Raw genomic sequence first — 129,528 nt, forward strand, 5'->3', positions numbered from 1 at the left:
ACCTGATCTAGCTGTGGGTGCACTTGTTCACTGCAGGGGAGTTGGACTGGATGACTTTTTAAAGGTCCCTTCTAACTCTAAGGGTTCCATGGTTGTATGATTCATTAAGAGTGCCACAGCATCTCTCTTCTGCCACATTAGGATGTCAGTAAGATCTCACATTTTGGATAATTTTTTAGGCTGTAAGACATCTTAAAGTCAACAGTTAAGATGTGCCCAGTGCATCCTGCCCTGGAAAGGTCTCTTCCTCTCCAGTAGACACATGGAGTTTGTGTGTATTCTGTGTTCATGGAATCATAGAATCATTAAGGTTGGAAAAGACCTCTAAGATCATGTAGTCTAACCACTGATCTAACACCAATATTACCCAATAAATTATGTCCCTAAGTACTACACCTACCCTTTCTTTAAATACCTCCAGGGACAGTGAGTCAATCACTTTCTTGGGTAGCCTGTTCCAGTACCTCACTAGGTACCTCACTAGTTTTACCTGATATCCAACCTGAACCTTCCCTGACACAACTTGAGGCCATTCTTTTTCATTCTATCACTGTTACTTGAGGAAAGAGGCTGACCTCAACCTCATCACAACTTCTTTTCAGGTAGTTGTAAAGAGTAATAAGGTCTCTCCTGCACCTCCTCTTCTCCAGATTGAACAGTTCCAGTTCATTCATCTGTTCCCCATAAGATTTGTGTTCCAGACCCTACACAGCTTCATTGCCCTTCTCTGGACATGCTTCAGGGCCTCGATGCTTTTCCTGTAGCGAGGGGTCCAAAACTGAACACAGAACTGCAGCACCCTGTTTGGATTGCACCACTTTTCAGTCTTAAGAATAATTATTTACATGTTAAAAAGAATTATGGAAAGGTGTATTTGACAAGCAGAACCATGGTAACCAGCTGCATTCCTCTTGCTCTTAGGCAGGCTGGAGTTGGAGAAGGCGGCAGAAAAAAGCCAGGTGATTCTGTAGTGGTGGCAGTGGGGGAATAAAGTTGTTTGACACTTAGCGAGATAAAGTATTCACAGTTTTCATCTGTTTCCAAGAAGCATGAATATTTCCTTAGTAAAAGAGAGAAAAGCACCGACTACTTTAATTCAGGCATACTTCTCCAAACAGCCACTGTTACACCACAATTTCTAAGGGCTGGTAACAAAAGCCTTCACTTTCCCTTTTTGCATCCAACTTGTGACAGAACCATATGCTTTTGTGTCAGCTCTGAGGCTCTACAATCTAAATGCACACTTATCTTTGAGATCAGCACAGTCCAGCAGGATTCTAAGGTCCCTACAAGCTCTTTTGCAGTCACCTTCCTTGGAAAGTACATATGTATTGGTCTTACGAGAGTAATGTTCTTGTCCAGTTATGTTCTTTATCACTTTCCAAAATTTGCTTCCTTTTCTTGTATGTGTTTCCTGAGTGAGTTTGTGGCTATGAAGGGAAAGATCCCTGTTAACAGTTGGTTTTCCTCCAACAAATTCTGTAGCCTTCACAGCCTGGAGTCTGAAGATGAACAGGTGGAGGTTGTGTTTTGATTAACAAACTTTTGAATGCAGCGTTTTAAATAATGGTTTATTAATCTGTGAGAGAAGAAAGGAATATATGAAGAACTGATAGGAAATTGATGGTAGAGAGAAATGAAGTTTGTATTAGATTGGGCCAAGTGAGAAAAAAAAATCATGTGGATATTTAGACAGGATGGAACTACTCTGTCTCACTCAGAAAAGGGCTCTGGCTTTTTGCTTTTGCAAGCAAGAGTGACTCAAAACATCTTCGGTTTGGTGAAGTATAGTGAGGAGAACATTTTGTCCTTCTGTGCTCTGCCCACCAGTGATGGAGGGGAGACAGAGGCATGGCCAGGGTGTTCCTTTACTATGATGTTTCACCCATCAATCCCATACAGCATCTGTCATTAAAAGAGAAGGAAAGCATTCTGTAACTTCAGGAAGAGGACTATTTACCTCTTGTTCATGATCAAGCCTCTCATGTTTTTGGGAAGCAATTATTAATTGAACTGAATTTTTAAAATTACCAAGAAACACAAAGGAAGTGGCTTTACAATGTGCTCTGGCTTCTCCTTTACCCACAGTATTTACCTGACTCATCTCAATATCTTCAGCCATCTCTTGGACTGAAAAACAACTGAACTTGACTCTGCCTGTATAACTTTGTTATATTTATTTGGCAAGTTTACTTTTACTTCCAGTTGCACTTTTGGGGATTAAACAGCAGCCAATGAATAGAACGAGCTATTAGACTTCATTCTCATTTGAATAAAATGCTCAGAAATTCATAGACCAAAAAAGGGGGTGGGTGGGGGAAGCTCCAAATGTTAATTGATTTTTAGAGGAGAAATATGATGCTTTTAACAAGTCACTTATCTTGCTAAGCATTGTTAGGGTGGTATCGTGCGTTCGCTGAAATGACTGTTCCACAGTGTGAGTCCCTAATTGCTTATAAAGCACACTGTTTATTGAGTATTAGCTCTGGCATAGTTGTTTATTACAGGAGTGCATTGCTTAATGCTTGTAAAAAGCCATCTAACTTAAATATGATCTGCCTTGTCTCTTATCCTCCGACGCTCGCTGGAACACATGCTCCCCATCACTAAGTTTGCAGTGGGAAGAGAGAAGTATTAGTAGTGCTGGAGGAGGTTGCCTGGTAACTGCAAAGAAGGAAGTCTGACTCAAAGTCTATTAGCTATATATTATCTCCCGCACTCTGCCTACAATTAATAGGTCAGTGACCCAAGAAAACATTTCAGATGAAGTCAAACTATTAGCTGGACAAATATGTCTCAAGTACCGCCGTATGCTGGTCCCATCTGATTATGATACATTTTGTGCTGGGAAAGCATGAATCATTAATACACGCAGCTGAGCCCACTGCATCCTGCAGCAGAATAGTCTCTTGGTCCTGAGTAGTGCCCAGTGTTATGTTCATAAGACATTGAGGCTTCAGTTAGTGTGCTCTACAGGATGGCTGTTTAGCATCAGGGATGCATTCTCTTTTTTGTGAGCATCTGTTATACTTCTTACCAAGACGGATGGTATTTTGTGGGGAGAGAGGGAAATGCCAGGGAAGGAAGACAAGGGGAGATACACAGGGATCAGATATGTTGATAACTCTTTGGTTGTAACTCCTTTTTTAAGACTAGGAATGTTTTATCTAATTTGCTACTCATGTAAGAAGTGGGTCAGTCGATTTACTATACTGTAGATTCCACCAAACAAGTGAATGCTAACAGGAGGTTTTCCGGCAGGAGGATGAACAAGTGTGACATTCAGCTGCTCATTTCTTCATCTCTATGAAGTCAGAAAGACTCTTTCCTTGCCAAAAGGCACCATGTGAACTGTAGGAATAGCTGAGTTGTTTTTGGGTTTGTCTGAAATTGGTGACCAGGGATGTGGAATTTGTAGAGTAAACTACTTTTGCAGCCATATCTTACCGCACTGTTTTGCTGTTCTTGAGCTTCAGCATCAGCTTGAATTGCATTTGTGCACATCCCAAAACTCTTCACTGAGGAATGTGATCAATCCCTAATATTATCAGATAACAATAACATTCAGGAACACCTGAAAAACAGCAAAATAAATTGTTTGCTGTGGTGGTCTTGGTGCAACAGAAGTCTTCTCTACAGTTAAATGGATCAATTTGACAGTGAGCAATTGTGGTGAGTCATTTTCCAACAGAACATAAAAAGCAATAGAGAAGGAATATTCTCATTTTAAAAGTTGGCTTCCCTAAAATCAAACAGAAATACTTCTAAACTCCCTGTGATTTGAAGTCAGAACTTTGACTTTTGCATCCCAATATCTAAGATCAAGCTTCTGGGAGATACAGTTTCTCAATTCCACTGTCCAGTGAAGCAGTCCTAATATTTCACTGGGAAAAAACAATAATGATAAAAACAAAATATGTGAATTTCTTGCATCAGATTCAGATTTTAGAGGCATGAGAAATGTGGTCTGTGACAGTGATTTCTACTGTTATATATCTACTCATATCTTTGTTGATAAGCTGGATAAATTCTTAATGTATCATCTATCTTGTTGACCTATTCTAATGCAAGATTTCACTTTATGTTTAAGATCTCAGGCACTTCAGTTAGCAGCAGAAAAATATATTGAAGTCCTTCACAGTGATCTCAAGTGCTTTGCGTATCTTCCAAAGGTCTTTTAAAATTAGAACTACCAACAAACTTTGTACACCAAAAATATGAAGCAGTTCATTTCTTAACAACCTGAACTGCCCTACTTAATGCTGTGGTTTGGTGAGTTGGTTTCTAAAGGAGCTCGGGAAGATGCAGCAACTTTCCTCTAGGTGAAGTAAGCCTCCTTTGATGGAGGTCATTTGGGATTTCACATGGCGCTAAATGGAAAAATCCAAATCCACACTAAAACTAAACAGAAACGTCTCAGAGGATAACATGTTTCAATGAGCCTTATTCATAAGCTTATTAATTAAAACATTAGAAAATATGACACTGGAAGATCTGGAGTTTGTTTCTGTTAGGATCAAAAAATTCTACAGTCCAAGACTACACTGTTCTATATTTATATCTACTGGTTAATTAAATTACACAGTATTAGTTTAACTCAGCAGGAAGAGGTTTTCCTTTGTTACCAATGTTTGAATTAAAAGCTGTAGCTGCACCATAAAAGAGGCAAGATTGCATCATTTATAAGTACATACATGAATATACCTTTAGGCAGACACGATTTTTATGCTGCTCTCACAGTGCTAGCTCAATAAGCTGTGCTAAAATACATCTCGTCTTGCAGATAGATGCCAGTTCAGTTCTTGGTGCTGAAATAGTGGCCGCTGCAGTTCAAGCATATATAGACTAAAAAAACTCACAAGCATATGATCAGTGCATGCTCTCAAAACACTGTATTTGAGAACCTTATAATCTTTATATATTTGTAACATTTCTCGAATTATCGTGTTGATCTGGAACAAAAAGCTGTTCAGGTTACTAATTCAGGTTAGTACACTGAATATACAGTCAGCCTGGAGTGTGCACACAGTACACATAAAGATTTTTCTGCTATCTACATCCAAAATAGTTGTCTAGGCTGCTTTTGTAATTAGTGGAAGAATAAAACAACCACCCACTTGAAGAGTATGATTCATCTCTTTGTAAAACAATTGTCTGAAGTCAGTCATATGAATTGTGTTCTAAAAATATCTATTTGTCTTCATTGACCTTAATGGGAGCTAAAAGTGAATAGCTCAAATGCTGCAAGATACCCTGTGTAAGTAAGTGGAATTCATCTAAGACATACGGCTTGCGTATTTGATCATATAAATTGATCCATGACATCCGTAACTGTAGAAAACAATTTTTTTATATTATCATTATTATTGTTACAAAGAAGTCACTGTCTTCTGATGCAAATGTAGGTTGCAGCTTTGGAGGCTTAGGTCTGGGAGAGGAAAAGTAACACAAGTTGAGTTATCCTACTGTCAATCTCACTGTCATACTCTGGCCCTTATGCAATTACTGCCAGCATCCATTCTGACAGAACCACCAAAGGCTTTTCAGACGTGATGCAGATAAACTTATGTAACTGGATGGTTGAAAGCAGGTAACCAAAAGCCTATTTATTTAAGATTTTCTGTGATTACATCAATTCCCTAGCAGTGGATATAAATAGCTAATAAAACACAGCTCTATAGGTTATTAGCTGCGTTTTCTGGAAGTGTTACAGATTTACAGGTGCAGCCAGTGCAGTAGCCCTTAATGTGAAGACTTTTAATGTTTGCTTTGAGTTTAATGCCTACTTTCCAGACTGATACCTTGATGAATAATCCATTTTCCTACCTCTAAGTCCTTTCATTAAAGGAGAGATGTCATTAAAGAGTCATGATCCTGAACCTTGGTAGTGGCTGGCAAGATATAAGGATCTGAGGTGTGCTGCATGAAAACTAGCAGAACTGTGTATCTCTCTCAAAGTGTTGATATCTCAGGTGGAATACTTTTGATACAGCACTGTATTGAATCCAGATATGTATTATATCTGTCAAGATATCTGTCAAGAAGATCGTCAGCTGCACTGTGTCTACAGACAGTGACATTAAATTTTCCAGATGCAAAAGGTCTGACTCAGTTACCTAAATGTAATTACTCAAGTCTTTAGTTAGTTAGACTCCTAAACCAGGCTGCCAGTGCTATATCTATCCTTCTGTAACAGATGTTGGAGCACTGGGCAAGGTATTCTTGGCATCTCATGGCGCAACAGACCTACATGTAGGCAGCTGATTTGAGACCTTTGAGGAAAACATGCTGGTCTTCCCAGAAGGACATGTATAACTCCCTAGTGTCATGTATGTAAGAGTGGACTAAGTAAAAGTGATCAGGCTTGCATAACTTTGATGACATTAATGCTAGTACCCTGGTATACACAGTCAGAATCAAATTAGCAGATAAGTACTGGCAGTAAGTTGAATTATATGGATTTGTTTGAGCTGTGGTCACAGTGGTTGTAAGTGTGTGATATGTGTCAAAGTAGCATAGCCTGGACAAGATAAACTGAGATGGGCTACTCTGTGTCTGCAGGCAACATTGATGGGAATGAAATTCTGGTTGGAATGAGCTTTTGCCCAGATCTTGCACTTTTGATAACCTGTGTCTTCTTTGTGGAGCCCTCGGAATCATTATGAGCCCATCAAGTTTCTCATTTCAATGCCTGTTCAGAAACAGAACTATGCCTTTGAGTGAAATAAAAATACATGATGGGTTAGTCTGTATTTATCTATATCTGACTCAGACCCCAACACTCAAGTGTAAGTCTCTGCAGTAACCTGTTTAGCAAGACTGTTCCTCAAAATATTTTGATCTGCTCTCATTTTCCTGTGTACTGTTTATATGGAAGTAATCAGAGGTTACAAATGTGCAAGTAGATAAATCATGTTGCTTTCATTATTTTCCTAAGTCTACAGTAGATCAATACATTAATGTTTTGTGACTGTAATTGTGGAACGCTTTCTAATCCGCTATTTCTTCTCCCACCGGCCACTCAGTGGCATTACTCATAACTTACAAATTAATGTTACTTTCAGAACTGGTTGCTTAAATCTGGATGAGTACATCATTGAATGAAAAGAAACAGTTTTCCTGTAGGCTACATTTTTGTTTATTAGCCAGATATCACAATAAAATCATGTAAGTAGAAATGATGCAAGTAAGATACCAAAGTAAGAAAAAACAATCAGCTCAGAGAAGAGGGAAATACATTTCAGATTCCAAAACATCAGCAGAAACTCTTGTATTTCCATTACAAAAATAGATTACATTCTTAATGTAAAGGCCTCTCTGATATGCTCTGTAATATTATATTGGCCTGCATCCAGTCATTCTGTGAGATAACTCTATTATAAATATTTCCTTGCTAAATCTTTCCTACAACCCTATAAATGTCTGAAATCTATTTGCAATCCAGTATATCTTAGGTTAGCACTGATGCATGTTGAGGAAAAGTGCCATTAGAGTTGTTCTGTCTCCACCATATTCAGTGTGGTGAATGCCTAAAGGTCACCTCTATTTGGAAAAAAAAAGGAGAAAAGAAAAAAGAGGAAGGTGAAAGAAGTGAAGGTAGGTCAGATACTGAAATTCGTAAGAATAGATTAGATACTTAGATTTTGAAGTATTCTATGGCAACATTAATGTTATAACTATTGAAAAGTGGGGAAAAGTGGATATGTAAATAATAAGTGATTTGCCCCAAACTGGATGGTAGTGGAAGTAAACAGCAGGTCAGCTGAAGTTCAGCATTCATATACCTTGATCTGCAGGGATTTTAAATGACATTCATCCTCTCCTAATGGGAAGAGCTGACAAATAAAACAGGGAAAGGTTGCTGCTCTCTCCTCTTGGTTCCATACCATGCGTGTGAGCTTTAAATTTGTTCACAAGTAGCATATATAAAAACATAGCATATATAAAAACATAGCACATATAAAACACGTTAGCCCAGAGAGGTGGTCAATGTTGGGTCCCTGGAGACATTCAAGGTCAGGCTGGACAGGGCTATAGGCAACCTGGTTGAGCTGTAGGTATCCCTGATCATTGCAACAGAGAAGGACTCAATGACATTTAAGAGTCCCTTCCAACTCAAATGATTCTATTATATCATTCTATTATTTGATTCTACTAAGCTGTAAGAAGTCACCACGGAAAGCAAGCCTGATAATTCAGCAACATTGGACAACCATACTAAGCAAAGCAAGGTGGTAGCAGAGTCTGTGTAAGGGGGTTCCTGGAGAACATGCCATCCCATGGGACCCAGGAGTCACTGATCTTAAGGCAGTGTATCCACCTCTTCTCTGAGTAGTGTTTGAATATTTCATACAAAACAGAGGTGCAAGGACAAGAAATTGATGAAACAGATGCAGAACACTACTGGACACTTAGGTCTCTTGTGTCTAACTTGGAAGATTTATGTTTTTGTTGCCCTCTTTTTTATGTTTTAATGAGATATATTAAAAATGTAGAAGTTTTGTTACTTTTATACATTAAATATGTTACATATGTTATAGGCAGCCCAAGGTGATTCCTCTTCACTCTATACCGCTCAGACAAAGGCTTGACATCCATGGTTTAGGTTCTATCAGGCAGAGAGGAGCTACATCTCCAACACTTGAGTGTATTCACACTGAGCTGTTCCCTTCCCAGATTGTAAAGGATGCCCCAGTCAAGCTTTATTCAGTTATAAGTGACCAAATCGTAAACAAAACACTTTGAATTAAGCATTTCAGGAAATTCATAGGAGTGTTGGGTTGGGTTTCCCCACGTCCTCCTCCCTCTCTTCTTTTTATGAAAGAAATAGCAAATTATTTCCAAATTGTGTTCAGTTGAACTGGATGCTTTCATTTTATTTATTTTTAAGGGTGGACAGCTGGTCAGTCACCAAAAACTTCCTCATCCATTCTGTGCATAACAGGCATCTCTCATGAGTTCATAAACCAAAACAATGCAAGTGGGTTATAGCAAGCTCTGCATAAAAACCTGCTCTAAAAGAAAAGGCTCATGTTCCACTCAATAAAAGAATAATAAAGTGTCAGGTAGAAAATAAATATTGAAACTAATTTTCCACCAGGGAAGTCTCTTTGCAGTAACTAATTTAGATGGAGAATAAAACAAAAAGGCTCTATATCTCAAGCTGGGCAATAACCTGTCACTCAGAAGCATGCACCTCTTCTCTCTGCTCAGAAGTGATGTCTGCATGGGAAGAAGAGGTGACAATTACTTTACAGTTTCCTTTTCTAAATCAAATGAAATAAAAGTGCGCAAAAAAAAGAGCTTCTTGCAAAATAATAGCAGTACATTATGGTTCCTTGGAGTTTTGTTGAGAAACAGGGAAAAGCAGTCAACACAAGTGTTTTACTCTACATACCATCAATAATTACATGAGATATTGAAGAGACTACTTCGGTCTTTGGTCAAGAAATTTAAATACTGTCATGGGGAAGGCAGAGCATTTCAGTTGCTGGTGGTGGTGCACTTGTTTAAATTGTGTAGGATGATAGAATTGTTTTGAGTTGGAAGGAGCATCTAAAGGCCATCTAGTCCAACTCCTGTGTAGTGAACAGGGACATCTACAACTAGATCAAGGTGCACAGAGCCTGCTCCAGCTTCTGGACATTAAAATGGGGAGTGGATGAAAAATGTAGGAGGGGCAGCAAAATGTTTTCATGCTCAGTGACTGCTACAACATGGGCTGGAGATCACAGGATAAGCAAGGTCTGGCCCTAGAGCATGGATGTCCAACCTTTTGTCTTGCCTGGGGCCACCCTGAGTGAAGAGAAATTGTTTTGGGCCACATATAGGTCTCTTTAAAAGTCAAGTGTCCTATTTATTTCCATGGAAACAACAACAGATAAAATGAGCACAGTCCACTCTATGATAGAACAAATTCACAGTTAGGAAACATTATTTCTCAACATGGTTAAGAAATAGTGGTCAATAGGTGCCATTTTCTTTGCATGAAGTAATTCAGTGTCACACCTTTGCTTCAGATGCACTTCCATGTCAGACACTATTCTGTCAGTCTGCCCTTCTGCTGCCATCAATCACAAAGCAACAAAAGGTAATGGGATATTGGTGAAAAGGTTCAACCTCTACTGTAGTACCACCTACATCCGCCTCTGATGTTGCGGGCCAACATCGTAAAACAGGAATCGTAACTTTGGGAGCAACCCTCATAAAATATATAGGATAGTTAAAGTATATAGGTAATAAAACATTCTATTTTTTAATATTTTTATTAAAACATAAGAAAGAGAGCAGAAAAAAAATATTAAGAACAGATAGAGAAGCGACGTTGTTTTTGTAAAACTAATGATCTATCCCTGCAATTCTTAGTGAATTCTCAGGGTATTTGTCAGAGATTTTTGATGAAATGTTACTCTTCCTGTACTCCACCTTTGAAAACAGTTGTTATTCAACTGTTTCCTTCAAGAAAAGGAACATGGTTTTGCGGACAGTATTGGTGGTAGAATGATGGCTGGACTAGATGATCTCTCTTAGAGGTCTTCTCCAACCTTGATGATTCTATGATCCTTTTGGTCTCCATCCTCATGGAATCAGGAACGGGAATATTGTCACTGTACCTTTACAGGAAATAACAAGAAAGGGCTAAATGAAAAGTCACCTAGGGTCACTGTCCCTGCCTACTGAAAGGCCATGTCTGAGTTGACCCCACTACGGAACCCATTTGTCTTTGTCTTCATCCCTGTCTACATGAAGAAAAGAATCAAGACCTTGACACATTCCTTCCGAGGCACGTGTCAGTGTGCAGTATCCAGAAGCTCACAGCAACTAGTCTAAACTAGAGAAAGATAAACCACTCCATTGAAAAGACCACACCTGTGCAGTGTTGTTAAAGGAGTTCACATACCCCTCTTGAGAAACAAACACCCTTCCACCCACATCTTCTTGAAGTCTTAAAGGGCATGTGAACAAAAGCAGCTGTCACCATCCTGCCCATTTTAGTCTGATGTTTGTCTTGCTCCAGCATCTCATCAGCATTTCATCTCACCATTCCCCAGGATAAGGAAACATGTCTTCCTGCTGTACCTGTAAAGCATCGTGTAATTTTATGTGAATGATGCATTTAAATAAATAACTGTACTTTACTGTGTCTAAGGGCCTCAAGCCCAGAAAATAAATTGCCCATCTCACTTTACAGCTTTACACTGGCACCATGAAAAAGTAGCTCATTAACAAGTGAAGGAGGATGCAGGAGGGGGGGAAATCCAATTTCTAGCTTGCAGTATTTTGCCAAATACATTGATAACAATTTCTGCTATTAGTCACTGTCAGGAATGCCAGAGTCATTACTGAAATGGTGTGGCCAGAGGGCACCCTGCATCACAGTCTGCTGCAGTCTGAAACACTTAAATAAATGTTATAAGGTACAGCAAAACTGTTTGCATTTGAATGTTAGAGTAATTAAAGTAGTACTTGTCTCTCTTGGCAACAGACAGTGAAGCTGAAAAGCTTACCTTTTCCTTACCAGCTCTCAGCTTAGTGTGCTGTGGTTGTTGTCCAGACTGCATCTACACAGGCTTGGGTAGAATGGCTCTGCAAGCATCTGAGTGCCCTTCCTTATGCCAGCTGCACATCTTTAGGAAAGCTGGGCTCAGCTGTACACCACCCTGCCCATGGTCAGGAGATCTGGATTCAGATGTGAAGAGTGTTCGGATGATGAGAAGAGAGGCATACACACATCAGCCAAGATCAAAAATCATGCTGGCCCACAACACAAGAGCTGTATGTAAGTGGTCAGTTACTGCCTATGCTTTTGCCTTCATAGAATCATAGAGTCCTTAGAGTTGGAAGGGAATTGTAAAGGTCACCCAGTCCAGCTCTCCTGCAGTGAACAGGTACATCCACAGCTAGATCAGGTTGATCCAGCCTGGCCTTGAAAGTTTCCAAAGATGGAGCATTCACTACCACTCTAGGCAGCCTGTTCCTCTGTCTCACCACCCTCAGTGTAAAAGACTTTTCCCTTGTATCTAACCTAAATCTACCTTCCCTGAGCTTGAAGCTATTTTCCCTTATTCTATCACCACAGGCACTGCCGAAGTGTCTGTCCCCTTCTTTCCTGTAATGCCGCTTTAGATACTGACAGGCTGCTATCAGGTCACCTCAGAGCCTTCTCTTCTCCAGGCCAAACAGCCCCAGCTCTCTCAGCCTGACCTTGAAGGAGAGGAGTCGATCTCTTGCATCATTGTGGCCCTCCTCTGCACAGACTTTAACAGCTCCATGGGTTTCCTGTACTGAGGACTTCACATCTCGATGCAGGGATTCCCCAGGGATTTCCTTAGGAGCTGAGTGTTGCTGGGCCATTCTGAACCTGTCTTTTCCATTGGTCTTCCTGTGCATAAAGGTAACTACCACCTACAAGACCCAGGGAACCTGGGACCTTTTGTATGCGTTACTAACTCTCATCAGTATAACGGAAATAACAGTTCACCTTTCTGGTGCACTGCAAAAATTAGTTAATGCTTGTGGAGTGTTTTAATGATGTAAAATGTGGCAAAAATGCCAAGTGTTATTATTGTTCTACTTTGTCTTCCACTCAAGTATAAAGGGGGAGTATGCTGCTACTTCCCAAGTGTCTCCCAGGGGTGTTTCTAAAGCAATTATGTTGGCTGACACTGTCAAGCTTCAGAAAATAGAAGCGATTCAGAGGCTGACCAATCAGCCCTTTTACCAGCAGACAAATCTAACGACTTCAAAGCTATTCATTAGGCAGCACTATGAATTGATTACATAAATTAGCATGTCGTTGACAAGGCAGAGAAGGGAGGAGAAAAAGGGAGAGGAGGCAGAGGTAACACATCCCTCATTTGGCATAGAGGGTGGTTATTAAGAGCCCAGAGCTAACGAAAGAGACATGTCCATTAGGCACGTGCCACCATAAAGGATTGATCAGTGTCTCTGAAAGGATTGCTCTCTTGTCACTGGGGGTTGTGTTTGTTCTAGCTTGTTGATCTGGTGTTAACTGTGTCACATTTAACAAGGAAGTATAGCTTGTAGAGAAGAGAAAGAAAGATGATAAACTTCCTTCAGAGCCATTATTGAAAGCTTCTAAGCCCAAGCAATGCTTACTGTTAAAAAGGAGCACATGCAAAGAGGATTTTCCATCTGAAACATCTGTATTTGGGAGAGCTGTAGGCAGAGCTACCGAAGATAAAATGTATTTTTCAATGAAACTTTGAAGGACAAAATCTAACAGGTACTCTTGAACCCTGTATTTGTTGAAAACATCTTGAGTATACCTAAGTCTCCTTAAAAGTTCCCTTGAGACTAGCAAACCTATATTGGAACTAAATGAATCACATCCTCTCACAGAGCCCATCTGCCTGTGGTGCTGTCTGGAGCTTGCCTTCCTTTTGCAATATGTGGAGCCCAGCCCAGTCCCTGATCCCAGCCCACCATAAAACCCCTACACACACTTAATTTTCAGGTGGGTCAGTCCTGAGCTGCCAACATCATCTCTTTCTGCAACACAAGTGTTATTTCACAGTGCAACTTCATCCCATGTTACCGTTTTATTCAGTTTCTCTTCCAGATGTGATTTCAGCATCGTCTGCATGCAGTATTACTTCCTCATTCAGTCCTGCCAATGCCTAATTTAGCCCAGAATATACCTGTGTAGCTCTAAGCATAGGCAAAGCCCTGGTCTCTGTGAGTTATAGGTAGTTTTTCATAGAATTATTTGAGTTGGAAGGGATCTCTAGTCCAACTCCCCTACACTGAACTGAGACAACTACAGAACAACATCTCAGTCAGGTTGCTCAGAGCCTTGTCCAGCTTGACCTTGAATGTCTTTGAGGATGAAGCATCTATTCGTATCCAGTCAACCTGTTCTCATGCCCCACCTCCCATACTGTAAAAAGCTTCTTCCTTACATCCAATCCAAATCTCCACTCTTTTAGGCTGAAACCATTTCCCGTTGCCTTGTCACAACAAACCTTCCTAAAGATGCTTCTTTCATTTGGTTCCCCTTTTGGATACTGAAAGGCAACTCTCAGATCACCTCAGAGCCTTCTCTTCTACACCCATAGGAGCTGCCTTTGGCACTGAATCAAAGGAGGATCACAAAACAGTGCCAGGCTGTTTTGAAGCATGGTTTGAGTAGTCTCTAATTAGAGGAACAGAAGTGTGTTCTTCAGTCCTTTAGACTCTTACATTAAGTAAATGCTGAAGTGCTCTTCTCAATCGGAAGCCCCAGCAAGTTCAGGGTGAGTTTTCTGCTGTATTTGGAAGCTGCCACAATCCATTATTCTGAGTGCAGCTTGGGCACTGAAACCAAACACAACCTCTTGGAAAAAGCAGCTGTTAAACAAAAGGCACACTTCATTCGGCCACGTTTTAGAGACAGCTGTCTGCTCAGCGAGTTTGCTGCTGCTGTTTGCCTAGCAAAGCCTTGCTCACTGCAGAGAGGATGACACCATTGTCATTTTACGACAGACATCAATTAACAAGATATTTTGTGCTCTCTAAAAAAGGAATTCTCTTTTATCCCCGTTACCAAAGGGGGTAAGAACACTGGATTTTATATCCAGATTTCTTCCACATTTGCAAGGGAATGTGTTTTGATTTAAAAAGGAGACAAGTCACAAGCTGGTGAACATGGCTCTGGGAGCAGATTTTCCCTGCTTCAGATGGCTTGCTAGTTTCTGCTGGAGAAAAAAAACTGGGTTTGATGGATCACCAAGAAAATCCATTATGGCAAACGAATGCTGATGGCAGCTGTACAAATTCAGGGCAACTGACTTTTTGTGTTTCAATAAGAATTCAGCTTGATCAGAAACTACAAGTGCATTATTCAATTTCGGGCGTTTGATAGAGCAGCTTTGTGTAACAATTGAACTTCAGAGAGGGTTTTTTCATCCTTCACCATTAAAGCCATTCAGTGGATTTTTTATTAACCGAGCAATAAGTAACAGGGATGGAGTATCTTACTAACTCAGGCTTCCTGGGGATTACACAGAGTCGACAGCATTATACTGTTGTTCCTTTGCATATTTCATTGACTCAGGGGGAAATATTACTTCTGTGATTTCCGCAGTGCCAGATTATTGTACACTCCTCAACGATTGTTCTGTCTATTATTTATGATCTGTCAATTTCCACACTATTTAAAAGGCAATATGACTCACTCAATGCCATGAAAATCTCAGAGGGTATCTTCTATTTTTTTAGCTCAACATAAGAAAGGCTATTTTTATGACTACAACCTGTCATTGCCATTCATTGAGCACCTTTCCATCTTATTGCAGATAAACACTGAGCTTAATAGTTTTGAGCCTTTACAAAATAAATACAATTTCACATCTGATCCCTAGAAGTCTTTGGTAAATATCACGTCACCATGAAGGGCCACGTTAATACAGTGTGTGAAATACAAATGTGAAGGCTATGGTAAATCCATATCCTGTGTTTTCATATGTCATAATATTTAGTTATCCACTACTGTGTAACTCACGGGATTTTTGGAGTGCAGTAAGCAGCACTTTATACGTTTCATAGACAGGGAGGTGGAAAATGGCTGAAAAACATACAGTGGCAGCTCCTGAAATACAGCTCAGGCCTACTGTCTTCCCATCTGTATGCAGTTCATTGCCTTCAGACTTGATTAAAAGAGGGATGAACTAACACAGCCTCACTGAGGTAAAAAGCTTAGCAATTCTATGATTCTATAACATGAAAAGTATACTTTTCTCATTGACTGGAAGCAGGGTTCTGTTAACAGGCCTTGAGCCACTTGAGTGTTTCCTAGCACTGCCAGCCAAAGACTTTTCTTTGAAGAAAACCATGAATTATGCACTTCTGGAGGACAACTGTCTATCACACAGAGGAAGCAGTACAAATAAGAGACAAAACAATAGCAAAACACTTACTGTGATTTGGAAACCATTAAAATGATCACAGTAATTCCTCTGGCTAGAGACTCCAAGCATCTTTTTGAACAAAAATCAATGGAGAACTTCCTCCTTTTCTGATATAGAGAAAGGGAAGAAGAGAATTTACAGAGCCAGACAGCAATACACCCATTCAAGTTCTCCTAAGCTTCCATTAGGCTCCTAATGAAAGCTTTGCAAAGAGCGTAGCCAGCAATTAACAATTAGCAACAATTAACAATTATTCCTTCTGCTTGCTTCCTGCTGGAAAAGGAAGACAATTAAAATCTCTTACCCTGTCCCTGCCCTCCTCCCCTTTCTATCTTGGGAATTGCATTATCAGGGTATTATTTCACTTAGCAAAGTACCTGCCTTTACTTGCTGTAAATTCCTACTGCCTTAGGGACAGCTATTTGGAGATGCCTGAAGACACAGCTGGGCACTTCCTTCTGAAAACTCACAAGGTATTTTTCTGCATAATATAAATATGCATATAATTGGTCTTGATGCATGAGATAGGGAAGAGCAAGGAAACTGGGATGCAGTAAGTCGTGCCATAGGGAAAGCAGAAAATGAGGGTAGACAAAGGGGTAAGGGAAGGAGTAGATTCATTTAGTGAGCAACATGGAGCTAGGGTTGCCTGTCAAGCTTAAATCTAAGTCTCTGAATTAGATCTGGGATCTAAACAAGTCTGAATTAAGCAGAAGGGTACATCAAAACTGGCCTGCCACGGCGATTCTTGATTTCAAAGGGCCTGAGGTTTGATAGTTGTGTTAAAAGTACTTGGAATGGGAACGCAGTGGAAATAAATAAATAACTCAGGCAACTAAATCAATTTTTATCCCCAGAGTACCCTTGTGGTGAGACTTCTGACTTCAGCTTTCTGAAATTTAGATACATTGATTATGTTAGTTGTCCTCTGGAGACGCCTGTCTCTCCCTGTTAAAGAAGACAATTGATCCTGTCCTGTGTAAATGTCTTAAATAGGTGGGATAAACTGCCCTCTGGAGGTGCTTGCCTCCCTACTAGGGACATAATTTAGACATGGTAAGTACTCCTGAAAAGCTAAAATTAGGAGATGTTGATAGAACCTTTGGGGAGGAAATGGGGACCCTACAAAGGTGTGTGGGGGTGATCAGTTGGTTACAGGGCTGAGCTGAGGAACTTCCTAAGATTTTTGGGAAGGATGAGGTAAAGATCACTTTGCCAATGTTCATACATCCAGGCAGGGAGTTAGCCTGGGAAGTGAGCCAGCTGAGAGATAAGATGGATTTTTAATATGGGACAGTATCCAGCCAGATGAATTTTCCAACTGCCAAAATATGATGGCAGCACAGGTGGGAAAGCAGACGTGACACAGATTGAATATTAGGAAAAATTTCTTCTCTGAAAGACTGGTGAGGCACTGGCACAGGCTGCCCAGGGAAGTGGTGGAGTCACCATCCCTGAAGCTGTTCAATAACCATGTAGATGAGGCAGTGAGTGACATGGGTTAGTGGGCATGGCAGGGATGGGTTGTTTGTTGGACTACATGAGCTTAGTGGGCTTTCCCAATCTTAAAGATTCTATGATTCTATGACACAAAGGAGGATTGGGATCACTTGTTTGAGCAGTGTGCTAGCAATGAGGTAACAATGTGAACTTTATTCAAGTAAATTTAATTGCCCCATGTTTAGTATGGATCATGAACCTACAAACAGGAAGCTATAAGAAGTAAGCAGTGGACCAAAGTTCATGCTAACTATGATCTAGTTGAACTTCTTTGTATTTCTGTGCTCAGAAACTACCACCTGTCTTTATGCAGTACAGACTGAGTGACTCAGGAAGAGGCACTGTTGCATAATATTATGTCTCACTTATCCTGATCTATCAGTGTAATAGGTATTCTCTAATTAATCTTCTAGAAACAGGCAATTAATACTCTAAAGACTCTATTTTATATAGCTTATGTCAATTTTATCATGCAGATCAGAGGATAAAAGATAGGAATTACAAAGATCTAAGAAGGAAACAGCCCACAAATATTCATTGAAAGCTCAGCAGTGAGAAAACCAACATTAAACTGCTCATCAATCTTAGGGGAGCTGTCTGGAGCTGTGTGATAATCACCCCACGCATTCTTCCAGAGATGCAATGAAAGAGATGTGGAACTTGGATGTCCCATTAAGGTTAATGGAAGCCACCGTCTATTTACAAGTACGTCTATGTCTATGATTTCATCCAGTTAGCGGAGTGGTGTAAGCAGATATCCATGTGAACTTGAACCTGTTGCCTCAATGTAGGTGTCTACCACTCTATGAGAGACCCTAAAATGACACCTCTAGCTCCAAGAGGACATGGTTTTTCACTGGATCAGTCATCCTGTTCATGTCTTGGACACCCAGGGTGATTATCTCCAGCCTTGTCTGGAGTTGGGTGAGATACCCTTTGCCCAATCACCTTAAAATTAAATACAGTTAACCAGGCTTCTGTTTGACTGCTCCTTTCTGATCCCAGTCACATCTTAAATCCAGGGTGGTCATCACTTTGTGAGATTACTGAGGGAATACTGTGAAAATGCAGGCTGAGGTGACCTATTCACAACCCAAGATTTCCATTAGCTTTGGGTTTGCAGTGTAAGATAGTGTCTAGGAAATGGTTTATAACCTTTTCTTTCCAGCTCTGTAACTTCTGAGATGCCATTAAATTTCATAATTATTATAAACTTAAAGCTCCCTATCTCACAGCTTCTAAGGATTCAACAAGTATCTATTGGATTATCTGAACCAAGTAGCCTTCACATGCCTGTCAATAATGCTAACATATGAAAAAATGCAGAAGAAGCTTCTTTGTCTTCACATCTATAATGCTCTATCAGTAAAAATTAAAGATATGTTTGTCTGAAATAAGTTACAATTTAGAATGTCTTTTCCTATTGTATGTTAAGGGACTCATCTTCTAAGCAATCTGCACAAATCCCATTAACACCAATGACAGAATTTGTGCGAGTAACTCCCCAAACACCACTTTGAACATTAAGCCCTTTGCTTAATTCAATATCAGATAAAAACGATCTAAGTAAATGCAAAGACTTGATATTCTGCTTTGTGTTTCACAATGGACTGGAGAATCTCACACAGAGACACGCACACACACGTAGATGGAGAAGCTTAACAACTGTAAATTGAAACAGAAAGCTGTTTCTTATTAAAGGACTTGAAGAAAAGAAGAAGAAAAAAGGAAAGAAAAAGAATAGCTCCCCCAGAACAATTCCAAGATGCCTGTGCAATAGCAGCTCCATTCCCAGAAGAGACATAAAGCTTTGAAACATGCTGTATTGGGTTTCAGAGGAATCACAACAGAAAATGTTATCCGCTAACACTGGATGCAGCATTCAGAGGAATGTGGTTGAATTTCCAGATTCTTTTTCCACTTTCCATGCCTCTCCTTCCCCTCCAATTGCTTATCCCATGGGACATCAGAGAGCCTGACTGGCTCCAAGCTCCTAAATTCATGGAGTCGTAGAATCACAGAATGACTTAGGTCGGAAGGGACTTTAAAGATCATCTAGTTCCAACCTCTTCTTGTGTTTAGGTTTGCCACCCACCAGCTCAGGCTGCTCAGGGCCCCATCTGACCTGGTCCTGAGCACCTTTAAGATTAACACAGAATCAAGATTGGAAAAGACCTTCAAGATCATCCAGTCAAACTATCAACTCATCACCACCGTGCCCACTAACCATGCCCCTCAGTGCCACAGTTCAGATATTTGATGGTCATTCCAACTACAAGCTAAAAGGTATCTTTTGCATGCAGCCTGAGATGAGCATTGCATTTTGAGGTGATTTCACCCAACACACCCTTCCCTAGCAATAGGTATGATTTCACCCTGTAGCAGTGGAAACACAGTTCCTGACCTCTGCAGGCTCTCCACATCTCAATGATGAGACTGTCAGGGTGATAGTAACACTTTTCCCTCCTGAAAAAGTCCTCTTCTGTTGCTGGAGATAATGCAAATTGCCTTGGAGAGAATATCTCCCTAGCACTCTCTCTGTTTGATCACTTGATGGATAAGGGTTATACATTCTATGCAACCTGCTGATACACGTGAAAAGATCCTATGGACTCCCTGGTGTGTTGTCAGCAGGACCTCAAGAAAACCCCAGTAAGATAAGGCTGTCAGGTGTATTGTTTTGGAGTATGAGAGCAAGAGCCACCTATATACTTAGTGTGAAAAAAAAAGGCATTTGGGAAAATTGATTTAAATAGTGTGTACACACTAATACACAATGAGAAAGCTTCACTACCTCATAGGAGTAAATTTAGGAGAAATATATGTATTATGCTTTGTGGCGAGCGGAGTCAAGGTTCCTGCTGTTGAATTCAGACCTGAGTGCTTTTTTCTTTACTTCTCCATTGTTATTTACAGATCCCACTTCTACAAGAAAAACTTACAGTGATTCCTATGAAATCCGTTAGGTTTACCGATGTTCACAAAATGGGACTTTTAAGTTACAAGCTGTGTTTGGGGCATTATAAATGAGAACAAAAGACTGTTGTTCATCCTAGGCTGAGCCAGGGGAGTAGCTGACATCTTTTTCTCCTCAGAACAAATGGCCGTTACTTTGGCATTTCCACCCAGAGCAAAGTGGAAAGAGTTTTGGCTTACAAAGTGCTAGCAGCTCCTGAAGGAACTAAGGGCCCTTCCCAGCTCTCTCTTTAGCTACTGGGAGTTGCCCACAGGGTGATTTATCATTTCTGGAATGAATACGTGCTCAAGCGTTCCCAATCCCATGTCCATCACAGATATTGCCCTGAAGTGGCATGGCAGAGTGTCCACTTGATTCAGAAACATTTGAGATGAACAGCTGATCAGGACCCTTCATGATTTTTTATAGCTAGAAGCTCTTGCTTGTCTTACCATCAAGCATGGCTGGACAAACACTATTATTTGCAGCTGCCCTTGCAACTTCAGATCTGCCTTTCTGCTTCATGCAGCATGAATTTGAGAAGAGAGCCATTGAGGTACCTAGGTCCAAACTGGGAGCTTTGCATTACAAAGCTTTATTCCAAAAGATATTTATCCAGAGGTGAGCACAATGATGCTATCCCTAAATGCTATGGGGAAGCCGCTTGCAGTAGCATCATCTGTTATAGCCACCAGATCATATGCTCTATGTCCCCAACTAAGGACTCGTGAAGAAAATTATTATCATAGCCGTTTGCTTGAAATTTAATCACTCTTCACTGTGAATTTTCCACTTTTACATTTATTAATTGCTACATTAATCTCCAGTCTTATTAAACTCTTCAAAACGAGATGGCCGTTCAACGCCAACGTCAACGTGGTAGCTGTGCCTGGGAATATTACACTTCATCATCCAAATGCCATCACTTCTTTTTTTATGCTGCAGAAGTGCTGGGGAACCGCTTGTTGCTGGAGGTCTTATTTTGACACTCATCCAGAGGTCAAGTTAAACAAATGCCAGATACAAGTTAGATTTCTTTAATTGCTCCTGCCTTGCGAAGGGGAAACAGTCAAGCTGACACCTCAAGGTGTCTTGAATACTATTTTCTCTACTTCTAAGATTTTATGACTTATTAGAGAAGACAGTGTAATTACATCTTCAGCTGAGATGCAGTTATAAAATCAACTTATGATAATTGAGTACAGACTGTAGCAAGAGGTGTATTGTGCCTAGGTAAATATTGTAGCAGCAGAGGGAGGGAGAACCATCATTAAATTTCACTGAAAGGCATGAATCTTGAAATTAAAAAAGCAATAACAATGCTAACAACATTAGCAGTAGCAGCAACAATATGGTTATTATTAATTATTATTATTAGTCTTGAAAGCCTGTCTAAAAATCCTGGGAATTAAACAGAATTACCTACATTTTTTGTGTTCATTCTGTATTCAGTATATACATGAAAAGAAATGTGGTATTTCCACAGAGACCTGAAAATCTAACTTAACTTCAATTTTCTGAGTGTTTTTTGTCAGGTAGGTAACCATGCGTTGGTGTTCACATTCCTGCTTACTTGAATGCTTGATCTTGTCCACAAATCAAGGGAAGTATCTTGCCCAAAGTAACTGTGCATGAAAAACTGCAGCACTAAAAATGGAGGCCAGCCTTCAGCATCTTGGCCTATGAGGTCAGAAGCAAGGCTGGTAGATATTTTTCCTGAGGGAACCACATACGACAACTGTGTTTCATGTGCCAGAAATTAATTTTAGGAACTCGGTTGGAATATATTGCCAGTGTTTTACTAAAATCACTTTGCCTTGTATTTTTCAGAAAAAAATAGCTCTTTGCAGAGCATGTCTTCCCTAAGATGGGGCAGAAATCTAAAAACCAATGTCTGACCTTTGCATTACTTTTAAATGACTGTATAACAAGCTGCAGGGAGATATATGGATTTATTTTCAACCTCAGATTCTGAAGAATATCATAAAACACCCATCCTTCTGCTCTTTTAGTTCTTATGTCACTGTCTGGTTTGGCTCAGAATTATTTCCTTGTATAAATCCTTCTCATTCTCTACATCACCTTTCAGTGAGGACATCTGTGATCTAGCAGGTCGTGAGTCAAAACACATCACTATCCACTGGCCCAGTACTTCATTTTTAAGACTCTTTGGACAGGTCACTTCTCTCTCTGTGGTGCTGTACACCTCTATGAACCGACTGCGAGTGCAGCATCATAATGAGTTGCACGGGAGGATTTTCATTCAAAGATTTGGTGACATGGTAAAAAAATTCCTGTGGTTTCACTGCTTTCTAAATCACCCCAAACCTTATCCACATTTGTTACTTTTTTTTTGCCTGAAAAAGAATGGTCAGTTTTGATGAGCTAAGAGAAACAGTGGCCGATGCACAGAGACATTTTGTTTCTCTCCTTCTGCTGTATCCATGAATGGGATTAACTGATCCGTCTCAAAATGAGGGTCATCTGAATCCTTGTTAGCTAATTTTGTACATCCTATGCTTACTCCCTTCTAGGCATACAGCAGTGTAAGATGCAAACATATAAGAAATGCAATGTTTTATATTGCAAAGCATGCCCACTTCATGGATATTGGGAAAATGTTCTTCTCAGAAAGTGGTGAGACATTGGCACAGGCTGCCCATGGAAGTGGTCGAGTCACCCTCCATGGAAGCATTCGAGTTAACCTAAATGAAGAGTCCATCCAAAGGTGATAACAAAAGGCACCTCCTTTGAGCAACTAAATTTGGCCAGAAGAAGTCGTGCTGATGGTTCTTCTCTCTAGAAACTACAAAGGGAATTCCCAGATGTGTCTTTAAGTGTCAAAGTCTGCAAAGGATGAGTCCTGACCATCCCTTCCTAGAAAGTGCATGGGGTCACTCAAAACAAAGCTACTGACAGCAAACGCAAGAGATGGTTTTCTCACTTTACCTCCTCAGGTAGAACAAATACATCAAACACATCAAAACACAACCCTCACTGTCCAGTGAAATCAAATACCAACCTTGAGAGAAATGTGATTTATTGTTACTTTATTAACAACGTAGCTTACAATTGCTCAAGTAAAAAGGGGATTTATTTCATTTTGAATAAAAATTAAAATATAACTCTGAATATAGATTTTCACTTATTTACATGAAAACATATATACAGAATAGAATCTTACAGCAAACTAACAACATGCCCTTTGCCCCATGAACTTTAAAAAGTAAAAACACCAGCATTGATTGGTTTATATGTATATATATACACATACATATATACACACGCACACATATATATACATATATATAAACACACGTGTATATTTGTAACACACCAAAGGGATTATATATACACCGTTTGAATCAAATCTTCCATACAAAGTGGAATGCAAAACAGTTCAAAGCTTTCCAATGTGCATCACTACGAATGGACCACAACTGCTGGTTACTGAGCTCTTTTCTGCTGTTCCGTAAGCGTCAGGTGGGCCTGAGTGTTTGCCTTGCCTCACCCTGGAAGAAGGGAAGACCCAACTCCTTTCAAAGCCCACAGTTGAGATCTTTCACCACTTTTGGACCGTATCACAGTGAATGCCTGCCTGTACGTTATATCCCTGTATATATTTATAAGCAGATATAATGGTCATAAACTTCAGTGAGACTAGAGCCGCAACAAGCAGATTGGTGACTTGCAAATGCTGATTTTTGTCTTTTCACATCATAACTCACAACAGCATTTTGTAGATCCACAACCTGAGCTTAAGGCAGTATCACCTATTCCTATGGGACAGAGCTCAAGCTTCGGTCCATGACATTTCCCTTGGAAGTCTGAAAGTTGCTTCCAGAAACTAGGAGATATACAGGAGCTGAGTACAAGGAAGAAAGACTGATCTTCCCTACTGCCCTCCTACCCACCCATCAGGGCCAAATCCCTACATCTCCATCAGCAAAATTAGAAAACCTCCAGCTTTCTAGCTGTGAATATACTGCCTGCTTCTTTCCTCCCTCTCACCTGGCCCCTGCAAGGGCTCAGAGCATCTTTATTTACTATGAGCAAGACAGAAATGTCTTGAGAAATTTATGCTGATAGACCACAGCGGCTCTCCCTTCACATGACAAGACCTTCAAATCCAGAGCCCACTCTTCTTCACTGAAAACCCTCCCTGCCCACTTCTACATCTACCTTGGGTAAATACCAAGGTCAGGAATATCTGTGGGTAGGATGCAATTGTCTTGCTGCACTAGGTTACATGGGCAACATGGCCATGCAACAGCATAGCTGGAAACATGTCCCTTCACAATGTATATTCTGCTAGTATGCTGTGCCATGAGCCATTACAGAAGCAGGAGTTTTAAACCAACAACATGAAAACCTTTTTCCTATGAAAGACTAAAGCAATTAAAAGGGTGTGTGTACTTAAAACGATGAACCAATATGTTTTTATGCAGTTCATCTGTCTTCTGCAAGAGAATTCCAGTGCATGGCACCAAATCATTGTAAAAGCATTCTTCTCCTCCAGGACGGATGACATTTAAAGGACTACTGGGCTGTAAAACTCTCATTCTTTGACGACTGACTCATATTTTAAACGCAGACATTAAGATCATTTGCACTTGTTGCTGGAGTATCGTACTAAGTAATAAAGGAGAACATTAAACGCTTCTGCTCCTTTCTTTTGGAGTTCATGAGTACCTAAGGACAGGAGTCCTCTTCTCATTAAGCCTGGCAGATTTCAGCAGGATATCTGTCTGCTGGAGGAGGATGTATTTTAAATTTTTTATTAATTAACTGCATGCTTTTTGACTTCTAAGTGAAATAATTTGATGAAGACCCTGTCCCAAAGCCCACACGTGTGAGGACACTTCCACTAACCTTGGTCATTTCTGGATCAAATCCTGAGTAACAGATTCCCTTAGTCATAGGTCAGCTGATATGACAAAATATTACCAAGAAAAAAAAACAGGCATGCACTGAAATCTGTAAAGAGTTTTTAAATATACAAATATACTGTACAAAAGTTCTTAGAAACTCACATGACCGAGGGGTGGGGAATTCAATTATTGAGTATATCTGAATTAAAGAAAAAAAAAACAAACAACCACACAACCCTAATGTTTAAGATGTTTTTGATTACAGAAAGTATTTCCTGAAGAGAGGAATCAGCTTCATAATTCCAAGCAATGGAAAATACACCATGGCATATTCTAGCACCAAAATGGAGCCCTTGAGACTATAATTACCCACAAGTAATAAAGCTGGTTTTAATGGTGTTCAGTTGCAGTACGTTCTTTTCTTTTGGCACTTGAATTCAGAAATAGAAGGAACACCATGAGCTGCATTATTCCCCCAGACACTGTGTACCAGAAAAACAAAAATCATTTGAAATACCTTGACGGTACTGAGCTTCTAAAAAACACTTCTTCATTTCTTCTTCAAATGACTGGTTGGGCTCTGGGACAGGTTGTCCAGGCAGGTGTTGGAGTCACCATCCATGCAGGTGTTCAAGAAATGTATAGATGCAGTACTTAGGGACGTGGTTTAGTGGGCAATATTGGTGGTAGCTGGATGGTCGGATTAGATGACCTTGAAGATCTTTTCCAACCTTAATAATCCTTTGATTCTACTCTCTTCTTGCTGGGCAGAATCCTTTTGTCTTCAGAGATAAAAAGTGGCACGATGTTTTTAGGAGAATCCAAAGTAGCCATCAAACTAGCTGCATGGGCAGAGTTCACTACTCCTATGAGAAGGAAATCCAGTCTGAAGCCAAGTTTATGAGGAACCCTATTCCTACATTTCTTAAAAACAAAAGGAAACATTTTGGCACAGCGATGATTACGTGTTACCTTCATTTGATTATAACTTGAGCAACATCTTCAAAATAAGAAAATTTTAAGTCTCAGGAGCTGCAGCACAAACAATCCCATTCACTTTTTGAGGGAAAATTCCCCTGCACCTTAAGTCAGAGCAAAATTCAGACTTGGTCTGCAGAACCAATTTGGTTCTTGCTTTCAGGAGAATTTACAGCAATGTGATGACACAAACCACTGTTGAAGTCAACATGTGGCACTCACAGGGCCACGTATCCCTGTAAAGTAAATGGGAAATACTCATCCTATATGCACAATTGAGGCAAATCCAGGATGTCTGTCTCACTTCACTCCCTCTGATGCTCACCCTACTTGGTACGAAGCAAGCCCCCAGTTTCACTGGTCAGGCTGCCAGGACAACGTGGGGGCTTTATATAGATTGTGACAGAAGATGCACTGGGTTGGACGAGTCAGTTGGACTAAAGCACCATGGTGAATGCAGCCTGAAAACATTGATGATTTTTATTCCCACCCAGTAACCAGACTGATGAAGGTGCAAGTTAAACCAGTGTGTGCTGAACAGTCTTGCGATTAAATCTGGACCACCCTCCCCCTATTTTTTTTTAACTCCTTGGGTTGCAAAGTCCTGCCTATGTTTGGTAACCTGAATATAACTAGATGGGCTTGACTTTGGAGGATTTCGTGTATGGTCCTTCACATGGATGCAGTACTGCACAGATCCCATCAGTGAAACATTCATCTCACTGTACACATCCACCATGGCTCAGAAAGCTTTACTATGCTTAAGGTCTTGGTGCAGCCCTGTCAATTCACTGCAGCTTTGTGTGATACCATTCAGGAGATGAAGGGTTGAGTCCCGCTTTATAACTCACTCAGTAATAACAGATAGCATATGGTATAGACTGGTATAACACTTCTTCCTTTTGTAGGACTGGAGAGTAGGTGAAAAAAAGCCCAAAGATCACTAAGATCAAACTTGCAGTAAAGCCCAAGTAATGGTACAAATTCTCACTTCCATTTCAATATGAAAGAAGTGTGTCAGAGTTGGCTAAAAGGACTGTTCATGTCCAGAAATTGATGAAGACAAATAATCATTACTGCAAATATCCAACTGTTCACGGTGGAAACATGTCTGCCATAGGTAGCTTTGTTTAAAAGGATGACAATCCATCTGATCCACGCTGGTCTTGCACTGCAGCAAAGCATGTTGGCGAGGCTCATGAGGAGAGATACCAGCAATCGTTCACTGTGCTTTACAACTGCTGAACAGTTAGTTCAATTTGTTGCTAGGTTTTCTGTCCTGTTATTTTTCCCCCTTCAGATTAATTCCCAGTGCTTCCAATTCCATGATTTTATATATATTTTTTTTTTTTTTGCAAAAGAAAAAGAGGGAGAGAAAAAAACTCGAACAAGTTGCAATGTTAAAAATAGAGGGAACAAGAAGGTAAACAGAAAGAAACAGAGAAGTGCAGTCAGTTGGCATATTGTGCATAGAACGCAACTTTTACTCGCTCAATCTGATGGCACAGTTTGATGGCTGGACCGAGCTTCAGCTCCATGCATTCTTGCACCGTGGGCAGTGTCAGTAACAGAAGGGCTTGGCCATCAATGTCCTGTGGAAGAAAGACACAGTGATAAGGGGTTTTGTTTGTGGACTCTCAAGAGCAGAGAGGTTTTGAGAAACAAGAAAGGAAGTTTGCTCTCCAAACTGAAGCCAATTTTGTTCCCTGCCTTATTCTTACACTTCAATGCAGCTCAACTCCTTTTTCTGGAATACCTGATGCTTCTTTGGAAGTTACCTACTGTGACCTCACAGGCTCTCATCCATCATATAAGGAAAGTCTAGCAGATCACCTTCTAAAGAAACTCTGCAGAGGACTACAGAGGTCAGACAAACTCCATCCTGTGGCTGAGGAAATGAAGCAAGGACAAAGCTGCAGAGCTGAACAGAAAAACCTAAGTAAGTCAGCATCACAGCACCAAACAAGACCCTTTCTTCCTCTCTTTTGTTCAGCACAGGTTTATGCCTGCCTTATTCTTTGCCAAGTCCCCCGAGCCACCCAGGATCTGCCCTGTTCAACATGAACTGCTGAACAACCAAGGAAAATGGACCTGGATCTCCAGGAGCTTTTTCCAACTCTAACATCACAGAATCTTAGAGTTGTGAAGGGTCCTCTGGAGGTCACATCCCTCCTTCAGGCATACTCATGCACCAAACTCTCTGAACTAGCACTCCAGACTGAAGACATTTTATTAGGGACTTCTGTTAGCTTTATGATCCTTCTTTAATTAAGTGCTCAAGTTCTCTTTATTCCTTAATGGACTAAGAAGCAGATGACTGGGCTACAAAACTGCTTTTTAACCCTTAGGGAAGATCAGATTGGAAATGCAGAAAAAGTACAGTAACTCACAGGCAGCATAAACTCCCCAGGAAAACCCTGATTAGGTAGTGCTAAACACAGGGAGGATTTGGACACCTTATACACTGCTTTGATCAGGACTGACCATTGCTCAGGTTCTCCCTGCACCAAAGCCTGATGGTGTAATTTAATAGTACAGCAAATAGCAAGGAAAATCTGCAGTCATCTGTGTTTGATTACGGTTACCATAAAACTCTATGGCACAGGAGGGACAGGGTTGGCTTTCAAACCTTGGAGTTATTCCAGGCTGATTAACAAATGGCTGTAGCACGCTGCACTGCAGCAACTACAGGATCTTGTTACGAGAGTGTTCCAGCCTTGTTCTACACACATTTCAATTTCTTCTCATCAAACCTATTGTAATCTGGAACAGAGCTATTCATGATGAAGAATCAGATATAATAAAATATACAGTTTGCCATACAACTAAGGGCTATGGACTAATTAACCACACTTGCTTCTTTATAACTATGATTTCCTAGTGCTGCCCTTTACTTTTAGCAGAGGCTGTTACTTATTAGCCAAATAATGTCTGATTCTATATAAATTTTATATGTTCACTAACTTTAGATAAAGGACATTGGCTTCTATTCCTGCAAACTTATCTATTTAATTGGAGATGTCTGGCACCTCCTAAAATTTGGTCACCAGAGGGCCTGCCTGCCAGATCTCTCAAGGGATGTAGATGGGGAGTGTCTACACACTTGGAACATCCAGGTATTGACACCAAACCCCCCAAATTTGGGGTTCAGTTGGCAACTTTCTAATCCACAGCCCAATATTTTAAAACAAGGTGGAATCTAAGCAGCTAGGAGAGATGGCTAGCTAGGTAACAAATAAGGACTATCTGTTGGTGCACCAGGGAGCTTATGCATCACTGGAATTGTGATGTGGGTCTTGCCATAGATCCACAGCCATGAAAGGCATAAACCTTGTGCTTTTGCCAAGGATGCTGACTAGGTGGTGAAGAGTGGGATTCCGCTCTCTCTGAGTACTTGACAAGGCTCTGACTTGAATTTCTGAGGGTACTCATGCCTCGTCCAGCTGTTTGCCATTGCCTGACCTCAAGATCTGAAATTTGCTTACAAGCTCTTAATGGAAGCCCTAAGTCCAAGGCTAGCAACATGTGCTGCTTTATTTATTATTTATTTCTTTTTAATGTGAATAAGCACCACGGACACAAAAAAAAGAAGAGTTACATGAAGATCTCTACCTGCTCCTGAAATATTTTGGCAAGGGGTGCACAGTCAGTTAGTTTAATAAACCTCACAACATCGGTCACAGTCCACTCCAATGGATTACTGTCCAGGATGAGCTTCTCTTCTTCTTCGTGCTTAACTTCCTACAGAAAATAAAAAGAAGTTATCTTAAGGAAAGCCACCTGGTGTGGAAAACCACGCAGCTGCACAGTAGGGATGCCCTCCCCAGATGAGGAAGGCTAGGCACTGAAGGGCAGCGTAGGGAAAACACGGGTATCCTGGGGTCATACTCACATCCTTGACCTGTGGTGACTTCTCCACCTCACTGCAGGAGATGGGTTGTGGCCGACGGCTCCGCCGGGCCCTCTCCATAGGAGGAGGTCTGTCCGACTCGGTGCTGCTGCGTAAGGTAACTGCTCTCCGGGGTCTAGCAGAGGGAACCTCAGCAGAGGAGGTATCTGTCTGATCATCACGAAGTTCTGAGCTCGTCTCCTCACTTCCCGTCTCATCCTCAACTGCATCTGGCTCATCTTCTTCACTTTCCTGTACAAAGACCAGCAGGAAAAGGGCACCTGGGCTCAGAGATTGATACAGCAGAAGAACGGGAGACACCAGGCCAAACTGCAGGCCCATGGCATAGAATCACAGAATCATTAAGACTGGAAAGAACTCTAAGGTCATCTCATCCAGCTATCAATCCATCACAATCATGACACTAAAACAGTGCCACGACTATTCTTTTCTTGAACACTTCCAAGGATGGTGACTCCAGATCTCCCCAGGCAGCCCGTTCCAATGCATCACAACCCTTTCTGAGTACAAAGTCGTCCAAATATCCAACCAAACCTCCCCTGTTGCAATTTAAGGCAATTTCCCCTCATCCTATCAGATCCTGTGAGAAGAAGCCAACCTCCTCCTTGCTACAACCTCTTTCTTCCTACAACCTCCCCTTGGGCAGCTGTAGAGAGCAATAAGGTCTCCCATGAGACTCCTCCAGACTGAACAATCCCGGTTCCCTCAGCCATTCCCATAGGACCTGTGTTCCATGGTAGCCCACAGTAACATTTATTTTAACCAAACACCTCATTTTCATTACAATGCCAAGTCGATTAACCCTCAATTTAGATTCGTAACAAAATGCAGAATTGAAAAATAGCTGGCGAACATGTCCTTTTTTTATTTTTATTTCTAACAAATGGTCAGTGATAATAACTCATTTGGTACGAAACATTCCTCTACTGTGTTGGCACCTCAAACCTTACAGCACGGCAGATGCACATGAAAAGGGGAAATGGAAAGTACTGAAAGGATAAAGCAAAACACGGGTTGCTTCAAACGAAGCAAAATCTTAAATAGGCTTTCAAAGAATCATGGAATCACTGAATCATTTGAGTTGGAAGGGACCCTTAAAGTACTTCTACTCCAAATCCCCTGTAATAAACAGGGGAGTTGAAAATTTTACCTTACTTCAACATTTCACCTTGCCTCAAATGGCCATGGGTGTCACTGGTACTAAATAAAAGGAAACGCTGGTGTCCTTTTAAAATATCTAGAGGTTCCAATGCATAGGATGTACTGCTCAGCTGGCATTTCTGTTAAATTCAGCACAAAGGACTTCACTTAGATTTCCTACTTTCAGCCCAACACTTCAGTGTTGACAGAGCAGTGTTAATTTTCAGGTAAAGGAAACCACACTGAATTCTTGGGATTTCTTTAACACAGAAACTGCAAATATAAATCAACTGATGGGAACTGTGTATTTTGAACTTCATACATAAGTAGCCAAAATGGTTTTGACTGAGGCTTAAGCATGGATCCAAGGTCTTAGCTGAAAGAGCCACTTTCACTCAAATCAGTTATATTGGTTGAAACACTGACAAACTTGGTTAATGGTTGATTTCAGCTCAAAATGCATTTTTTTTTCAGTTTAAATTCCTTTCAGGAGGTGTAATTTAAGGAAATAAGCCTGAACCACACCTAAACAAGGACTGAGTCATGAAGATGAAAGCCATCAAGTGACAGTGGCTTAAGAAGCTGCTCCCCTCCAGATGAATTAGAGGGAATTTAATCAAATCTGTTTGCTTTCTCATTGCATGAAGCAACAAGAAATGCTGCTCAGCTGAGGAAAGGAATTACGTATTTCATCATTACTATCACAAGAAAATCACCTGGAGAAGGGTTAACACAGAAGGTATTTAACCACAATGGCTACAGCTTTCACTTGGACAGAAATCACTGCAAAATTCAGGATCCTGTATCACACCACATCCTGAAAAGACTGAAGCCTAAAATACCACCTATTTGGGACACAAACCATTTGCTTGATTTCTAAGGTTGCTGACGTTTCTGCTGTCAGCAGTGGTGAACCAAAAATACTACAGAGGGTTAATAAAAAATTGAAAGCCCTTGAAACCATAATGCCCAAGAGTTATTATTATTTACTAGAATATTTTGAGATTTTAGATGAAGCACAAAGCACCAAACAGGCTCATCTGTCTGCCCACAGGGCTATAAGGAAATAAAAGAAAACAAAGATACATTATGAGACAGTACAGTAGCCAGCAAACCTTACAAAGGCAGAAAGAAAAACAGTATCTTCTAATTCTAGAATGGTCAAGGCTGAAAGTCCCTAAAGTGTCCCAATATAACCAATTAAAAATCAGGAGCAGAAGGCGGTAAGGAGGGTTTCAAAATGAGAGACAGAAGTGGTGGGCTTTGCTGAGAAGTCCCTCAAAAAGGAGATGAAGACAGAGGGGAAAAGCACTGAGGGCATTTGCTGATTTTTCCCAGTGTAATACATACCTCTGCGGAGCCTGCAGCATTCAAATCAACAGCTGACGACCTTCTTTTCTTCTGCACAAAGATGGATTTCCGCCTTTTTCTGCGTCTGGCTGGTTTGACATGTCCGCTTTTCATGTTATTATTTTCCCCAATTGGTGGCTTAATGATTTTTTTCCTCTTTCCATAATAATAAGCTGGATGTAGGAAAACAAAACACTCATTAAAAACTTTAACCACCAAGAGAAGGGAACTTCAGCTTGCTTTTTGCTACTGATTCAGTGTTACACTCTAGCTGCACTTTTACAAGGAACTTGATTTGGAAATAAAATGTCCAGTATAAATAAAAGATACCATTGTGGACTAGCACAAAGTGTTACAACTTTTATGTATACACTTTTATTGGTGATGAGTGATGAGTTCAGAATTTAACCCCACGCTCTGTACTTAGACCAAGTTGAAATGAGAGGACAGCAAGCTTCAGATTTGATCCAATGCCCTTTGCATGACTTAAGACACACTTTCAGTTGCTAATGGTTTCAGTGGAGGCTGAAAAGGGCCAGGTAACCTGAATTATGCATGTTTCTTTGATTCACAAAGGAGTATGTTTTGCTTTTGTTTTCTAATTTTGAGTATTTTGGCCCAAGTTGAAGCTATAAGAATATGAATGTCCCCTGGCCTTTCATTAGTGGCTTGGTTCATGTTCTTTTTGACATACTCTACAGCATCCTATGGTGCTGACAATACTAGATTTTTTTGCAACTTATGTGATAGAAAGACAGTGCCCACTTCCATTTTCCTGACATAAAATCCAATTATATATATAGTAATGCTGACCAGTAATAAAAGTAACACATTAAAAAGCACCCAACACGTGCTTAACTTCAGCCTTCCTGAATAGGTAGGAACAATTTTGCAAACCCTTAACACAGAGAGTTGATGCTATATCAGAACCATGTTACTGTGCTGGCACATAGGCTGGAAACTCTTCAATGAGTGTGACAGGATTCATCTAACCTAAAGAAAGTGTATCAGATGTAGCAGTTTAAATCTCAGCTGGCTACTGCAGGTTCCTTTTATGTTCCTCATATTAACTTTACATACAAAGAAAAGTCAACGCTTCCAAAGAGCAGTGAGTTTCAAATAGATGTATTAGGATGGAGTAAAATGGACTGTTTTCTGGGATGCCTATTTATATGTACAGAATACCAAAGAAGCCCACAATGGTTTGGTCAGAACCAAATAACTACAAGTTAACTACTCTACTCCACCTACAAGAGGCGAGTCCCACTCCATAGTAATGTATTACACAACTCTTCTTCATAACTAACTCACACACAGCATCCCACTGCCCTAAACCCTGGCTAGCAACAAGCCCTGCAGTCAATACTCACTGTACTTGGTTTTAGTATGAATGGAGCAGTTTTCTGGGCAGACTTCCGCCACCAGCACAGGACTGAACAAATTGGGACAGCACTCCAACTTCGCACAGACTCTTCTGCAGAAATCCGCTACCTGATCCGACGTTCGCACAATCTTAACAGTCGCCCTGTATGTCTTCCCTCTGTACCTAGAAATGAGTACAAGGAGATCCAATGTTACCAATCATGTGCTGTCCTTTGATGCCACACAGCAGACTCTGCCCTCTTTTAGGGAGATACCATCCTTAACAGCTTTTGGGAGAGTGGATCTCTTGGGCAGGCAGGCACAACAGATCTACTTGCCTGCATGACTCTACTTCAGATTGACTTGAAAAATGAGAAGTAGGGTAGCACGGTCATGGAAGACTTATACAGGATGTCACACTTTGAGCTGATGCAATGTACTAAAGAGACAGGTGTAGTCTCTTCTCACATATGGACCTGAGAGAAGCTTATATGCCTTGCAGAACTTCCTGGTCATCACCTTGTCTTTAGCCTGTTAGTCTCCACTCTACCTTTTGTCTTCTCCATTGCTATCTTTCTCAAAGCATTTCTCGCCTCATGTTCCATTTCCACAACATGCTCACATTTCAGTTGTGCCAACTTCAGTCACTGAATACATACACAATGTAGAAGTATCGGGGTGAAACTGGATTGCCTGCCATATGGAGACCAGATGATTTCACTGCTATGAGATCTGGGTAGCACACAACCTGTGGAGTCTACTGAGTGGTTTAACAAGGCTATGAGAACAGGCCCTAAAACCAGTGGTTCCTACAGGGAATGCTCAGAGCAGAAATCTGCAATGAAACATTTGCCTGAAATTTGTTATCCATGTGCTACTAAAACATTTATTCCCGTGTTTTATATAAAGTGTTTCTGAGCGATAAATGGCTAAGAAAGACACAGTTACATCCCTGCTGTAATACACTGTAGATGTGAACTCCGAAAAACCAATTATCCCCATAATTTATTGAACAGCAGCACCGAGCTATTGTAAACTGTGAGATAAGGTTTTTAAAACATCTCTTACGCATCCTGAGGAGAGCAACACAAGAGACAATCATGTAAACGCCTGGTGCTCAGGCATTATAAATGTGCTTTAGAAGAGAAAAAAGTAACACACAAAACAGAAAGAGGGAGAGAGAGTGAAAGACAGAGATTACTGGTTTGGAAGTCATTAAGAAAAACAAGACAAAGGATTTGTGAATGTACTAAGATCTACAGTTCACTAGCAGGGAAGCAGCTCCCAATAGTCCAATATGAAAGAGGAGCAGAAGGAGAAACAAAGGAGATGTGGCTGGAGAACCAACAGCATATACCCAGACCCAACTCTCTCTCTCTGAAGGTTTCACTGAGCTGTGCAAAGCAAGTAAGAAACCAACTCTTCCAGCTCTACCTCCCAACAACCCCTTCTGGAAGCACCTGGATATGGGAAGAAGGTTCAATGCCACAGTATACAAAGCAATACAGAGGGAACTTCATCACTGAATCATCACAGTGGGAAAAGACTACTGAAATCATCTAGTCCAACCATCAGCCCATCACCTCCATGCTAAGTAAACCATGTCATATCAAGCTTGGGTCTGAAAACAGCCCAACTCCACAGGCATTTAGATATATATACTTACAATTATGTTTTCTATTTCTCTTCAACATGATTGTGAAAAGACTCCTGCCCTTACTACTTCTCCAGGAGCTGTTAAGTTTAATGACAGCCTAGACTGTTTGGTCACTAAATCTGAGTCCTGTGACAGGCTTCAGTTACATTCGCCTGAACCCTCAACAACTTTGGGTGAACTAAAGCACCACTTCCAGCAAAGCACCAGCTTCCTTTCCATGCTGGAAGCATGAGCACCTGTACCTATAAGCCTGTGTTTCATTTTGTACATGGAAGCACGTGGATTTAACTTACATTTAATTTGTCCTTGTTCTGACTTTCACCACTAGGATGAGAAGACTGCATCTGGTTTTGTTTCCCTGCAAAAGCACTGTAATCAAATTGCTTCTTGATCTTCTTTTCTTGCAAGCTAAGAGAGCTGCCTGATGGGTATTATTCAAGGATGGCTGACTTCTTCTAACCATGTACTTCCTATTGTGTTTGGCTACCCAGAAAGGACTCATTGTGCTAGAGAGCCTGTTGAAAGGAAAAGATGAAACTAGGCAAATGAACAGCTGTCTGATTTCACAGTCTGGGCTGAATGCAATGCACGCAGCAATTAACAGAACGGACGGCAAACTGCAGATCAACATAACTGCACCCATCAGTCTCAATAATCCAATGTGTTAGTGCTGGCAATAGTAACTGGTTTTTTTTAACAAGACTTTAGCCTTGGCATCACCTCTTTCAATCATAAACCAGGTTCTACTAATATTTTTCATATTCCTTATGCTAAAGATTTCTAACAGAAACACCATGAAATGTGGTTGAGGACAGCTGTGTGGAAAGAGTGCCTCTGGATATCAGAAAACTCTTTTCCTTTAGTATCCTTCAAAAAATTACCTACTGCTGATATTCCTACTGATGCTCTCATACAAGGACTTCCATCTTCATTAACACTTTCAAGCACTAAGTAATCAGCATGCATAGCAAGGCTGCACTGGAGACATGGAAAACAGCTGTGTCAAGCATAACATTATTAGTTTTCTTGGAAGTCACTGTTCTTTATAAAAGATTTTCCAGCTACAGGTAAATAAATCTCCCTTTCCTGTCCCACCTCCCCACCCTCAGATCCCAAAACTTGCAGAAAGTATTTTGTGTGAAGTTATTTCTGAGGAAAAAATATTCTCAGGATCTTTGTTTATCCACGAGCGACAATACTGAGCTACTAGCAATTTGCTAGCTGTGTCTTACTTATTCTTCTTTTGGAATATGAGATTCATGAGAATAAAATATCTTCTAAGAGCCCCAGCTGGGGTCCATTGTGTGATGATGTGAAAAGCCTTATGCTGAAGGCACATCAAACAGTGAGAGCGTTGAGACTACCCTCATTTTCAAAGGCTTCATCGCAAGGATACAGCTCACAGTTCTGACAATCTTTGAGACTATTTTGAATAACTCAGTGGCTAAAAACTTCCATTTCTTTCAGGGGATCAAAAAATCCTATCTTTTCTTCTGCAAGAACTTTCCAATTTGCTTTAAAAAGCCAAAGTCCACCAAAAATGAGAAATCCCTGAAGAACACTGGCTGCTTACAGCAGACAACCAAAGTCTCTCTCCATCTCATCTACTTGAAGCAGCTGACCATGACGGCAGCAGAAATTGTCTAGCATCCATTTCATGATGTCTAAACGAGACCCTGCCTGTAGGGATCACTGCAACTGCCAAAGTTTTCATCAAAACTGGCACCCCGAAGCTACTCAGCTTATTCTAAACATGGGGATTTTACATAAACTCCTAATCTGGGTAAAATCAACAGAAATGTGGTGGTTCTTCTTTCAAAGCTATCTGATCACTCAGTGATATGTTGTTATATTGAAAATACGATTTGGAGAGGGTATTGAAGTTATTCTTGTTGAAAATACATGTCTTGGTGAGTTTCCTCATTATGAAAAGGCTTAAGTCATTCCATTGCTGGTAGCATCCTCTATCTCCAGTATCTAGCACAAAAGGCCAAACGGTTACACTAATTCACCCTTGCAACGCCTCAAGATGTATGTGGCAGAGCTGATGCAGAAGACAAATCACATTGTGTGAGTTGTAGCTTTGTACTAACATTTGAGGACGACCATTAATAACTGCCTGCCACCTGCACTTCACATCACTGACCACAAGCCTTTGGGCTCAGTTGTCCAGCCAGTTTTCCACCCACCAGACACACATCCAATTCACATCTCCACAGCTTGGCTATAAGGATACTACGGGAGACTGTCAAAAGCTTTGCTAAAATCAACATAAATAATTTCCATTGCTTTTCCCACAACCACCAAAGCAGTCATTTCATCACACGAGGTGCAAGTTGTCCTTTAACTCCACGCTGGCTCTTCCCAGTCACTTTCTGGTCCTGCATGTTGCTTAATAACCTTTTCAAAGACTGAGGTTATGCTGACCAGCTGGTAGTTACTTGGATTCTCCTTCTTGCTCTTTCTGAGGAAGGATCTAAAGTTTACTTTTTTTTCCAGAAATGAGGAAAATTACCCAATCACATGAAATTTCAAACATGACAGAGTGCCCCTGCTATGACATCAGCCAGTTCCCTCAAGTGGAACTGGATACATCCCATCCAGCTGCATGCAGTTTGTTACATTCAGTTTGCTTACACCATCTCTAGGTTATTTCTGTTTATCGTGGTTAATAAATGATTCACTCCCTCAAAGAGTGATAGGGACCTGGGAGGCTTGAGCACAACCCCTAACAGCTGTTAAGGCAAAAGCAAGGCAAAGAAAACATCAAATACCTCAGCACAAGTGAAAGGCAGTTTTGTATAGTGTTCATGGTGAGAAGACTTTATTGGAAATACAGCCTCATAAATAAGTCACCGTGTCTGTGATCTGGGGTCAATATTTCTAGACCACAGCTATTGGATTTGAGCAGGTCTCAGAATTTCATTTAATAAGGAGTCCAGGAATACCCGACTTTCTTATTCTGATCAACTGGACTTCAAACAAGACCCCAGATAATTTACATACACTGGTATTTTTTATGTACTGAGTCCTAAACAAATGGGTAATCCCAATCAACTGCACTTACAGCTCTTATAAGTGAAGGCTCTTACAAACCATAAAGGCCCTCAAGCCCTTCTATGATTGGGAAGCCAAATCTAGATGAGGGCACTGAAATTAAAGCATCAAAACCATAAGGGCTCAATGTCCACAGCTTTGTCTGTTCCTTATGGGAATTCAGGGGATTAGGCTTGACATTTCTAACTCATCATCACCAATAAATCAAGTCTGACTATTTTCACAGAAAGCCAGTAGTGCTGATGGGAACTGAATGCCATCACACATTGCAGACCCATCTCTTTGGACAATCTAAATTGTTTATCTTCTTTGCAAGCCTAGCATAAATGATTCTGTGCTGGTCACTTGTGACAGCAGAGTAAACTAAATGCACCTTGCACCAGGACTGAGATAATGCCTTCCCAGTACTGAATAATTTAGCATTTGGGCCAGTGAGAGAAAAATGCTGCCTTCTCACCATCCTCCTCCCTCACCATCTCTCTACCCTACTGCAGCCACCGCTGCAAACAGACAACAACATTATCAAGATCTAAGGAGTTGTCAGTGTGTATCAGAAGGAAGGAGGTGACATGACATGTCACATTACAGCACAGATGCTGCAGCTGGCTGTAGAGCTGTCATCATTAGCAGCAAGACACCATTGGGAGCCAGCATAGCTGGAAGTCTGTGTAGACAAGTGTTTGCTTGTTATAGGGCTCTGTTTAAGATTCTGGAGCACAACTGACTGTCATACCTGATGTAGCATGTCATGTGCTGTTTGCACATCCCGGGGTACCTGATTTCATGAGCATGTTTTCTTTCCCACTTCTGCACGTGATACATTTAAAGCCCCAGCAGGCTTCTTGATGAAGCAGCTTAAGTAAACAGAAGGAAAAGTCTGAGGATATTCAGGTAGGGTAAGTCTATCCTCTCTGACAACCAGTAAAAAGTATCCCAACTATCTGCAGACAATCTGGCTTCATCAACCAGCACCACTTCAGAAACAAGATATATGCACCCATATGGTGTTCTCCAGTCCCATTAGAGCTCAGGAACCAGAGTACAAGACAATGTTAATTTAGAAGATCATCCAGTGCTTAGAAGTGACACCAAAACTTGATGTCCTAGCTCTGAGTCTGTGAAGAACCATTCTGTGGTTTGATGAGTTGAAAGATGCCATTTGAATGCTGAGAGCTGGGACTGCTGCCCGAAAAAATGAGTGGAAATGCCATGGGGGAAAGCAGAAGACATGGAGGTTTCTGAATGCTCCTTATAGGAAAACTACCCATAAACTTCAGTCTTTACAGGATAGAACATAAAGCTGGGACACTAAAACTTGACTCCACAGCTGCTTAGAACCTGCTGCAGTGCATTATCTGTTGTTTGACAGGATCCTACAATCAGCGAAATCACTGCCCATGACTTCCATTTGTTTTTAATGAAAATCTGCAGGCACAAGTATGACTTTTGGATTCCAATCCACAAAGCTTTGTTTGATGAACACAAAAGCATGATCTTCCACACAAGTGAGAGAAGCAAATGAAAGCAGTTTTCCAGTAGCTTTTCATTTCTAACTGCAACTCTCCTTTAGAAAAAGTTTCTGATTAGAGAGAATAAAAGGTCCTCAATTCTCTCCCTCAGTTAGAGAACACATGAAATTTCTTCAGTGTCTGCATGGCCAAGGAACAAATAAAACAGCAATCAGTAACTCCATATTTGACACCAATCATTGCAAATAAGCAAAATAAAATTGCTTCTATTTGAAAAGGAGAAAAAGTTCAGTACAAAGTGTGAAATTCACTGCATCAGTACTCAAAAAGTCAAGGTAATCAAGCTTGGTCAGAAACAGATTGCTACGCAGAAGTAATTATTTGATAAGTTTGTCTTAAAATGAGAAGAACTGCTTTTTGGAGGTGTCTGAAAAGGCCTTATGCACTTCTTCCCACTTTTAAACAGATAATTGTCCTTGAGATACATACTAAATACAGTGCCCAATACATAAAGAATACATAGATGGTTACATTTTAAAGCACGAAGGGAAAACAGATTATTTTCTAGACAGAAAGTTTTCTTAAATAGTTTTGACAAGAATTGAAGCATATATTCTAGAAAGACATTAAGCCACAATCCGATCCTCAGATCTGCTAATACTTTGTTCCACACACTCTCATGCTTAAAAATAAGTCCCTCCTATTTTGTTTGCACTTTTTGGTGCCATCAATTCTTGCCAGGTTTTTCTACATTCTTGTGGGATGCTCTATATTAAAAGCAGTAATGCTGCTATATTTAAAAAGCTAGAGATTGAGTGTGATTAGTAATAGCTGATCTTATAGGAGCCCCTTATCATAAAAGTCAAGATTTGGCAGAATAAACATGCCATATTTCTGCAAAATTTGGATGGTTGCTTGCTTGGAGAAAGACAATAGAAATGAACCGTTCAGGTGAAAATTTCACTTCTTAAGTTGCTATGATGAAACAAGTCAAGCAACTCAATGAAGCAAAATGATCATTAAAAAAACTCTTAAAATACACCTATTTCTTTTCCCAGCCAGCTCCATTTCTGAAGCCTTCCATATAAAAGGGCACTTACTTTGCTTTGAGCGTTTCTTCTTGGAAATTCCACTGAGGATCTTCCACTAGCTGCAGTTCTCGTAAAACACTCCCTGGCTTGTAAGCTGCATTGATCACCATGCTCAGAACCTAGTGAGATAAAATCAACAACACTGATGGATTTAAAAGTACTCCTCAACAACAGCAAACATGATCCCTGCTGCTGTATAAAGCAGAAAAAGCTTACAGATACCTATTAGGTTCAAGGATGCACAAGGCAAGTGCTAGATGGAACACGAAGAGGTTCCAGGTTCAATCAATGTGCCAAGCATATTGTGGATAATGCCTCAGTATGACACCACAATGGCTTTAAATGCTGCTGGATAACCCCAGAGATGCCCCATTAAATGAACCCAGGTGCTGTGCCCTGGGACAGACTTTCTCACACTAAAAATATTCCATTCCCTGCACCCACAGTGGCTCAGTGTAATAAAAAATGGAAATACATCCAATGGCTCAGTCAAGGATAAAGTCACGTGTCGTTATATAATGAACACCAAAGGGGAAATTCAAGCACTTAAGGTTGACAATATGCTTAAGAATGTGAGTGCTGCATGCCCTGACAGTATTAAAAGAATATTAATAAAGTCTACACAAAAAGAGTTGGCAGGTGGTGTGCCTAAAAGCCAGTGTGTGTCCACTCTGCACAATAAAACACATGTGCTAATCCATTTAATCCAAAGTTTTTGAGAATAAAAATAATTCCTACGGAGAATCTAAGCTTTAATGGCCTACACTTGGCCTAAGGAGATAAATACAAGAAAAACAAATCTCTTAATAGCACCAGACCATGTGTTTGAACACCCCGCATTGTATGTCAATGAATGATCCCACAGTGAGTCTGGATTGGTTTTGGTGTAGTTTAGCTCTTCACCTAATGTCTGCTGTTAATTCCTTGAGGGCCTGCAGACGTCTTCAAATGATTTCAGTACGATGAGCATTAAGTTTCCCCAACATACCCAAGAACATGCTGCATTAGAAATGAAAATCTAACTACGTCACATTGCAAAGAGCAACTAGTTTATTTTTTACTGAACAATGCAGCAACCATGATGATTTGATGGCTTTCTGAACACCTTGTAGGGTGGACCATTTTCCAATGAGGGTTTCACTTGATATCACATAGTACCAGATAAAATGGAAGTGGTTTGAGTGGCCTGGCTAGATTATTTACTAGCAGCAAAATCTGAGTTATCTTTGAGAGATATGGGAGAGATACTTGGAAAAGCTAGTAGAATCTGCTGTAAAAAAAGGGTAATTGGAGATATTAAAAACAATGCCTATAATCCGAGCATCCAATGCCTTATGCAGTTCTTGTCACCTGTATGTCTCAAAGCACTCTAGGAAGAATGGCAAAAGCACACTCTTTACCTTATACAAGGGGAACCTAAAATACAGATTTGAACACAGCTCTCGAGCTGGTTCTTATCTTGTCATGACCCCCAAGATTCCTAAGAGAACAAATGGAAGCTTCTGAGTGGCTCCATGCAGTTGCTCATCCACATCTTTTCTTGTCTGCTACTCACCATACAGATACAACACTGACATCCAACACATGCACCCAATGCACAAAAGCCAAAGGGAGGTTTTCAAAAGCCACCAAGTCCTTGGATGGCTCCCATGCTCACATATATAACTCAACAGATACGTTCCTCTCCTCAGCTGCAAATCAGGAAGACCCAACCTTGCAAATAACTGTTTGGCGCTGCTTGAGCATTATCAACTGCAGTCCCACAATGCCAGTACTGGCTTTTCATTGACTTCTAAAACAAGTTTTTAAAGGAGTGTTTATAAGAGCAGCCATTTCCCTTTAAGGTAAGAAAAAAGGTTGTTGTGTGTTGTTGTTTTTTTTTAAATAAAAAGCTTAAGCTTTTTCTCTCCTTGTATCTCAAATAAGTCACTGAATCTGCCATTTCACAGTGTGGCAAGAGTCTACCACTTTCTAATAACATTATTTCTTAATATTACGCACTATTAAACACTAGAAACACACACACACACACAGGCCAAAAAACACCCATCCAAGAACAGTTTATTGCAGAGAATTAAGGAATTAAAGCAAAAACAGTCAGCATGATCACACAGCAACATCACAAGTCTCTGCCAAACCTTATACGTACCTGACTCTTAGTTATCAGCTTTCTTACACCACAGATTTCCAAGAGCACAAGTGCCTTTTCTAAGGATATCTAGAAGTGCCTGCTGCCACTGGGGGTACTCAGCACCTTTCTTTGCATCACAGACTGGTTGTGATTTGCAAATCACCCATCACTCAACCCCTCCTCATTGATGATCCCAATCCTGGATGAAGCTTTTTGGGCAACAGCACCATGAGGTGATATCACAAAGCAGCACTAAGCCTCTTCTCCTGTTTCTCCCCCTTGCAGAAATGCAGTTCATACCTTTCCAAACTATGAAAGATTTCTGCCATCCTAACACAATATCTGATCGCTAATGATAACACCATCAACATGGCTCAATCATACAGCAAAGGCTCAGAACAAGCTACATGGTTTTATGAGCATTTTGATTTAATTATGCAAATCTCTCCTAAGAAGTCCTGCTGTGCTGCAAAAAAAATATCAAGTTGCAGAATGCAATAGCCTTCACAAACTGTGGCTCATTATTCCTGCTCGCATCAGTTGCAAACAGGAACAGTCATGATATCTTTAAGTCCATTTTCATCTAAAGAGAAAAACAGCAAAGTGTCTTAAAATAGTAATAGCAGTAAACAAAGAATCTAATTAATCTCTACAGCATATTTCCTTAAGATACGGTGGGTTATAGATCATCTTAAATCTTAAAAAGACATCTCGTTTTATAATGTTGTAGTGGTTCAATTGCTGGCATAGATGAAAGAACTGCTAAGTATTTTTGATATGCTGAGCCAAGAACGAAGCCTTTAGCTGACAATGTGTTTCTTTTATCTAACTTTAAGCAGTATTTCTTAGATATCTTAGCTACTATGCAGCCACTAATTTCCAGCCCAGCTGCAGCTGGTTGATCCATGTTGATAGCTGATATCTCCACTGTCTCTTGGCTGCAAATCTCAACTTCTTTTCCAAACAAGCATCTCAGGAATGAGATAAACTCTGAAGCTGATGTTAAACAACAGTTCTTATCATCCACACTTGCCCCTTGAGGTCAAAGAAGCCACAATAAACCTGCTGGCACCAGGAATAATGAACCTCCAGGCTTTAAGGATAAGTTTGGCACCGGGTACCGGAATAGTTCCTTGTTTCTCACCTAAGGCTCTGCATGAATGGAAAGATGCATACACACAAGCAAACACAGAACTGCAGCCAGTATTTCTGATCACACTACCAAATAAGCTGCAGTTACTCTCACAATTTTACACAGACATCTTGCTTGAGGGGGGACATTCGGGGAGGTGCCTCAGTTCCCTCCCTGTAGAGCTCACAATCTCTTCATCCAACATGCTGGAGGCAAAGCAATTGGGCAGAAATCAGGGGATGCTTTTTCTGCTGGAGGTGCTGCCAAAAAACACGCATATTCATGCTACTTCTCTCCCAAAATCCATTTGAGAATGGCCCAGAGTACTCATCTGGAAGGGGATGGCACTACTCCACACTACAAAATTACCTCTCAACCTTATTTAGTCCAGAGACAAGCGGTACTGACTGTCAGGTATCTCACTGCAGTATGCAGGCTGGTACCACCAGTTTGTTCGGAACTGGATCCAGAATGATCTGTCACTGCATAAGAGATAGATGCAGGGAAGTGACAAGACTCTGAGGTAAAAGATGGCTGAGAAGAAGCATGAACCCATCAGTGCCAAACAAGGTAACATCTCCATCGTAGAGACTGCTGCCTACTGGAGTTGCTCACAACTGACTCAGGTTTAACTAGAGCAACTCTAAAGACAGAGAACTACAGCTAGACACCAGGCTGATTTAAAAGGCTATCAGCAGACCACAGCTGAATCTGTTCTTCCTTCATAACTGTTGTTTCAGGTTGTCTTTTCCACACTCCCCTGTGTGTTGCCAAAGTAAAGCCCATGTATAATTTATTTATTCCAGACAAGTTATGCTGATGCATAATTTACAACAGCTTGTAATTTGCATTCTCTGTGCTACATCATCAGTGGGTATAATGTGAGACAGAGCCATCAAGCCTGGTACTGAGTATGGGCTAGAGGAATGGGGACCCATCTTTACCATTGCCCATCGTTCTCTGAGCTGCTTAGACATCTTTCATCTTGGCAGCAGCTGATAGGAAACACGTGTTTCCTCCACAGCTAAACCCCAAATGTGTTCTCTTCAACCCTTCCAGAATTTGGGACTGGATCCCATGGTCCCCATGGATCTTCAAAATACAACTACAAAACACTGGGCCATTGCCATAGCTCTGCTCCTTGGGAAGTCACTTAGGGCTCCAAAAGCAAGATGTACATCTCTTGCTGACATTGCTATTTGTTCCTTCAGCACAGAATCCTGCAAGGAATCTGAGCAAGGGAAAACTGGTTTCCTATAAGAAATTACAACTGGTTTGCTCGATCAATAACACGGTCCATTCTTGAGGCATCTGGAGAAGCTGGTGTTAGCCAATGCAACAACACATAAAGCATAAAACACGAGGGGAGGACCTCACAGAAACTTTGTACTACATATGTTTTAAAAACCCAAATTCCAGGAAGGAAGAAGAAATGTTAGCTTAACTATTGACTGTGGATGCCTCATGTTTTCCCCCATGTTGCTTTTTCACTGCCTGTTTTTCAAGCAGCAGCAGATTGCTAATGTTCCCCATCAGCAAGCCACTGCAGACTGACTTTCAAATTTGGCAGCTGTCAACTTTTGCACCACAACCATTTTATCCTGCTTTCTGCTGACGGCTATTTTTTAGTCACTTCTTCCAAATCCAAGTGTCCACCTGCAGAGGCAGCTGAATTATGGGGTTCTCTTCATGGCCCAGCTTTTAACCATGTGAGACAACTGGCAATGCTGCTGTATGTAAAACAGCGTACAAAGGCTATTAAGGAACACAGGGGTCACCCTACAGTAGAACAGAAGCACGTGTTCAGAAGCAGTGGGTGATCTGGGAAGAATCCCACATTTCATTTGTTTCTGTCAGGGATGGAATCCATCTCACTTCAGGCATCTTCAAACACCCTCACAGAGCTGGGCTCTGAGGAGCTTGCAAATGCATCAAGCAAATGGAGCCCTAAAAGTTCTCTTGCTGTTTCACTCTGAGCTCAGATGAAACTCAGATATGGCCCTGCCTTCACAATGGGTAGGGTTCATATAGGTACAGACCAGAAAGCTGGAATAGCTGGATTTCTAGAAGACCCAACTCAAGTTGAAACAGTGGTGGTCCTGTGTGGAGCCAGGAGCTGGACTCAATGATCCTTGTGGGTCTCCTCCAACTTGGGCCACTGCATCAATGGCACCCTACTTGTCCACCAAAACCACCTTGTCCTCTCCCACCTGAAGTCACCCTGCCTCTCAGCTGTACATGGACTGTATACAGAACTGTGCAAAAAATCTTTACGTATTTTTTTCAAACAAAATAGTTTGTGTCTGAGGTCAACAGCAAGCACTCAAATCTCAAGAACTGGCTCATTGCAAGCACTGATTTGTTTGGGATGAAGTACATTGATGCTGGTGCTCTGCCACACATGGTGCATGGGATTAACTCCACTCAGATTCCACTTAGCACATCACACACACACCTGTGCTTGGCTTTCTGTCCTGGTCAGTTTGGAACCCAAAAATTAGGGCCCCATCAGCCCATGGTCACCCACTTAATGGTGTCACCTGTGTCAAATCTCCTGGCTTGTGCCAGGATAAACAGTCTGATGGGTGTAATCACAGAGATCCTCTTCTAGCATAGCTTTGGCCACAGCAATCACTTGCACAGCAGATACAGATAGACGAAGCTTGCACCAGAAATCAACACAACTCTCCATGCTTCAAAAATGACTCTTCTTCCATTACAACTCCCAATGCATATACATATTTTCCCTTCCAAGCTTGCAGTCTTGACCTATGGAAGGTGCCACAGAGCTCTAAGACAATTTTAGGTATCTCTTATCAAATTCTAGGCCCAGCAACCCATGATCCATGTTTCCCCCTCTAATTTAAAACCAAAATAGTTGGTTCATACCTCTTTAAGAACCAGCACACACTTGCCAGGCCCAACAGACTGAGGTAGCTCTGCTATTCTGCCTTTGTTTAAATATGGACCTGAGAAGCAGCGGTGGTTGATGTAGAGCTGGGGGCAGCAGTATCTCCCATTGATGGTGCCTGCAAGGAGAAAGTAGCAATGATGTGTGTGTTGCACTTTTGTGCAATAAGACAAGGGCCTTTCTTTCTCCTAGAATGGGAAGGATGGAAGAAGGTTGAATAATGATCTTTGAGCTCACTTCCAACCCAAGCCAATCTACAAAAAGTCTTTCCTAAGATAGAAGATTTTTTAATAGCAGCCCATATGGTTGCATGCTCTACTGAATGGAGAACTGAGAAAGGACTTCATTCATGACATGATCTGAGGCTGTCTCACAACTCATGTCACAGATGGACACGAGTGATGCCATTATGGCTTCTCAGATAGGAAACATGTTAGTTGCTTTTCACTAGGGAGCTCAGGGACAAAATCCATGAGAAGGGTTGTTCAGCCACCCCCCAACATAATGGGAACCAGGATATTTTTCCCTGAAATAACATGGGTCTACAGAACAGTTTTCTGTATCTGGGTAAATCATTCTGTGGAGAGAAGCAGACACCTTCCCAATGCCACCCAACCAGCTGTCCACAATAGCTTAGATATTCTTCCCAGAAAGAGACCATTTCTCCCAGTGTGATTGCAATGGCACCCTGGGTTTCTGCCTCAGATGATGATGTGTGGGACACAAGGATGGATGCACTAAGCCATGGTGTAAGTAATTTAACTGATGCCAGCTAAGAGGTCACATCCATCTCCACCACAAATTCATTCATCTTGGCCTGACATCAGCAGCAGAAATGAACAAGCTTCAGGGGAAGCCCAGCAAAATACTATATCAGAGCCCCCACTGTGTTTGTGAGTCTGACATCCCCTGAGGATGTGCCTCTGTCTCCCATCCATTTGACATGCTCTCTCCATTTGTAGGGCTGTCCCCTTAAATACAGGCAATGACTCCTTAAGATTAGGACCTGCTGGTACCAAGCAGCCTTACCTGTTGTGTCTGGCTGAGGAACTGGGCAGAGGTCATGAGGTATTTTCTCAACAGGCACTGAGGATGGTAACCTGTTACAGAGAAATCTGGAGTATTTAACAATGTCAGATGGGGGCAGAGGACAGAACCAGAAGCTGGCGAAGTCGCTCAGCTGCTGTGTATTACCTGATGTATCACTGTAAAAATATCTCCTTAAATAATAGCAACTTACTTCTTTTCTGGTTGCACAACAGCAATTCTTCTCTTCCTTCGTACTGCAAAAACGAAGGAAGAAACAGTTTTGTACTCCTTTGTCCTATAAAATACATCCATAATGCATAAAAAGCTATAAAAATGCACTGAGTATAAAATGACTCCTAACACAATGAAATGGTACTTAATTACCACTGCCATCTTTTCTTGGTATTTTTAAGTAAGTCACTACATCATTAAAAACTGCTTTAAAGATGTAATAATACATTTAATCTTTCCTCTGGAATGCTAATATTGTGTTTTATGGGATCAACATAAAAAAAAATTAATAAGAACACAAATATTTTTCCATACAGAAACACATATGGATAAGATTACATTTTACAAGCATGATTACCTCCAGCATAATTTATCCCTAGCCATAAATTGCGACAAGGCTGCATAATGTTGCCATAGCAGTGTTCTCCCAAATTAGGCCCTGGCTGCTTGATTCTTAACTTAAGCATATTTAACTCCTCGAAAGAATGACACGTTTTAGAATTTGCCTTTCAGATGTTAATTAATACAAATACTGAGGCAAATTCTTCATCTGGTGGCTTGAGATTGGGGTTGAACAGCTACTGCAAGGAACAGAACAACACCAAGCCACTGAGCGCTCATGAACTATGATGGGAATGGAAAAGAAGGTAAACTTAATATGCATTGAACATAGGGCAAGACTTAATTGTGCCAACAGGGATTTAAGTTAGATGCTAGGAAAAGCCCTGAACTGATAACAGAAGTGAAATAACAGAACTGATACCCTGGGAAGGTGTAGAACTCGGTTGTAAGAGGCCAGCAAACATTCCTCACATTGGGTAAAGTAAATCCTGTCTAAGGGAGACACGGCCTCTTTATGTTCCTTCAGGTTCTGTATTTTACAGGTGTAATTCTCAACTTTTTTCTCCTGATCCAAGCTCCCACGTCCTTAATTCATCCCATTGCCGCACTGAACTCAGCTGTTTCACTCTGACAGCCCCACTGCAAACCCACAAGCCACCCTGTTCAACCCCAAACCACTAACTGCCTTTCCCAGTGTAAACCATCCTGTTTTTAGAGAGATTGATCACACAGGCGAATACAAACCATGTAACAGCAGTGCTGTGGCATGTGGTCACTAATTAGATTTATTACTATTTATTACAGTATGCTCACAGCCTGGTTACTGGTCTGCTGGTTAGGTGGGTAGTTTTAAGAAATGGATTACAGACATCAGAAAAACTCCCTGATAAATCTGTTGATATAATAGGATATAGCATATGTTCTGCTTGAGGTTTCCGTGCACTTACAAACAGCTTTGTGTGGCGGAGTAAGGTTATAAGCATTCGCTTCACACCAACCAACTGGGAAAATGTCCATAGACTCCACATCAACTATGTACTCCGGAGAGGGCATCTGTAAACCTATAAACACAAATTTATGACACCATTTAGACACGCACTTGGAGCCATTCGAGCATTCATCACGAACCGAGGGAAGCAAATGATGGAACATGTAAAAATAAATCTGCTTACTTGCATCAAAATCAGGAATCATTTTGTCTTCAGTTTTGCAAAGGCAGGAATGATACGGCTGCTGCATTTACAGTGCAATGTGATTCCAGCAAAAATAAAAAATAAGGGCACACTAAGTGTGTGCAGCAAAGCAGCCACAAGCCTGGAATGTTAAACATGCTTGACTTTCCCCTACACGACTGTCTGATTGACCCACAGGTTATCATGTAGAGTTGCACAAGCAAAGTAGAAGCAGTACAGTTTGATATTTGTTCTTATTGCTAAGAGAATGCACAGTGACTATAACTGTAGGTAAAATGATCAGCTTTTATTTCCTACTGCTCCTATGAAGCTTTTCTGCGTAGCTCTGCCTTTGAACCACTGTTTTTAAAGGTTTAAGACACCACAAATTCTCCCAATGCTCCCCACAGCACATGAAATTTGAGCAGATCACCCCATAGGGGACAGGTAATATACAAATCCTTGTTGTATAGATGCACTATGATCTCTGTTATAACACTGATTCCAAGTTCCTAAAGAAAGCTTCTACCTAAAATCAATTTCATCCAGTTCGGTTATGATGTTTCCTTCAGGAGACACTAGCCCATCTTGGTTTGTATAGATCTCACTCAAAGCCAACACGAAACATTCTGAATGACTCTGAGGTGTTTTGGAAACAACTTTGGGTCCTGAATCAAGATACTATTTAATTATTCCAATTCAAGTGCATCTGCACTAACACAGCTTCATCAGTAAATTCCTCCTGCTCTGCCACTTCCACATTAGGACCTACAGTTCCAGTGACAGCATGAGGCAATCTCTTAATAAAAGAGATCAGCAGCTTCTCCTGCAAGCATCCTCATCTTTACATCTGTTAAAGCATCTCTGCCTTCTGCTTGAAGCAGCAGTGTTTGACTGAGCTCAGCTAGATGACTACAGGGAACTTCCCACTCATGAAAGTTCATCAATGACCTGTAGTGTAATTGAAACAAAAGCCCAAGAAAGAAAGGAAACAGTGCTTATAGTGACAGAGAAGAAATTAAAGTTTAAACAAAGAAACAAATAAATAAAAAGTCCATGCTGCCTGCACAGATACATGGGTATCTTCTAGGGGGAAGTTTAGGTTGGATGTTAGGAAAGATTTCGTAACAAGGAAACCTAAGAAGAAATCTTCTTAGAAAGAGTGGTGAGGTGTTGAAACAGGCTTTCTAGAGAGGGGGTAGAACCACCATCTCAGGAGATCTTTAAGAGAAGAGCAGAGCTGGCACTGAGAGACATGGTTAGTGGGCATGGTGGGGTTGAGTTGATGGATGGACTGGATGGTCTTAGCCGTCTTATCCAACTGTAATAATTCTATGACCTTCACAGTATTCCTCTGAGTCCTGCATTCTATTTGTACATCGCACCTTGAAGATGAGATCTCTGTTTCGCCAGGAATAGGAGGAAGAGGAGATGAAAAGATGAAGCCGTGTCATACAGCATGAACTTGCTCCCATGAGCAACTAAGCACCAATGTGATGTCTCAGCAGCTGGTACTCCCTGGACAGCCACTTAACTCCATCAAGAAATAACAAAGAATCACAGCTCAATTTGGACGCGACAAAGTGAGTAAGCAACAGATTCAGCCCTAAATACAACAAGAGATCATTGGTCCCCACTAAAATCTCACCAGATCTGTGAAAATTCAGTATTTTCATCACTGCAATTGTTCTATCATGTTGTTCTGACCCAATAAACAGACCCGATGTACCTTCCTGCTCACAAACAACAATAGATGTGACATGAACATTTTGTTTTTAACAGCTGCAATGCCCCAGTGAGCAAGAAAGCACCATAATGTCTGTTGTCCTGCAGCACCACTATTCTTCTAAGACAAGATCAGAGCTATTCTGGCCTCACTCACACTGCCTCGTCCCTTTGGCAATCAGCAATCCTGTCTTTCACTTCCAACATCTTACTGCTTCATTTGGACTCATTCACATAAACAGAAACCAGCTTGCTTGAAACTCATTAGTTTCATTTGCTGTGTTTTATGCTGCCATCTTCCCACACCAAGAGACGTCCATGAGACTGGAGAGGTTAAATGGAAAAGCAGAGAACAGGAAGGTGGGAAACAGAGTGAGAATTTCCACCTTCTGCTACAAATCTTAAAGGATGGAACAGCAACTCTGGAAAATTCAGAGGGAAAGTTAAGGAAAACCTCTCTGGAGAAGTGGTTAACAAAAGAATTTTCCTTAAATTCCTACTCTGTGCAAAGAGTGTACATCATTACTTGTATATATTCACACCAGAAAGTTTCAGCTTTAAAATCTAAAATGAACCCGTAAAAATTAACAATGCAGATGATGAGTAATAAAGTAGCAGAAAGTGATGGGATGTGCACAGCCTCCAATCAGCCCTGCACTTCTTGTCTGCAGGGGAACCGTACTGCTGCTCATTAAATGCTTGCCCTGAAGTTTACAGTTTTGCTACTGTACAAAGCATGATTTATTAAGCAATGTTCCCTTACGTCTAACTCGATACTGCTTAACTACTACGTCCTGTTTTATGGCTGCAGTTCGGGCTGTCAAACAGTGAAACTCTGAGGGCAACAATGAAAGCTTCAGATGTACCTATGATAAACGGTGGGACTCGAGGTCTCCAGTGATGGGCTCCCATGGCAGCTGGGAGTCTTGCTGCTACCAGAATATAAATAACCAGTTAAAAACAATAATGCATTAATGGAGCTGAAAAAAAAAGGATGCCATTGTCCAAGCCACATTTATTTTACGACTCTGCAAGCAGAGTTCTGTGGGGTTTTTAATGCCTGGTTTTAGGCTAACACTGTGCATACTGTATTGAGGTATTTCAACAGCAGCAAAGCCTTTTTATTCCTGCAGCCCTCCGCATCTTTTCCTTTTACTACAGATCATTCTACTCCTGGCATTGAGACACAAAAGAAGCGTAAAACATTTATCTGTAAGAACATCCATAAAGCAAGGAGATTCACACAGGTTTTTTTTATTACAAGTTGGGAAAGAAATATCCTTTAAGAAATTAAAGGAGTAAAAGACAGAGAGAAAGAGACAAGGGAAGGGAGCAGTGTGACACTTGTGGCTTTCTCTTTGGTCTTGGGGGACAGCTTGATTTGAAGACCAAGGAACAGCGCTTCTCATTTACCACACTGGGCAAGTTTAGTGAATGCTGAGTCCTTCTAAAATCATAAGAGCTTGACAAAAAAAAATACAATGGATTCTCAAACCCCCCAAATGAAGGCATCTCTCCTTGGAGGCACTCAAGGCCAGGCTGGTTGGAGCTCTGGACAGCCTGATCTGGTGGGTGGCAACTGTGTGCATGGCAAGGGGTGGGAACTGGATGATCTTTTAGGTCCTTTCCAGTCTGAGGCATTCTATGATTTTATGATTTAACAATGGGTGTTGTGAAATGGGTCCAAGTTCCTGGATTGGATGGGTGTAAAGCCCACAACAGTATTAGTGAGACATGAATTCCAAACATGCATCAATTCCAGCTTTTTAATTAAATTCTTTGCCAAGAGTCCAAACCAGGCTACAGTTAAGCTTTAACCACCTTGTGTATGGAAGCAACTGGTTATCACTGAAACACAGAATCATGGAATGGCTTGGGTTGAAAGGGACCTTAAAATCATCCATTTCCCACTCCCTGCCACACGCTGGGTTGAGGGCTGACACCCAGATCAGGCTGCTCAGGGTCCCATCTAATTTGGCCTTGAGCATCTCCAGGGTTGGGAGATCCACAACTTTGGGCACCTAGTTCTAGTTTGAACTGATTAAACAAAACGAAACACAACTGCCACTGCACAAAGCTCTATCAAAAGTGAAGATGCAAAGTTATACCTGCACTGTAAACTGGAGATAAATGCAGAAGAGACAAAACTACATGCTTGAAATACAAAAGGAAGAAGATCTCCACAGATTTTAGACCTAGACTATGGGGCTTAGGAAAGACACAAGAAGCACAAATGATTTTTCCTGCCAAGCTTTAGATTAGGATGAGTCTCTCTTTGGGTAGTCATTGATTTATAAATCTCTGAGAAAGGGATTTATCACAGAGGCACCGAGAGAGCCTTGTCTACCATATAATGCTACTTCTGCTTAGCTAAAGGCCACAGAACATCCACCTATGTTATATTTTAGAGCAAGCTCCTTGCACAGATGAGGCACTCTGAGTTACACGTCAATGTTATTACCAACTTTACAGGCTTTGATCAGACACCTTTCCTCTCATACAAACTGCACTGCATGTTGCCAGGTACTAGAACACTTCTGGGTAATTACAATGAACAAACTGAAGGAATAAGCAACTCTCTGTATCAAGCAAAGATAAAGCTGTTCTGGTCAGTCTGGTTTCCAGTATCTTCCCAGCCCCAAAACACTGAGAGTTCAGCATCTTGCAAAGGAAAGGAGGTGATCTTTATGTGCAGAACAGCTAAGAGACTTCATCTCCAGTGAGATCTCTGCAAGAATCTCTTGTCTCAGCCCCTGTAGAACTCTCCTTTCTTGCTAGACTATAATCTGTAACTCCATTAACACTTTCTTGGCCATTCTGCCTTGGTGGAGACAAAGCTTACCTGCATTAAGAGTTACAGTAATGTTCCCTTTTGGCTGGCAGCTAAAGAATGGCACACCTTCCTTATGCATTCATTCAGAATCACAGACCTTAGAGTCTGGTGATGAGCTACAGGCCATCTGAATTGCCTTCGGTATTTTCATGGTTCTCCAGAAGAAATAAAAGAAACATGGCATTTGTAGTCAATGGTGACCCAATAACCATTGATTTCATAGAGAAAATGAAGCTCTTATATTGACTGCAGATGAAGCCAGGAGCTTCTACCAATAGTGTGTTAGCTTGATGGGTAAAAGTTAAAATATATTGTGACAAAGATATAGCAGCTTTATGGCTTATCACAGCACTCATCTGAACACTTAAATTAGAATGGCTTTCTACTCTTTAGAAATAACACTGCTCTTGAAACAATAATAAGAAAGATCCCCGTGTGCTTTCTATACTCTGTAATACAGAGTTACTCTCTGCAGAAGAGAGAATGTGGAAGGATGTGAGCAGGAAATGGCTGTGGTAAGGAACAGCAAATGCTGATGAAGTTTTTGGGGAACCAGGTGAAAAAAATGAGTGAAAGGAGCAGGAAGGAAGGAGGCTGCAAGAGAACAGATCTCTTTATGGTCAGATATTTGGGTGATCTGTGTGGAGCTGGGAGTTGGACTCAATGAACCTTATGGGTCAATTCCAACTTGGGATCTTCTGATTCTATGATCCCACAAGAGTGTACTGGAAATGTGAATGGAAGTCTCGGTCACATTAACTAAGCAGGACAGAGATTCATCATTACATAAATGAGATTTATACAATCAACAGAAATCACTGATAACATCCACATTGGATGGGAGGGTGGAAGGTCTTTGGTCCTCTCCTGGAGGGATTCAAGCATGTCAATTCTCAAAAACAGTCATTAGTCCATATGTGTAAATGGGTAAGGCCAGAGGAAGCAACACTGGACAGAGGATGAAGGACAGAGTTGAGAGGGTTTGAGCAAACTACATGAAACACAAGAAGTATTTGTAGCACATACCTTCGAGGTGAAGCCACATTAACCGTCCTTTAACTGAGGTGATAGAAGCAACACATATCTCTGCGGGGTTCCTAGGGTTCACTGCCTCCAGTTTCATGTTCTTTGTAAAACCACGACTGAAGGATGTCTGAAAGAGCCAAGGGCCAACAATGAAACATGGATTTAAACAGACTGCTGAGAAGAATCACTTTAGCAAGCTTTGCTTTTCACTCTAAGTGAAGAACCCAAAGGCATCCAGGTTCAAAATGGAGATGCCCTGATCAAACACATGGTAAGTCAGGGATGATGACAAATCAGGAAGCAATGCAGGAGGTTGGTGGGTGCAGATGGTGCCAGCCATGCTTACTGCCATAGCACTAAGTCTGTATGCTTAAATATACAGCTCCAAAGAAAGCCTTCCATGGGTTATCTGAGGTCCCCACTGTCTTCCCCCTCTTCTTCAACTAAGGCAAAATAAGGTTAGACATTGCTATGCTTCCCAAGTGAGTGGTCATCTCTCCAAATATGAAACAAAATGATTAACATGTGAAGTCATGATCTTGCAAGAATGCAACAGCCCTCTATGGCTAAAGGTTTCAGCAGCCAGAGAAGCTGCAGTTCCAACCATTTAGGTATCACTGCTGTAAGACAAAATGCCCTGGAAAACTGCTTCAATCTGGGGTCTCACAAGCTACTCTTCATTAACTTCCATTCCTTCCAGTGCCCCCCTCTCCTCCCTTAAGCTCAAGCATTGCTTGGGCTGTCCCAGTCTTCATCTTGCAGTAAAAAATGCAACTGGCCAGCACTACAGAAAAGCAGGGTGAGTTTGTTTAAATGCTTGCTATACTGCCTAACAAAGAAACATCATTTATCATCGCACGGGCTCTTTTCAGTGCAGTTCATTGCTGGAGGCTAATTTATACAGAATCAATGACAAAACAGTTAGCTGGGAGTTTATTTTACTAAGCATTTGTTCGTGTCAATCCATTTCATAACTGACTCTCCTTGTTAAACATCCCCCCTAGGGAAATAGCTACAGCATATCCACTTTCAGTACAACGTCTGGCTGCAGTAGGTGGAAGAAGTGCCTGAAAAGAGGTTTCTACCAAAGAGCTGCTTATAGGCATGAAACAAATGGACCAACCTGCCAGGGACAACAGGAAGATTACAGCTCTCTGCAGAGAACTGTGCTATCAAGGTTGAAAGAAAAACAGACACATGTTCACCTGATTAATGTTTCCTTAAAATAAACAGCACTTAGACCTGACTTAATCTTTGGAGTGTATTACGCAGAGTCTGTTTTCAAGGCTGCTAGCACTGAGATCCATTATTCGACAAAAAGAAGGAAATATAGCATGCTCGCACAAGGAAGAAATGCAGCAGTTGTCCCATTGCATAAATACAATGCAGCACTGCTTAACTTCCTTCTGGATTTTCAGCAATCTCAGCCTGAAGTCCAGAGAGTTTTGCATAGAAAGGCACAATAAATGCGGTAAAGAAATCTGAGCTTTGATTTGGGTGAAACTCTGTTAACGGTACCACTCTTCTGAACTCATCTACTAGAAGTGTTCAAATCTACCAATTCAGCATCAATGGTTTACTCCAGACCAGGCTGCCTTTGGGCTGCCATGAATGAGAAAAGTCACTTGACACCTCCAAGAAACCAGGCAGAAACATGGTGTTTGGTACTTAGGGACATAGTTTAGTGGGCAATATTGGTAGTGGGTGTGCGGTTGGACTGATCTTAGAGGCTTTTTCCAACCTTTATGGTTGAAAATGATGAACCTATCTTGATTTGACTCAGCTGATAGGAGCATGAAGATGAGCACCAGGATACTGGCAAGGCAGAATATTTATTATTGTTTTTAACCCACTTTATGGGTTTTTTTAACAACAATTGTTCTAATGGTCAGTGCTCCTGTGTTAATTGCTGTACAAAACCAGAAAGAGAGAGAGAGAGAAAGAAATTTTGGTAAGGAAAAGAGTAAGATAATATTTTTTCTATTTCAGAGAGAGAAATCTGAAACACTTTTCTGGCTTCCTTCCTAAAACAAACTCTTGCTGGTCTGAGGGAAGCTCCCGAAGGCTTTTCAGAGCAAGCAATCAGATCTGACAGGAGCAATGCAAAGGCAAAAAAAAGAGCTTACATTTCTAAAGCACAGGTGAGGTGCTGCCTCTGCTCCACACTGCTTCTGGTAATCTGCCCAGTCAAAGTCCTGGCCAGAGTAACCTGCAGGACAACAAAACAAAGTGTCATCAGCTGTTGTCACAGGGAGAGTGCAAATGGGCCCCAAGCAGACAACCATTGATGTCTCAGCATCCCACCCCATCTGAGTGCTATGTGCAGTGCCAGCATGCAAGGTCACCATTGCTGGCACTTCTCCAGCATTCACTCACACAACTTCTGCATTTCCCTTTGAAATCTCCAGATCTTCACTATAAAGTAATAAAACAAAGAAATGTTCCTCATTTTCCTTTTCCAGCGAGCATCTCTCAGGCTTTCATAAACCTTTAATTACCAAGAAGTGCCACTGTCCAAGTTTTCCTGGTAGATTCATGGCCCTCCCTCTCCTTTCTTTACGCACTGAAAAGTTGGGACTGCAGGTCAACAGGAAGAGAATTGGCACAATCAGAAGCTAATCCATCCCTTCTCTTATACCATGAGATAAACTTCTCTCTCTTTGCATTGATACAGCTGTACTCTGCATAAATGACTTCCCAATAGCTCAGAGAACATGAGCTAAATCCCACTGTAGTAAGCATGTTACATAAGGTCATATAGAAACCTGGAGCAGAGCAGGAAAATGAACACAGAATTCCCAGTTCCTAAAGGCTTCAGAATAGACGTGGTACTTAGGAACATGGTTTAGTAGGCAATATTGGTGATAGTTGATCAAGAGGCCTTTTTCCAACCTTAATGATTCAATGATTCAATCAGGTTTTCAGCCCCTCGTTCTAAGGAAAAATGGAAGAAGCAGTGATTGATTGGGTGGGGAAGGCTCTCAAACAGTCCTATCACAGAGCTCCAAACCTCTACTCCTCTTTATTTCTTACCTAGCAATAAACTCTTGGGGCAGAGGGTTTTGGTTGGTTGGTTGGTTGGTTTCATTGCTTGACTGATTTTAATCTGGCTTTTAGGATTTCACAGTGCTTCATAGCAATGAGCACTATTCCCTGTCCAGAGCCCTGGGATGATGCTGTAATAACATTATTGCAGAACTACTCTCACTGGAAAGTTTCAGGAGTCATCTAAAGGACAAATTCTCCCCTTAATCTCCCTGCTTGGTATCTCAGACTGGACTCAATCTTACAGAACATCCCTTAATGTCTTTTTCATTGGCAGTCAAAAAGGGACAGTCAAGACGAGATGGGAATTAATCATTTGTGACAGTGAAAACTGTGATTTTTTTTTTTTTTGTAGGCAAGAAAGGAATGGAGCACTGAGTGGAATCACCTGTCCCATCACCCAGACCCAAAAAAGGGAGCAAACGTTTTGAACATGAAGCATCCTGCTAAGATGCAAGTATAAAACGAGCTTCTGCTCTTAAGAACTGCACATCTAACACACAAATGAGAGAGACAGAGTCCTAAAATGTCTCTGCGGGGCACGAACATGCAGTAATAAAACATAGTACTGTCTGCAAAGCTAGAAATAAATGTGCGCAGAGAAGTGACAAAGGGCCATAACTGAATCTTAGTTTTTCACATGAAAAATACCTTGAATTTTTCTATACAAATTAACAACTGATTTTTTGCAAAAGTACTCTCTTTTTGTTTCTTCTCCATCTCCTTTTTTTATCCTCTCTAGTTATTTCCTTGCCAGATACTTCCAGGCTTCAGAAAATGAAATGGAAAACAGGAGGTGAAGTGCACATCGCATCAGAAGGGGATCCATCTGATTGCACGCAGGTGTTTGCAGCGTAGATGCCTTGAGCTGAATTCCCTGAAGAGTTGATGGAGAAGGAGAAAGATCTAAAGGTGATTTGTACATCCTCCTTCAGAAGGAGCGGAATTTATCTGCAAGTCCCACTTGCTCTCCACTGACTCTGGAGGCAGCCATGGTAATGGGCTCAGATGGAGGCAGCCACAGTACAGTCGTCTGCATTAAACAAACCAGGGCACATCCAAGCTGCCAGAGTACAGTGTTCACAAGGACCCTAAACCCTGCCCATACACTGTACATACTCAGGTCTCTGATGTAAACCCCTCATGGACAGCTTAATCTTAATTGAGAGCTATGCAAAATCTTGGCAAAGTGGGTGGAAAAGGCACGTTTCAATGAGGTATGAAAATCTGACTCACGTGTCACCACAAAACCAGCTGCTGGCTTGGCCCTGCACTATTCCAAGTGTGAGGCCAGCAGGAACAGAGCCTGGGAAGGCAGAAATGCAGTTTACCAGCACTTCAGAAGCCCGATAAAGTTTGCTCAAAGAAGGCCATACTCAAGAATAACCCTTAAACAAGCCTGGCCCTGTATGTACCTTATCATGGAGCCTCATGATGAGAACTAAATAGATGCTCTCATTAGCACATGATATTCACATGTTGTTATTCTCTAAAGCTCAACCCTTGTAATAATGGTCAAAGCCTGCACAAATCTGCATGACTGCTTATGAGAGTGGTTAGTGACAGGACAAAGGGAGATGGTTTTAAACTAAAACAGAGTAGATTTAAATATTAGGAATTTTTTCACCCAGAGGGTGGTGATGCACTGGAACAGGTTACCTAAGGAGGTTGTGGATGCTCCATCTTTGGAGGCATCCAAGGCCAGGCTGGATGTGGCTCTGGGCAGCCTGGTCTGGTGGTTGTCGACCCTGCACACAGCAGAGGGGTTGAAACTAGACGATCATTGTGGTCCTTTTCAACCTAGGCCATTCTATGATGGTTCTGTGAATTACCTACTGCTCCCCAAATACACACAAACCTCATTGTGTCAGCCGTCCTAACCCTCAGCACTGAAGAGCTGTTTAAACCAACAGTTTAATCAGAAGCAAATATAACAACAGAAATGCACTGAAGGTCTTAGAAATGGCATTTCTTTAGTAAGTCTTGTATTTAAGAGTGCTACTGTGGTATTTTTCCCCTCTCTTAACAGTTCATGAAAAGGAACAACGGCTACTACTCTAAAGGGAAGTGGTCTATAAACCCAACCCCAATAAATATAAACAGTGCTTGTTCAATGTTTATACAGCAGCAGTAAATGGGTATTCATTTTTGGCACCATGCAGGAAAATACTGCTCTCTGTTTCTAGCAGCAAATGTTTGCACCTCCTGTTCATGACTCATCTACTGCATGTTTGGTTTCAACAAAGGCTTGACGGGCAAAAAGGCAAAGGAACAGATATTAAGGAAATAAAGGACTCTGAACCCAAATACCCCAATTTGCAATGCTGTTCTGATGAAATAACATCAATTAATTGTAAAATCAGTCAATCTCCCTGTCAATCATTATTTAACTCCCTCCAAAAAAAAAACCTAAATAGAACACAGCAAAGACTCTATCCACAAAGACAAAAAGGACTTATGTGTTTTTCCCATGTCATCTGACTCTCCATGGGAACTTCTTGCCTTTCAAAAAAGAAAGCTGTGTTTGCAGCACTAAATATTGTCAATACAGTCATGGAGAATGGCCAAATCTGCACATTAAAAAAAAAGAAAAATGAGCATATCTGGACACCTCAGAGCAGTTTTGACTGGAAATGGAGGAATTCCCTCCTCCTTCCTGGACCCAGTGTGATTCTGGATGCATTTCCTTTTCCATCTTCATTTTTGGTGTGCTTTTTTTTGCTTGCTGGTTGTTTTTTAAGACAGCATTCCAATGTCTAACCAAACTTGAATGACTCAAAGTGCATGTTTGCTGCTGAAGGAGAATTTTTGACCCAAAAGATCTGAAGATGCAGTTTAGGCATGCAACCCTCACATACTCTAGAAGAAGCACAATATATTTTGTGCACCCATCTGCTACTTGATTTATACCCTTTTTAATAGCTCCTCTCCACCATTTCTGATCTGAGAGCAGAAAGCAAAGAGTTCCTGCACCTTCTGAGGAGACAAGGTGGACCCCAGGCACCGCGTATCACACCAGATACCTACTCACTGCTTAGCCTTTCCAGGCCAAGTTGGAAATGTAATGACAGGTGGAAGGATACTACAGACACTCCTAAATACGCAGGCGTTTAAAGAGAGCTTTGCATGTTCTTGGCCCATAAAACAGGTTTTGTATCAGCATGGAGTGGAAACTATTAAGCCACGACCCTTTATAGAGTGATGTCTGGTCTATGGTCTATTTGAGTTAATAAGGTGACCTGGGAGAAGCTGCATGGGAACTCATGTTGCAAAAAAAAAAATGCTGGCCACTGAGCACTTATATAGTCACAATCTTTACACCTGGATTTAAGGGAGAGGAAGATAAACATCCACAGATTACATTTCTTTCAGTTAAAGCAGCAGATTAATCACAGAGGCACCATATGCAGCTGCATGCACAGGGCCCCCAGTCTTCAGTGGGAATTTCAAACTACAAGTGCTGGATATATATACATGTATATGCATATATTTATATATATTCATATACATTTGTATATATAAGAGGCCTTTAAATCTGGCAGGGAATAGCCCTTCACTTCCTTGGGTCTGGCAGCAGCATATTTCTTTTACAAAATGAAGACAAATATGAATGTCCACTGCATTGTAGGATAATTTTGTGAAGCATTTCTTCTCTCAAGCAATGTTATTTCTTGGCAAAAGTTCGACACCCTGACCAGAATAAAAAAAACATTTAACATTCCAGAGAGCCGACACAGTTTGCAAGTAAAGAAATATTGCTAACACACCACAGGTGGTTGTCTGAAATTGCAGTTAATTAACCACACTGCTACAGAGATGGGAAATAGCACGGTTGGAGGCTGTTCCTCCTGGCTCTGACCTGAGCACTGCACTCAATTTGCCCTCATCTGGGATTTTTTTTGAGACAGGTTAAGTAAAAATGCCTGTGCTTGAGCTGGCAGCTGTGAGCAAACTGGTGAGGCACAACCTGAATCCAGGAGACATTTAGATTTCTGTGTTCTCTGCAGCTCGGCGCTGTACCAATGGGGATGCTATAAGCGAAGCTGCCTGGTTTGTCTCAAACATAATACGGCTCTTAATGCTCCTTTAGCAGTCTGCACACACAAAGCATCACCAAGATGTGTTTTACAGGAATTTCCTATGCTTCAGTGCAGTTTGCTTCAGACAGACATTAATCCATCAGCAATATATTTGCAGAGATGTTCACAAGCTGTTATGAGCCTCGGTGGCTCAACAAAGATGCTCTGGCTGGAGATGCTTAGCGTGATGCTCTGCAGCAAAGAGCAGAATTGTTTCAAAGGCAGTAAAAAAGCTGCAAACCATTGAGAAGTAATACAAACCCTTGGGCGGTGTGAGACTGACTCCATTTTTAAGGCACCACTGTATTGGCAAGATCCCTAAGGAATCCGCATGGCAAAGCATTGAGATTTTGCTGGGTTCAGGTCTCAAGTCATCAATGGTCACTTGCAAATAATGATTGTTAAAAACCTAGAAGATGGAAAAGAAGAAAAAAAAATCTGATGTTAAATTTGCTGTAACATCTGCAACCATACAAAGCTTAAACTGGAACCAATGTGCACCTGAAACAACCCACTCTCATCTAACACTTCATACCTGTGTTTCTACCAAAGCCATCAAGACATAGATGGGTAAACTGAGGCAAGGGAAAGCACCACAGCTTAAAGTCACACAGTGTGCTTACAGCTGGGCAAGGACTGGAGGCAATGCTGGAGACCCTATGGCCTTCCCTTCTTTTGCTTTTGAGGGTGTGGGTAAGATACACAAGTACCCCCTCCAACCAGTTATTTTATTTCAGATAGAATCACAGATGTGCAGGAAAAATATGGAGGTATGGAAAGAAGACAGGGATAAAAGATTCCCTTAATCTGCATGAAACTGGCAGATTGACACGTTCATCCTCATAGGATGAGTGCATGTTAGTTACGCAGTGTTAAGTGCACATACAGTGATGCTCATACAACAGAAACAATTGATGAAGAAGCGAACATTCATTGTTATTTTCCTGAACATGCAGGAAATCTTTCAGGAGGTTCTTAAGCATCTTTTCAGCCCTCATTCTTTTTTGGGACCCTACCTTAGTCACTGATGCAGGACAGATATGAAACGGCTCCCTCATATTCACCGCCTCCAGCTTCATCCCCACAGTGAAAAAGTGGTTTCTCAAATCAGCATGGTCCTGGGGGAAAGAACAGGGAAGAGGGATAGGTGGTGTGTCAGCACCAGCCACCAAGGAAGGCTCCACACATTGGAAGATCTATTAGAGAGGTGGATTTGTCACTCAGCTGATTAGCAGACTGTCCAGTCTCTCCAACTGCATTCTCCTGTACCTCCTGTGGGTGGAAGCAGACCTAATTGCCCCCAATTCATCCTTATGGATGTTGGGTTTATGTACAGCATCAAATAAAAACCTGGGCTGGCTCTCATGTACCATAAGATGGAAAGGTCTTCTTTCCAACGGGGAGAACAAAGGTGGAATAAGGCCCAGGACAATGAACTTGAACCCATAAGGTGAGCAATGCAAGAATCTGTTGGAGCAAAAATACATGGCTGTGTTCAGGTACACACCTTCCACAACATCTTCATCCAGGATCAAACCTGTCTACACACAATAACCTTGGGGCATCAGCAGGATGCAGCACCTAACCTCAGAAACAACACAGGTTCAACTCCCTCACCACAAACACGTTACATCTATCAAATGACTCCATCCTCATCTCCCTGTCTCGTAAGCATACAGGCTAGCAACCTCATTCCAAAGTAACAACTATATTTTACACTGAACCAATGTGCATTGGCTAAATGATCTGTGCATTACCCAACACAACCAGAAAATGAAGAGCTGTTATATTTAGAACACACACACACTGAACTCCAAAATATACGCAGAAAGCTTAGTATCTAATAAGTGGCTAGCAATGTCATTCCTATCTACATTCATTGCTACATGTTGCATTCTTGTTCTAAAATGATTTTCTATTGATCTGAAGTTGTATGTCATTGCACTTTCCTTCCTAAGGACTGTTCTCACTGGCAGACTTAATGACTTCTATTTTGGGATCTTACATTCCTGGTGCCATTAGAGATAAGGATTTTTACAAGCTCCAATCAAAGCTAAAGGAATAGTTGTTTTCACCTTACCCGTCTTCACAACATTACCGTGTCTTTTATGTGAGAACCAAAAAGCAGTCAAAAAACATTTCATAATGACTTCAGTTTCACAGCAAGGGAAGTATATTCCAATGGGGAAACTGAGGAAGGCTTAGCAATAATGGGCCAAAATACCACGATGAACTGATGGCTGATGAAGGAGCAGACATTCAGGAGTTCAGGTGTCCTGCAGTGTAACATCAGCTGTACTTCCAATTGCTGGCAATTACTTCCACATCACCAAAATCCCAAAAGCCAGGAGGCCAATTTCTGGCAGTTTCACAATGTTTTATTGAATAAGAGGCTGATTCAGAGAAGAGAATTCAGCTCCTTGTACACTGAAGCTGCTCAGTGTAAGTCCTGCATTAGAGAAAGGTTATCAAAATTGCCATCTTTTCTACTAGGAAAAAATGATGGCTGCAAAAATCAGACCCCACCAAAGCTGAACTTCCATCCTCCAAAGAGAGACAGCACCTGGACTGTAGGGATATCTCCTTCCCTACACAAGGATCCACACCCATCATCTCTCAATCCTTGGGGTGAGGTAAAGAAAAGGCAGCTTTGCAAACCATACATATGGAAGCAGGCTTACACTGCAGCATCTTCCCATCAAAAGATCCAGGATTCAATTCACGCTCGCATCCAGCTTCAATACATAATAAGCCCAGATCTACCAAAGTACTTAATCATGTTTATCCTTAAACATGCAAGTAGTTTCATCAACTCTGTACGTGATTTGTTGATTGAGTTCAAAGTACTAAAAACGGCATTACTCCTCATTTTTATTTGTGACAGCTTCTTTGGCTGGGCTCCTTTTTTACTATGGCTTTTTTCAAAGGGAAAAAATAACAAAGCAGGAAAAACAGTAACACTGATAATGCTTAACGTTATTTATTTTACTTGAAAAGCCTATCACTTTTTGTCCATGTGCTACGTATCTCAGGATCAAATCTCCCTTCCCACTCAGCATACCATGTAAACATCTTTCTCGTTAAATTAATAGCAAGAGTAAACTCCCGCAGAGAACCTATGGGATCTTAGGTACGTCTCCGTTTTGAGGGAGAAAAGTCTCTTTGAGTCAGGAACATACTTTTGTTTGGAGAAGGGCTGGGGGAGTAAAAAAGCTCGTCTGTGTTAAATGTCATTTTTGAGATGGAAAAGCTTTCAAGGAGAAAAAGCCTTGATATTGTACCGCCATGGCAAATGGTCAGGGTCTGGATATTTGATCTCTTTCACATATTTGTAAAAGAGAAGCATTAAAATTTACCTTAAGAGCCTCAGATTTTTGCAGCTGCAAGAAGAGGGGGAAAAAAAAGGATCCCAATGCCGTTCTCCTCAGCCAGCAGGGAATTGCTGAGGATTTGGCATATGCTCCTCTTCAAAATTCTAATTAATTTACATAATTCCTAAGAATAGGGCCTACAGAAGCGAAGGCAAAGCTTTTAATTAGTATTAGACTCAAAGTGATACACCGGATAATGAACTGCACTCGTCTCCAGTTATTCACACTGACAGGAAAAAGGCCTGTTAAATAAAAGCAGCTGCAAGATGAGGTCTGAAGGGGTGAAGCTTTCCCCTCGCTCCCTCCAGTATCTGCAGCAGGGCAAAAACATCACCTGAAATGCTGCTGGGTAGCAGAAACCAACCCTTCCACGCTGCACAAGCGTTCAAAGCCACTTATGAGGATGTCACCAGCCATGTATTTCCAGCAAGTTTTAATCTGCTTTCAAATGGAGTTGTACAGACATTTGGGGGTATTTTATAATTGTGTGGTGGATCTCTGCTCCTGCTGACTGGCTTCTGGAGAGGCTGCACCCCAAGTACTGCATTCAGTTTTGGGCCACTCACTACAAGAAAGATATTGAGGCCCTGGGATGTGTCCAGAGAAGGGCAATGAAGTTGTGAAGGGCATGGAGTACAAGTTTTACGGGAAGTGACTGAGGGAACTGGGATTGCTCAGTCTGGAGAAGAGAAGGCTTAGGAGAGATCTTATTGTTCTCTACAACAAAATGAAAGGAGGTTGTGGAGATGTGCTCCCAGGTAACAGTGACAAAACGAGGGAATGGCCTCAGGTTGCAGCAGGAAAGGTTCAGGTTGGATATGAGGAAGAATTTCTTGTAAGAAGGAGTGGTGAGGCATTGGCACAGGCTGCCTGGGGAGGTCATGGAGTCACTGTCCCTGGAGGAATTCAAGAGAAAGGTAGATGTGGCACTGAGAGACATGGTTAGTTGGCATGTGGGGATGGGCTGACAGTTGTACTAGATCATCCTAGTGGTCTTTTCCAACCTAAATGGTTCTGCAACTCATTCCAAGGAGCAGCTCCACAGTCACACACCTTTACACCAGCAGTGATCCTGCCTCACAGGGTTCACAAGCTCCATGTGGGCAATGGAAATAACCTCCCAGCCCTTGCTGCTGGAGAGCAGCCAAGGAAACCAGTCTGATGCTGAGAAATCCCTTACAGCAAAGTGAAAATCATACTGAGGAACGTACAGCAAATTAACGTGGTACAAGAACCATGCTGACTCATTCAAAGGGTCGAAACCTCTAACATGATGGATTACAGCCCACAAGGGTGCTTACAAGTAATGAGTGGAAAACTGCAGAACCCTCTACTGAATGAACAACTGCCACTTACATCCCAAACCTGAAGGCAAAGGCAGGGCTGTCACAACTCTCACTACAAATCCCAAGAAGCAATTACAGTCAGCCTCACTCTTGCTATCTTAGAAGTTTTTAGACTTAAGGATGTAGCCAGGCTTTGAGAATGCACAGGTGTGGGTGACACAGTTAAATCTTTAAAAAAACACCAACTTCCACTAAGCACTGGTCTTGAACTCAGAAAGATATACTGCAAAATCATCGTAGACATCTGCCCTTTTGCTCAGGTCTTTTCACACTCTACTGGGCAATGCAGATAGCTCTGGGACCTAACTATGTTAACTTAAATGGCTTTTGCCCGTGGCATTGAGGGCAGCCATGCAATGGACTGGTTGCTCCAGCTGTGTCTACAAATCCAAATGAGAGCATCTCTTCCCACTCTCCTCAATATACAAAACTGGAGTAATCTCATTTTAAGCCCAAAAGCACACATAGTGTATAGATACAAAGAAAAAGCTCTAATTTAAGCCCTGATTTTCAAATACCCCAGAACTCAAGAGTTCTTTTGGTCCAGGATAGTTCACGCGCACCTCTTATATGACTCTGACTTTGTACGAAACTCAGAATTAAGTCTGAGAAGTTGCAAAGTTAAGAGGCTGACCATTAACAGCAATTAATAAACCTGAGGCCTGAGCCTCCTTTAATCCTCTCCAGATGCAACTGCATGAAATGCTGCTGCCTTCAATCACATCTCTCCTGGCCTGTCCTACTAAAGACAGAGAAGAAGTAGGTTCCATCTGGTATGACTGGAAACAAATTGTCTAATTCCATTTTTGTTTTGAAAGAAATTGCTTCCTCCAGTGTTTTCCCTAATTCTCCAAGACACTGGCTGCTTCTGATAGCCTAATTTTAATCACAAAGCTCTTATGTGGTAACCAGTCACAAGCACAATAATAGTGCTGGTTAAACTGCCTCTACAGGAATCTGGCACTTAGTTTTTAATTGAGGGGGGAAAAAGGAATAAAAAAAAACCCTCCCAACTGCAATCCTCTGCATTATTTACAGACGAATCTGACTTGTTGCAATTCATCAGCTCTCCTTGCTAAACACTGTGCCATTTTCCCTGAAGACACACTCTGTAGGGACAGAGAAATCCCCCTGTAAGACACAAAGAGAGTAAATCTGTGAGCAAAACCTGACTGCAGTCACACAAGGAGACCAAAATGTAGAGACGTGGGGTGGGATGAAATGCGTAAAGGTGCTGGGAAGAAGGCTTTGAAAGTCCTTGAGACCCTGAAGCAATGAGCATGGCAGCCAGCTATTAACTGCACACACTGAAGAGCCCCTTAAACACTGCACATGCTTCTGCCTAAGATCAAATTTAGCCCTACAGATTTTAAGCTTCTCTTGTTGAATAAAAATAGTTGCCATAGAAACAGCAACATTGCAGAGTAGCCAGTCTAAATCTGAATACACCTTCTTCGTATGGCTCAGTTTGCTGCAGATGGCACCGGGGCAAAGATCCCCTCCTACACAGCGCAGGCTTTGATTTGCCTGGTTGGTGGAAGCATGGGTTGCAGAGGCAAAACAGATTATTTTGTTTTTAATATCTCACAGCAGAATTACAGTACCTGGGATTGCCACACCATTCCACAAGTGTCTGCTAGTGAATCCTTGCTGTATCATATGCATTGATCTCATTTCACAAGTGGGAACACTAATCCAAGTGTTCAAAATGAAGCCAGTGCCTCTCCTCACATTTCTAAACAACTACTACCTTAGTTGTGATGAGGGACTGAGTCTTCACAGAGACATGCCTGGACAGATTCTGCCCTCAGTAACATTTCATTACCAAAAAATCGATGGAAATGTGTTAGAAGAGAGAAGAGCTGAACAAATTCTAAGCACTGAAAGCAGCTGACTATTGTTTTCTCTTGGAAAAAAAATATGCATTATTGGACAGATGGCTTTTGGGTATCACCGATCCTCTAAATGAGAGTACCTGTTGTCCAAGAATCACAGAATTGTTTGAGTTGGAACTGAGTTTGACTACTGGGTCCCCTCTATGATTCTGCAATGCTTCAGGTATGAACCATCTCATACAGAGCTTGAATGCCACATACGAATTGGATCAGGCCCTTTTCCTAACCTCTCACCACTCTAGAGTGACCTCTAGCATGTAACAGAGAAAGAAAACCACACATGCTAAACATGCAGCCAGAGGGATATGGAATACAGCAGAGTGAGGGAGCTGGTTCCTACTCAGCCCATCTGCTTTGCTTGAACTCCCTCTGGCATTCCTCTTCCCAACCTAACAATCATAGTGAGATCCTCAGGCATCACAGAAGACTGGTTCTCTGGATTAACTTCATTTACCCACTTGGATTACTTTGCTTCACCCACTCTGCAATGCCCAGAATCAGGAACGAGCTGTAAAGAAGTGAAGACTTTTCCCATATAGTCTTTCCACCAGATTCCATCTTTAGTATTGGAAATATCCCTGCTTTCAAGAGCCATAAAGGCAGTTATGTAAGTAAAGAACTTTGCAGGATACTCTTAATGATGGTGATTAAGATTTACAGAGATAAATGGCTTTAATGAGCTGAGACAGGAGTGGGTCAAAAGGCAGATGAAGAGTGGAGGGGACAGGAGACCATGCATGTAGTCCAGCCAGGTAAAAAGCAGCCAAGGAGAAGAGTTGGCGAGTGCTATGGATGAGGAAGAACAGATGGAGTATAAATAATCTGGCAGCCAGCTAACTGCGTGGCAACTCATGGGTTATTAAAGCACAGCATGCACAACAAGGGCCAGCCAAGCCACCAGTGCATGAAGAGGCCAGGGATTGCTAACGTTTGAGTTTGGCTTCCATGCAAAATTAAAAGCACAGATGCTTTAACCAGCTGTATCAGCATATCCTTATCCACTGTAAAGGCTGAAGACAGAAAAACCCTGTTAGATTTCAAGGCTGTGCATCTATTCAGGTCAGAGTTGTTTGGGTAGAGGCTTAAGGGCAGAAAAGTAGCCCTTATGATTCTCTTCCTTACACTGAAACTCCTTGAGATGACCAAATAATGGAGGAAAACACACTAAAACACCTAAAGAATGCATTAGCTTCTGAGAGATGTTATCTTTTTCTTTAAAAAAGAAACAAAATGTTATAAACTTGAATAAATACTTCAATTTAATCTCATACTTTAAAAGCACCTTTCAGCTGATGGAAAATAAAACAAACATATCTGGGAGAGGAAGGAGTTCTTCTTAACATTTATCCCTGTATTTTTGACTGTGGAACAAAAAAGCACCCAATACTGAATTTTAGGAGGCAGCTCTCAACTCATTGATGGACATTCCCTCCATCATTCTCCATAGGAGATTCCTTCCATCCCTTTTATCTTAGCATCAATTAATGGTATTATTACAGATCACAGAAAACATCCATATGCACCAAGTTAGCACAGTCACGAGTTGTACCAGAGGAGTTTTACATCAGATATCAGTTAAGAATCTCCTAGCAGAAAGGGTGGTTAGGCACTGTCTGCCAGGAGGGGTAATGGTAACCTAACCCTAGAGGTATTTAAGAGATGTGTGATGCAGCAGTAAGGTCCACAGTCTAGTGATGAGACTTGGTCAGGTTAATGGTTGGACCTGATGATCTTGAAGGTCTTTTTTAAGTGATTCTATGATCAAGAAATACGATCACACTGGGCTGGTTCCAGTGTAGAGAAACAGTTGTCACTTAGCTAGAGAGAATAATAACAAATCTGTATTCAGGGGGGAATAAATACTTGGGCTAAAAGGTTCTGTGTTTCGAGTTTGGTTTCCTGATGACAGGCTTCCTCTCAGAAGCACCAGCACAGCACTGCTGAACCACTGATGTTACACAGCTTTAAAGCTGGCCTTGGTAACAGTTCAGCCACCTTTATTTATACCCAAAGGTTTGGTCCTTATCTCAGGTGTGCTCTGGCCCATCGCTTATCCTGAGTATTCACACAGATGTTAGCTACCCTAACGCATTCCAAAATCAGAGCAGAAACAGTAAAGTGCAGGTTTCCTTGGGTTGTGTCATTCTGGAAGGATTTAAGCTCCTAAACCACTTAAACACACTTGAAAAAAACAATTTGCAATTAGTTTGTTTTCTTTTTTTTTTCTGTACCAATTTGTTTTCTAAGAAGAACAGAATGACAATATAGTGGATGTGTTGCAAAGAAGCTTTTTAAAGAAAAAAAAACTTTCTCCAGGAGGTGCAGTTTGCAAAACACTATGTTTAGTATCTATATAACAGTGACATTTTCTAGCAGTTGAATATCACGTTCCTTTTCAAAGGATCCTAAAGTGTTTTACAAATGCTTTCAACATATGGCCAAGTGTAAAATAGCACCAGAAAAAAAAGGAAGATCTTGCTTGCATCCTTCCCTGTAATTTCTGTAACCAGCTCATCAGGTCTTAGTGATGGTGCTATGATTTAGTGGGCAAGGTGGTGATGGGCTGAGAGCTGGACGAGATGATCTTAGTCATATTTCCCAACCTTAATGATTCTGATTCCTTGGATGCAAAGAGAGGGATAATTCAGCCAGGTTGGATGGGGTGCTGGACAACCTGATATAGTGCCTGATTCAGCCGTCAGCAATCCTGCCTGCAGCAACAGGGGGTTGGAACTAAATGATCTTCAAGGTCCCTTCCAACCCAGCCCATTCTACCATCAGGGCTGTGTTTTCACAAGAGATTTTAGTGTTTTCCTGCTGAAGACCACTACAGAAAAGTTCAGCTCTGCTATGCTGCTGAGCAGTGATAATACAGGCTCAAATCCATAGCATATGAGTTCCCAGGCAGAATTCAACCCTATGTCACCAAAAACAAATTGTTCCACCACCAACAGTAATGTTGGGCTCATAAATTCATAAGAGAAGCCACTTTTCCCACTGCAAAAGGTTATGGTTGGACTAGATGACACTAGAGGTCTTTTCCAACCTTAACACTTGTTTGTATTCTACAAATACAGATCGGACTTTCCAGCACTACCAACTGGGACCAGTTTTAACACTGCATTCCTGACACTGCCCACTACCATATACATCTCAACAACAGCAATTTAAGCCACAATCCAGCCAAACAAATGTGTGTGTTCACTCCAGGGACTGTTCGTGTCTGTATGGATTTCTGTAGGGAAATGTGGAATTTAATTGCTCAGTTTATCAATTGGGCAGTTTATCATGTCTGCCAAAGTAAACATTTCCAGCTTTCCAGAAGACCAAGATCTTTAACAGTTGCAAGCTGCCAAACTCTTGTGTTTTATATCTCATCTAACACATGACAATTATAGTAGCACCAAGTCCCCTGGCACCATGTAGAGACATTATTTCTCTGCTGGTACTAGGAAAAAAAAAAGGTCTTTGGATTCAACATTTGCTGGGCTCTTCTGAGATTCTTACTGAAGTTCCCAAATATGAATTTTGGCTTGCCTTGAAAGATCAAACCACATTCTCATACAGAAAGTATTTTCTTAACTTATGTTTAAGTCCTTATTAGAGGAAGGCATGCTCACAAGCACAGACAATCTCTTGTATTTTACCCCTTGATCAAGAGAAGATGGGGTTGACTCCTTCTAAATGCGGAGAAAAAACCAGCACCCATTCATTCAGCCTCCAGCCTCCCCAACACCAGAATCAGGGGCCCAAACAACACCAGACACTGAACTCAGCAATCCTTGTACTTGGCTTCCACAGCACAAATAAAGAAGCTGTACTGTCCTTTTTGTCATGTATGGCCCCCAAAATTTCTCCTTTTGGGCCATTCAAGCATCCCAAGGCACTGCATTGGCTAAGAGGAACACCCTTGCAACCTCTAACCACACAGTGTGGCCACTGGGATTTGCTGAGTTTAAATTTATGACCGTCATGCAATAATTAAAATAAGTGGGTATAAGTCTAGCATGCTGAGAAGAGGCTGCAAAACAGCTGTTACTTATAAGCTAAAGAGGATGCTTTATGAGACTCATCAGATAGATTCTTTGCTCTTTCATAAGGACGAGAATAAAATTTACACGTTAGACATTCCCAATTTAATCCTTGTCCCATACAACATGCATTTCATCTTGAAACTGCAGAGTTTAATCTGGACTAAAATACTGTATGAAAAAAATAAAAAAGGTGGCAGAGAATCAAAACCACTCCTGCAACAACATGGGATTTTATTTTATTTCTGAAGGTGACAGGGTGAGGGGAAATGGACTCAAGTTGTATCAGGGCAAGGTTAAGTTGGATATCAGGAAAAACTTCTTTACATAAAGGACTGTTAAGCATTGGAATAGGAATCCCAGGGAGGTGGCTGAGTCACCATCCCTGCATGTGTTTAAAAGCAGTTTGGATGTGGTGCTCAGGGATGTTATTTAGCAGAGGGTTGTTAGAGTTAGGGTAGTATGGTCAGGTTGTGGTTGGACTCAATGATCTTTAAGATCTTTTCCAACCTGAGTAATTCTATGATTTTATGAAACATCTCAAACCCTAATCAGTGTGAAAAGCCAACACATGCATTTTCCACATTTCTCTCAGCCTAGAAGGGCTTTCACAAGGTGGTACCAGGTTGCTGTGATGTGCCAGAATGGAGCATGCTAAGTGCCTTCTTCCAATCTCATGGGTCTTGGGATGCCCCATGCTACTAATGGGAAGGATCCTAGAAGGTGTCCACGCTGGATGAACCAGGAGCAGTGGTAACCACTATGGTTGATCAGGAGGATCTGGTGGTTATCAGGTTGGATTTCAGGTTGGATATTAGGAAAACTTTCCTCTCAGAAAGTATGATGAGGCATTGGTACAGGCTGCCCAGGGAAGTGATGAAGTCACTGGCCCTTAAAGGTGTTCAAGAAAAAAGCAGATGTGGCACTGAGGGATATGGTTAGTGGGCATGGTGGAAATGGGTTGATGGCTGGACTGGATGATCTCAGTGCTTTTTTCCAACCTGAATAATTCAATTATTCTATCACCTGGTCCACTCTATTGGAGACTACTGGAGACAGTGGGGCAGCACTATGCTACAACACATCCCCCCATACACCCCTCCAGCACACCACAGCAAGGCTGCAGTATTAAAACGGATGGGCACAGCTAGAAATCTGGATTATCTGGAGCAGCCATGATTAAGAGCAGTGTGGATTTGGATGGGATATTAAAGCTGGCGCCTCAGGGCTGAAGCACATTTCTAACTATTAAAAATCAGATTGAGTGAAGTAAAAACGACACAGGAGAAAATTATCTCCTACTTCCACTACAGGTCCCTGGAGGAGGTTTCTCTGCTTTGCAGCTTAGAATCAGATGAAAATTTGAGCACAGTGCTCACAGAAAGCTGAGTTTACAAGTACTTCCATAATCGTTAACACTGCGCTGTCACAGGTTGAGAGAACTCAGGTCTGCATAATTAAACACATTAGAAATGGTGTTGGAGAAATGCTGATGTTGTAGAAACCAGTGTTGATCACACCCCCCGTTATCTATAAAACAGTGACAGCAAGAAATCGGGTCTGAGAGCAGAGTCCACACAAAACCTCATTTTATATGAGCATCTCATTGGTGATCTTTGACAGCAGTGTACAAGGGCTGCTCTGAAAGTAATGCCTCCTATTTTATTATTTTGGCCCACTACAACAGAGGTGGATGTTGGCAATATGGCAGCAGAGGTTGAACTTTCCAACCCGTATCCTGTTCCATTTTGTCACCGTGTGACAGATGGCAGCAGAGGGACAGTCTGACAAAATGGTGTCTGACATGGAAGTGCATATGAAGCGAAGGGGTGGAACTAAACTCTTCTGTGCAGAAAATAATCGCACCCATTGACATTCATCAACCCTTGCTGAACATTTATGGAGACCAAACAGCAGATGTGTGCATAGTGAGGTGGTGATACAGTGATGAACACTGTGAAACAGTGGGTCATCTCCATTGGTGCTAACTTTTCTGTGCATGGCATGCAGGCTGCTGTTCATCACTGGCAAAGGGTAATGGTGGTGATTATGCTGAAAAGTAGTGTTCTGTAGCTGAGAATTTGCTCTATCAAATAGTGTTACCATGCTCTTTGCATGTCTTGTAGTTTCCATGGAAATAAATAGAAGGCATTACTTTTGAAGCATAAAAATAACTGAAGGAAAACGTACACTTCTTACCTTGAACACTTCCATTGGAAGAGGAAAATTTGCTGCATCATTAAGGGATTTTTCCAGGGCGCATTTCCACTCAGATATCGTCTTCAGAGAATAGATATCTAAAGAAATCATAACAACAACAAAAAAAACCACACAAAATCAGTTTTAAGAAATACAAGACCAAGAGGCAAACGTTTGGGAATCAAAGACTTCTGAAAGTCTTAAGTTACTGTGTCATAAAAATGGAAGGTTCAATCGTAATGAGCAGCATGTATATATAAAACTATACAGTGTGGATAAATTCAAAGCACAAGCAAGGAGCAAAGGCACATTTAGGGAAGACTGTGTTCTATATCCTGGAGTAAAACCCAAGAAAATACATGTCTTTCATTTTCTGCTGAAGAAAAGGAACTATATTATCTCATTATTTGAAAATAACAAAAATACCAACTATTTTCCAGTTTGAGGAGCCTCGGGTTTTGAGCCAATATTTATATTTGAAAAAAAACAGAAATACCCTTAACAGTGCTTCTGTTCAATGAAAATTTGCTATTGCAGGAGTTTCTTGCAGGAAGGTTGGTGTGGGAAGGAACATTTCAGCTGGACATCTACACAAACCTATATTTATCATGACTGAGCATCACACCAATTCCCAGACTTACACTTAAGAATTCCAATCATTACAGTTTCAAGCAGTGTCTCTGCGCAGATTTACATTGCTTTCAGTGAGTTTCTTTAAATGGGTTTAGTATTATGAAATCATTATATTAGCAAGCCCTTTACGGTTCAGAGCAGTGAAAAGCCTATGAATCACCAAGGGGGAAAAAAAGCCCAAAACACAGGAAACAATACTATGATGAAGAGCATTATCTTGGATTTAATTCTGTCCTAGAAAACACATTGGTATCCCATACATAACAAGTCATTGCAGAGCATTCATATCAAGGTCTCCAGGAGACAAGAGAGGTAGAGAGATTGTAACGATTACTACAATGGAAATGAACATTTACTTAATAAACCTGAACCTTGATAAAGACTGAACAGTGCAAAGCTTTGCTTTTGTCAGTGGGCCTTCACTCACTTCCTCCACAGTTCAAGTTGCTGTAATTTGCATTTAAATTCTGCACATCTAGGAGCCATAGATATTTGCAAGCTACCAGAGATTTACTGTGCTATCTTACAATTCTGAAGGAGGAAATAAAAGAAACATATATATATATAAAAAAAAAAGGAATTGGCAGGCACTGTCACCTAGCACTGACAGTACAAGAGAATTTTATGCTCTGATTTCAACAGATTTAAGACCTTATCAAAACAAGATTTGCAGAATCACTCACTGGAAGAGGATGTATTTATACTTCCACTATATCAAACTTTGCTACTTCAGACAGACATCACGGGTATGCATACGAATTTAAATACACTTAAAGGGAAAGGTTAACCTTTCAGGGCTGTACTGTGAATTCCTCAACTGTCTGGCTATTAATGGGAACATACATTACAAGTCTTTGTTTACAGCACATCAAACTGTTCACTGTCTTATAATGTCTATTGCACCAGTTTTCCCCTTAGTTAGGAATCCCAACCTGTTGCTTCTACCAATATAAATTCTGAGTTTCAGAAAACCCACGTGGATGGGTTTTCTGAACAGAACAGGCCAAAAACAGAACTTCATTTTCCATCGTAACGGCAGAGGAACACGGGAGAGAAAGAAGGGCAAAAATGCTGTGAAAGGTCTGGAGCTCAAGTCTTACAGTGAGCAACAGTTCAAGTCTGGAGGAGGCTCAGGGGGAGACCTCATCGCTTTCTACATCTGCCTGAAAGGAAGATGTGGTGAGGTGGGGGTCGGACTCTGCTCCCAGATAACATAAGTAGGATGAGAGGAAATGGCCTCAAGTTGTGCCAGGGGAAGTTCAAGGTTAGATTATTTGAAACATTTCTTATCAGAAGGAGTTGTGAGGCACTGGAACAGACTGCCCAGGGAGGTGGTGGAGTCACCATCCCTAGAGGTATTCAAGAAAAGGGCAGATGTGGCACTGAGGGACACGGTTAGTGGGCATGGTGGAAGTGAGTCAGTGGTTGGACTGGATGATCTTGGTGATCTTTGCCAACCTTAATGATTTTGTGATTCTATGATTCTAACACGGCCTTTGGGAGTGACTCTGTGCAACAGCAGTGAAAACAAGCAGCAACTTCCTTGGCATCAACAAGCTTTGAAAGATTAATACAACCTCAACTGTTTCAATAACCAGCAAACAGTATTACATGCACATTTCATTAGACAGTGGCAGTTAGCTTATGCTGGCAAGTTTATGGACACTAAATCGCATGGTTAAAAGAGCATAAACTATTCTGTTTAAGTGATAGCGCTGCAGGTAATTGAACAAAGTGTACTATGTCAATCTGTGTTTAGGTTAACAAGGAGTGAGCAATTAAAATCATTGCCAATTTGTCTTTTAATAGAAAGTAACATAAAATGAGACTACCTCTTCCCCCATAAATGGCTGAGGCAAAGACTATCAGGGGCTCCGTGTCAAGCTCCCTCTGCCAACCCAGGGTAGCAAGGAGGCTTATCTTAAATTCAGATCCAAGTGAAAAAGCAAAATGTGCTACGATCTCTCTATCACAGCTAAAGAGCCAACAGGACATATAAAGCTGTTGAAAAGTTCCCAGTAGGGAACACAGCAGGGATGCCACTTCCTAAGGAATCTCCCTGTGCATCCTTATATGTTAAGTTGGTGCTAGGATGCAGTTGGCTTCAGAAAAGAGACCTCTCCACCTAAGATGCTGTAGACGTTCAGAACAATGGGATCTCCCTTAGAGGAGAACGTCCCGAATCTTAAAGGAATGACCTCAGACTGCTGCGCAATGTGACAGTCAGCTTGCCAGGTGCCAGAGGCAGATCAGCCTAGCAAAACCACAACCCAGACACACTGGGAGATAAAGCTAATGGTGCATACACAGCTTCCAAGTCAGGGGTTGGTAAAGCACTGTAATAACCTGCAGAGAAGATGTGTAACTGAACATCCACATTTGATACCAATTAGGCACACAATCTGGCTTGGAAGTTCTCAGCATCCCTTCATAGGATATTCATGGTAGCTTTTATAAAGTCTAAGGCTGCTCCTTTTATCAGTCAAGCAGTCCTCCCAACAGGCTTCAAAAGTTAGACAACCAGCTCTGTGTTCATTCCTCTCAACCCTCTGAGTGAAAAAGAACAGCCTTCTGAAGATGTCATTTCATCTGGTCTATGACAGAATGACCTGGACATCCCTTTCTCTCTACTGATCATAAAGAAAAAGCTGAAAGTTGATCATGCTGAAGCATCATTTCAATAACTATACAATGTCAAATGAATCTAAACTAACATGTTAAAAAAAAACCAATATATTACCCACAAATTGTCACTCTTTCCTAAGATAGTATATACTTGGTGCCACCAAAGATCTTTCCAAACCAAATCTCATTTACCACAGAAGTCAGCAGAAAGGAGGGAAGCAGGCAGGGGGATCCCTGGCACAATCTGATCTGGCATCCTTAGGAAATCACACCCTGTAATAGACTACCATTTATTATCTTCATCCCCTTCATCCCTTGATCCCTATCTTCAAAGCTCTTCACTACCCAGCACTTCATTCTGACAACTCACTACTGCTTCCTGTCTGCTTGATATACCACAACAGTCTTGTAACAAGCATCACTCATCCACTGTACTTTATGAATATACCAATGTTAGGTGGGTATCAAATAACCAATATTATTGATGATGTCAGAAGCTGAACAACCAGCATTCCTGACTCTCAAGATGCATTAGATTCCCATTTGCTGACTGGTTACTCCCTGGAATGAAGAGCCCAGAAGGGCAAGGGTGGGTTAAAGAAAGATCCCTGGGGGAAGACTTCAGGAGGATAGGACTCAAAAAGAAAATGGAAAGACTCACACCCAAAGAATCTTTTCTCAACAAACTCCAGCAAGACAATGCCCTAGGACGTGTAATTTTTTTTTAATGTCAACAAGAAGATGCATGTCACTGAACTCAATAATAACACTGCTCACTAAAAGGGGAATGCCTAAAGAAATGCCAAGGAGGGGAAGCAGATTCTAAATGAAGACGTGAAAGAAATGCAAAAAGTAGTTGCATCTAAGAGAGGGGAGGAGAAAAATACATAATTTCATCAAATCGAATCCAATAACGGTTTTAAAGATAAGACAACTGGGAAGAAAAAAATTAAAGAGAGAAATCAGTATAGAAGGAAACCCAAACGGATAAAAGGAAAAGGAGGATGGAATAGACAAAGAAGTACAAATGCAGTTTAGGCTACTCCTGTATTGATTAACCAAACCTATACAGGCCAAAAGGCTTCAGAGATGGTCAATGAAAAGGTGTTTCTCTGTAACACAGAGGCTCTGTGAAATAACCAAGTGAGTGATATTCATGCTCTCCAGCATTCACACCTAATTTAGAAGTGATGGAGACCATCGATTCCCACCTCTCTTAGAAGAAAAACACACACTTCCTAAAAGCATTCAAGACCCCAAGTTAGACCCAAGACCTATGCAGGTTTGTAAACAGCACATGGTAACTACTCTGAATAAGGTGCAAGGGATAAAAGTCACCTTAGGAACATTAATCCAAAGGAAAGCTACCTTTCTTCCATTGTTAATTCCCATGGAAAAGCTTCATCTATGGCGCAAGAATAATGAAGCATAGACCTGGACAATTTGCCCATCCACACAGTAAAAAGTGGTGTAAGCCTGCTGTGCCAGAATGTATGCATTAACCCAGAAAGCACAGACCTCATCAAGGGAAATGGTGGTTCTTGTGAACTCAGCTTAGAGGTGCAGACAGCTGGAAAATGTGGGCATTACTACACAAGAATTGGCAAACAGCTTTGTGGCCCCAAAAGCATAAACCACAGCTTTAAGAAAAATAGAGGGGCTGCATTCTTCTATCCCCAAAGCAGAACAGATGTGTCGCAGGTTAGACTGTTACATTTAACTAGATAATAATTTCAGGAGATCCCATCAACCAACTTGACCAGCTCAGCCAACTCAAGACAGACCAGTTCAAACACTACATCAAGGGGCTGGGCAAGTAGGTACATCCTTGGACCACCTCCATCAGCTCTTCCTCTTGGTGCACAAAGTTACTCTTACTGCACAACATTTCCTTCCAGGAGAGAGGACCAAACTCAGTTTATTAAATACATTTAATACAGTTTACACTGACCCACTACTTTGAACCCAAATCAGACGGCTCTTGCAGTCAACCTGCATTTCAGTTAAAACCTGCTGACCAAGCAATGTGAATGCTGGAAAAGAAACGTGTTGCACAAGAATCTTCAAACACTCCACAATCATAACAACATCACCAAAGAAAACAGCATTTTTAGAAGGGTTTGTTGTTTTACCTGCAGGTGGGTCCATTCTGTATTTATTCTCTTGACACCAACCGACTGGTCGAAGTCTGCAATCCAAGTAAAACAACCACTGGTCATAGGATTCAGTCTCCTCCAATCCCACATAGCGAAGGCGTAATCTTCCTCCAACATTTTCAACCACACTAACTATCCAGTACTGAAAGGGATTCTGGGAATCCTGCAGCTCTATTAAGGAATCAACTGTAATGAGGTCTACAGGGTTTTTTCCTCGCAGAGGCTGTTTGAATAGAAGCAAAACTCCTTATTTTAAACTTTATTTGAAGACTTCTCAAGGAAACAGATGACAGCAGAAGATTATTTTTGTTTTTCACACCATCATCCAAGCGATCAGCAAACAGTCTGTTCTTCTTCTATTTTACCCAATGTCTTCCAAGTGCAAATTCAGAAGTAAAACAGAAAACAACAGTTGTGCTAATTTCTCAACCGACATCATAAACAACAACAACAGAAAAAAAAAAGAATAGTCAGAGGTGGAACAGCCCATAAGGCACATCCGCTTAGGATGCTCCTGAACAATGCAGAGCTCAGTTATACTGGAAGATTTCAAACCAAATTCTCATTGATTGTAGCTGATAAGAACCAACCACAGAATCAGACCCTGTCGTTTATCTAAAAGGCAACTACTTTGGGCATGACACTGAAACTGCCTGAATCTGGGCACTGACCTTTCCCACCAAAACAATTTGCCTTGCTCTTACCAGAACGCTGAGCAAATTATTCCCATCGTCACGGATGGAAATGTCTACGGTGCTTTTGCAACCATTCTCATTGGTTTAACTTTACACTTTCAAAGTTGCCAAATGCAGGCATTAAAACGAATACGTGGTATTTTTCAGAATACCTTTGGGTGATTTTCTTTTGTGACTGCAAGCAACTCTGTGTTGTCAGGCTTTTCCTTGCTCATGTAAGGGTTAGACCATTTTATTTCTCTTTTTAAAAGCAAGTTCCAATTCTTACTCAATTTCCCACTTCTAGGGTTTTAGGAACAGCACTAACAATCACTCCAAAGGCTGAAAGCACTGTTGCTCAAAGGAAATGTTAAGCACAGGCAGAATATATGAAGAAAACAGCACAGTCTTTCTTCTGATGTGCGTGATTGTTCTGCTTCTTCTTAATTCAACAAAATTAGGTTGCGGTTAGACTTGATGATCTTTGAGGTCTTTTCCAACCTGAGTAATTCTATGATGATTCACATTTTGATTTATTTTTATTTTTTTTTTTGTAATATTAATTCTGCAAATCAGTGTCAGCCCAGGTCAGTTCCTTCTATGGGTGGAGGAAGCTTCATTTTCCTTTTGTAAGAATTCTCTCTCATATTGACTTTTAAGAATATTCAACTTTTGAAGCGTACCCAAATTTGACTGCACCCTCCTTTAAGCCAAAAATACAGGCATCAGAATGAGAATTTGGTAAGGAAAAAGATTTATATTGACTAAAACCTTATCACATGTACACTTTTAACCAAGCCTACGACTAACAGATATTAGTCAAAATAATGCATCTGCCATTATAAGCAACTCCTCTGCTGTACAAGCTACAGGCACCTGCCCAACCTCTTCAAATATTATTTCATGGCAATGCGCTCTCAAAATGTAATAACATAATAGAAATCTATGTAAATTCTTTTCTGTTTTCATCTCATACACTGCTTCATTCCAACAAAACATTCTTTAACATCAAACGGTGGTGTAATGATTTACCTTATTACTACAAAACCCTGGCCACAAAAATGCGAATATCGCTTCCCCTGATTTGTGTGCTGAATTCTAAGCCAAAGGGCTGTCACTTACTCCTGACAACTCAATGGCTAAGATTAATAATTGGCTTGCTTGAAATATTAACTTTTACCACAATTCAAGAGCTCTTTATATGCATAGCTAGCATGTTAAATATATATATATATCACTGTATATTGATTTAACAGTATAAGAAAAATCTGCAGCACTCACAAACAGCAAATCTGTCGACAGGGGGGTAACATACACTGCACGACACAGACAGCATTAAGCACATGTATCAGATACAACACCAGAATGGGGTGACAAACTGTTTCAAGCCAAGACAGTGAGCTCTCTCTGCATTTCTGCCTGGGACATGCTATTTTTGCTGCCTCTAGAATCACAGAATTGAGTTGGAGGGGACTCTTAAGGGCCATCTAGTCCAACTCCCCTGCAATGAGCATGATCACCTACAGCTCAATCAGGTTACTCAAAGCCCCCTCCAAGCTGACCTTGAATGGGAACAGAGAGGTTCCTAATAGCACTGGCATGCACCAGAGATGGGTGCCTTCCCAATGGAAAGGAGGATGAGCTATGCTCCCCCCACCTGAAGCTGTGAAATACTTTCTAAGATCTCATGCATGTCGCAGGTGCAAGTCTCCTTGCAAATGTGCCATGCAAGCCAGGTTCTTTGCTATATGGTTGCATCTGCCATAAGAGCTCCAACTTCCCTGCTAAAGCTGACTGCTGTCCCTAAGGGAGCTACCTCTACATGGATGTTTGAACTGGATGGCCCTGGAAGTCTATTACAACTTTGGTGATTCTATAATTTTATACACACATAAATCTGACAGTGCTCCCCATAAACCTACCAACACCCATCTCCAATCTGTGGACATTCTCCTTCACCTCCCGGTGCATGAATACCCGAATTTCTAAGCACCTTCCAACCTAAAAGCAAATAAAATACCCCACGACTCAGTCAGAAGCAGAGCCAGCAGAATCAAGGCAACGTCGCCCCTAACTTTTGTACAGCTGTGGACACACAGATATTGCAAGCACACAGCCCTACACATGGGGAGCACAAGCACTGCTGCAGCATGCACACCACAAGACAGTATCAGATAGAAACTGCAATCTAATACATACGCCTTCCAGTAAATTTGCAGGTGCAGTCCGGGCGCCAGTCAAATCATGGATAAGAAACTCTGTCCAGTCCACATATTTCTCTTTGATTGCTGCAGAGGATGAGGGAAGAAAAGAAATGCTCAGAGCAGCAGATTGCAATGGACTTTTTGTGTACATTTTGGAAAGACTTAGCATTTAAGAGACTTATCAGCTCTGAAGTTGCAGGTACAGTTGCGATCTTTATCAGGTAAAAAGATGGTTCACTGTCCAAGCTGCTTGAGCAACCCAGACAAAACCATGTACTTATACCTCTAAAATATGGAAGGTTGTGCTCTGCTGCAGTGACAGGGATTAACGATGGTGTGTCTTAGCATCACCAAGTCTCCCAGTCCAAACTGGCCACAGCTTGTGTAACTACTATGATACTATACTAGTTTCCTGCTTTCCATGTAGGCTCAGAAACACTTTATAATGTCTTTTTTTAATTTAATGACGACTTGAGAGAAAAAAAACAATCTGTTCAAACTTCTGAGTTCCTTGACAGGGCAGCTATAGGCTCTTTCTGAAAGCAGAATATTCAGCCTGAGATTGGTGGACATCAGTCATCGAATCCACACACTTCTTAGAAGCCTTAAATTATTGACCATAGACTTCTATTTCATTTTAAAACTATTTTCAGTCATTTTTTGAGCTAAATGCTGTAAGTGTCCTACTTCAGGATCTGTGTTGACAAAGTTACGTAAGATTTAACTAAAACATATAAATGCTGCCTCTGGGATTCAAATTTCAGGGCAATTATTATTGAAATCAGTGGAAGATTGAGAGCTCAAAAGCAATTCAGCAAACCTCAGCTTCAGAGATTCAGACGTCTCTTTGAACACACTGTACATCTGCAAACCCAGAAGTCAGACTTTAATTCCACCTGTCTGTAAATGGGAATTATATTACGTTGGAAATATTTTGATCTCCCCCCCCCCCCCTTCCCCCACCCCCCAAAAAAAACCAAAAAACTTATTTAAACATTTATATAAGCAACAGTGACATAGATATGTTAATCATACCTACTCCTGCAGAAAGGAAAAATCACAACCATCTGAAACTTATGACATTAGTCCTGAACAAACAACTGGTTTAAAGACTACTAACCCATAGGGGAGTCCAGGAAGGGCTGTAAATCAACCTGCACAGCTCTAAAATAATTACATTACAGCAGCCCTCATGTTTTGTTCAGAAGAAAATGAGCCCTTGCTTAACACTTTAGAGAAACTCTATGTTAGGCAACCAAGAGCAACACAAATCAAAGCACTCTGCACCCAAATCAGGATGAGATTCCTGAACAGTTCAGAGACGTGGTGACTTCTCAGCTCTTTCCAAAGATGTCAATGATGCAGCAATACACAGTCTGAGGCCAGGGACTCCACCTGAAGCACGAGTAGATACAGAAGTGTTTCAAATAACCCCAATACTCCTGCAAAAATGGTTCCTTTAGATCACAGCCTGGGCATGAACCTGAAGTCCAAGAAGAGTTAGATGGCCAGGCTCAAATGGATGGATGGAGAAATGGGTAAATGTTCCTTCAGTTCTATGAATGGGGCCATATCAGTGTTGGCACACTTGAATTTCATCTGAGATTCAAATCACAGCCTAAATACCTTACGCAATCCACACAGTTGACTACAGCAAATGGTAGATCTTACTTCCTGAACTGTGCTTCTTTCCCAAAATCCCGTTCTCCCAATGTGACTCAAACCACATATTTATACACCTAAATGACCTTGAGAGATCATTTAGATGTATTTAAAGTCAGCAAACCTTAAAGCGTTTGTCACAAGCATCTATAAAATAACATTTAAGTTAGTCTGGAACTGCTCTACATCTTTTGCAGCACCAATTTTTGTATGATTTCCAGGAGATTTTTCACCTTTACATTATTTAAGATGAAGGAACAGCCTGAGAACAAATGGTTTTTACATTATGTTTTTACTCTCAACACTCACACTGCACACACCTCATCAGTTCCTGTTCACCTACATTACAACAATAAACAAGTTTAATGCTGGCATCAGTGAGAAGACAGTAACCAGCACAATGAATGGGACCGGGGTTCTTCATTCAGACTTACGCAAAACACATCAGAGGAGAGTGCGAAACTCAACTTCATTTTGGCTCCTGCCCACAAAGTTGTCAGCCAAACTTATAAGTGCCAGAGCTTCATTACTAAGGAATGACAAATGTGATTAAAAAAAAAAAAAACACAAAAAAAGAGGAAAAAAAAACACACAAAAAAACGCTGCAACTCTGGTTCAAAGTTTCAAAGCTGGCAGGAGGGAAGAAATATAGTCAGGATTTTCAACGCTGACAACAGATTTCAGAAGCCTCCATTTCCAGCTGCCCAATTTGAGATGCCTCAGTAGTGCCTGATTCACAGATCTCGCTGTCTGCCAACAACTCTCAGAGTAAGATTTTGTCCTCCCTAAGTCTTAAACCTCACAGTTTTTGGAGGCCTAAATAAAATGGGGACCCTGTCAACATTTCAATCTGGATTACAGGCTTCTGAAGTCCAAAAGCGACCAGATGATCTCTGTATTCAGACAAAACAGACTCGGCTGAAAACCCCCAGTTTCTAAATGGCTTCAGAACCACCCTCCCAAAACAAAACCAGTATGCCGTGTTTTGCTTCATTTTAATCTTCTTTTGCCTTGCAGATAAATGCAAAAAAAAAACCAAAAACAGAACAAACAAACAAACAGTGGGAGAGAACAGATTGCACTGGAAGTTTTAGGGTTCTGCACATATTTTCTGTGCTTGTAGAGCACAATCAGGATTCTCAGTACCGCAGAGCAAACCGCTCCAATGCAAGTATTAATTTCTAGTAGTAATGAAGTGAATCTGAATCATCGTAAGATCTGCAAAAGCCTCTGGGGACCAAGCAAAATGTTAAACAGGAATATTCAAACAAAAGGAAATCTACAGGGTAAATGAAAATAGCTGGCAGTGTAATGCATGGGTGCCCACCCTGAGCATCCATGTCAGGAAACAGTGGTGTTTCTGTGGTGTATCTATCCCAGTGCCTGTCAACTGAAGCACTGATTTTAAATTGCTAATTCATACTCTGGCTTATTAGCTATAGGAAAAATACCCAACAAGACCTCTACTTCTTCGGACACGCTGGAAGAATTCTGCTTTTAGAGCCTATCTTCAGCTTGCTGGCCAGTTGTTGGGACAGGACGGTGGATGGGCCAAAGGATTGTAGAATCATAGAATGACTTAGGTTGGAAGGGATCTTAGAGGTCATTGAGCTCCAGCTCCCTGCCATGAGCAGGGTTTCCAATCACCAGATCAGGCTGCCCAAAGCAAAAATATTTTTCCTTTCTTATAAAAATGAGTCAGGAGAGCTTCAGTGGACTCAGACATCTACATATTCTCTCTCTTTCAGTGGATCCATCTTCCAAGAAGATTCCTTTGGAAGAGCTTCTGAGGGGAGGGAAAAACCAATGAAATAAAACAAACCTCACCATTAAATACCTACAAATGGATTCATTTCATGCAGAGAGGCAATCTGTTGTACAAACACCAAAAGCCACAAAGAACAACGCGGTCGCTGAAATTGCGGCAATTTATAACTGCACAGTCGTTCTCATGCTAATTCATTCCACTCTGGTTCTCACAGAGCTGTACAGACTCAAAAGCTGACCAGAAAACTTCACAGCTGTTATAAAAGTCTATGATACTTCTATGTGGATGATATAGATTTAAACACTTTTGCAATCAGAGGAGCACATGAATCTGGAAGAATTTTATCAGTGAATTAAATCCATTCCAAGCAGAGATGCACATCCACTCTTTGCACATCTATCCCTCCCTCACAAGGTACAGACAGCTTATCTGTTATGCTGGCACCTTGAAAAGGGCCTGCTGTCCATATCACAACAGAAGACCCAATGGGCCCAAAGACAAGGAAGCATTTCAGATACCTTAATTACACTGGGGTAACTTTGGAAATGATATTCTAAGCAGTAATGGCTTCTCTGACCAGGGCATAAGCAATAGTAATACTGACTAGAACACAGAGCATGGGTCTCTGGGGCTCTATGAGGACAGAGCTTGACCAAAAGTCCCACTAATACTACAAGAAACAGACCCATCTTAGTGCCAGTCCCATGGTCCTGTGTAGGGTTGGTTGAGAAGTGAGGAAGATGAAGTTGTGTAATGGTCTGAGACCCCCGGGGCCAAGTGACATCAAAAAAGACTTGACTTAGTGATCCCACTGATGCAAATGCCACAGCATGGGATGAACTGAAAGATTAAACAAGAAATAACCCAGAGAGGAGACAGGCATTAGTAATGCTCTCATCGTGGGAAAAGCTCGAGAGTTTGCACGATATCAGACACAGTACAGCCCAAACGCCAGGCAAGCAGGATATCAAGAGACATTCCAAAAACGCCAGTGCTCTCCTAACTACTTTTCTTTCCAGGTTTTGGAGGTGACATCAAAGCCCTCTTTGGAACAGCAGTTTGTGCACGCTGATGTGCCTGCTCCCTTTGGGTTGGGTCCAGCTCATCTTGAAGCCAGCATGGTTGAGCTGGTGGATGCTTTCACACCTCTCTGGTTCCAAGGCCAAAGGCTTTAAAAAGCATCTTCCTGCAAAAAAAAGGATACAGAACCACATACCTTAGAGCAAGGCAGCCCAAAATCGAGGCCAGATCTGTACTCTGCTTGGCCAAAAGCATACTCCTGCCCTGCTACAGTCTTTGTAGCATACTGGAGACAAATACAAAGCAGTCCTGCCTCCCTCAATGAAAAGTACTCATTTAAGAGAGCAGTTTCTAGTTCGGTCAGCATTACAGATTACAGAAGATTCTTAAATTAGAAAGAAAAAAGACCCTTCCACATTAAGATTCTATTTATTCCTAGAGAAGTGATTGCACAGGTTATAAAACTGAGCTCCATTCCTCAGGCCTCAACTCTATACAAAAAGGACCAACCAATAGCAATGATTCTTCCCATTTCGTTCTCTACTTGATTCACCTTGTCCCCAGCCTCACTTCTAATGTCCATTCCACTCCTCACCTTTCATCTCCCTTCCATTTTCTCACTTTTACTCTTTCATCTCATTTTCCTGACCAAATGACTGTGGGCTGCAGACCCAAAAGCCAACCTCAACGCTGCTGCAACACACTCATGACTTAATGTGCAAAGGACCTTCAGGACCACATGCCAAGCACTAGGTTCTCCCTAGTTTTCATTATTAGCAGCTTAAAAAATGGTCCCTTCCCCTTGTATTGTGCATGCTGACCTTAAAAACCATGCAAACAGAAGGCAAAAAAGTGCACAGCACTGTAAATCCTGCATCACCACCTTCCCCAAATTGTGCTACCCATGCACCTGAAAACCAAGACGACTGCTTCCACCCTCTGCTCATTCAACCACATAATGGCTGTGCCCTGCTTTAGCCACAGCGTATAACGGGTTCAGATTTATCTGCCTCTCTAGAGGAATAAGAGATTAAAAGAACATTTACAGTCCCATGAAAGCACTGAGCCGTAGACACTTCATTCAATGTGTATGAGATATTGCTATCACATTACCAACTCTTGGGATTTTATCTAGTCTTTAATAGTTGCTCTTTTTCATAAAGCCACTTCTCCCAGAGTCAGGGGATCATACAAAATCTTCATTTTCTACTTCCATTCATTATTTTTTTTTCCTCCAAGAGCAAAGCATTGAGGAACATGGGGGGGAAAAAAGTGAAATCTGAAAGACTGGCAGGAGCAATAATTTGAACCAACACATTGTTAAATGAATAAATACCTCACTGGGTTACAACACCAAGATAAACTACTTCTCCAATAACCCATACATATCCCATGCACATTCTTACTTTCTCAGCTCCAAGGGAAGACGTATAAGCAGAAGCAGCGTGGGCCAAGACTGTGCTTCCACTAACCAGGGATCACTGAGCATACAGAAAGTCACTACTTCAAAACAATTTATGGCATTCAGTTGTACACCAGCACCTTGACCATTCCCCACAAATGTGATGGCCAGTAAATGGCAGAGGACCCACAGCACTGGGTAAGATGCTAGAATAAAGGGCCAAAGACATGCTAAAAGCTGAATCAGCAATTCTACACACCAAGGCAAATAAATAAATAAATTCTTGTAATATCTTCCCTAAAGAATCCCTATTAACATCTAAAAACCTGAGTTTCAGTTTCCTGAAGAAGAAACAGGGTCTTATACAACTTTATAGAGCAATTTTAAGTGGTTGGGATAAATCTGTTAAGTGACATCACTGTCAATGTAGTAACTATCATTATTAAAAACTTACATCCTACCTAGGAACTGAATGAAAAAAAAACAAAACACCCTGGTTAATGAGACGAACTACAATCACACAAGATCCAGGCAATTTATATCACTCCAATACAAAGCAAGTTAAAACATTGGCGTTTTATTAACAATAAATGTCTCAAACAAGGACATTTAAAAGTTTACATGTAGGTAAAACAGAACAGCAGTTTTCAAAAAAAAAAAAAAGAAGGAAAAAAGAAACTAATCGTCTTGATCTTTTAAAAACTGTTGTTTTTATGTTATTTTTTTATATATTTTTAATATATAAAAAATAAAAATATATATTTTATATATATTTAATATGTTTGATGAAACTTTTTTTTATGGAGGTCTAAACACGTAAGTTGTAAGCATGTTACAAAGGTCTAAACGATAAGAGTCAAAACGAGATGTCATTATAATCAAATAACACAGAACACTGAAACAACTTGTTTAGACATCGCCCATCAAAACAATTTGTCAAAACTGACATGTTCCTACAAAATATTACCGTTTTGATAAAACAGCATTTTGACAGAGAACAGCTGAATCCTAACATTTTCAGTCAGCTTTCTGAACTATACGGCCCTGTGAACCAAACTGGAGGTGGAAACGGATGGGGATGCGGGTTCTGTCCCCACTCAAGGTTTCCCCGTAGCTCCAAGCAAAAGGGTCAGGTTGTGTCTACACTTCTTGACCCAACTCCAAGCCCTTCATGGCAAGCAATGTCCCCTTCTTCATACCCTACAAAGCCCAGCACAAGACTCCTTATCAGGCATACCCAAAATAAAGTAAAATTTACAAAGCTATGTAGTGGTTTCATGATGTCTTCTGTGAAAATGACTGTTTGGTTTTGGTTCTATTGTGGGCTCCCTGGAAAAAGCCAAATGTGGCTGGAGATGCCTTCAAAACACTTTCTGATGTAAAGCTTTAAACAATCTACTGTTTTCCTGATGGCAGAGTTCTGTGGTTTGAATCAGATCATAAAACGATCAAACTGCAGGGCCCAAAAAGAAACTATACACGAAAAGATGTTGATCTCGTTTTCTAATGATGCAGCCTTATATTTCAAGGGATATAAAACTTCAGAGCTCAGACACCTCCTTCTAGACACCCGTCTCAAAAAATGAAAGCCTTCAAAAATATTGCATAGGGTATTTTCATGGAAAAGTGGAAGCTCTAAGCAACCACGTATCAAACAACACACACATGTTCCAAGTACATTCCTGTAGTCAGCAGCACATTGTGGTCCCATTAACATGCATATACAGCAGGCTCAGGGATGAAAGTGTGATAACTGCAATAGAACAAGTCACTCTTGTGCCCTGCTGAAGAATGATGGTTTAAGCTATTATCTCCTAGCCCTTACAGCTCTTAATTATCTCATTAACTTTTAAAAATGAAACTTTGAAAATGCATACGTTTCAAATTAATCTTCTTTGTTTAGACTGTGTGAGCTACTTCAAGTGATAAAAATATTCTGTATTAACTTTCTAATTGCCTTCCAAACCTGTGGCACACTCTGTTTTTCAGGCTACTGGAAACTAAGCAGTCCCATTTCTAACATCCACGCTGTACTTCCTATGACCCAAGATAAGGTCAACATGAAGACTTTAGCCTTTGTTTATGCAATTCTGCACACAAGAGCAGAAATGATCCGCTTGCACTCTCTTAGTCAAAGCAAGAAAAATAGCATGGAAAAAAAAAAGCCTCGTTGTTCACAGAAGACTTTACTTCCTAACATTATTTTAGTCCTCTGCAAGCACAGTTTTCCCTTTGGGTTTCTCTACTCCTTAATTAACTGTTCCCTTTATAACAATAAAAAAAAGCAATGGTTGGCCTGGGAGTTGCTTTTTATTTTCAAAGCTTGCTCTGGTCTCTTCTATGTGCCCAATTCAGCTGTGGGAACTAACAGAGGGAGAAGAAGTGGTCATGTCTATGGGAGAAAAGTCCGCATGCGCAGATGGGGCAAGTGGATGCTATCGTATTGAAGTTATTCTTCTGGATGACACCAAGATTTTACAGAAATCATTCAATTTACTCACTGCAGCCTCAGAAATGTGCACTGTGGTTTTGCCAAGCAAGAGATGGTGAAGTCACCATTCCTGGAGGCATTCAAGAAATTCCTGGAGGTAGACATGGCATTGAGGGACATGGCTTAGTGGACATGGTGGGGATGGGTTGATGGTAGGACTGGGTGGTCTTAGTGGTCTTTTATAATCTTAATTATTCTATGATTCTAAGAAACAGTTGGCAGGATGGCTACCAGCAGACACTGCTGAGGTATTTCTGTGCAGTAGGCTCAGTTGTCTCTGTTTCAAATACAACATTATGGAAAACAAATGCTCTTCTTCAGAGCCCACTGCTTTGGCTTTCTGCTTAAAGAGCCCAAGATTAGAAGAGAAATTTGCCTAATAGATCCCAACAACAGCATGGTCACCCTTTGTCATTAACCTGTATGGCCTGCCTTGACTGATTGAGTCAATGGTCTCAACTACCTACCCTGCATGCAAGCTGCAGTACCCGATCTACTCGTAAGTACTGTGATTAATTACCCTCCCTTAGTTAAAAAGTCAATATTTTCCTTGCACTGGACTGCTTAAAATAAAATAAAGAATGAAAAGGAGAAGCATGTTGATAATGAGAAGTGACTGTGCTCTACCAAAGTGGCGTTATCTATCAATTCCAGTGAGATTAAGTACATAAAGGACAGAAGTAAATTTATCAGTTCTGTTTGTTCTAGAATCCTAGGACCATTTGACTTGGAAGGGATCCCTACAGGTCATCTAAGTCCAGCTACCCTGCAGTGAACAGCAACAGCCCCATTAGATGACTTCACACGTGTAGCAATGCATTACTGAGGATCACTGGGATTCAGCTCAGCTCTCCCTTGGGAAAATGGGAACTAGGAAAGAGGGAGAGCCAAAGACAGAGGACAGGGAAATTCACCTCTCTCCATCTTTCAGAGGAACATTTTAACTTGGGTCACTTACCTGGTCTCTTGCACCTGCAGAAATAAAGGCTGATTATTCTGATTTTGCTACAGCACCCAACACAGTAAAAGAAGAACATTTTATCTTTTGAATACCTATGAAATAATTAGGAGTAAACCTGCTTTGTAATCACAAAATCTTTTCTCACATCTAAACAGAGATTGTGCCCTTTTTATGCCCAGCAGTAACACTGCTCTCCGCTCAATTCAATTCCAGGTAGAAGGTAACTAAATCTCTTTTTAGAAATTAACCAGGAACAGCTCACTTAAATAGTCTCATACGTATACATACACAGATAGAGCTGACGGGAGGCATTTTTGAAAGCCAGGCAAAGCCCAGCATTTCAAAGCTCGGAACAAACCATATAACCATGGGGGTTCCTCATCATTAGTATCAATGTCCATTAGGGTGACAGCTCACTGTGAAAATAAGCATCCAAACTCCACGATTCTTGCCACTTAACCCCAAGCCTCCATGCGCGTTCCTTGATTACTTTTTCCTCCGCTTGCATTAAGTGCTGTGCTCAACGCACAGAAGAGATGTTTCATGCAAGATGAGGGCTCCGACTCCCAATCTTCAGACCTAGGAGTCTTAATGAACACTTTGTCAAATCAGGAGTTTGGGAGCATCCAGGGAAGTGGGGAACCTGGTATGTTGATTGTAATTTTGACATCCATTTTTATCCCACAGAGATTTAAAGAAAAACAGATAAGAACTCTGTTTTCCGGGCAAAATCAGCACCTTAACAAAGGCACACAAAAGTGGCCCAAGCTGATGCTCAGCTGTTACTTTCTTCCAAGCTTTATCTGGGTGAGAACTAGGACATAACTTCATCTTTGCACAGATCCTTTATAAAGTCCTGATTTCTAAGTTCCAGCAGGGAGAATGCGTGTCTGATGCTTGCCCATCAACACTCTGATTATGCCTACATACGGAACTTTGTATTCTTTCTGCACATTCATCCTGGAAGAAGAAGAAATGCTCATCCACAAAGCAAACTAACAGTTTCCAGATCCATCCCCAACCAAGTAAGATCCAGAACCAACAGACATAAAGTCATCAGCTTGCTTCATACTAAGTTAGTATCTCTGTCCAACATGAGGCAAACAGTGGACCACGTCAATAGGTGCTACAAATTATAATGGGACTCTCACATCATATTGAATTGCACAAGTTCCCTCTGATGTTAGAAAGTGAAGCTTGTGGAGGAAGGGAGATTTGGATATGTTCTGCAAACTCTAACTCCTTGGCTTGTCTTTGCAAGTGAACACAAGAGGCACTTTTACATCCTGCCCTGTCCCTTTAGGATCTCATACTCCAGCCTCAAGTGGGTTCTGCACCATCACAACACCTGAAAGTTCTGGGCCATTCAGTATAAGTGGATGTCATTGCAATATAAATCTTGCACCAAAGGTTCTGACCTTATGCCTCCAAACTCTGTCCAATTATCTGATGTACTAAGTGCCTCTTCTCACCTCCTAGTCCTGCAACTGCTTTCTGAAAGCTAATCCTTGGAGATAGCTCTGTAAGATGAAACAATTTTACAGCAGTACAGTGTTCTTATATAAAAAACAAACCAGCATGGTGCACGATTACCTCTTTTTCTCTGGCAACACCAACAGCCTACAGCAATGATCCACTATGAAGAAGGCATCCAAACACAGAAGCACATACATACAGAGACCTGATGTTTCATTTCCAATTTGCTACTGAAAGATGGGAATTAACAGAGATAACGTTTGCAGATCATGATAAGCATTGCTGCCCAGAGAGATTGTGAAGTCTCTTTCTATGGAGACATTTAAGATCCATCAGGACACCTACCTGTGTGACCTACTGCAGGGAACCTGCTTTAGCTGAGGGGCTGGACTCAATGATCTCTAGAGGTCCCTTCCAACCCCTACAATTCTTTGTGATTCTCCAGCTTTCTAAGTTTGGCAAAGCTTTCTCTGAATCCAATTTCTCTATCAACTCCAGCATGTTGGGAAGTACCAGCATTTTTATGCCATAACCCTAAAATGCTGTATTTCCTACATTTCTTCAAACATTCCCAAAAGTGAGAGTGGGGAAGGGGGGGAAAGTGTGTTTTTCTTTTTTCAATACAAACACAGGAGGCAGATTCTCTGCTTCACATCACAAAGCAAACCATCAGTCAGAAAGTGTGTTAGCACATCCTGAGGCCAATTTGCTTGTTTCATTTTTGTTTTGCTTGTTGTTGTTTGCATTATGATTATTCTATCGTGATCAAAATGAAGCAGAAAGGAGAACACAGAAAAAAAGAAGATAGGAATTCTGAACAAGAGCTTTCCAATATCATGTAACAGCAACAGAACTGACCCAGAAACTGGATTCTGGGTTTCATGAAATGCTCTTAAATTCCAATCAGAAAAATGCTTCATAGGACCATCACTTAAATGTCTGCACTACTTCACAGCTACCTGCATAGGATGCAGGAGCATATGGTCTGCTTCAGGAAGAAAGCTCCTTCCATGGTGACTGGGAGCCCACCTTATTATGTGCAATGAGAGAAAAATTACATGCAAGTCACAGCTGGTTTGGGATCATGCTGGTGCTTGCATCTGCTCCTAGCAGCTTCCCAAGCTTTCTCTATGCATGTTCTTCATGAGCAAACTCAGTGATAGCATTAGTGGAGCATCTGAAGGGATGCTCTGCTAAAGACGTGACACTGGACACATTGGTTTGTCCTTGCCCTAAATGATCAAACAGAAAATCCCTGAAGTCTTTTCAGCTCTAGAAAACACAATTTAACATTCAACCTGATCAAAAAGATCCACTAAAGGAAACGCCTACACGCACTTCAGAGTGATACAGTTCAAATCCTTTGTACTATTTACCCTTCCCTGCTCCTGCAGCATTGTGCAGAAAGTCACCCCCTTCTCTGAAACCAAGGACAAAAGGCTGTGCCACACTTGGGCTATAAATTATAGTTTTTCATTTGTCTGTTTCGGTTTGTTTGCTTGCTTTTAAGTCTTCACAGGCATCTGCAAGGGCAGCTATTTAAGCCTGCTGACGTTTTACGTATTACATCACTACATCAACTACCTAGGCTTAGTCTTGCAACTGAGATGACATTTCCACTCCATAATTCCTATGGGGGAAATTGCAGGAGACTGGCAAAGGGAAATTAGGTGCAATTACCTAGAGTAATCATTTAAAATCTTTCAATTACTGTTTTAAAATATGTTATAAAAATGCTTTCAGCTGGACAGTCAGTTGACTGTGCCACGTGCTTCGCATCCAGTGTCATTTTTTCTGGGTCAATCTCTTCATTTTTTTAATTGTTTAGGGGCTTTCCAGCTCCACAGTGTGAGAGCCCATGCAGAAAGATGTGTGACAGTAGAAGATAACCCAAAATAGACAATGATGGATATTCAAGGTGCGCAGAGCTACAGAGTCGTGAGTGAGACACACATCTCAGAAGGCTTTTCTTCAATGCAGACATTTCAGTTCCTTCAGTGACAACTCATCACATCTACAAGCAGGGCTGTTTGGCAGCAGATTCCCAACCATTCAACATTTTCTTCTGTAGTCATACAGTTTGCACCAAACAGTTGGATGATGTCAAATGATGGCTCCAACATAAAGACCCAATGCTCCTTATCAGGACCTTAATCATAAAAAAACATACATCCTTCCATCCCTTGGTACTTAAATGTCATGAGAGGAGGATTCTGCTGTTCTGTGCAATGGATGGAAGGTTTTTTGGGGTGTTTTATTGCTGTTTGGTTGGTTTTGGATCAATTAATGGGAGAACTTCCCTGAAACATCTCAAAAGTACCTTCCAAACATCTACCTTGTTTTACCCACTGTTAAAAAGCAAGGTCACTCGGGAAATCTGTATTCATACAGACACCTGATGTCAGCTCACAACCTTTCCCTTCAATATACTTCTTTGGAAATACAACTTCTCATTCACAGTCCCTGCTTCATTCTGCAATTACTCTCTTTCTCCCCTATCTTTGTTCCTCCAGCACAACCTGCATTAAATGTCAGGTCCAGAACCAATGGTTTTGTCACAGCATTGGCTGCAGCTTTATCTTATAGACTGTGATCAGAATTGTGAGCAGCAGAGGAAAAGCCACAGGATCTCAGCTACTCATCTGAGAAGTATCTCACTCCATGCACCTATACCTATCAAAATGTAAAAAATCCATCATCCCACATGCAGGTGGATGAAGGTACCCAAGTTTGAGCAGACCCTCAGCTGGTTGAGCAGCACTGTCCACAAATGCCTTCCCAAAGTCAACTCCGCTCTTCAGAGTACACCTGCTTTTGCCTCCCTACTGTGTCTTATTTGCATGACCCAACTGTGAATGAATCTCCCAGCTACAGCCCTGCTCTTCTCAACAAAAAAAAATCAGATCTCCATTAATTTTTGCTAAAAAGTATTGCAAATACATGGAACACAGTGCTTACACATAACCTGTTCTCCTCCTAGTGACCTGTCATGACAGTTAACCATTAAGCAATGGCTCCAGCATGCCCATGTCCCAGCTCTGGCAACATCTGGAGCTAGAGATGCACTTCAACCTCGCCACGTAAAACTGTACAGCAACAAATCCAGCGCAGATGCATGCAAACATTGCTGCTCACATGGGGCCAGACTCCAGAGCATTTTTGCATGAAAGAAGTAGCAAACTGAATATTCCAACTCAAACAACTCTAATTCTACAACCTGTGGTTGTATGGCCATAGTTGTGGAGGATGGCTGACTCCTCAACCTGGAGGACAGCGACAAAATCAGGCTGTGCTCTTTGCCTTGAAAACCCAAACACACACTATAGTAGCAGGATGAAAGGAGACATTCTTTGATATTCAAACACCTTCCAAATAGGAAAACAGGTATCAGGAGAAAACAAGCAGATCCATGTACAGAAATGAACTAATATCAAGCTTGACTGAAAAAGTTGATTAAATTAGTTTAATTTGAAAGCCCCAACAACCCCTGAAGGAGGTTCTTTGTTTATTGCATTTTACCAGCAGCACAAGTTACTGAAGAAGCACCATGCGGGTATGAAATATTTATTCATTAAATCTTTCATAAAGCTCCACACTATCGGTTTCACTCAGAATACATTTATAACTTGTCAAAGTCCACGAGAAACACTGCTTTTCTTTCCTCTCCATCTCCATCCCCCTCCAGACTGTTTATAAAAAGATTAGACTTTCAGTTTTCATTGCAGTAAGTGTGATCCTCAGCTCTGCTGTTGCTTGTACACAAGACGCTGATTCTTTAATTATAATTGGATAGCTGCAGTTAAAATAATTCAGCCTTTCCCCTGCCATCCAAAAGGGATCACTGCATACATGCTGCAAACCAAACTGCTGCTTTGCCATGCTCCTGTAGTGAAAATGGCAATAGCATTCATTTATGAATACAGGCGCTATGAAGTATCTAAAGGGGGCCTATGAGAAAGAAGGGGACAGACTCTTTAACGTGGTCTGCTGTGATAGGACATGGGGAAACTGTTTCAAACAACAACAGAGGAGATATAGATTAGATGTAAGGAAGATTTCTTTTACAGTAAGAGCAGTGAGGCACTGGAACAGGTTGCCCAGAGATGTGGTGGATGTCCTCTCCCTGGAGGTATTCAAAATTAGGCTGGACAGCAAGCTGAGCACCTGATCAAGGTGTAGATGTTACTGTTTGCTGCATGGGAGTTGGATCAGATGACTTTTTAAGGGTCCCTTCCAACTCAATTCTATAATTCCAACTCATAGTAATAAGTAGAAACAGAAGCCAGGGCAGCTAGCAGAAATGTGCACATAGACTCCCTTCCAACATGAGACATGTACAGATTGTGATGCAAGGAGGAGTGGAGCTTGCACAGCTCAGCATCATGCAGGTGACAGGTTGAGAAGGAAATTACCAAGGGAATACACAAATCTGTGCAGGAATTGCCTGAGGAACCCACCAGTGTCAGGCAGAAAGTACTGACAAAAAACACCATTTATTTTCCATCAACCATGAGGACACTGATGGTCCACCCAAGCAAGGGAACAGACATCAAAAAGTACATTCATTTTCCAGCAGGACTAAGTCACTGTTACAAAATCTCACTCCATTAGCAGAACCCTTTCTTGAACCCTTCTCCTTGGATGCCAGCCAACATGCAGATTAAATCTGTGCTCCAAGTCGGGCCCATAACAAAGTAAAATAAACAGTGCTATAGTATCCTCAACTTTAGCTGTAGAACTGTGTGATATCATCTTAATACAGTTTCACTGACCATACAGTTGAATTCAGTCCAGGTAAAATGATAGGATATATTTAGAAGTACAAATGAAAGTACTTTATAGAATCTGTATTAGGACAGTGCAGGGATAATTGCATCAATTAATCTATCACCTAAGAAATTGCACTGATACTAAGTTGCAAGTGTGGGCCAAGCTTATTTTCCTCATTATAATCCCAAACAACTGAAAAATAAACAAAAAATAAGCACCCAAAGATGGATGAGGAGTAGGTACTGTGAGCACTGAGCAGTTCTAGCAGCAATAGCCACTATGTGCAACCCTTCCCCATTAGATCTGCTGTCCAGCCTCATGGGAAGGATATCTTCCTTAAGGACCTCTTCTACTGCACTCCCAGAACACCTGATGTATCACCACAACCCAAAACTAAGGCCAGAGCAGCACACACCTCAGTTCCCTTCAATGTTTCTACATCAGAGTCTCATAACAGTAAAACCAGGATAAGGTGTTTACTCTCAAGACCACCTTACAAGCCAACAAGCACAAGGTTCTCCATGCAAGGTTCTCTTCAACTACACCTCTTGACCCAAAAAGTCACATTACAAATAAAATCAAATTAAATGGAAGAAAATAAAATAAAACAGGATGGCTTTGAGCCCAGTGGAACTGGAGATGCTCAGAAGCAATGCATTTAATGAAATCTATAACTCAAACAATTTGCAAGGCCTTTCCCACTGGCCATGCTTCACCATATTTGCACGGTAGCTCAAAGTTTGCTTGTCTTCCCAAAAGACACACAGAGGACTATTGCTCTCAGTTAACCCCCAGGAGAGCCTCATTTGGTAACATTCAGTCTTCTGGAAGAAACTTAAGCCAATGTTATGCACAAAAGACCTGCATTTCCACACAGTAGCAAGAAGGCCATTTCCACGATCACGAAAGCATTATCCTGACAGTGTGCAGGAAATGGACTAACTTTTGAATTTCCAAACCTCAGACTGAGCCATCTGAGTCACATCAAGGGAAGGAAGGAAAAACTCCCATGGGTGCTGTAATGTAATATTTTCTTCTCAGGAGAGAGAGCGCATGGACCCCATGGGGCCTGGGGGAGATGTCAAGCCAGGATGCGCTCCAGTGATCTCCAGCTGCTCAAAGACCCCAAGGGCAATGGTGTCAACTGATGTGCTCCCATTAGGGCAAATTTCAACCCAAATCTTAAGCCAGGAATAGCGTTATATTTGCTCTTCATCCTCTCCTCCCTTCTGCCATCATTAGGAGAGCAAAGAAAAAAAAAATAATGCTTTTTTTTTTTATATGCTCGTTAAGCATAATCTGCTAAATGTTCTATGGCAGTGCATAAAGCTGCCTACTATGCTAATAGAATATTTAATTGACATTTATTTGCTGACTAGTTATTTATGTTAACGTCACTCCTGCATAATTAATACTCCGCTGAAGTTGACTTGAAAAGCACACATAAAACACTACACTAAGAGTCATTTGCAGAGTTTAAAATAAAGAAATCCTGCCATTTATTTACATTAGGTTAGTCTAAATTTGATTTTGATGGAATAAGAGGATAAGGATTAAGCAAAAAAGATTTTTTTTTAGGAAAATCTATATAGTACTTTAGAAACATCCACAGTCCTTCACAGAACAACCTGCCAAAGAAGATTTCCGAGTTTCATTTTACTTGGCTCAAGGGCCCAGTTCTTAGCTGATGTAAAATAGCATAAGCTCAGTGAACGTCTACTGATTTTCCCCAGCCTCAAGCTCTTAGGAAATAATATTTCAGGTGAACCTTCAGTGAAAGAGCTAAAGCAGGGCCAGATCTGCTCTCAATTTATACCAGCTGAAAAGCAAATTCTTCTCAGATCATTCAGAGGAGGTAAGTCAACTCCTCACAAAGTTAAAAGAAGTCCATCCTGCCTATCTGATCCTTCCACCTGCACTATAATCAATGCCCCAAGAAGAGCCTTGTGTACTCTCAGGTCTTCTTGAATAACATTCATTCCAAATCCCAAACCCAAATGACTGCTCCAAGCTTGCTCTTCTTTCCTTGCCTCACCAAGAGGCAAAATCATAGACTACATTTCAGAGTGAGAAATGCCAGCCTCAACTGGAGTACAGTTGTCAATAACCCTGCCTTCAGTGAGGGAGTTGGGACAGGATCATCTTCAAGGACCCTTCCAACCCAAGGCATTCTATGATTTGGAGGGCAGCCCAGTTTTCTGTGGCACAAGTTTTATCTATTTTTTGCACCTTGCAAGAGGGATCAATTACATGCTAGCATCAGGCTTCTGAGTTTTAATTCTGGTACAGTGGGGGAGTTAAGCTACCTTAACTACCTGAAGAGACGTTGTGGTGAGGTGGGGGTCAGCCTCTTCTCCCAGGTTAACAGTGACAGGATGAAAGAAAAGGCCTTCAGTTACAGGAGAGGAGGTTCAGGTTGAATGTTAGGAACAATTTCTTCTCAGGAAGAGTGGTGAGGCATTGGCACAGGATGCCCAGGGAGGTGGTGGAGTCACCATCCTCAGAGGTGTTCAAGAAACATGGAGATGTGGCACTGCGGGATGTGGTTTAGTGAGCATGGTGGGGATGGGTCGATGGTTGTACTAGACAATCCTAGCCATCTTTTTTCAATCTTAATGATTCTATGAAGGTTGCTTTCCTATACGTACTCACAGTACAACAATCACAGTGACCACCAAATCCATGGCTAGACAGTGTTTTGAGGTTTCCCATCTGTACTGGCTCATAAAAAAACCAGATGACAGACCTGGTTCTCTCCCCACTGTGTTCCTTTACATCTCCAGTCTCTTCAGCCTCCTTGTTGACCCTGTGAGCAGACCCGAGATCACCACATGGATCCACACTCAGAAATGTTTTATTTGAATTTCCATCTGTCAATAACACTGAAACAAAAGCACTGCCACAATCACAAGTGTACACAATCATCATGTTGTCCAGCATCTCCTGTGCATCACAGAATGCCTTAAGATGGTGCCAGGAGAGATTCAACTATGTTGGCTCAGCTGTAAACCTGCAATCTGTACAAAACCACCCACATGTCAATCAAAAGACGTGCTTGCTCTGTGCGTGTTTCACAATGCATAATTTAGCTACTGTGTTTGTCAGGTTCTCCACGCTGCTCCTCTACATGATGGTAAATGTGTTCATGAACCCAATTGCCATCAACAAAGGAAAACAGCACATGGAAAAAAAAACAGGCTAAAAGAGGCGAGAGACCTATTACACATTACCTTCTTGAACTACTTCCCCATATGAATTTTACAGTTTCTGGGGGGTCCTGACAGAAGTGATGCTAATTTCCTACTCAGACCCATCGGGCAGAAGCTATCCAATGGTCTACACAACAGTTAATATCTAAGAAAAAAAGAAAGCTCTGTCCCAGGACGTGACTTTAGAGCTGATCAGTGCCAAAGCTACAGACCATACGGACAGCTTCACACTTGCCTCAGCTAGTTCATGAATAAACATTCAATTCATTCAAATGAGTTCTATATTAACTAATTTAAATAATTTTCATTTTGCTTTGAATGGTAAACAGATCTATTCTGCCAGGATATTTGAGTTTGCAATTCAAATTACACACCGATTTGTAATGAGAAAAATATAATTAATGGCAAAGCTTGAAGTAAGTACAATTTTACTCCCCTGATTTCCTGAAAGGAAGAGAGTGGTGAAGGGTAAAGCTTATGGGTGGGCATATACTCACACCATCCTTCCATATGTCAATACAATTTACTGCAAACTGGAGCATTTGGCCCTAAGTCCAGAGCACTGCACCATAACGTCAGGGGAGGACACAACATGACTTGACATTATACTAGCAGGCACCACGATGCAAAACTAACATCACCCAATAAATAATAATGTAACAGTCTGTAAACTAAATGACTTCCTTCTATTGGGATCATAAACAACAATTATTTGGCAGCTGCCCCTTAAAATCTCTATACGTGCTGAACATTAAATCAAGCTCTATTGATTTGGTAAACTGAACCAGCCCCATTTTTCATCTCTCTTTTCATGTAATGAAATTCTTCATCCTATCACTCTGTACAGCGTTGTCTGGGATCACATTTACAAGAGCAGAGCCAATCAGTCCTATTTGATTACTAAGCAGAAACAAAGCATTGTCCCAGTGCTGGTATCCTGCCCACTAAGCCAGTCCTTAGCAGATCTGCTTTTTAAACCTCAGCTCCTGACAAGAAACAAATCTTAGTGACAGATAACTGGCCATGCCGTTTGCCAATAGATCTTGCCAACAGATACCCTGTGATCAACATGTGCAGGATCAGGCCCTTAGATGCATTTATGAATGCATTTTGAACCTCTCTCTTTTCTACCCAAGAGAAGTCCCGAATGCTTCCGGGTACTTTAGATGTCTCATTCCAAAATAGAACTCAACCTTTTAAATGCTTAAGTCTTACAGCAGAGAAAGGAAATAAAACAACCAAAAACCACGCACATGCCCAGTAAGAAAGTACATACAGTTGCCTAGACATAAGAGAACAGTATACAGTTATATCACCTAGACAGAGAAGAAAGAAGGCGTTGCACATTCACATTCACTCAAGCAAGACAGCTTATGTGAAGTAACCACAAACCAAAGAGCAGATTCCAAAGACGTTTTCATGAAAAGCAGTTGCCTCCAGCTATAAAACAATCATTATTTTCTATTACACCAGTCAACGAAATCTTTCACCCCTTGAACCTGACATTTTGAGATTTAGTTTATAGCACTGTACACCTTTTCTGGTAACACTGATTATAATCCGCATAATAAAAGATAGTTTAAGAGACCAATAAAATAAGATAAAAAATAACTCTTCTTACATCAGCTTGATATATTATTCCTAAGCCAACAGATTTCTCAGCCATATTTGTCTTTAAGACTTTTTTAAGCAATCAATCCTCCATTTGTTCTAAAGACAGTCAGACCAGAAGAAAAACATAAGAGTTTAGCTCGGTGTTCAGCACAAGCAAGGCAAGAATGAGACCATTTTGCTCTGTCTCAAAGACTGCATCCACAATCCAGTTTAGTGGGAAGCCAGGAAGCATCTACACCAGAAGTAATGCATGACATACAAACAGCACATCTGCTTCTTCAGCAACCACGTGAACAGAGAGAAAGACTTCAGAAGCAGAGTTCTTAAATGAGAGTTCTCTCAAACACATCCACGTGCTGGAGGCCAACCATTCATCTCTTCTTCCCCCGACCCCAAAGAAACTGAATATACAGAGGGAATACACATGAGCGACAGTGACAAGTAGGCCACTGCCTGGAGCTAAACAGAGGTAAGGATGTTTTGTTCCTGTATAATGACAGAAAAAAGAACACCACAAAAAAAAATCCCAAAAATCAAACAGTTTTCTTACACACTGAGAACCAAATGAGGAACAAATATACTATTAAAAAGCTATTCCAAGCACCATAAATCTACAACTCCGCATACAGCTTTCACACAGCCAAGAGCTGAGGACTGGGACATAACCTAACCTATGGCGATCAGATTTTGCCACCTTTATTCATCTGGGTCTACTTTTGGAATTAAAAGCTTCAGAAGTCTGACAATGGAAAGCGTTAAAGGTTCAGAGCAAAACATCCGAATGCGCAGCCAACTTAAAATCAAGTGTAATCAAAATCAGGTCTTGTTTATTTTTTCTTTATTCTCACTCTAAATTTAGTCCTTTCTTTCTAGGAGTATGAGACAACTTGCTTCCTCCTTATTCAAGTCATGGGTTGGCAATTCAGCGATACATTCCCTTAAGACAGCCTCATCCATAAGCTTCTGTTCTTACCACCTATGTCAAAACACCTTTCCTGAAGACTGACTGGCAAACTGAATAACTCACTGATCTACAGAGACCTGACTCTAAGCTGTTATACAACAACTTCAGTAAGACAGCACCACTCAGCATCAGCTGAGCATCTGGAGTACTTGTTCAATACCAACTGGAAGCCTGGAAATTAACTATCAACCCAAGACTAGGGCATGACTCCAGCAAAACACATACAACTTACCATCTGGAGGCATCAGGACCTTGTTGTTCTGTGTACACCAGCCAACAGGATGGAGATCTGCTGTCATTACATCACACCAAAAATCTGCCCTCCGGTCATCCCCATAGCCACAGTAACGAAGCAGTAAGAGCTGTCCGCAGGTTGTGATGATTGTAGCCACCCAGTATGTGTCAGGGTTACTCTTGTTGGCTACTTCCAGTTTCATCCCTGGCTGAAAACTGCTTTGGAGGCTGATTTCAACCTTACAAAATGAGAAAGGCAGAGTGTTACTTTTCCTTCTTTATAGGGAGACTCCCTATTGAATTAAGCAAGTTATCACTGCCATTAAAGAGATGCTCCGGAATAAGACATTAGTTGATCATGCTCCTTAAGAGAACAGTGATAATACAACAAGGAACAGTTTCAAGCTAAAAGAAGAGAAACTTAGTTTAGACGTTAAGAAGAAATTCTTTACTTAAGAGTGTGATGGGGCACTGGATCAGGTTCCTCACAGAAGCTACAGATGCCCCATCCCTCGAGACATTCAAGACCAGGTTGGATGGGGCACTGCACAGCCTGATCTGGTGGGTGGCAATCAACCCATGGCAGGGGTTGGAACTGGATGACAGTTAACATCCCTTCCAATCCAAACCATGGTATGAGTATCTTAGGAGAGCAGAATGAAACCTCATAAATTACACTGGAGCCCAGTGGTATAGACACAGTGCTCTGAGCACACAGAACTCATGTCACCTAACAGCAGTAAGAAGGCCAGGAGCTGCATGGACAACAGGCAGTAGTCAGCCTTATTCTCACATACACTATCACAGAAGGCCAGATTCCCCACAGAACAGTCAGATTCCACTTCATTTGGTCAGGAAAGCCAGAAGAGGGAACACACTCAATACTAGCAAGGCAGACAAAGCACATACGTGTTTGAAGGAGGTGTGGGGAGCAGCACTGGCTCCTGTTTCCTCCAGGTATTCGTCCCAGTTGAAGTCTGCATCCTCAATGCTGGAGCCCTCATCTGTTCAAAAGGAGAAAGAAGAAATAAGTAGTAGAAAGAAATGAGAACAGCCCAAAATACAGCCAAAGAAGGCAAAAGTTGTATCAAACAGTTCAATGAAAAAATAGCAATTGATACAAACATCAACACAAGAGAAAATAGAAAGCTTCCTTTGAAGATCTGTTCTTAGCCAGCTCGACTGGCTCTTAAAACACTGTCAGCAGATTTTGGGACTTGAGCAGCCAACACTGTGAGACCAGAACTGACCCTGCAATCATCGCAACAGGGGAACAAATTCATCATACTGCAACGGGAGCTGCTACAAGAGCTGGTTGTCAGCTCACTATCACAAGAATGTGGTAGCCATGCCCATGTCCCAGCTTTTGGGTTCTTCCAGATTGCTAATTGCAATAGTGTACCAGGGATAACAATAGATGTTCTTGTTGGCCAAGCAGTATGCAAAACAAGCAACCCAGCTCTTGGGGCTGAGGAGACAGTTTCAAGTCTACCACTCTATTTCTGCCTGCTTAGCCTTCCTCCACCCTCCAACAGCCAAGAACCCTCAATGGGATCCTTCCACCAGCACTGAAGCTGCTTTTCCAAATCCCCTCAAATCCCCATTCCTGTTGCCTGCATTTATCCTTCCCCATTCCAGATTTGGGGCTCTGTATCATGCCTTCCCAACCCACACCAATGCCCCCTCGCAATCCTTCCTTCCCCGCAGGAAAGGAGTTGACATTACTACTATTTTTGTTTGTTTGTTTTAATATATCCCCACCAAGCAGAGCAGAGTTGAGGCCTGAAACCATCACTGAAACACACTCAGCAATAATTAAAAACAAACTGTCTTTCCCTTAAAGAAAATCAGCCACATCTGATTGTTTTCATTTTGTTCCCAAGCAATCTCACAAATTCAGTCACATCCCCAGAGCAAAAATATTTACAGTCTAGCAATGAGCTGTTTGCAATAAGCATTTATCAAGGAAAACTACATGAGACCCTTACCTGCCCACACATTTATCAGCGTGGTCATGATGTAATTAAAGTGACTCATGACAAACTGAATTAAAGAACCTCCCCAGATAGTTTTATGAAGAAAATGGCAGGGTTAATTTATTGCAATTGTTGCTACAGGTCTCCAGTTTTCAAGACTAGAAAATTATACTGTGCAATGGGAATCTCTCATCATTAAAAGGGGAAGAAATAGGCTTTATTTGCAGACATACGTACGCAAAGGGGAAAAAAAAGATGTCTCGGAGGGTTTCTGAGACAGAGTTGGAAGAGGGTAAAGATTTATCTGGGAGTTCAGAGAAGAGCGCTGAGCTGTCATCACCGTTAAACACTGCAAACCGCTGCATCAAGTCTAAGGTCTGGCTCCTTACCACCAACTCAATTAACCTGCTTAAATATGGAGATTTAAATCAACTCCTACTCCCATGTTAGGTGGCTAGCAGACGGCTGCCTCTCAGCTACCACAGGGATGCAATGGCCACGCTCATTCTACTCAACTGGACAAGAACCCAAGGCTACAATAACAATCTGAAAACGTACTAATTCAACATACGCTAAGTTTGCTTTGTTTAGGTCATCCTTTGCAAACAAAGCCAGAAGTAGGAACTTAGTGCACAAATTGCTAAGACTTTGCTATACCATACAAGCAAGCATCTTTGATGATCAGGGAAAACTTCAACCTCAAAAATCAGCAACCCCATGGAGTTAATGTTTTAGCAGGTTGAGATCTCAAGGGTTAATAATTCTTTTAAATGAATGCTCTCTGTGTGTTCTCAGTTGCCATTCCTTCTTGCTCCAGCTTTCATGGTTAGTTCACATATGTTCCTCCTTCTCTTCATCCTTCCTCAGCATTCTTATGGGAAGGAGTAACATCACAGAATCATTTGAGTTGGAAGGGACACTAAAGGCTGCCAAGTTCAACTCCCCTGCAATGAACAGGGACACCTACAATTAGATCAGGGTGCTCAGAGCTCCATCCAGCCTGACCTTGAGCGTGTTCAAGGATGGACATTTCTATCCACCATCTCTCCGGGAAACCTTATTTCCATGCAGTGGTAGAAAGACTTCTAAGCAGTTCAGTGCGTAACATCCATGCAAGGAGCAGTATTTCCAAAGACACAGGATTCGGCAACACTAAGTTAATTATGTTAGCATTAAAGCTGCTAGTTACAGATACAGCAAGTCCTCCTGTAATGTATTACTGCCCACGACCCACTCTGCTATCTGCCAACCCACAGCCACCAGTCACGCTGTTCCCACAACCTTGCCAACAGGTTCATTCGCATGCAGTCCAATAGAACTCCCAAAAGCACTTGGTTTTAGTAATCACCCTGATCTGTCCTTTCTAAAGCCACTTAGGGAGGTTCAGAATGCCAGGGGAGAAGCATTATGAATATTCTTGCCATAGCAATGTGAGCTACAGCTTTCCCTCCCAGTCAATTCATTTCTTTCTGACACATCAGCAGTCTGACTCCTCTACAGTGTTTTATCTGCAGACTTTATCAGGAAATTACTTTTACAGGGTCTGTAAAAATAATGTTGGAGTACAATTTATCATGGCATCAGTGTTTTGTTTTGCCTCGTTTTATCACCGAAGATTTTGAAGCAAACGTTAGCTTCCAAATCTGTTTTTAAATAGACTCTGTTCCCTTCTAGAAAACCTGGCAAGGGACATTGTGAGCAGACTCAAGGCAGCCCAGGGTCAGGGAGTACACTGCTACTTAGACCCACAAGTGCAGTAAGTGGGACTGCACACAAACCATTGCAAAACCCCTACTGAGGAGGAACACAGGACACCCTTTGCCAGCCTTCCTCAAGTATCTGGAGGTCTCCAAACAAAAGGCAAAGTCTCTTTTAATATACAAAGACAACCGCTCCCACTCAGGATGTGATGATCCCAAAGGCGATCTCTGTTTGTCAGTCCTCAAGCCACACACTCACACACTCCTACAACAAAGTCCTAGCTCTGTTGGAAAGACACCGAGCCCCAGGTGCCAGCATTTCGCAGAGCTCCCTGCGAGATGACAAATTTGGCATTAGGCCTATTTTACATATCAGCTCCCTTTCCAATTATTGGTGCTTAGGCTCAGTGCTCTTTTTTAATGAAAGAGTCAAGGCTGGCTAGCCTACAATACGGTGATGTATAAACAAGCCTAGGATGGCAAATAAAATCAACAAGTCATTATCTCTGAGCCCCTGAATGGCTTTAAAGTGCTCTGCAGTCCTTCATGCATTGACACTATAAAAATGCAACTATTCCAGCTGTTATCAGCCTCGCAGGATGAGATAAAAGACCCAAAACCTGTGGCTACAGAAGCTTAGATTTTTCCCAGGCTTACCTGAAGGAGAACATCTCTGGAAATTACAGTGTTTGTGGAAATTGCTAAGCTATCTTATTTACTGGCACATAAATATATTCATGACTTTGTTCACTCACAAAGAACTGAAAGGCAAAATGATTCAGGATTAACACACCAGGTGAGGGCTTGGGGTAAGGGAGAAATCCTGATCAACAACAAGCCTCCTGCCCAGCCTTGGGAGAGTCACCAAGACACATATTCTCAAAGACATTTAGGGTCCACATGCCAGTTTCTGTTGTTTCAAACCCAGTGCCTACAACTGATCACCTGCACCTCCTCCTAGAGGCTCTCTCATATATATAAATGGATCCAGCTGTGACTAGATAAGGATGCCCACTCTGGAAATGCCATCTCAAGATAAGCATCTACCTAATACAGCCAACCAGGTTCCTGATGTCCCTTTTCTGTTCCAGCCAAGTGACTCCTCAACTGAAAGACAACCAGAACTGATGTTAAATGCGATTACTTGTCATATAGAACTGCAAGAGTCTTTTTAATAGTGATAACAGCATGGAGATGTGTGATAGGAAGGTCAGGTTGGGTGTTTGGGAAAGGTTCTTCATTGACAGGGTGATTGAGCCCTGGAACAGGCTCCCCAGGGCAGGGGGCATGGCAACAAGCTGCCAGAGCTCTAGAAGAACTTGAACAACATTTTCAGATATAGGACTTAAACTGGAGCCCAGTAGTTGGACTCTACGGTCCTTCTGAGTCTCTTCCAACTTGGGAAATTCTATGATGACTTTATTTTAAGCGTCTTCAGGCACTACAGTTCCATATTCAGCTGGTTAACTTTAGATAACCCTCAGCTCTCTATGTGTAACCCTACAGAAGAAAAGCTCTTTCATGTCTACAGCAGAGACCAGGATAACTATTATGCTCTTAACTAAGGTTGCATAAGAGTATTCCACTTCCTTCAGGTGAGATGAGTCAAGGTTTCATAACACACACGATTTCTGGGGTGTTCAGTGAGAAACAGTGAGAGGTGGACCAAAGACAAAGCCTTGCAAATGACTTGAACATAAGTGGAAACAGACTTGAGGCAACCCTTTAGGATGCTTACATGCAAGAGCAGACTTTCATTCACCATTACATCTCTGGTAAAGAACTGCTGTTACAGAAACTCACAAGATTTTTAGAAAAGCATTCAAGCACATTAGCAACAACATCATTACCACAACATTAAAATGAAATGTTCTGTACAGATTAACTGACAGGGGACTCAGCTTTGTGCTTCACAAGTTCCTCAGCTGAGCTTTCCTGCATAAACATGGAATAAGGGTGAAGCACTGAGCCAATTTTACCCAGCAAATCCTTACCTTTCAGTGCCCATCTCAGAGCACTGCAGATGTCCAGTCATACTCATGTGCATAAGGACAATATGCAACCAGCTCTCTGCTGGCTGGGATAACATTTGTGGTGCCCTCTCATTTGAAATAATAATAATAATAATAATAATAATAATAATAATAATAATAATAATAATAATAATAATAATAATCTGAAGGAACAAAGGTAAAGGTCAAAACAAAGGAAAAATACTGTAATTTCTGAACATTGCTTTCATTAATCTAAAGAAAGTAAAATAAAACAAAGAGTATGTGGGTGGACAGGAAGATAACAGTATGATGTCCTGGGGAAGGTTTTCAACTGCTTTTCATTTAAAGTAGCTACTACGTACCTTAGAAAAGCTCCAAAGAAAAGTCAAAATTTCCCCAATTCATCAATCATGGATCCACCTGAGCACTCCATAGTACGGGACATACAGCCTTTTCCAAACCACAAGACTCAAGAAATGGCCATCAATCTATGCAACTCTAATGCCATCCAGTAAACAGCTGCCAACTTCCCTACAGTGGTGATCTGGAAGGCTGTGACCATGTAGGAAACCTGCAAGAGCAAAGGAGAGCTCACCTGAATCAAACTGCTCCCCATCGCCATTGGCCAGGCCCTGCCCCTTCTCTGGGGATAGATGCTGGCTCTCTTGCACGGTAGTGATGAAAGATGCTCTTGTGTCCATGGTTCAGAGAAAGAGTCCTTCCTTTCCTAATTCATCCTGCAGCAGAGTTCCTAGGGCACAAACTGAATGAAAAAGAAACAATGAGTGATTTGTTGTACTTACACCAACACTCAGCCACACCAAGTACGTTTCATGTTATAATATTTCATCACAGCACTTCAATCTTGCTCTCCTTTCCAAAGTGAAGCCACTGCTGGAAGAAAGACCACAATACTTAGGAGAGACTGGGAAAACCTCTAGAAAATAAAGTTAAGCATTTATAATGCAGATGCTGAAATAAAATAGTGCTGGCTGCAACCGCTTTTTGAAGGCAAATTTAAGAGAACTGCATCATTTAGTGACATTTAGGGTAGAAAATATTAACTTGGGTGTAGATCAGGTTGTGGTGGCAGAGGAGATTCTTCTGTTTTAAAAGTGTTTTAAAAACAGCATAATAAAACCACTACATAAAAATGTGTGAGAAAGGGAATATAAGACTGACTAGATCTTGAATCAGACACGAGATCAAGAAACGTATTTCTAGTAAGAGTAAGCCATCAAACAAGCAATACCCAGAGATACACATTTGAAAGTGTATTAAAAAAGGAAAGAATGAACTTTTCAGTAAAACTCACTAAGATGACGATGAACTACAAGGTGTCAAGGGTGAACTGGAAAAGAGAAACTAAGAGCTGAGGTTATGGGCACAGAGGGAACCAGCTAGTCATACAAGACATGCTGCAGTGAAGACAGATGGTAAGAGAAGGCGTGTGTCCAGAACATAAGATACAGAGGTCTGGTCCTGCTTATTAGTGGATGCCTCCAAGACTCAGATGACGGAGAGGACTATGCTGGCAGCACCAACACCAAATGCTCTACAAAGAAGCATGATGAAAAGTAGGAAAGAAGCTTACTGCCAGACTCCACGCAAAGCAGAAGGTAATTTGGTCTTTTTTTCAACTTTTACTACTCAAGAAGACATTCAGAAAGACCAAATATAGTGGTCACAAAATAGATAGAGGGAGAGTGCTTTGTCATAGACTTTTAACTGATAACATATGTACCACTCATCCTCAGAGTATATTAACTTTTAATTAACTATGAAAACTAGAAGTAATCAGTTTATTGTAAGTCAAAAAATGCTCATGTTTCAGTAGAGAAGACTTCAATAAACATCATTAATAATAAATTGGTTAAGTATCAGGATATTATGTCAGGCTTCTTAAGTGTGAGAAGAATGGAATCATGAGCTGAAGCTACGTTTTGGGTAGTTTCAGCTGTTTTCATTTCTGTCTAGGACCAAACAGCAATGAATGGAAATCTGGGTCTACTGAAAAAGAATTTTAAAGGACAGAGAGAAATCAATTTAAGCACAACAATCTATCATTTTAAACAAAACTCGAGGGCAATAACACAAATACTGAAAGATAAGCTACTTGGTATCTTAGTTAAACCTTGTAATGTTCCCATGATGCTGACTGGGTAAAGTCATGAACTGATAGAAAGCTGAAGATGCCCATTCAAACAATGATAGTACTTGCCATTTCTCACGGAGCTAAACCCCAAATCTACCACCAGATTCACAAGAACAGCCCATTCCCCTGAGACTGGAAACTGCCTATCAGAAATGGGAAACAGATGGGAAAAACCAGCAGGAAGCTGCCCAAGTGGTTACCACTTGGAAGAGATCAATCCTGTACAGCCCTGTCTGGGACTGAGCTTGGGTCCACTTAGACTGGATGGTTGGACTGGGTGGTCATGTAGATCTTTTTCAACTTTGGTGATTCTATGGTCTCATGTTTGCTATTTCAGCTACAGGCAACTCTGTTTTGAGCTACATACCTTCTTATATTGGGAGTATCTACTTCACATGGTAGGAAAGGATTTACGTATCTTCCCAATATGATGTGACAAGAAAACAAAACTCCTATGCAAACATGAGCTTCTGGATAACTGAGCCTCCTGTTGATACAACTAACTAGCAAAGAAATCTGACATAAGAAGAGAAAAACTAATACCCTGTTAATTGCTGCTAATTAACACTTCAAACGAAGTCTCCAGCCATACTGTTAACAGCAGCATGCTGACTGGCCTGCATCAACAACACTAAACAAGCAACATACAGTGCCATGCCCTCATTTCTGTATGTCTGAAAGAAACATGCATCTCAAATTAAGGACCATGAGCCACGTGACCAGCCTGTCAACCAGGGAACGTGAAAAAACAGCAAAAAACACCGAAGGTGACACTACATAGAGCAGCAACAAAAAGCAATGGATTATGAAATGCAATTGAAAGAGAGAGGGAAAAATCCCCTGCTTTCAGATCCCTTGTTCAGTTGGTGGTTCAGACTGGTCTGATGCTTCCCCCACACAGCTCCCATTCCCCTGGTACTTAATTCATATCCAGACTTTTAATTCACAGTCAGAAAAAGGCAACCAATATAAAAAGAGGAATCTCTTTTATTTGCTTCTTCCCACAGCTGTCAGTCTTAGCTGCATCATTATCTCAAACACGCTGCCTTGTCATCTCTACCAATATTGGCTCTTTGAGTAACTGTCTGCGTTGGCTTTGTCACACCATTCTACACTCCTCATCTCCTGCACATTCCTCCCTCTTCTTCCTTCCTTTGGAATAAGCCCCTTCATGGAGAGATACCCCATACACACACAAACCCAGCACCCCAGGGTTATCTATCCTCTGGCGTGACTCCTTAAAAACTGAACTTCTTCCAAAACAAGGTTAATTAATAGGGACTGACATACTAGAAAGGCAGGCTTTCAGAACAGTGGATGCAAAAAAAGATCCTATATCCTTGAAATTCCGTATTTGGATAAGATAGGTGGATAAGATTTGGTGCTGAACTTCTCAGTTCAGACACTTCAAAACTCATCTTCAATTAGGCTCTCCCCACTCAAGTGACCCATCTTCTCACCCACAGAACACAATACATAATCAGTCATCACTGAACAGACAAAGCATACAGGAATCAAGTTGATCTCCTGCCCTAAAAGATTCTTCTCCAAAGCATCACTTTCCTCTTTGGGATTCAATCCTCGTTAGGTGTTTGTTCGAACACTCCTGAGGTCCTTCTGGTTGACTTCATTGCCTTTAGCAGGGAGATATGCACATCCCAGCACCAGCAAATGCTGGACTCCCACTGCAAATCACAACACACAACCTCCACTTTTTACAACTCAAGTCAAGTCAACAGCATTTTCTCTCAGGTCTTAAAGTCCAAATCTCCAGCCTTTGCTTTATACAATGCAGGTGACCTTCCTCAGTGCTCTGAGAACATCAACAAAAGCACGTAGGCAACACAAGGCAGTTAATTCAGTCTTCAGCTTCCCCAAAAACCTAGCTGACATGCAATGCTGCCCATCACCCAACTCATTTAACATGAGGATGCTCAGGACTAAAGCCGTGGCAGAGAAGAAAGGCTGCTCCTTCAGGCAGAGGTTCCTAAATAAAACCACACTTCATGAAGGATGGATAGTGGCAGCCTGCCACAATATTTACACCCCCTGAGCATCTGCACAATGCAAACGGAGGCTCGTTCAGAAAGGCTATTGAACACATCAAGGAACAGCTTTCACGTGCTAGAGAAAGAGCCTGTCTCCATTCTCAGACAAAGTACCAGTTGGAATCCTTTTAAGGATCACTTCTTCCCAATTCCTGTCCCTTCACTTATTTGAGGGGTTCCCTCACCGACTATTTTCACTTATACGAAGTGACTATTTCTCCCTCATATCAAATACCCCGCAGCATTTTATCAGGAGGAACAATTGAAAAGAGAAGGAAAATAATCTGTTTTCCACATTTTTTTTTGGTAGATAGAATGGGAAGATTTGGATTTAAACTGCAGGAGGGTACAAGGGATTTGGGTACAAAGATGCAAATCACTAATAATGAATCCAATGAATACAGGAAGGACACAAAACATCCCTGTCTGGAGGGGTCAGGATGATGACCTGTCCAAAAGAACACCCCAATAGAGCTAATCCTTGCCCCTGGGTAAGAGATGGTCTGCACAAGCCCCGTAGGTCCCTTGCAGCCCTGCTCCAGCCACTCAATAGGGCCGATCCTTCTGCTCATGAGGTTGAGCATGTTTCTTTACAGCTGTATCTATTTTCTCCGGCACTACGCAAATGATAACTCTGGAGGAAAAACAAGCTAAAAGCAGAGAACAGAATCATCAGAGGGTCTAATCAGCCATCCTGAAGGGGAAAAAAGGATGGGAACTAAACTCTGAAGAGACCTGGTGCAAAGTGTTCAAGAAAAAGGGAGATGTGGCACTGCGAGCCATGGTTTAATGGGCACGGTGGGGATGAGCTGATGGTTGGACTAGATGATCTTAAGTCGTCTTTCTCAACCTTAATGATTCTGTGATTGTGTGAAAAGGGATTACGTGAGGAGGGTGACTGCCCTCTGTAACTCAGCAGGTCACTGCACTCCTTCCTGCTTGCCCTGGTGCCAAACACCTCACGCTATCAAGCCAACAGAGACAGACCTGTTTCACAAAGCAATTTTCTCATCCTCTCCACCCGGCACACCACAGAGTCCAGGATACACAGTTAGATAAATGGCAGTGAGATAAGGCAACAGAAAGTAAAATAAACCTAATTAGAGCAAGTAAGTTGTTTACAGTGAAAAGCCCCGCAGTATCAGGCAAGAATGAAGGGGGAAAAAAAAAGATGACAGGCAATCACACAAATGCCTGGCTTAGGTACTCACACCACTCTTAGCTGACTTATACTAAAATGCAGCCACAGCACTGATATTTTATACCCTCTCTGCATAGATCACAATGCCAGCATAAGGTGCCAGGACAAGGAGAGGGAGGTCACTATGAGTTCACCTTTGTCACTTTGAGCTGCTCTGTCACCTGCTAGGGAGCCATCATCCTCCCTCTGACTCACAGGTCCCCCTGTGGTGTGCATTTCCACACATACTAAAGACCCACTAAACATCAATGGTTTTGGGAACACGGCCTGTTTAAGATAAAGCTGAATAAGCGCCCTGAAAAAGACAGCTGATATCCACAATGTCCTTTCATAGAATCATAGAATGGCTTAAGTTGAAAAGGACCACAATGACCATCCAGTTTCAAAGCCCCTGCTATATGCAGGGTTGCCAACCACCAGCCCAGGCTGCCCAGAGCCACATCCAGCCTGGCCTTGAATGCCTCCAGGGATGGGGCATCCACAACCTCCTTTGGCAACCTGTTCCAGTGCATCACCACCCTCTGAGTGAAAAACTTCCACCTAATATCCAGCCTTCACAAGAGGCAAAACACCACAGAGCTGATCAGTGCTTGGGTTTGGTCCTACAGGTGTTTACACCCTTCTCAGAGCTCAACATCCAGAAAGAAGCTTCAACAGCTGGAAGGATGTGCAGAAAAATAAGTTGCAGCCCTCACAGACATCTCCTGTCACCCCCTTCCCTTCCCCCAAGGCATGGGAGGGCAGCCAGCAGCCCCTGCCAAAATCTATCCAGAATCAAATTCCACTATATGTTATAACCTAGAGTCCTGCAAGTCACACTTACAGGGCTAACTGCAGCCCTCTCCTCCAAGAAAAGAGGAATAAACACAAACCTTTCCCATGTTTTTTACTCAAACTGGATCCCAGGACTTTGCCGGAGCGATTAGAAGTTCCTTGCGGTAGCTGCCTGGCGATGTGAAGAGCATTAATCACGAAGGCAAGAATTATGAATGCAAGCAGAAATAGCATGGATTCTGCACATGGCTTATTTTTAAGCTTCACACCTACTCAGAACAATCTCTTGATCAGTTGTCAAGAACCGCTTCGTTCGGGGATTCAGTGCTTTTCAGTGCTATTTCATTTCAGAACAAACGCTTCTGATTCATAAAAGAGGAGTAACTGCGAACACACACTCCAATCCTCCTCTAGAACTCTTTGCTTGCGAGTGGCCAGTCTCAAAATAAACCTTTTCACGAGGTTTTTAAATGTCAGAGAGTTTTCTGCTCACATCGCTTCAACCCCCTGCACTGCAATCCAAGCGAGTGATGACACCCTCTGCACCGTCCACATGCTCAGTAACCAAAGACTCCAACATCTCCATCACCTTCAGGTTATTTGAAATGCAGCCCCCCCCGGTTTCCATGCCGTTTTCTCACAAAATGGGCAGATGTGGCACTGAGGGCCATGGTTATTAGGTATGGTGGTGATGGGTTGATGGCTGGACTAGATGATCCTTGTGGTCTTTTCCAACCTTAATGGTTCTATGATTCTCTGTGCAGCTTCATAAACGCACATCCAGCTCCTTCTATACATTTTGGCTATGTGCCTCAATTCTTTTCTCAAATCCTATCCTTCATCACTTGGACACAAGCAGACACCAGCCAAATCCTTCAGCCACCACTACCTGAGATCCCCCTCTTCCCACATCTACATGAATTTAGCCAGCTAAAAGCCCCCAAAGAAACAAGACATCACCTTCTCTGCCATCAGGGTACCACCACACCCCCTTGCTGCACTCTCCTACTGTGCTAGCATCTCAATGGCTGCAAACAGGCCTGATAAAGTGACTCAAAATACATATGTGCCCTGAGTGGATCAGAAGTGCACTTGGTGTAGCACAAGCCACAGTGGGGAGAAGTATCCATAGACTAAACAGTTGGCACTTGCAATGTTTATTCTACGTGTAGTAATACAAGCATAAAGTTTTAATAAGTGTTTCATTAAAACATCAGCTGTCTGTCCAGCCAATTATCACTCATAATCACAGCTACACACTGCCTTCTACAGATGGCCTTACAGCTGTGTGTTACACTCCACCTCTGCAGAATCCTTTAGAACATCTGTTGAATATCTGTGTTTTCTCAATAGATAAACGAAACTATACCAGCTTGCTTATAACGCATCTAATATTCTGTTCCCCTAAAAAACAGTAAAGATGTATTTCCTTGTGGCTTACCATACACTAGTTTCCTGATGGCTCTTTGCTGTATCTATTTAAATAGCTTTTAGATTTTCTCTTAGTAACAGATTACGCTGAGCCTCCATCTTATCAGAGGAGTTATCGGGATCTAATCCCTTATAAGCACTGAAGTTATTAGAGTTGTGAGACTATTTTCCTTCCTTCCATAAATAATCTGTTGCAGAGAAAAAAGAAAGAGGAAGTAAAAAGGTGGGGGGGAAACCATTTGCATCTTCACTCCCCCAATCTGTGATCCTAAATGCAAGAAGCAAACCTGCCTTACCCATTGCCCTGGCAAGGAGCTGAGGATAGGGGTTGCACACCACTGTGGATGGGGCACAGACTGCACCACCAGAGCAACGCCATGCAAAGCAAAGTGTCCCAATCAGAAAGTGCAGTTTGCAAAGGGAAACGCCATTTTAAGCTGGTTTTTTTTCAGATAAAAATTCTCCTCCTTGCTCTTCCCCTTCTCCATCTCCACCCTATAAGCTTGCTGCATCCCTGAGCGGCGCAACCTGGTCCAAGCAGAGGATGAAGGCTGAAAGAGGGGGGAAAATGGGATAGGGAGATGGTGCAGAGCCCTGTGGGAAGGCAAAACCTCAATGTGCACGATAAGGTGGGCAAACACCACCTCTACTCTCCAGCACGATGGGTTTCTGGAGAGCATCCCAAATAGGTTCAAGGGCATCTTCCCTGTTCCTCCACCCCTGCCCGGACACTGAGATGCTGAAGCTTCCCATCACCTCCCACAGCTGCAAAACATCGATGTTCCAAAGTTAACATCTCGCAACGATGAAAAAGCAATCCCTGAGCAGCAGTAAAACATCCCCTGCACCGGAATAAGGAAGTTTCTCTCGAGACAGCCTCATTCCTCCACTCCCCTGAAGAATGCATTTGCAAAAGGCAGCGGGAAGGGGACAAACAACTCCTTGCAAACTCCTCACCAACTCTCATTTTGCTTTGCAAAAAGCTGCGATTCGCCTCCCCTCCATCACTGCGGGCTTTTTAGGGTCTTTTCTGCAGAAGAGCTGCTCGCTACAACACTTACTTGTCAGCCCAAATTTCAGCGCACAGCAATTTCAGAGCATTTTTTGCTCAGCAGCAGAGGGGGAAAAAGAAGCACATCCCCGTTTGATTGTCGAGGGAAGGTTTGACAGCTCCAACAGGACATCTCATCCCATCCCACGACACGTCTACTGCTAATGCAAAATAAATCATCACTATGTCTCTCGGCATTTCCCAACCCTCCCCCCTCTTTCATGGCACGCCTGCAATTTTGGCATCCGAAAGCAAAAACCGGCCACGCTCCGAAGTCTGCGTGCTCCTTGTCGTGCTTTCCTCCCAGCACATACAAACCCCTGCACTTTTCCCATTGCTTAAGTCCTACAAGGGGGGGGGAGAACCCCGAGGATGGAGCCCATCCCTCTCCCTCCGCATTGAATTCCCCAGCGCACCTCTCCGAGCAACAAAAGAGAGTTGAACCAAACGTGCGGTGCCTCGCTTCCCTCCTTCCCCCCCCCCCACCCCCAAAAAATGTTTATTTCCAGCTTTTAAAAGACACCTTAATCCGCCATGTTGAGCCGACAAGCTTTATAAATATTCATTTACCGCAGTTCGGGAGCGCTACGGGAAATATGTAGCGATCAAGGCTGCACATTTTGGCACAGCCGATTTGCTTTCTTTTCTTTCTTTTCTTTTTCCTCCCCGCTATTTGCGGCAGCTCGGCTTTCTTCCCCCCCCTCCTCCTTCTTTCGCAGATTCAGAAGAAAGGCACTCGCACACCCAAAATAACTCTTTCCGAGGCATGCAATCGTCAGCCTAGTAAACGCGAAAGGAGGTCGGCGTGAGAACGTAGCGAGGGGAAGCACCACCACGAAGACAGATGGGAGTTTAAAGAGGGGAAAGAAAAAAGAAAATAAAAAAGAAAAAAAAGGGGGGGGGAAAGGAAAAGAAGGAAGAGAAAGAACTGAGCGCATCTACAGCACGACGGGAAAAGATAATAATAAAGAAATAAAGCTCCGCGGTGCCGACGAAGGACGGCGGGGAGCGGCAGCCGCAGCCCCGAGCGCAGGTACCGAGCGGCACAGCCGGGCTGCGCCCCATCAGCCTCGCAAACACTTCACAACAACTCACTCTACCGAGAGCAAAACCCCACGCCCCGCTGCCATCTCCCCTCCGCTTCTCCTTCTTCTTAAAAAAAACAAACAAAAAGAGATTTTTAATAAGCGTCGGAAAAGAAGAAGCGACTCCCCTCCATCTACCCCCCACCACAAAACCCCCCCACCCACCCCCAAACAAAAAATTAACAATAATAATAAATAAAGAGCAACGCCAGCAGAAAGACTGCAAAGGAGCTGCAGGATGCGGCGCTTACCTGAATAAGTTTAAGGGTTTTTTTATTTAGTTATCTATTTTCCGCTGCGCGGAGCCGACCCGTCCCTCCGCCCGCACCCGCGGCAGACTCATTCCAATATGGCATCCGCGCAGTGCGCATGCCTGCCTCTTTTTTTAGGGCTTTTTTTTTTTTTCCCCTTTCTTCTTTTTTTTTAAGCAGCCAACTCCTTCGGTGACCTTTTTCAGCTGTTTCCCAAAATATATTTAAAATAAAATAGAACTGAATAAGAAATCCGCTCGTCCTCCTCCCCTTACGGCACACTCAGCATCAGCCGCGGTGATGGTTTTGCGCCGCGCGGTCTCTCCGTGCGCGCAATTTTGAGCGAGAAAATGCCCCCAAAACCATCGCGGAGCCGCCAGCGAAGTGGGAAATTTGCTCTGATTTTTCCCTCCCCTCGATCTTTTCGCTTGGGTTTGGTGATTGATTCTGAGTAGTAAAGAAACTTTCGGGGAGGATGGGGATACAGCGATAAGGGAAAAAGCACCGCGGCTCCTCCAGTCCCTGTCCCGGCACCCCTTGGTTCCCGTATTGCCGTATTATCTGCTTATTCCTCATTGTTAGAAAGAAAAAATAAGGCACGAAACAACACCAGAGCCGGCGAGGAACAAGACAAGATGCGAAATCAACTGGTGCGTACCCTCCCAGAGCGCAGCACACGCACAACTTTCCAGCTATCGTTTACATCTTAGATCATTCTCTTTTATTTTTCCTTTAGTGGCCGCAGGGGATGTAGGCAGAATCGCGACGTGCGGATGTGCTGGTGAGGGGATGTTTGAGCGTTCAGCCACACTGCGGATTTTTTCAGGATTTGGGTTTGTTTTTTTTTTTCCCCTTTTCCTTCTTTCAAGCTGCCGAAATTATCCCCGACGTAGCGCTGGAAACCGCCCCGTGCCCCACGCACCGATTGGTTCCGCTTCCCTGTGGGGTGCTTGAAAAATACCCAGAGGGAATGAAACCCTCCCCTTCTGCACCCGGGGTTATTTGGGATGCCCCAATTGGTGAGTTCTACCCGGCCAGTTCTAGAGCTTCCCCTACACAAGTTTGCACAGCAACGAATGTGTTTTGCAGGAATTTTGCTACCTGCCTTGCAGCCCTGCCCAAAAGCTGAGCAATGCTCGTTTGCTGGGGATTTTTGGACGCTCTGTAACCCTTTTTCCTGCAGTGTTCCTGATGGGGCTGAGGATGCAGGACATCTTTTTAGCATTCCCTGGGACCAGTGCACACGTTCAGCAGGAGAACAGAAGGAAGGTTTCCTTGCTTCTGGGCTTTGTTCTTTCTGCAGGGAGGGTTTTCTGACACCTGGGGACGTGTCAGAGCAGTGGCAGTGACTTAGAATCATAGAGTCATAGAATCACAGAATCATAGAATGGCCTGGGTTGAAAAGGACCACAATGATCATCCAGTTTCAACCTCCCTGCTGTGTGCAGGGTCACCAACCACCAGACCAGGCTGCCCAGAGCCACATCCAGCCTGGCCTTGAATGCCTCCAGGGTTGGGGCATCCACATTTCTCAGTTAACCCCAACTCTCCTCTGTCTCATTGCAATCGCCATAATCCTTTCACTGATTCTTGCCCAGAATTCAGTGCTGAGCCTCCCTATCCCCTTTCTCCTCCATCAACCCATCTTCTTTCCCTTCCACTATTCCATGCCCTTTTTCTCTCATAGGTACATCAGTGCACCATTGAGTGTTTGTTCCTCAAAACAAGTCAGGCAGTAGAGATGAAGGGGATACATTCATGGAGGAAAGAACAATTGCTTCAGACTGTGTGTTTCTTTACCACCTTCTTTCTGTTTGTGGTCCATCTCCAAAGGTCATGGTTTGGCTCCTCTGGCTCCAGCAGTGTTGCTTTGAAACAAACACTTCAAGCAATTCATATTTTTCAGGCTTACAGGTTGGATGGAATTTCAGAATAGAAAGGAAATGCTGTCAGAGCTTCAAGATCAGACGAAAACTCCAACAGATGCCAGGAAAGCACTGAAGTCCTATTTCTCCTGATGATCGTGGAAGGGGCTGACATTTTCAGCATGGTGACATTTCATATTTTCAGCATATTTTTGAGTGGAAGATGCCCTGCAAACATGATACCTGTTCTTGCTCCTTTTAACCTGCTCTAAATTAGGTTACCCTGAGGCTTCTTTCACTGTGGCATAGTTCAGTGTGGCTAAGGCCGTGGCATGTTGTGACACTGAAGCCATTCAAGCTAGGGGCACATCATAAGTTCTCACTGCGTGATTATTATTTTTTCCAGCTCCCTTCCATTAGATGCATTTCTGCTTTATTCTTGTTCCCATATAGAATCACAGAATCATAGAATCATTTGAGTTGGAAGGGACCCTTAAAGGTCATCTGGTTCATCTCCTCTACAATGAACAGGGACACCTCCAGCTACGTCAGGTTGCTCAAAGCCCCATCCAGCCTGACCCTGCATGTCTCCAAGAAAGGGGCATCCACCACATCTCATTTAAGGGCTCTTTTGTGCCTCTGATCTCTCTGGAGTTTCTTCCTGTCTCATAGCCCTCTCTTATTTTCACTCAGAGACCATTTCTGAGCAGCTGACTGTATGATGACTGTAACAGCTCCTGCTGGTGGTTGAGACGTTGGGTCTTGCTCATGGCTGGGAATACAAAATGGTTTAGTGGACATAAAGTACAGCAAAAGCTGAGTGATTTCATTTTAGTTCTACCTTTTAGAGCATTACTGGGGCAAAGAAACTACTCTGGGAAATACTGAGTTGTCCTATCTTAGTACTCCATGATTCTATGACAGTATCCCAAGATTTAAAATAAGTTTAATCCCTGGTGAAATGTCACACCAAGCTTAGCTCCAGCTTTAGTCTCAGCAGTGCTGTGTTCTCAGGGGTATATTTTCAACTACTAAGTTACATCAATTTTGCTGCTATTGATGCTGCAGTATCACACCTGTTGGCAGCCACCTAACACCCAAACTTGTATTTCAAGTTAAGAAAAGAAGTTCCTCAATATTTTTTGATTGATGCATTTAGGAAAAATGCTTTTATGTAAACAGGACTGGTAAAAGATTTACCTGAGCACCAAGCACACAAGTTATCATTATCATCTAACTGCCCATTTCTAATCTTTACCTCCCAAGAACATTCACACTCCAAGCTGTCCATAGCTGAAGAAGTGAAACATGTACAACCCAGTGAAGTTCACAATCTCATTGTTTTAGATTAGGAATCAGTGGTTTTTAAGCTCCAGAATAGGTTATCAACACACACTAAAATGCATCCACTTCCCAATCTGGAATCTCTAGCAGTTCTAGGCTTTAGAGGACAGGTGGGAATGCAAAGAGACTCCACTACAAAAAGGGATGCAAGAACATGTGCATACAAATGTTATGGCATTAACACTCTCAATTCCTCTCTTTGGGAAAGATAAGTGCCCTGGAGGAGAGCCATCAGAAGGATTTGTAAAGGGATGTGCATTTTGGCATCCTTTTCTGTTCCTGATTTCACCAGGTGTCTTGGACTTGGAGTCCACCAGGTGTGGGACTTGGAGTGTCCCACAGTTTTAACAGGTTGCTGAGATGACACATGTATTTATGCACAGTGTGCAGTCTTTTCACAAACATGGTGGTTGGACTAGATGATTTTAGTGGTCTTTATCCAGCCTTAATGATTCTATGATTCTATAAATCAATGGCATTTGTCTGGTAGGTGGTACAAATTGTGGAGTGTGATACCACATAAAATAGCAAAACTCCATCTTTGGCAGTTCCACTGTGATATACACCATCAGAAGGGGCAGAGGTTATTTAATAGTAACCAGGTTTGTAGCTGGAGGAGTTTAGGGAGGTAGTGGATTGCTTTGGAATGCTGCCATTGAGTTGCAGTGAGAAGGGGCAAAGATGTGCAGCCCACAGTGATGAATTAATTGGGGATGATTAGCGATGTCAAACCTGATGGAGCTGTTGGACTAGATGATCTTAGTGGTCTTTCTGAACTTTAATGATTCTATGAAGCATGCACACTGCCCAGCAGGATCTTGGTGTCAAAGGAGACCCACATCTGTTCAGTCCAACCTCATCATCTTGTGTATCCTCTGCCATAGATACCTCCTTCCTGCAGGACTGCTGTTGGGCTCATGAGGGAGCAGCTCTCCACTGGGGGGTTGGAACTGGGTGATTCTTAATGTCTCTTCCAACCTAAACCATTCTATGATTTCCTCCCCTCCATGCCTTCAGACTGAAGTTTTACAGCATTCAACCCACCATACGCTCTATCTCTTCAAAAGCAAAAGGCATCTCAAGGCTGCCACTTCGTGCCAGCTGATGCCAGTGTTGTGTTGGGGACATCTATGTCTTGCGCACACCTTTGTCTCCATTTTATTCATTGGCTTCAATTCCAATCCCTGTCAGCTGGCACCGGGATGCTCTAAGCCTAGTTTCACAGTGCCATCTTCTGGAGAATAATATCACATATCTACTGCATTTTGCAGACGTCTTTTTCTCCTGATTTACTGCTGAACGTAGGGTGCTTTGAAGGAAAGTGAAATCACTTCAGATCACCAAAGTTGGCATCATTAAGGAAGAGATTAGCATAGATGTGTTTAATCCAGAATTTAAATCTACTATTTATGCTTCACAGCAAAATTCTTAGGCACCACGAGCTACAGTGAAATTCCTGGCTTGGGATTCACAGTATGTTCTCCTTGGACTAGGGAAGAATGTGCTTTACATCTCCCATTGCTTTTCTCCACTTCACTGATAGCACCAGCCCTGTCCATGGTGGTTGCAAACCTACACATCTAGTCTATACTTCAAAGCTAAAGCAGTCTTCCTTGCAGCTTACTGGCCCAATTAAATTTGTTTTTGTGTTGCTGTGTAGGGGCTGTGGCTGTTCAGCAGAGGGACAAAGACTGGTTTTAGCGTTAACTGGAAATGCTGAGCCACTGCATCATGTCTGCAGCTCAAGAGTGCTTAGAAAATGTGCTGAATAACAGCTCTTCCACCTCAGCAGTAAATGAAAAGGAAGCGCATGTTATATACAATAAATCACAGCGCTGAGGTTCAATACTGAGGCTCGTAGCTATGTCTTATTGATCATACTTGCACTTCAGAAGAGATCCACTCCCACACCAAGATCTTGCTCATTTGTACCACTTATAACAGATTCATTATTTACTTTGATTATTTACATTGCAAGAAGACACCTCACAGTGTGTTTAACATCCAAGATGTAGTGCTGGTAAGTGATTCTGGGAAAACTGAGGCCAAATCTTCTGACTGACAAACACGACCAGGAACTTATGGCCTATAAACAAAGCTAAACTCTACTTCACATCTGTATTTCTCATCACTGCTGTTGTACCCCAGTGGGGATCAGAGCCTTTGCTGCAAGCTGAGGGCATTCTGTATCACAGTACATGGGTTGTCCTAGCTCTATGTGCTCAGTTTTGGTACAAAACAAGTTTATAAACTTATCAGTTGTGGGTAGATTCTGGACGAAACCTGGAGGAGATGATGCAGCATTCAGAGCATTATATCAGAAATCACTCTCAAGTGTAACAAAAACCCATTTTGCAATTATACAGCTGGTCTTCTTTCTTTCCAGCCTATATTTGCTGCCACCACTGAAAAAACACTGAAGGGGTGTGCGAATGATGTTTTTGATATACAACAGTGAGTTGCAAATGATACATTGAGAAGCACCTCTCTGAAGCAGACTGCGAAGCTGGAGTGTCAATGGCTCTGTGTTTTAACAGATCCTTTTGTATTAAGGAGAAAGATTAAGTATAACATGCTGCTAATTGCACATAAAGGCATCAGTTTCCACAGAAGGGTAAGTGTACATTGCATTCAGCTTAATCTCCATCTGCCCCTAAGAGCATAATTGATTTTTTATTTTAATTTGAAGAAGCTGACACTTCTATTTCTTCACTGCCAGGTTGCTAAGCACATTTAATAAGAACGCATACAAGTGGGGAAGTCTACAATATGCCATTAAAAGTAATAGGTAACATATTTAAGGTCATAATGAGCTTGGAACTAAGTACCTCAGTCTGGGAATTGGGAGGGAAGGTGTACAAATACTTTTCTTACTAGGATTCTTTTGAGCAAGATAAGGCTGTTGGTTAATAAATAAAGAAGGGATTTATTGTGAAAGCTTTTCAAAGGGAGTTCCATCTCAAAAAGAATTTTCTGGTCTTTTTGACAAGAGATGGTCTTGATGTCTCTTCTTCTCCATCTCTGTTACAGACTTCATAAATTTCCTTGAGATTCGTGGCTGAAAACCACCAGTGCTTTTCTTCTTCTTCATTCAAGCTCTGTAGTCACTTTCCCCCTGTTAGGCTCACATCTGCATTAGGCGTATTTTTACTTTTAATGGAAAATAAAATACATCCCTATTGAATGAGACACTTTCTCCTCATTTGAAGCTAGGAGACACACAGCAGAATGGGTGGCATCCAGCCCAGCACTCCCTAGGGCTCCTTTGCGCATCCCTACACTGAGCTGAAAGCTTGGGACTTCCCTTTCTTGGTGCACTGAGCTCTACAGACTGGTGGGGAATCGAAACATATGGATATAGCTTTAATACAAACATAGTAGAGGATAGTTGCAGCAAGATCTCCAAAATCCCATATTTTGTTATGATGATGATACTCTTTTCTCCTTTTTCAAACTCCTAATAAGCTTATCCAAGACACACCTAGTGATGTCACTCCACTCTTGAACACAGCAAACAATTTGGTCAAAACCTCAGAACTTCACTGTAGATACATCTTTATCCCCAAATGTAGGCCAGTGCAGGGCAATTCTGCCCCAAAGCCAAGGAATAGGATGCAAGCAACTTCTGGCATCCATGCTAGTCCTGCTTTTCAGTGTGTTCAGCTGAAGTGTGAAATAAGCCACTTGCAAGGCTTATTCCCATCACTCTCCGATCAGCTACGCACCATAAATATTAATTCCTTCTCGGGTTTTCTTTTGGATTGAACCAACCATTTCCCTATGAAATGAAGCCTGGTGAGTTCATGGGTCACTTGAAGGATTTCCCTTTGTAGGCTATAAATTTCTCTCCCTCTGTCCTTCACAGTTCTCTAAGTTTACTCCACCACAATCCACGCCACAAGCATCCTTAGAACACTCTGCCAGTACTCTATGGCAGGGATGTGCTACAAACACTCTGCATTTTCAGACTTTGTGTCCTAAAAACTAACTCTTATCTTTAGGGCCAGAGAGATGCCGTGTGAATCCCAGAGTGGACCACAGTGAAATACCAGTATCAAATAGACATGACCAGCAGACCTGGGAAGAGACCAGACTATTTTTTTCTCTAAAAGAAAACATCTCTTTACACAAACATCTTCTCTATTCATGTTTGCATCTACAGTTGCATATTGTAAAACAATATGTTTTAGTCTGAAGAATCTTGCTCTTGGCTCCCATTTGTCTTTACAAGAAGTATACCTACAAACTTTAGCAAGGTTTTGTCTTTTAGCAAGGTTTCTCCAAGCATAATAATGTGATAAGCAGCAAAGTTTCATGGATTTAGAACCAATGGAGAAAGGGGTTTAAAAGAAAGGGGGTTAAAAAAGGGGGGTGCTAAAAAGCATGACCATCCCTAATTGCACTAGGAAAACATTCTGGACAGTAAGGCAGAGCAGACAAAGTGGGAGAGAGGTTGTTGGGGTGTTCAAGGGCAGGTTGGATGGGATGGGATCCAGAGCTACCTGATCTGGTACCTGATTTAGTGGCTGGCAATCTTGTCCGCAACAGGAGACCTAGAACTGGATGATCTTTGAGGTCCCTTCCAACCAAGGTCATTCTGTGATTCTATGAGCTGGTCATTCTGTACTGTCTGTCTCCTGAGTCCGGACAATTGACTTATGCTCTTCTGTTCCAATGTTCTTATGCTCTTCTGTTCCTATGAAAGGACTAGGGAAGGTTCAGGTTGGATAACATGAAGATATTCTTCACCAGAGGATGGTAGGCACAGAACAGGCTCCTCGGGACTGCGGTCACAGCCCCAAGTCACCATAGTTCAAGAAACCTCTGCATAGTGCTCTCAGAAATAGGGTTTGGATTTTGGCTGGTCTTTTGTGGAGACAGGATTTGGACTCATAAGTGATACTTGTGAGTCCATTCCAACTAGGGATATTCTATTATTCTATAATTCTATGACTTGTGCTCAGCCAAGCATCGTGATGAGGTAGGTGAGCTATATCCGTGGAGGCACAGAGCAATCTGATCAACATGACAGCACAGGGAAGA

At 41.7% G+C, this 129,528-nt stretch overlaps 1 protein-coding gene across 4 annotated transcripts; it reads right to left on the reverse strand.

Moving 5' to 3' along the window:
* Positions 1 to 23,397: 23,397 nt before the first annotated feature.
* On the reverse strand, positions 23,398 to 121,376 carry SFMBT2 (Scm like with four mbt domains 2). Of its 4 annotated transcripts, none has more exons than XM_015865816.3 (21): positions 121,277 to 121,376; positions 111,876 to 112,043; positions 106,520 to 106,614; positions 105,609 to 105,849; positions 84,035 to 84,123; positions 81,138 to 81,384; positions 75,748 to 75,845; positions 63,922 to 64,023; positions 63,167 to 63,314; positions 57,908 to 57,990; positions 55,782 to 55,908; positions 49,973 to 50,086; positions 48,664 to 48,706; positions 48,453 to 48,523; positions 47,402 to 47,541; positions 41,259 to 41,368; positions 33,984 to 34,159; positions 32,614 to 32,786; positions 30,106 to 30,354; positions 29,826 to 29,954; positions 23,398 to 27,805 (listed from the first exon to the last, which is right to left on the reverse strand). In XM_015865816.3, the coding sequence occupies exons 2-21, from the start codon at positions 111,979 to 111,981 to the stop codon at positions 27,665 to 27,667; spliced, it is 2,682 nt and encodes an 893-aa protein (XP_015721302.1). In that variant the 5' UTR covers positions 111,982 to 112,043; positions 121,277 to 121,376; the 3' UTR covers positions 23,398 to 27,664. The 4 variants fall into 4 exon arrangements, 3 of the variants coding, with proteins under 3 accessions (XP_015721302.1, XP_085406266.1, XP_085406331.1); XM_085550140.1 differs by lacking the exon at positions 121,277 to 121,376 and adding an exon at positions 120,511 to 120,534; XR_014947127.1 differs by lacking the exon at positions 48,664 to 48,706 and having other exon boundaries at positions 27,665 to 27,805.
* Between the last annotated feature and the right edge of the window lie 8,152 nt (positions 121,377 to 129,528).

Source organism: Coturnix japonica, chromosome 1, assembly GCF_054131305.1.
Source record: "Coturnix japonica strain WE chromosome 1, WE-NBRP24, whole genome shotgun sequence".
NCBI classification, from domain to species: domain Eukaryota; kingdom Metazoa; phylum Chordata; class Aves; order Galliformes; family Phasianidae; genus Coturnix; species Coturnix japonica.

Excerpts from the sequence above, each read along its gene's own strand:
- SFMBT2 (XM_015865816.3), bottom strand. The coding sequence starts at position 111,981 with ATGGACACAAGAGCATCTTTCATCACTACCGTGCAAGAGAGCCAGCAT. Across the intron at positions 84,124-105,608 it reads GGTCCTGATGCCTCCAGATG|CAATCAAAGAGAAATATGTG; the intron begins GTAAGTTGTATG and ends CATCCTCTGCAG. Across the intron at positions 48,524-48,663 it reads GTTGTGCAACCAGAAAAGAA|GTTACCATCCTCAGTGCCTG; the intron begins GTAAGTTGCTAT and ends TCTCTGTAACAG.